This window comes from Nyctereutes procyonoides, unplaced genomic scaffold, assembly GCF_905146905.1.
Source record: "Nyctereutes procyonoides isolate TBG_1078 unplaced genomic scaffold, NYPRO_anot_genome, whole genome shotgun sequence".
NCBI lineage: Eukaryota > Metazoa > Chordata > Mammalia > Carnivora > Canidae > Nyctereutes > Nyctereutes procyonoides.
The window spans coordinates 33,002,171-33,145,659 of record NW_026575134.1 but is presented as its reverse complement, the minus strand read 5'-3'; the positions used below and the strand labels follow the sequence as shown (position 1 = coordinate 33,145,659).

General features: G+C 45.3%; 3 protein-coding genes across 5 annotated transcripts; 2 read left to right on the top strand and 1 right to left on the bottom strand.

Moving 5' to 3' along the window:
* Positions 1–4,772: 4,772 nt before the first annotated feature.
* LOC129494223 (ADP-ribosylation factor 1-like) lies at positions 4,773–6,421 on the top strand. Its single transcript, XM_055301012.1, has one exon. The coding sequence runs from the start codon at positions 4,860–4,862 to the stop codon at positions 5,403–5,405; it is 546 nt and encodes a 181-aa protein (XP_055156987.1). The 5' UTR covers positions 4,773–4,859; the 3' UTR covers positions 5,406–6,421.
* A 24,521-nt stretch (positions 6,422–30,942) lies between these two features.
* On the top strand, positions 30,943–72,283 carry CAT (catalase). Its single transcript, XM_055300968.1, has 13 exons — positions 30,943–31,101; positions 50,636–50,807; positions 51,189–51,299; positions 52,438–52,568; positions 53,033–53,137; positions 53,727–53,852; positions 56,610–56,801; positions 57,473–57,625; positions 60,927–61,065; positions 63,887–64,017; positions 69,614–69,721; positions 71,170–71,253; positions 71,579–72,283. Exons 1-13 carry the CDS (start codon positions 31,036–31,038, stop codon positions 71,642–71,644), a joined length of 1,584 nt encoding a protein of 527 aa, XP_055156943.1. The 5' UTR covers positions 30,943–31,035; the 3' UTR covers positions 71,645–72,283.
* A 7,264-nt stretch (positions 72,284–79,547) lies between these two features.
* Positions 79,548–122,260, bottom strand: ELF5 (E74 like ETS transcription factor 5). 3 transcript variants are annotated; one of them, XM_055300868.1, is made up of 7 exons: positions 121,846–122,260; positions 103,877–104,001; positions 93,442–93,675; positions 89,938–89,988; positions 82,127–82,195; positions 80,336–80,431; positions 79,548–79,782 (listed from the first exon to the last, which is right to left on the bottom strand). In XM_055300868.1, exons 1-7 carry the CDS (start codon positions 121,899–121,901, stop codon positions 79,736–79,738), a joined length of 678 nt encoding a protein of 225 aa, XP_055156843.1. In that variant the 5' UTR covers positions 121,902–122,260; the 3' UTR covers positions 79,548–79,735. The 3 variants fall into 3 exon arrangements, with proteins under 3 accessions (XP_055156843.1, XP_055156841.1, XP_055156842.1); XM_055300866.1 differs by having other exon boundaries at positions 80,236–80,431; positions 121,846–122,254; XM_055300867.1 differs by lacking the exon at positions 121,846–122,260 and adding an exon at positions 111,032–111,108 and having other exon boundaries at positions 80,236–80,431.
* Positions 122,261–143,489: the final 21,229 nt, after the last annotated feature.

Below are 143,489 nucleotides of genomic sequence, written 5' to 3'. Positions count from 1 at the left end.
AATATTATGAATAACTGACTTTGGGAAATCCACTATGGCTTATTATTGTTTCTTGCCTGAGTCAGAAGTTAGCTTATACTCCTTGTGGGAAGGAGGAAATGACTTTCCCCCTTCAGGAAATATTTTTTTTCCACCATTAATTATCCTGGAGTAGAAAAGGAGCCTTCTGGATCATTAGAAGGAAGAATTTTTCTCCCCTTTTAGGGAAGCTGAGACATCAAGAAGGAAAGAGATAATTCTCATGTAGGTTGAATGGTCTTTTTGATAGAGGGAGGACTTTTGGGGTAGTAGGTAGGACCAGTAGGTCTATTTTAGATCTGTGACTCCATCTTGGAGCCATATTTGAAATTACTGTCACCAGTGTATGAACCAGGGTATAATAGTAAAAGCAACATTGTTTTTGTTTCTCTAATCTAAGGGTAGTCAGTCCCTACTGCTGGATGAAAACTTGAACAGTCAATAGAGATAATAAAATGTTATGGTCGCTTTAAGTTGCAAATTCAGTCTCAAAATAGTATTTAAGTTTTCTCTCTTCTCTCAGCTAGGGCCTACTGCAGATAAGAACATACCATCTGGGAAAGAGAGATATGAGTTTATTCTCTCTTTCTCCTTCCTCTATCCCCCAACTGTTCTATTAACCATATTTGTATTGAAGCAGGAGGAGTGAGGACAGATCATGGGGATCAGAAAGGTCTTCCTTGGCCAGTACTATTATAAGATTGCTTTGGGCATTCTGGACTTGGCAGATATTTTAATGCAGATCTTTCTCCCATGGATATTTTTATAGGTTCTTCAGGGGCTTGCCTTCTAGATCCCTTTAATTTTTGCTCCATTGACATAGCTATTCCAGATTCCCATCCCGTCCCTAGCATTTATGCAGTCTGCTCTATGGTTGAAGGTGAGTACATTACTCCCCAGACATAGCTTCTGCTCTGTTACCACAGAATGTTTTCTCAAATGTGAGTCAGGTATCTGTGCTTCGTGTCCCTGAACTTGAGGGAACATACATCATGTTCTCTGCTGGGGCCCCCTGGAGTCTCTCTCATAGGCTTTACTTGTTTATGGTAATCCTCCCCAGCCTTCCTCCTCTCTCATTACTTAGTATGCACTTAAAAAAAAAGATTTATTTATTTATCTTAGAGAAATAGAGAGAAAGTGCAGGGGGTAGGGGCAGAGGGAGAGGGATGGAGAAAATCCCAAGCAGACTCCCTGCTAAGTGTGTAGCCTGATGCGGGGCTCGATCTCATGACCCCAAGATCATAATCTGAGCTGAAATCAAAAGAGTTGGATGCTCAACTGACTAAGCCACCCAGGCACCCCACTTAATATGTACTTTAAAAAAGAAGATTTTATTTATTTATTCATGAGAGACACAGAGAGAGGCAGAGACATAGGCAGAGGGAGAAGCAGGCTCCCTGTGGGGAGCCTGATGCAGGACTTTATCACAGGACCCGAGGATCACGACCTGAGCCAAAGGCAGCCACTCAACCAATGAGCCACTCAGGTACCCCTAATATGCACTTTATTTTTTTTTCCTAATATGCACTTTTAAAAAAATCTAAAAACTAACATTTTTCTTCCATTGACCCTTTACCATTCTCTCTATTCCATCCTATTTCTAAAGCCTAAAAAAATATGTATTAAAGCCTTTAATCTAGCCTCTATGTCTCTTAGTTTTCCATTCATGTTTTAATACCGTTATTGTTCTGTGTTATACTGTCAGTTGAATTCTTGTACTAGCTTCCAATATTCATGAATTCTTTCTTTGACTTTGTCTGCTTAGGGTCTAGGCCATCATTACCTTGCATGATAGCATGTTAAGAAATCTGTGCATATTTGTGTCCTCAATGATCATAGAATGGTGCAAGGACACAGTTCTGATGTGCATGAATTGGGATAATGCTACATTGTGCAAAGTGAAGACTACCTGTATATCCAGTTCACCATGTTTTTATTTCCAGGACTATATTTTTTATCTGCAGAATTTCTAGTTGGTTCTTTTCCATACACACTGGTTCTTAGTTTAAGCTCTTTTTCCTTATATTTTCTTTTTTATTTTTTAAATGATTTTAATTTATTTATTCATGAGAGACACATAGAGAGAGGCAGAGACACAAGCTGAGGGAGAAGCAGCCTCCATGCAGAGAGCCCGATGTGGGACTCAATCCTGGGACTCCAGGATCATGCCCTGTGCTGAAAGGCAGGCACTTAACCCCTGAGCTACCCAGGCATCCCAACATTCTCTGTCTTTTTTAAAGCACATTATTGCTTAATTTATTTTCTTGAATTTCTGAAATGTATTTTAAAAAAGATTTTATTTATTTATGTGAGAGAGAGAGAGAGAGAGAGCACAAGCAGGCAGAGGGGCAAAGGGAGAGAGGGAAACAGACTCCCCATGGAGCAGAAAGCCTGATATGGGATATGATTCCACTCTGCAATCATGACCTGAACATCAGGCAGATGCTTAACTGATTGGACCACCCAGGCACCCCTGAAATGTGCTTATTTCAAAGTAATTTTGAGAGCAGTATACCAATTGCATTTTGTGAGCAGTGAAACAAATTCTCCATTATTGAACTCATTGGCTGGTTATTTCTGTTCATTTTCATTATATGCCTGAAAATTTTATTTGACTATTTATCTTGAGTGGAAGTTTCTTCTCTCCTTTCCTCTGTCCTAAGTCTATCTTGCACAGGCATTTTTGAAATGCCTTCCACCCATTTCAGGACCTGTAATCAAGAACTAGGTGTGCAACTGTATGTTGAGACTCCTGTCCTATAGTGATATTGGAGACAACAGATTCAAACTTAAGAAACCATCAACTTATTATAGACTGTTTTCTACACAAAAGCAGCAGTAAAACAATAAAATAGCAGTAATATGTACCTACCAAAAATTATTTTGAATGTAAATGAACTAAACACTCCAATCAAAAGACATGGCGTGGGATGCCTGGGTGGCTCAGTAGTTGAGCATCTGCCTTTGGCTCAGGGCATGATGCTGGGGTTGGGATCGAGTCCCACATTGGGCTCCTTTCTAGGAGCCTGCTTCTCCCTCTCTCTGTGTCTCTGCCTATATCTCTCTGTGTCTATAATTGATAAATAAATAAAATCTTTAAAAAACAAAAAGACATGGGGTAATGGCATGGATAAAAAAGCAAAGCCCATCTATTTGCTGCCTGTAAGAGATATGTTTCAGACCTGAAGACACATGAAGATTGAAAGTGAAGGAATGGGAAAATATTTATCATGAATATAGAGGTGAAAAGAAATCCAGGGTAGCAATACTTATGTTGGACAAAATAGACTTTATAACAAACACTGTAAAAAGAGACAAAGAAGGATACAACATAATCACAAAAAGAACAATCCAATAAGAAGATATAACTGTAAAAATTTATGCGCCTGACTTTGGAGCACCCAATACATAAAACACCTACTAACAAACATAAATGAAGTAAATGATGGTAAAACAATAACAGTAGGGAACATAAACACCCCCCCTTACATCAATGGATAGATCCTCCAAACAGAAAATCAGTAAGGAAATAGTAGCCTCAAAAATAGCCTCAAAATAGACTTTGAATGACTTGTTGGACTAGGTGCATCTAACAGACATATTCAGAACATTCCAACCTGAAACAGCAGAATATGCATTCTTTTCAAGTGCATATGGAATATTCTCTAGAATAGATCATTAGGCCACAAAACAAGTCTCAACAAATTAAAAAAGACCAGAGTCATACCATGCATCTTTTCTGACCACAGCACTATGAAACTAGAAATCAACCACAAAAATAGAATCTGAAAAGAACGCAAATACACGGAGCTTAAATAATATGCTACTAAACAAGGAATGGGCCAACCAAGAAATCAAAGAAGAAATTTAAAAAAATACATGGAGACAAGTGAAAATGAAAGCACAACTTTCCAAAATCTTTGGGATGCTGCAAAAGCTGATTTAAGAGGGAAATTTACAGCATACATGCCTACCTCAAGAAACAAGGAAAATCTCAAATAAAGAACATAACTTTACACCTAAAGGAGCTAAAAAAAAAAAAACAAACAAAACCCCAAACCAGTAGAAGGAATGAAATAATAAAGATTAGAGCAGAAATACAAAATAGTTACTAAAAAAAATAACAGATCAATGAAACCAGGAGCTGGGTCTTTGAAAAGACCAATAAAATTCATAAACTTTTATCCAGACTCATAAAAGAAAAAGAGAGGGGGCACCTGGGTGGCTTAGTTGATTAAGAGTCTGACTCTTGATTTCAGTTCAGGTCATGATCTCAGGGTCGTGAGATTGAGCTGAGAAGGGCTCCACACTCAGTGCAATCTGCTTGGGATTCTCTCTCTCCCTCTTCCCCACCCCTGCTCATGCTCTCTCTCTAAAATAAAATAAATAAATAAAGACTTTAAATAAAAGGTAAAAGAGAGGATTCAAAACAAAATAAAAAATGGAGGAGAAATAACAACGGACACCTCAGAAAGACACCTCAGAAATATACAAAGAGAATATTATGAAAAATTATATGTCAAAAAATTGGACAATCTAGAAGACAAATGGATAAATTCCTAGAAACATATAACCTCCCAAAGCTGAATCAGGAAAAAAAAAAAGAAAAATTGAACAGACCAATTACTGGCAATGAAATTGAATCAGTAATAAAAAAATTCCCAACAAACAAAAGTCCAAGACCAGATGGCTTCACAGGTGAGTTCTACCAAATATTTATTTATTTTTTTTAAAGATTTATTTTCTTGGTGGGAGCGAAACCAACGCCTGGCTCGGAGCAGTAGCCTCGCCGCGGCCGCCGAGGGTTTCTCTGGCCAGTGTTGCTCCCACCAGTCTACAGCATGGGAAATATCTTCGCAAACCTCTTCAAGGGCCTTTTTGGCAAAAAAGAAATGCGCATTCTCATGGTGGGCCTGGATGCTGCAGGGAAGACCACCATCCTGTACAAACTAAAGCTGGGTGAGATCGTGACCACCATTCCCACCATAGGCTTCAATGTGGAGACCGTGGAGTACAAGAACATCAGCTTCACCGTGTGGGATGTGGGTGGCCAGGACAAGATCCGGCCTCTGTGGCGCCACTACTTCCAGAATACACAGGGTCTCATCTTTGTGGTTGACAGCAATGACCGGGAGCGTGTGAATGAGGCCCGTGAGGAGCTCATGAGGATGCTGGCAGAGGATGAGCTCAGGGATGCCGTCCTGCTGGTGTTTGCCCACAAGCAGGACCTCCCGAACGCCATGAATGCAGCTGAGATCACGGACAAGCTGGGGCTGCACTCCCTGCGCCACAGGAACTGGTACATTCAGGCCACCTGTGCCACCAGCGGGGATGGGCTCTATGAGGGACTGGACAGGCTGTCCAATCAGCTCCGGAACCAGAAGTGAGCCGCGCCCCCCTCCCCTCACTCCCTCCTTCCACCCTGCTTTACTCTCATGTGGTGTGAGTGCCAGAAGCTGTCTCCATGGTCGGTCACAGTGTGCTTCACCATGCTGTAAATGTGCAGACGCAGCCTGCAGCCGGGTTTTTATTTAATGTAAATAGTTTTGTGTTCCCAACGAGGCAGTTTCTGGTACTCCTATGCAATATTACTCAGCTTTTTTTATTGTACAAAGAGAATCAACCCACCGTTCAATACTGAGAAGGGATTTAGGCACATGGGGCCTCCGGGAGTCGCTGTGTGGGACCAGCCTGGCACACCTCCTCTGGGCATTAGGTCTATGTTGAGATCCATTTTGGTGGTTGGTTTTTAAACCAAACTCAGTGCATTTTTAACATCATTACAAATACAAGAAAAGGAGAACACTTGAACCCACAGAAGGGAGATATGTGCCTAGTGTAGGTTCTGCAGTGGCGGCCAGAGTCCAGTCAACCAGTGGGCCATTTCCCGTCGGGAACGTGAGACAGGGCAGAACCAGCCACGGTCCATTCTGCATGGTCACAATAGGGTCCCTGTGATCGCTCTTGTCTCGGGTCATCCTGTATCCCCTAGCATTTGTGCTTGTACTTGTGCTTACACGGCCGCCCAGGAGATGGGCTGGGGGCTGCATCACCGCTCACGGACCCCCTCGGAGGGACCCCGGCCTCCCTGGGGGCAGTGTGGGCACTCTGGCTTCCTCTGGGCTGCCTGGGGTCTCACCAGCAGGAGTGCGGGCGGGCAGGCCAGTCATCCCAGCACCTCAGCCCCGAGCCCCAGGAGTCCCGGTCTACATGTGCTTTCACTCCCTCAGCCTGCAAGGGTCAGATTTGCCATCAAAACAACGACCTCTACTGTTTTCTTTTGTATTTTGATAAACACTGAAGAAGCTGGAGCTGTTCAACTTTATCTTGGGGAAGTTCTCAGAACTGGTTTATTTGGTGTCGTGGAACCTCTTACTGCTTTCAATACACGATTAGTAATCAACTGTTTTGTATACTTGTTTTCAGTTTTCATTTCGACAAACAAGCACTGTAATTATAGCTACTAGAATAAAATCTCTTAACTATTAAAAAAAAAAGATTTATTTCCTTGAGAGAGAATGAGAGAGCACGTGCACATGAGAGTGCGGGGAGCGGGGGCAGGGGGCCCGCAAAGTGAGAGGGAGAAGCAGACTCCCTGCTGAGCAGGGAGCCTGATGCAGGCCTCAATCCCAGGACCTTGAGATCATGACCTGAGTTGAAGGCAGATGCTTAGCTGACTGAGCCACCCAGATGCCCTGAATTCTACCATTTATTTTTTTTTATTTTTATTTTTTTTAATTTTTTTTATTTATTTATGATAGTCACAGAGAGAGAGAGAGAGAGAGAGAGAGAGAGAGGCAGAGACACAGGCAGAGGGAGAAGCAGGCTCCATGCACCGGGAGCCCGATGTGGGATTCAATCCCGGGTCTCCAGGATCGCGCCCTGGGCCAAAGGCAGGCGCCAAACCGCTGCGCCACCCAGGGATCCCCTCTACCAAACATTTAAAGAGTTAATACCTATTCTTCTCAAACTATCCCAAAAAACAAGACAAAGGAAAGCCCACAAATTCATTCTAGGAAGCCGCCACTACCCTAATACCAAAACCAGGTAAAGACACTACAGAAAAGAGAGAACTACAGGCCAACATGTCTGATGAACATAGATGCAAAAATTCTTGACAAAGTATTAGCAAACCAAATCCAACAATACATTAAAAAAAAAAAACCCATTCAGGGATGCCTGGGTGGCTCAACAGTTGATCATCTGCCTTCGGCTCAGCCGTTATCTCTGAGTCCCAGGATGGAGTCCCACATCAGGCTCCCTGCAGGGAGCCTGCTTCTCCCTCTGCCTATGATTCTGCCTCTCTCTGTTTCTCATGAAAAAATAAATAAAAACTTAAAAAAAAACCCACCCATTTACCATGATCAAGTAGGATTTATTCCTGGGATGTAAGTGTGGCTCAGTATTTGAAAATCAATGTGAGGCATCACATCAACAAGAGAAAGGATAAAAATCATATGATCATTTCAATAGATGCAAAAAAAGCATTTGACAAAGTATAACATCCATTCATGATAAAAATCCACAACAAGGGAGGTTTAGAAGGAACATAACTCAACATAATAAAGACCAGATACGAAAAGCCCAGGGCTAATGTCATCCTTAATGATGAAAAACGGAAAGCGTTTCCCCAAAGATCTGGAACAAGACAAGGATGTCCTTTCTCACCACTTTCATTCAGCATAGTACTGGAATGCCTAGCCTCAGCAACAAGATAAGAAAAAGAAAAGCATCGAAATTGGCAAGGAAGAAGCAACACTTTCACTATTTGCAGATGGCATGATACCATATATAGAAAGCCCTAATGACCCCACCAAAAACCTACTAGAACTGATAAATGAATTCAGTAAAGTCACAGGGTACAAAAATCAATATACGGAAATATATTGCATTTCTATACACTAATAACAAAGTAGTAGAAAAAGAAATTAAGAAAACAACCTCACTTCCAATTGCACCAAAAATAATAAAATGCCTGGGAATAAACTTATAAAAGACTTGTACTCTTAAAACAATAAAATACTGATGAAAGAAATTATAGGTGACACAAACAAATGGAAAGGTATTCTTTGCTCATGAATTGGGAGAACAAATACTATTTAATTGTCCATACTACCCAAAACAATTGATAAATTTAATGCAATCCTTATCAAAATACCAATAGCATTTTTCTCAGAATTAGAACATTAAATCCTGAAATTTGTATGGAACCACAAAAGACCCCAAATAGCAAAGAAATCTTGAAAAAGAAAAAGAAACTGGAGGTATCACAGATTTCAAGACATACTACAAAGCTGTAGCAATCAAAACAGTATGGTACTGGCGCAAAAATAGACAACACAGATCAAGAGAACAGAATAGATAGCTTAGAAATAAGCCCGTGATCATTTCGTCAACTAATCTTCAACAAAGGAGGCAAGAATATGCAATGGGAAAAAGACAGTCTCTTCAACAAATGGTATTGGGGAAACTGGACAGCCTACATGCAAAAGAATAAAACTGAGCCACTTTCTTACACCATACACAAAAATTAAGTCAGAATGGATTAAAGACCTAAATGTGAGACCTGAAACCATAAAAATCTTAGAAGAGACCATAGGCAGTCATGTCTCTGACATTAGCCATAACAACATTTTTCTAGTTATGTCTTCTGAGGCAAGAGAAACAGAAGCAAAAATAAATTATTGGGACTACATGAGAATGAAAAGGTTCTGCACAGCAAAGGAAATCATCGACAAGACAAAAAGATGGCCTACTGAATGGCAGAAAATATTTGCAAATGATATATCCAGTAAGTGGTTACTATCCAAAATATATAAAGAACTTATACAACTCAACACCAAAAAGCCAAATAACCAATTAAACAATGGGCAGGAACCATGAACCGACATTTCTCCAAAGAGGACATACAGATGGCCAACAGACACACAAAAAGATGCTCAAAATCACTAATCATCAGAGAAATGCAAATCAAAACCACAATGAGATATCACCTCACATCTGTCAGAAGAGCTAAAATAAAAAACACAAGAAACAGTAAGTGTTGGTGAAGAGATGGAGAAAAAAACTCTTGTGCACTGCTGATGGCAATGCAAACTGGTAACAGACATTGTGAAAAACAGTATGGAGGTTCCTCAAAAAATTAAAAATAGAATTACCACATAATCCAGTAATTCCACTACTGGGTATTCACCCAAAGAATATAAAAACACGAATTTGAAAAGGTATATACACTTCTATATTTATTGCAGCATTATTTACAATAGCTGAAGTATAGAAGGAACCCAAATGTCCACTGATAGATGAATGGATACAGAAGATGTGGAGTATTACATAGATATTGGCATATTATTCAGCCATAAAAAGAACACAATCTTTCCATTTGCAACAACATGAATAGATCTAGAGGGTAAACATTAAGTGAGATAAGTCAGTCAGAGAAAGACAAATACCATACAATTTCACTCATATGTGGAAACAAAACAAACGAACAACAACAAAAAAAGAGGCAAAAAAACAGACTCTCAAATATAGAGAACAAACTGGTGGTTGCCAGAGGGGAGGTGGGTGGGGGGTTGGGTGAAATAGATAAAGGGGATTAAAAGTACACTTATGATGAGCACTAAGTAATGTATAGAATTGCTCAATAACTATATTGTACATCTGGTGGTGCAGCGGTTTAGAGCCTGCCTTTGGCCCAGGGCGCGATACTGGAGACCCGGGATCGAATCCCACATCGGGCTCCCGGTGCATGGAGCCTGCTTCTCCCTCTGCCTGTGTCTCTGCCTCTCTCTCTCTCTCTGTGGGACTATCATAAATAAATAAATAAAAATTAAAAAAAACTATATTGTACATCTGAAACTAATATAGCACTGTACCTTAATTATACTGGAATTAATAATAATAATACATTTTTAAAATATTAAAAAATAAAAGGGCTTCAGGGAGAAAGCTCTTGGCAGTGGGGGGGCTATATTAATTACAAGATCATTTTATAGCTCATGGGTTTGAGAGCCTCTGGATTGTCTTAATGGCTAAATAATCACAGGCTCTTACTGTTTGTGAGGCATGAATTTCTCTGAAAATACACATTTCTTAAAAAAATAAGTTCTAATCTATTTCCATTTGCTTAACTCAAAGGTCAAGTAACCAAAGATTAATCATTCTTCAACATTATGGGCCAATCTGAGAATTTCTTTTTCCTAAAAATAGGTGGTGCTTTGCCCATCCCTCAGTCCTCAGCTGAACTTGGGTTCCACCTTCATGTTCTATCACATGTTGTGAGGAGTAAAGGAGTTTTAGAGACTAAGTTGTATCTTACTCAGTTTCTGCTTTCACATGGGCCAATTTCAACTGATGTTTTTCTATTGCTTATTGAAATTTTACTTAAGATTGGAAGACAAAAATACTGCAAATTAATTCAAGAAACAAATGCAGACAACAGACCATGAGTCCAACCCAGCAGAAACAATGATTTTCTCTTCTTATTCTAGCGAGGGGATGCACTTGTGCAAGGAGGTCGCCTAACCACTTGTCTGGAGAGAATGGTCTGGAGTAAGACTATGACCAAGTTTCTCAAAGACTGAAAGAAATGTGAGCTTCGGAGTAAGGGTGACCTGTCTCAGAACCCTTGGCCTCACTCACTAGGTGGGTAAGTCACCTCATCATTGCTGAGCCCCTGTCATAACCTCTACCCCTCCCAGGATGGTTGTGGGGATTAAATGACATGTGGTTTGCAAAGGAACCTTGCAACATGCATTGCCAACGGTCGGCACCAGCCTGTCTGCTTCTCCTGGCACAAGTTGCCTAATGAAGGAGCTACTAGTTAGAAAAGAAAATCTACTAAAATATTTAGAAATTCTTCCTACCCAGCACTGAGACAAGGAGTCAAAACTAAGAACTAAGTCCCCATTAGGGGACTCTAAGAATATGTTCAGTCTACTTTATGACCTCAGAGTACCCACTTTCTTATCCACCATTCCTCAGTAGGCTCTTTCTCAGACCATTATTTTCTCAGACCAAGCTTGTTCTATATTTATGACACTAATATTTGCTTCTTATTGCTTGGCCAGATCCCCTGAGCATAAAACAAATGGCCTGTCTCCAGTGGCTAGTGGCAGTGTGTAGATGAAAGTTGGAGGTGGATGCAAGTGGGGAGGAGAGACAGTGGATGCCTGACTTTGAAGGCTGGTGTGACGGATATTTGGCCAGTGCAGGAGTGTTGCGCATAGGAGAGAGGGGTTTTGTCATCCAGCTTCTAAGAATTCATCCTACAGGAAGACTTATCAAGGTATACAAAACTGTACAGTCAAGTACAGATTTATGACACTATTGTTTGTAAAAATGAACATTGGAGACTACCTAATGTCTGTTACTGGGGGAGTGGTTACACACCTCATGGTGTGCACATCCTATAGAACATCACGTAGGGATCTGAAGGAACAAGGTGTAGTTATGTATGTTAACAGGAAAGCACAGTCTTATGGTATTTTTCAGTAACATAAGCAATTTTCAGATCAGACTGTACCGAATGATGAAAGAAAGGGAGAGGGAGAGAGAGAAGACGAGCTTGGCATTAAGAGTGGGTCATGATGGGGAAGGACTCTCGCTTTTTGTGCATTTTTATTTTGTTGCATCCTGTTTTATAAGAAGCATGGGTTGTTCTTCTAAAACACCCAAGTAAACAAACAAACAAACAAACAAACAAACAAACAAAAACCCTCTTGGCTAAAGTATAAATGTATCACTCTTAAAGTTCAAAGAAGTTAAAAGAGTTGTCCCCTCCTCCACCTGGCCACACGCTCTTTATACTCACACATCATAATCATGAGACACAGGTTAGGGGGCGCTGGATTGGCAAGTGGGCATGAGCCATTCAGTTAAGATTCGATGGTTTCTTTTCAACAGAAGAGGAGTCGCTGGAATGGGGTCATTACTGGAGAGGTCACTTTCTCCTTCATCTCTTTTGGGATCACTTAGAATAGACCAATTGATGTATAAATCATTTTCTCTAAACTGGGGACACAGTCTTTTCAAAACAGAGCTCATGGTTCTCTTGTTAGGAAAATGCTAGGCCTGCCCTTCACTTGTAGCCTCCTGTGTCACAGCCAGCACATAAAATAGTGTCCTTACCTGCAGCGCTGTGGGACAGTGGTCCTGACCGCAGATGATGTCTGGTAGGCATGTGAGCAGGGACCCACCTGAAACCTCACTCAAATCCCCAATGTGCACAATCTGGATGGAGACAGGACACCTGAAGTCTGGCTTCTCAGATTCTTTAGAATAAAGCACAGCATAATTTTCAGATTTCTCTTCACACGACCAGGCTAACAATCTGAAGGTCTGGAAAATGACATGCTCATCTCTCTCCTTCTAAGATGTTTTTTCTTTTAAATAAATAAAAAGGGGGAAATATAGGATATATGTGAAGAATATGTGCATCTGTTAGAGCTGTCGTACTGTAGTTAACAGCAACACTGACAATTCCACAGTGACATATTTTCTATGTATCCTTGTAGCTTTACATCCAAAGGCATTAAACTTCAGCAAGTTTCATACATAGTTGACTTGCATAGTATAGCATGATTTGCAAACATCACTTAATGATGTGTCGGGTGAAGTGCCCAGGCCTCATCAATTCTACCTCACGGTTGCTCTAGAATCTGTCCCATGGCCACTATTCTTCAATTTATCCAGACTCTTCTTATGACTGCTTTTCTGATCTCCACTTTCTCCATTTTATGACCTCTTTTTATCTTGCTGACCAATTGATATTGCTAAAACACAGTGTTGAGCATGCCACTGTGTGTTAAAACATTTTCAGCAGGACTCAGTAAGCCTTAGCAGTCTACACCCCTTAGCTTGGCTTTCCAGGTCCCAAAGAACTTGAGAGAAACCTAGTTTTCCAGACAACCTCCAGTAACTTCCAGAGATCCTAAGTTCCAGGCAAACTGAATTGTCCCTGGATTCCCCATGCGGTACCCTACTTCTACCTGGGATTACCTGCTAACGTGGTTATAACTTGAAATTTCCTCAGACCTCACCAGCCTGAGGATGAATAGGAGGCACATTAGCGTCAGTACCCCAATTTCACTAGCTTCTCAGACACAGGGAGTCCAAGCCCCTACCAAGTTTTCTTTCAAATATTTTGAGAATTCCAGTAGAGTGTCCCCATATATTGAACTTATATCTGAGTTGACAGCCAGGCACGCTGCTAGTCCACCCTGCTAGGTGTCAGGGAAGCTCTCTGTGTTTCTGGTGGTGCCAGTGGCTTCACCATGTCCAGCGGTGCATCTTAAGCCCTCCTGAGGCCAAGGTTGACCTTGGCAGAGTGAGGAAGAAGGACTCTCTCCCCTTTAGGTTCCAGTCTGTTGATGGTATGTAAAAGCAGTGTTGTCTGGACTCTAGTGTGTTAAGAATATAGAGAAAGAATAATCTTTTATTTTGCAGTACTGTTGGAATTAAATTTGCACTCCAAGTCTGCATCACAGCTCCCAGGGTGCATTTAGAATCACTTCTCTTTGGTAATTCAGGTTTTGTTCTGGATCCCAAAGTTGATGCCTGGATTTTTTTCTTGTAGGATGGGTTGTTCTGTAGTAGGTTGCGTTGTTCCTTGCTACCAGTTTAGTAGACTTGTCCATGAAACTCTAATGAAACTCTATTTCCTTTTTTTTTTTTGGCTGATGTTTGATAGTGCACTTTAAGTTCTTAATAGGAGACATTCTGGCCTTCAGGCAGGGAGACTTTTCTTTGGCCTTCCCCATTACTTCATCAGACATATCCACACACCCTACCTCCTACAGATGGACTCTGCTGAGGCAGATTTCATGTTTACAAAAGAACAAACAATGTGATAGCATTTACGTGAAGGTCAAAAATATGTAGACTTTGTTCCCCAAATATTTATATAACATTTGTGTTTGGCTGACCTATAAAGGCAGGCAAGAGGGAGAGAGGAAAGTGTCAGGGAGGGACACATAAAAGACATTACCTATATTAGTAATGTTTGATTTTTTAGGCTGAGTGGTGTGTCCATGGTGTTTGCTTTTATTATTACTTATAATAGACAGACGCATACTCATTACATATATATGAATTACATCACATCCAAAATTTTAAATATGAAATGTGTCATAATTAGAAGTTTTTTCCGATTTAGGAAAACACATTTTTCTTAATTTTATTTATTTATTCATGAGAGACACACAGAGAGAGAGGGGCAGAGGGAGAAGCAGGCAGGAAGCCTGACATGGGACTCGATCCCAGGTCTCCAGGATCACTCCCCGGGCTGAAGGCGGCGCTAAACTGCTGAGCCACCGGGGCTGCTCAAAGACATGTAAGTATTGATTTGTACTTTGCACTGCTTTCTTATACCTTTGCTTTGCTTTTTAGTGCTCTTCCTCTTTATTGTTTACTGTAATCTTCAAGTTCTGGAGAGTCCTTTTCATATTTGCCTTCTTTTTCTTATCTTAGGGGCTGTCCTGTGTTCCTTTTTGGTTTTTACCTCTGCTCCCTTCATGACTGCTAGCTTCTTTAGCTCTTGTAAATTTGTCTTTCACCTCCCAGGCTTATACTGCCAGTAGTCAGCAACTGAGCTCCTTTTGCTCTTTGTTTTTGTTTTCAGGAATGGTTTTCTGTGTACATTGCAGATGCATTGTCTATTAGACCAGACCTCTGGGTTTTCTATTTCCTTTTTTTTTTGGCTGATGTTTGATAAAGATGCACTTTTAGATATTTTATTTTATATCTATTTATTTTTTTAAATTTTTATTTATTTATGATAGTCACAGAGAGAGAGAGAGAGGCAGAGACATAGGCAGAGGGAGAAGCAGGCTCCATGCACCGGGAGCCCGACGTGGGATTCGATCCCGGGTCTCCTGGATCACGCCCCGGGCCAAAGGCAGGCGCTAAACCGCTGCGCCACCCAGGGATCCCTCTTATTTTATTTTATGGACACTCTGTAAACTTTTTTGGGAATTGCAGTTAGGGCAGATTTTTAAGAGGTGCCAACACTGTGATGAAATGGAGATAGACCCTAAGAAAAATGCTTTCTTAACAGTTTCTCCTTGGGAAGTTTCTGCTGCCCCTACTCCCAGTAAAGAACACCTACTGTAAACATCTGCAGGATACCATACAGCCATTAAAAATGATCATGTGAGTTATTATTTATTAATATGGAAAGATGTGCATGATATATTAATAAATGAAAAGGTATATAGTATGCATATACACACAATATTTATACATAATGTATATATTATATGATTTCATTTTTATTTAAAGCCTTCTATATCTAAGCACATATATATGCATAGATAAAACTAGAAGGACAGGGATCCCTGGGTGGCTCAGCGGTTTGGCGCCTGCCTTCGGCCCAGGGCATGGTCCTGGGGTCCCAGGATTGAGTTCTGCATCGGGCTCCCTGCATGGAGCCTGCTTCTCCCTCTGTCTGTCTGTCTCTCTCTCTCTCTCTCTGTGTCTCTCATGAATAAATAAGATCTTAAAAAAAAACTAGAAGGACATACACAATATTAGTTTTATCTAATTGATAAAAAATATTAACAGTGGTTATCTTGGAATGGTAGGATTTGGGATATTTTTGGTTAAGTTTATATGATTTTTCTCTGTTTTCTAAAGCACTTGAAATGAGCATATGTGGCTTTTATAAAAGCTAGCAAATTGGGGTGCCTGGTTGGCATAGTCAGTTAAGTACCTGCCTTTGGTTCAGGTCATGATCCCAGGATTCTGAGATTGAGCCCCAGGTCAGGCTCTTTGCTCAGTGGGGAGCCTGCTTCTCCCTCTCCCTCTCCCTCTGCCTGCGGCTACCCCTGCTTGTGCTCTCCCTCTGTCAGATAAATAAACAAGAATTTTTTTTTTAAAAAAACCAGCAAATTAATTTCCATTTTGATTAAAAAAAAGTTTTTGATGAGATTAAGAAATTTCTCCTCAAAAAATTTCAGGGTTTTTTTTTGGGAGAAAAAAAATCTGCAAGTATACTTATCTGGAAGTATCCCTTACCTTTTAGCATTTAGCATAACATATTAGCAGATTTTAAAGTAAAAAAAAAAGGGGAGAAATCCACACAGTATCTCACTGCACACATATTAAAAATCACAGTAAATTATAAATACGGGCCATATCGCTGTGGTGGTGAGGGTAGGTCCTCCCCCAAGATAAAAGCATTGGGGAGAGTGGGATAGACACAGAGTGTCACAGGGTGGACTGCAGAGAGGAAATGCAGCTTCCTAGGGTTGCATAGTTCCATCTTAGGAAATGGAGGTGTGTGAGTTTCTCCAGGGTATCCAGTGGAGTGCCCTCAAGGCAGAGGAAAAACCTATCTCGGTAGTTTTTTTTAGGACATGAGTATGCTTTTGATTCCACTGTCCCCACCTTGAATTCTAAGACACAGGTCAGTGGCAGTGACAGTTGTAATCACTATGGTGGCAGGATGCCAGTCTCTTCTGGTTTGCCTGGCACTTTACCATTTTAGCACTGAAAAGTCCTATATCCCTGGAAGCCCCTCAATCTCAGACAAAATTGGATGTTGGTCTTCCTTATACGATGGGCACATCAGCAGGGGCCAGGAGAGGTACTTGGCCAGGAGAGGTACTTGCTGAGCAGTAAAAGATTGTTGAAGGCCATGCCTATCAAACAAGAGGAGGTGGCAGTTACCCTGGTGACTGCGATAGGGTCTACTAGAAGCAATGCCAAGATATGGCCGTGCTGTTGGCAGCAAGGATCTGAGTTGTAAGAGAAGAGCTGTGTTGACAGCTCCAGCAGGAAGGGAGGGGTTTCCAGTTTTCCACTGTTGTGATAATGAGGAAACCAAAGGCCTTGGGATGGAGGTGGAGGACCAGCAGGGGTGGCAAGGATCCAAGAACTGCACTGACAAAGACCACACTTACCATTCTCTTCAGTTGCCCTGCCCCCACATTAGAACTAGGAAACATGAGCAGGTTCTTTTGCAGACTTCATCCCGTTTTGGGGACGAGAGTCACCTTTAGCTCATTTACACATCAGTACTTAATCATTCTTGTTCACATTCCTCAGCCAAAAAAACCAAAAACCAAAAAAACCGTGCTTAAATAAAGTCAAGTATTAACTCACCAGGCAAGGGAACGTAGATCACAGAGGAAATTTACTGAGTGGTTTTGCCAAGGGGAAAAAGTCCAGAGTTGTTAACTGCTCCAAATCAAGGACTGAAAACTAACACTTGGATAGGAAAGGACAAGTCCACAAACCTGTGTGCTGGTTAAACAGGACCTGCAGTCCATTGGTCAAGAAATACTTCGAAGTTCGATTCCCTGAGGTCAGGCATGCCTGGGGTGCTCAGGGTTTACAGTCCTAACCAGTTGCAGCTGCTAAGAACCAGTTATGATGAAACACAATGTTTTCCTCTGCTGTCTCCTAGGCAAGTGCTGCTCTAAGTAGGAAGTTTTCTAAGTGGAAAGGTCTCTTGTAGCCAGACTTTGCTTCCTCCACCTCTCTATTTTGTTCCCTGCATCAGCCACTATTCCCCAGACTTCGCTGGAGCAAATTCCATCTTTTTGTTCTGGAGAAATAGAACTTTCCTTAACGTTTTCAAGTTGAGTTTTTTTTTTTTTTCAAGTTGAGTTTTGATCACTGTTTATTTACCCAAATTTTCTTTCTTCCCCTCTCCCTCCTTTCCTTCCTTTCTCTTTGTCCCTCCCTTCCTTCCTTTATTTTTTCTCTGATGAGGGCAGACGATTTAATCTCCATCAACTCACCCTTATCTCTTTAGTTCCTCCAAAGCCTTCCTTTGCAGCCATGTTCCCACAGCTACATTTGTCCTCAGTCCAACTGTGTGGCTTGGGCTCTCAGGGAGGCACTAGCTTTGACCCCCAGGTCATCTTTCTTTTAGATCCACAAGAGCATTAAATAATAGCACATCTGCATTTAATTATGATTCAGCCTTGCTGGCCCCACAACCACAAATTTCTAATGCTTTGGAGGGAAGGAGTGTTTGCTATAGTTATTGGCTGTAGTGACATTGTATTCGATCTACCTTTCATTTCCTAGATGTAGTCATGAATACATATGGTGGCTAATACACATGTAGTGTCTAAAATGGTTTGGAGTGGAGTGTTTGGATGATCTGACATGGTTTATTTTATTTTTATTTTTTTAAAGATTTATTTATTTATTCGTAATAGACATAGAGAGAGAGAGAGAGAATGAGAAAGGCAGAGACACAGGAGGAGGGAGAAGCGGGTTCCATGCCGGGAGCCTGACGTGGGACTCGATCCCGGGACTCCAGAATCACACCCTGGGCCAAAGGCAGACACTAAACCGCTGAGCCACCCAGGGATCCCCTCTGACATGGTTTAGACGGGGTTCCTCACATGGCTGCACATGCAATACTTTGTTTTTTTAGTTACTTTCTTTACAAATATGCTTCCCATCTTGATCCCCTCCCCCTTTTCTCTTAAACACTGGTATAGAACAACTGTAACTTTGACTTTGGTTTCACAATTTATGTGGCTGATTTCATAGACTGTTGTGTTTCAGGTTATATCTCTGACAGTTATAAATACTTATTTTTTTTTTTTCACTTTAGAGCATAGGGCTTTTGTATTGGTAGTTTGGAAGGGACAAAAAGTAATAACAGAATTCATTATAAGGAGGGCATATACTTTTCTTAGTACAAACCACATACCTCCTCTGTCCCCAGCCTAGTGCAATGCTTCTGTCCATAGTCGATGTTGAATTCCCCATCCACACAGCCTGTGGTTAGCCACTGCTAGACATTTCTTTCAAATGTGATGCTCCCTGTGGGATTCACTGTGGCATGAAGAGGAGCCTTGGTGACTGACATTTTTGGCACCTTTTGCTTACTGTGGGCTTCAGGTGCCTTAACCCCTTTCCAATATCATGATACTTTCCTTTGCTCAAGATTTACTTTATGATTGATTTTTACTATGGACACCTGGACATCAGAAGTTAGACTGTTTAAGGAATGCATGTTGTCATAAGTAGGGTGAGTCTCCCACACTTAAGACATCAGGGTTTGTATCGTCAGGGTTCCTGTTAATGGGATAGGATGCAGAAAAATCTCTAAACCTGACAGTGTAATCGATCACATAGCAATACAGGCCATATTCTAAACACTACCAAAGGGGCCCATAAGATCAGGACTTGTTTTGAAGATAATAGGTGATATTTACTAAACTAATCAACTAATTATAGAGTAATGAAGGGTAACAAACAAATGCTCATTGGCAAGTAATTCCTTATCTCAAGATAATAATACAAGATTAGCTTATCATACTTTTGGTCAGATGACCTCAGGTTTAAGTATTAATACATTATATCATTATATATATATATATATATATATATATATATATATATATATATATATGAATTAAGAAAATCATATGGTCATTTCTCTATGTAGCCTGTCTGTGTTTATATTTTCTTCCTTTTTTAATTTTTTATTTATTTTTTATTTATTTTCTTCCTTTTTAACTTATGTCTTTGTGTATTAAATTGTTGCTACAAAAACAATAAAAAAAAAATCACTAGGTCCAAGGAAAAACGTGACATAGGTAAAGTTTGAATTCAACGGCTTCCACTTCCTTCTCATTTTCCTTTCTTTTTTTTCTCTTGCTACTTCTTCACCCCCACATAAGGCCTAAACTGGACCCCATTTTGGGTCTCAATCAGCTACTACACAATTTATAATTAAGGTATTACCTGAGGAAATATTTATATATGACCCCTGTATTTATGTTTTTTTGGTAAATGTTTACTTTGCTATGTTAAAATTGCAGAAAGTTACAAAGATAATACAAATAATCCCAGTTTACCCTTTACCCAGATTCAGTAATTGTTTACATTTCCCCTATTTGTTTTATCATTTGCTTGCTCCCTTCATTTGTAGGTATATATGTATTTTTTTCTGAACCATTTGATAGTGAGTTGCAGACAACATGCCTCCTTACCATTAAATACTTCAATATGTATTTTCTAAGAACAAAATATCCTCTTATATAACCACAGTGGAATGATCAAGACCAGGAAATTTAACACTGATACAATGTTATTATTCATATTAAATTTATAGTTTATATTAAATTTCATAAGTTATCCCAATACGATTCTTTAAACCTTTCCCCTCATTCTAGATCCAATCCAGGAACACACATTTTACTTAGTTGTCATGTTTCTTTAGTCTCCTTTTTTTTTTTTTTAAGATTTTATATATTTATTAGAGAGAGAAGAGAAAGCATGACCTGGGTGGGGAGGGGGGAAGGGCAGAGGTACATGGAGGAGAAGCAGACTCCCCACTGAGCAGGGAGCCCTCTATGGGGCTGGATCCCAGGACCCTACGATCATGACCTGAGTCGAAGGCAGATGCTTAACCAACTGAACCACCCAGGCACCCCTCTTTAGTCTTTTTAGAATTGGGACAGTTCTTTCATCTTTTTCATTTTCCTGATACTTAAAAAAAAGTGCTGGCCACTGATTTTGTAGAACGTCCTTCAGTTTGAGTTCGTCTGATGTTTCCTCATGATGAGATTCAGGTTATGCATGTTTGATAGAAATGCCACAGAAGTGATGTGTTCTTTTTGGTACAGCATATTAGAAGGCTCATGATGGTTGGAATACATTACTTTTTTATTTTTTATTTTATTTTTTTTAAAGATTTTATTTATTCATGAGAGACAGAGAGAGAGAGAGAGAGACAGAGAGAGAGAGGCAGAGACACAGGCAGAGGGAGAAGCAGGCTCCATGTAGGGAGCCTCACGTGGGACTCGATCCCGGGTCTCCAGGATGACACCCTGGGCTGAAGGCAGCGCTAAACTGCTGAGCCACCCGGGCTGCCCTCATTACTGTTTTAAAAGAGCACTCAAATATGAGAAAGCTTTCATGTCCTAAAGGAAAATATATTTAAAAATGAAATGAGAGGGCATAATGTATTTCAATAATACATCTTATCAAATCCCTTATGGGATTTTGTTTGTCACATGGTATGTCCTACTATTATTAGTTCACCCATTAATTTATTTATTTGTTCATTCATTTAGTCCATGTTGGTCAAACACCTATTGAGTGGTAGAATACCACTCCAGGTGCTGAGGATAAGCAGAAAGAACAAAAACAAAACCACATCTTCCTCCTGAAGCCTCTATATTCTAGGGTGGAGAAATACATATTGAACAATTTAGGTTGTTATATAGTATGTTAGGAGGTAAGAAGTGCTGTGGGGAAGATATAAAGCAGGAAGGTATGACTGGGAACACTGCAGGAGGCTGTAACACTAAGAGAGGTGATGAGGAAGGCCTTCCTGAGAAGGGAACCTTCTGGCCCAGTGGCTGAGCGATGTGACTTCTTTACATGCAGTGAAAGAACTGTATCTCTGAAAATTTTATTAGTGAATTATCTATAATTTATCCATCAAGTAGTTGAAATGTCAGAGGCTGGGGAGGAGGCAAGTAACAGTGACTATTGTTCACTGGAATTTAGAATATTGGGTGAATTGGAACTGGGAAAGATGTAATCCTGGTACAAGGTTTCAGAGAATTAACCTAGTTGCTGCTAAGTGGAATAATAAAAGATAAGGCAAGGGACAAAGATGGAGGACTAAGGGGGATAGATGGGGCAAAATTTGAGTAAGATCTGGCACAAAGTAAGCTAGACAATAACGTACAATGCATATATTGTATGCTGTGTTTTAAGATATTGTATTCTAAGAAAGTAAATAGACTAAGAAAGTCTATTTCCAATTCTAAGAAAGTAAATTTGTTTTCAGATTGCATGAAGCAATGTTTTTGACACTTGAGACCATAGGAAGAATTTTGCTTAATGTCACAATGTCTCAGAAATGAATCTGCTTACGTCCACATAGCCTAGAGTGAGAGTTTCATGTAAGCGATAATACAGGTCAATGGATCCTCTTGCCTGGTGGAAAGGGAGTCTTTTAATGAATATGTTTTCTCAGTGAATGTCCATTTTACTATCTTCAAAGTTTGAGGTTCCAGCTGCTGTTTGCTGTTGGGATGGGGAGATGCCTAAGGGTCTTCCTTCTCCCCTTTCATTCTCACTGCTCCTACAAGCCCCATCTTCTCTGGTGCTCTTTTCACCTCCTTTGGCTACCCCTCAATCCCATATGGTTCCCCAGGCCTGTAATGCTCTTGATCACAACTACTTCCCATACTTTCTTTCAAAGACACTCTGGAATGTCATTCTCTTGTGGTCTTTCTCAATTATGTGGGGTTCACAATTGGTTTACATCAGTATGCTTCTCAGAAAGCAAGGTCTGCAAGTGGGCAGGAGGTGGTATGATGATTCAGTTGTGTTCTAAGAATGGGGGACACTTATCCAGAGCTTCCTGTATTCCTGCTTGCTTTGTGGCAGACAGGACAATGTTGAAGTTGAGATGTGACCTCCGGGGCCTGGTTTCAATCCTGGCCTCACCACTAACAAGCTATGTGACTTTGGGAGGTTAGTTTATCTTTCTGTGTCTCAGGATCTTCATATGTAGAATGAAGATAATAAGAGTTCATACTTCATGGGGTTGTGGTAAGGTTAGATAGGTTAATATTGGGAAATGCTTTTTAGAGTAGGGCCTGAGCCATAGTGGGAATGGTATAAATGCTGATTAAATAAATATTAAAATAGGTTTGAGGTGACTGTTGTGTGGAACAGGAAGGTCTGGTTTAGGGCAGTGGCTGGTCCTTGTTCACCATAATGAGGACTCGGAGCTATACTTGCAGTAGCCAAAGGCAGTTTCTTCACTCCAGCACATTCTATACGGGTAGTTGTAATATAATACCCTATGCCAAGTTTGCTGTGTTTTCTCAACAGCTGTAGCAGTTCATGAAAGAACTGTGTGTGGCTCAAGAGCAATACCGGGAAATGCTAGTCACTAAGGCCTACTGTGTGCTCCACCTCTCTTGATTCTCCCAACAACCCAACAACATCAGTGTGGCAGATGCTGCCAGTTGACCATCAATATCCATTTTCCCTTTCTTCTTTTATTATAGAATGCCTGGGTATTGCCGAGTACATGGTTGCACAGCTAGTGACTATATTCCCCAGCCTCCTATACAGCTGGGGGCATGGTCATGTGACCAAGTTCTGGCCAAAGGAATGTGAGCAGAAATCAAGTGTGTCATTTCCAGGTTGTGCCTTCAAAAGGAACAAATGTATGCTCCCTTTGCTCCTTTGTCCCCTTGTCATTGGTTGCATGCAGTTATGGCCAAGGGAGGGGGAACAGCCATCTTGGACTCAGAGACGAAAGCCTCATATTGAGGCTGGCTGAACTGAACAGCCAAGCCACCTAGCTCTGAGATGTTTTGTTTAAGTAACTTGCCAGAGGTCACAAAGTTCATAAGAAGCCATAGTGGGATTCAAACCCAAGTGCTCTGGTGCTGGAGCTGAGACTTTTTTTTTAATTTTTATTTATTTACGATAGTCACAGAGAGAGAGAGAGGCGAGGCACAGGCAGAGGGAGAAGCAGGCTCCATGCCGGGAGCCCGACGTGGGATTCGATCCCGGGTCTCCAGGATCGCGCCCCGGGCCAAAGGCAGGCGCCAAACCACTGCGCCATCCAGGGATCCCTGGAGCAGAGACTTTTAACTGGGTATCATGTTGTTTTTCCCCTTGAAGCCCTGCTGGTCTATGATCTGGGTTTATGGGAAAGAAAGGGGGAAAGAGATACCTGTGCCAGTCCTCCTGGTCTACATCCTCAGCTACAACAACCAATATTTCTACTCAGCGTGTATGATTTATAGCGATTTGTTTCTTCACAGGTACATAATTGTGTGGTCTCAATCCATATTGAATGTATTAATTTATTTATGGGTTTTGTCATTTTTTCGAATTGTCAGAGTTTAAGGATCTAAGTCTGGTTTCTGCATACAGGTTTAAGCCCAGAGTCAATTACAAATGCAACACTTAACAGCATACTCAAAGGAGACCATCAAAATACCTCAAAGACAGCAGCCTTGGAAAACAACTCAAGCCAGGCAGAGCAATCCCAGTAGATAACAAGACAAATTTTCAGAGGCCTTACGAGATCCCAGATGAGGAGGCAAAGTAGATGAACAGCAGGAGCCAAAGCCAGTCTGAATCAGATACAGGGGCAAACTTGATAAAGGCTGAACTCCAGCCGCAAATGTTTGCTTGCTCTTCTTGTCCTACTCAAGGTATCACAATACCATCACTGATGAAGTCAGACTTTCATGAAAGAATGGAAGAAATCTCTTCAGATTTCTGTGGCCACAGTGGGGCTAACATAATGCCTGTTCTTGGCACTATTCCTAACACTTGTTCATCCTTCAAGATTCATTTGGCCATTGTTTCCTGAAGGAAGTCTCCCATGGCCTTTCAAGTTCAGGTTAGGTGACTTTCTTTGGTACCACTGTGGCAGCTGTACTTCCTTTCTCAGAACGTTCTTCACACCGTGTCATTTCCTGATGGGTTTTTTTGTTGCTGTTGTTTTGTTTTTTGGCCTATACCCATCTCCATTGGTGCTCTGTTCCGAAAGACAAGTATACAGACCACAGAGGACAGTATAGACATCTACTGGATGGATGGAATGAATCCCATGAGGGGGGCGGCGTAATAGTTGAAAATAACATGAGAAGTGTTGTTCTTCCTGAACAATCTAATAAGGTATGGAATTTGTAGGCATCTAGAATCCAACTCTTTACCTGTCTTTAAAATTTTATTTCCAGTCCTCACTCTCAAGCATTGATGAGTGTCAACTGGCTCAAGTTTTGCAGAAAATGATTGACAATATGTCACAAGGGACTTCAAATGTTCATATGATTTGATCTAAAAATTATTTCTAGAAATAGGTCCTAAGGAAGTAAATACAAATACTGAGGAAGGATGTTCACTATACTGTTTTTTATACTGGAAAAAAAATTAAACGTTTCCAGGAAGGAAATGTGTAAATAAGGGATTAGTTCTTTCATTGCACATCGTGCAACCATGAGAAAAAAAAATTACACTTTCAAAGAATTTTTAATAACTCAGGGAGAGTTTCATCTCATAAGATTAAGTAAAAAAAGCAGGACATAGGACAGGGTTGTCATGCCATGGTGCCAGAGAGGCTGGCAGCAAGGTGGCAGACAGGGAGTTTTGGGATGCATGGCAAAGGAGTTTCTGATCAGATTCAGGAATAAGAAATTTAAACAAAATATGTGGTGACCTAACAATTTTGTTCTTGATGGGCATGCTTTGCATTTCAAGAAAGCGGAAGATTCAGCAAAATTACAAGAGGTTGCTATGGAAGGAAAAGAAGGTTCAAACCTCATAGGAATCCCTATTCACAGATGGATGACCTGATAATTTGCTGAAGAGGAAAGGCTCAGGAAGCAATTTTGAAAAGTTAACTAGCTTTTATCGGAAGAAGAAGTTGTTCAGCCATTGCCAGAAGAACAAGGTAGCACTGACCAGGCTTCATCTGAAGGACACTGCAGAGTTGACCAGCCTCAGCCAGCGCAGTGTAGCAAAAGTGTAAACTTCATTACTATTCCAAAGAAAAATAAATCATTGGGTGAAAAAGCACAAGGAAAATGTGAACAAGTAAAAGCTAAGTGTACTGCTAAGAAACAAGAATCTGAGTGGAGAAAATGAGAGAGACAAAGCTCTACAAAACGAAAAAAATGGAAGCCCTCAAAAGTTGGGCAAAAAGCCTAAAAAAGGACCAACCAAACTTGAATTCACCAATGGAGCATCTTTTAAAAAAATATATATATTAAAAAACTGTCAGATGTTTTGTCCTTAATCTAGGGTTAAACGATCTGCTGTCTACTGAGTTCTTTTGTATGTGTGATGTACCTCCCAACAATTAACTAGATTTCTCAACATAAACTGCAATGCTAAGCTATACTAAATATCACATGTCTAAATATATTTGTCCTCATAAGGGAACATTTTCCATACATGATCTACAGAATATTTTTTTTTCTTATTTATTTGCCTCTGAGGAAAGTTGGCCTGAAGAATGGAAAGAGCCTTTTGTTTGGGTGACAGGTTTAAGCAGGTAATACTTTTGTATCACGTGAAATTCAGGTGAAATGGAATTTTTTCAAAGTTTTAAAAAAAAGCAGCTTGTGGGCAAAGGCACTGCCATTTTTGTGGTCCTGCAAATTTCCACTGTGGCCTAGCAGGGGGGTTGGTGGGGGTCTTCACACCAAAGATGTCTTGACTCTGTTCCTTGCCCTTTAGCCACTCCACCCTCTCCCCAAACAACTCAGGTTTCTGTGTCCAGGCCAGTGAGGGGAGGGCCCTCCCCTAGCATTAGGAAGGAGAGGTCCTCTTTGCCACGGTCTTTTGCGGAGAGGGGGTGGCAGTTACACTTCAAGTCTCATCTCCCTCAGGGGCAAGGTGGTGGAGGAGCACCCAGGGTCTTCTCTGCATGTGGGGAAGGGCTCTGAGTGCTTGCAGTGCCTCCCTGTCTCTGATGCTGTGTCAGACTGTTGTAAACTGTTGTTCTGTATGAGCAAAACTGTCTCTACTAAACAGATTTAACAGTTGAAAAAAAGAAGTAGCACACAAAATTATATATTCTGTATGACCCATTACTAGTCTGTATTACTCTCTCTCACACACACACATTACATATATAAGAGAAAATATTAGTAAGAAAGTTATCTATTTATTACCACCCATGGATAATTGTTTATTTTACATATTTTTAGTATTTCCAAGCCCCCATTAGTAGGCATTCGTTACTTTTAAAATCAGAAAAAAGAAGTTAGGGTAATAACAAATTCCAAATCCTCACTTCTGTGTTTCCTTTTTCACAAACACTCAGATCAATACATGGAATATGTGGCCTGGAGGAGAAAAAGCATATGAATTTTTTTTTCCCCCTTAGGACAGTTCCAACTATGGCCATTACCAGACGCCAAAGGACATGTGGGCCACCTCCTTCCAAGTAATTGTTTTTATTAAAGCAGGCGTAAGGTGTGGCAAAACAAATAGGCAGAGTAGAGGGTACATGACACTACCACATATAAAACCACTGGCACTTTTTGCAAATTCTGCTTCCCTCTCCTGTCTTGCAGGCCTAGCCCACAGCGGGCTGGAAACATACAGCTGTGGTAGTGTTCACCGTCCTTCCCTCTCAGGGCATTCTGGATTGCAACATACCTCTTTTTCTTTTATACCCTGTTCCTTTTTTCTACCCCTCTCTCAATCCCCAAGTGACTCCAAAAGGCCACTGTGAAAAGAATGAAAAAAAAAATACGTGGAACATTCTCAGCCCCTCAGAAGGTGGGTGGAATCAGAACAGAAATAACTGGGGATCCTTGGGTGGCTCAGTGGCTTAGTGCCTGCCTTCGGCCCAGGACATGATCCTGGAGACCCGGGATCAAGCCCTGCATGGAGCCTGCTTCTCCCTCTGCCTGTGTCTCTGCCTCTCATTCTCTCTCTCTGTGTCTCTCATGAATAGATAAATAAATTTTTTTTTTAAAAGAAAGAAATAATTATCTCAGTTTCTCATTACTGCTCATGCTGCTCTGTATACATGTCATCCAACAAAACACAGAATTCATCCTCTCCATTCTTTTCTTTCAAATAGTGATGAAAGAAAATTTGGTCAATAAAGGTTCCTTGTCGAGTGCCCAGACTTTTCTCTTCAGCATTAATTGTATGGCCTACTTTGTACGGTCGGTTGTGGGTTTGGTGACATCAGGATTCATGACACTATGTTTTGTGCCAGTACATTTTACTTCATTGGGTTCTGAATAATCAGAGAATAGCATTTTCTAAATAACAATTTTATTCAATACCAATGAAAATACTCATGTGTTTATAGCAATAAAATATAAAAATCTGGAACCAAATTTGTTTACTGAAGCAATCACCTGGAGTTACCTTTAGGAATCAGATAGATAGATAGATAGATAGATAGATAGATAGATAGATAGATTTATTTATGTATTTACTCATTCATTCATTCATTCATTCATTCATGAGAGTCAGAGAGAGGCAGAGACACAATCAGAGGGAGAAGCAGGCTCCATGCAGGAAGCCCGATGGGGGACTCGATCCCCGGACTCCAGGATCATGCCCTGGGCTGAACGAAGGCAGGTGCTAAACCGCTGAGCTACCCAGGGATCCCCGTATCAGATAAATTTAATGTGTTTTTTAACTAGGGCTGATTTTTAGAAGTGTTTTCACTTAAACTATAATAAAATTATAGTTATGAAGTCAATGAATATAATATTACATACATAGTCAATATAAATTCATTGTCATTATTTGTAAGCACATACCTTATTTTAATGTACAAGATATGACGTGATCTGAAAGTGTCTTGTTTCTCCATTTCTCTTTCACTGGAAATTCCTTAGGAATCCAAACCAATACTGAAGGAAACATAGAAAAAAAGAAATAAACAGGACAATGTTCATGTAAAGAACAAAGGTTAACACATGACACCAGGTCTCTCTTTATTTACTTTGTTGAAATTTACCTTAGTCAATGAAAAAAATGATTAGTTTGATTTTTTCAACATTTATTTATTCAACAGGCCATGAGCTCGGGAGATGGTCAGGGCTAGAATCCTGGCTCTATGCCTTAATAATGGTGTAATCTTAGACAAGTTACTTATTTAACCTCTCTATGCCTCAGTTTCCTAATCTGTAAAATGAGGATAGTATTAGTACCTGTACTAATATTAACTCATAGGGTTATTGGGAGGGTTAACTAAGAAACTACATGCAGTAAACTTCTTCTTCTTCTTTTTTTTTTTTTGCACACAAAAATCTTAGAATACTCCTTGGCACAGAGTAAGTACTCAATAATTCTAGGTGCACCAGATCCAACACAGAGCAAATCAAATATGGCCCTTGCCCTCATGGAGTTTACACTCTAGTGGCAGTATGGATGGAGTGGGTAGCAAAAAACATCACACAAATCACACAGCTAATAGCATCTTCACAGCTGTGTTAAGTGAAATGAAGCAAAAATACAGGGCATTGAAGATGAATTTTGGGGCTGCTTTCTCAATGAAGTGCAAAAGAGAAACTTTTATGACTTTGAGTCCTGATAGCACACTTTTGTAAAATTAAGAACACCTGAAATTTTTTCTTTCTTTTTTTTTAAAATTTTATTTATTTATTTATTTATGATAGTCACAGAGAGAGAGAGAGAGAGAGAGAGAGAGAGAGAGAGAGGCAGAGACACAGGCAGAGGGAGAAGCAGGCTCCATGCACCGGGAGCCTGACGTGGGATTCGATCCCGGGTCTCCAGGATCGTGCCCTGGGCCAAAGGCAGGCGCCAAACCGCTGCGCCACCCAGGGATCCCTGAAATTTTTTCATTGTCATATGTCTGCCCATTATTTGTAGCTTTATTGGAAAAAGTAAAATTTAAAAGTTGAGCGCTCTTATTTTGAAGATCATGTATTAAGTAAGGTGTTTAAAGGGAAATCCTAGCACCTCAAGGAGGAAAATCATTCGGTCCATTTGATTACGACAAACCAGTCCATGACTTACTAAACATTTAATTTTCCAACATGACTCTTGAAAAACAGAGTTCCAAAAGTTTTATAATTTTTAAAAATTCTTATTCTGAGAGAGGTAGGATGGCACAGTGGCACAGGGCCCAGGGTTTGAAATCAGAAAGCCAAGGATCTAGGCTCTGCCATTTTGCTAGTTTTTAAGCTTAAGGCAAGTTCCTCCACCTCTCTTCACCCTCGGATTCTTCATATTTAAAGTGGGGGATTCAAACAAAGGATTGCAGAAGGGGAAGTAGGTTGGGGATGGGGTAACCGAGTGACGGGCATCAAGGAGGACACATGATGAGATGAACACTGAGTGTTATACTATCGGCAAATTTAATTTAAATAAAATAAAAAAATAAAGTGGGGGGACAACCAACCTTCCACCACGCATTGTAAAGATTAAATGCTATTGTCTGGCAAACATCTAGCAGCATCTAGCACAAGGTAGACACTCTGAAAAGCAGAGCTGCTAACCAAAAGGGAACCTAAAAGACTGAACGTCCTTCATTATGGGTTTGAGACTCTTAAGATCATTAAGAACCTGTCAATGTTTCACTGTCTTGTTTTTATTTTTTATTATTTATTTGTTTTTTTAAAGGTTTATTTATTTATTTATTTATTTATTTATTTATTTATTTATTTATTTATTTATTTATTCGTGAGAGACCCACATAGAGAGAGGCAGAGACACAGGCAGAGGGAGAAGCAGGCTCCATGGAGGGAGCCCGACGTGGGACTTGAACCCAGGTCTCCAGGATCCTGCCCTGGGCTGAAGGCGGAGCTAAACCGCTGGGCCACCCGGGCGGCCCATCCTCATCTTTTTTTTTAAGGCAGTTTTCCTGTGTACGTAGTCTACGATCCGATTAAACTAACATGACATTTGAGAATAAGCTAACGCGTTAAAAACTTAGCTGTTTGTATTTATTGCAACTTGCCATCAATCCCTCAGCTGCAAAGGACACTAACATTAGGGTATGTCAAAAATCCATTTTGCACCGAGGAATTCAAGCCAGGATTTCTGACTTCTTGAGAGCGGAGATCGCGCTTAGGGTGCAAAGCCCCACCCAGCAGCACCTTAGCTTTCCTTCTGCAAAACCGGCAGCCCCTCCCCCGCCCCCCCAACCCCGACCTTCGCGTCTGGGCGGGTTCCAGAAGGATGCTGATCACCGGAGGCGGGAGGGAGTCGGGGCCCGGAAGGCGGGGCCCAGACCTGAGCTCAGAAATCGCGGGGTTTGGGGGTCAGAGGGGCGGGGCTCCCCCTCCCCCTCCCCCGACACACCTCCTTCCCCGCAGCCCTCCCGCCTCTCCGGGTCCGGGTTCGGCCTCCCCCCGGGCCGATGCGCCTCGGCCCTCTCCTCCAATCCCATCCTGCCTGGCGCCCGGGCGGCCAATCAGGAGGCGGCCTTCCGCGGGGGGCGGGACGAGGGCGGGGCTGACCGGCGCTGGCCGAGGTCGCCTACTTGAGCCGCGCGGCGGAAGACGGGCTGGTCGGCGGCGGTGGAGACGCGGGGCCGGCGGGGCGGGCACCATGGCGGACAGCCGGGACCCAGCCAGCGACCAGATGAAGCTCTGGAAGGAGCAGCGCGCCGCGCAGGTAGAGCCCGAAGCTTGGCGCAGGGCGCTGGGCGTCGGCGAGTAACGGCCCGGGCATCGCCTGCGCCGCGGCGCCCCGGGGGGTGGGGGTGCGGGTGGGGGCGGGGGTGGGGGAGGGGGGAGGTGCCGTACCGCGGATCCGGGGCCGGGTGGGCGCTGCCTCTGTGCCCGGTGTGTGTGTGTGGGGTCTGTCCTGCAGATCCCGGGCCGGGTGGGCCCTGCCTCTGTGCCCCCCGGGGGGGGGGCTGTCCTGCAGATCGCAGCCGGGTGGGCCCTGCCTCTGTGCCCCCGGGGGGGGGCTGTCCTGCAGATCGCAGCCGGGGGTGGGAGCTGCCTCTGTGCCCCGGGAGAGGGGGGGCTGTCCTGCAGATCGCCGGCCGGGTGGGCCCTGCCTCTGTGCCCCCCGGGGGGGGCTGTCCTGCAGATCGCCGGACGGGTGGGCCCTGCCTCTGTGCCCCCGGGGGGGGGGGCTGTCCTGCAGATCGCCGGCCGGGTGGGCCCTGCCTCTGTGCCCCCCTGGGGGGGGCTGTCCTGCAGATCGCCGGCCGGGTGGGCCCTGCCTCTGTGCCCCCCGGGGGGGGGCTGTCCTGCAGATCGCAGCCGGGGGTGGGAGCTGCCTCTGTGCCCCGGGGGAGGGGGGGCTGTCCTGCAGATCGCCGGCCGGGTGGGCCCTGCCTCTGTGCCCCCGGGGGGGGGCTGTCCTGCAGATCGCCGGCCGGGTGGGCCCTGCCTCTGTGTCCCGGCCGGAGCGCCCTCCTGCAGGTTTACTTTCGGCCGCCGCGGGCGTGGGTGGTTGGCTCCGAATTCTGCAGTGTTGCCAGCTGGGACAGAGGTCGCAGCTCGAGGGAGCAAGGAAGGCTCCTGCGGAAAGAGGCAGAGAGCTGCAGCTGCAAAAAAGGAAGTTGTGTGTGTGGGGGGGGGGGTGCGGGGAAGTGGCAACGGGGCTCTAGCCTGGGCCTTGCTCAAGCATTAACTACAAGCTTCCATTTTTGCGGGGTGCCAATGCTGTATCATCTCGGGGTCCCCCAGCACCAGTCGCGAGGCCGGATCGCCGAAATAAAGAAGTTTCACATCGGTGATGCCATTTGCATTTAACCCCCCCCCCCCCCCCCACATTGGAGAGCTAGGAGCCGCGGTAGGGGACGGTAGGGGACGGTAGGGAATGGGCTCCTGCGTTTACTCACACGTTGGCGCTGAGCGCCTGCAGTGCTGGTGGTGCTGGTCGCTGTGCTGAGTACTAGGTGTACACCTGCCAGGAACTGCGGCGTTGAGAAGCGCAAAGGCTAGGCAGGGAGACAACATGAATAAACAGGTGATCACCGTGCAGCAGGGTGAGGGCTCTAATGTAGGTTATCTGTAAGGTGTAAAGGGAGTGACGGGACTTGGCTGGAAAGCTGCCCAAAGCACATGACAGCTGAACAAGAACTTTATTTTTTTTTTTTTTTTTTTTTTTTAAAGATTTTATTTATTTATTTATTCATGAGAGACACAGAGAGAGAGAGAGAGAAAGAGAGAGAGAGAACTGGACACAGGCAGAGGGAGAAGCAGGCTCCATGCAGGGAGCCTGATGTGGGACTTGATCCCAGGTCTCCAGGATCACGCCCTGGGCTGAAGGCTGCACTAAACCTCTGAGCCACGCGGGCTGCCCTGAACAAGAACTTTAAAGGTGAGAAAGGAGCTCAGCTCGGTGGTGGTGGTGGTGGTGGTGGTGGTGGGTGAGGCGTTCTTGCCCTGTAATCCTGGGATGCAGAGCCTTAAAGAGCATCCTTGAGCAGGTTGGATTAGTTGAGAGTGCTTCTGATCTGAGTCTTCTTTTGTCATCTTGGCCCAGAGAGTCTAGAGGGACTTGGCCTGTTCCCATGGCAGCTGGTTAGTGGCAGAGAGAGGTCGAGAGCCACGCTTTTCCTTGTCTTAATGCTCTTTCTCAAAACTGGGTTAGTATTCATGAACTGGAGTATTAATGCTAAGTGTCCGTGGGTTACTTAATAGTCCCCTGCTCTTGAGAAGGCTGTCATGCCACCCTACGGCCCTGGCGCATCCCTCTTCTCGTTGTGTCCTTTATTATAGGCCAGGAGGGTTAGTTCAGTTTTTCATGAATTCCTAAAGTGAACCAGAGCGACAGGAGTCTTTTTAATCAAGGACAGGCAACTCGTGAGTGGCAGAGTCAAGATGAGAACTTACCGGTTGGGGGCCAGGATTCTACCCATATCCAGTGGTTGCCAAATCCTGATTCACATTGAAGTTCTCATGATACCCTGTGAACTGAGAACAATACGCACACTGTAGTGAGTTTTGCATAAACTACAATTAATTCATTTTTAAACGACCACCCCCACCCCCGCACTTTGTTCTGAGACTAGCTTGCCTCTTCATTTTGAGAATCAGTAACTGTTGTTAAATCATTACAGTGCTAGTGGTGATTTACCCTCCATGGTTGCCCATGTGTGAAACATCTGGCTCACCAAAACACATCTATAGTTGGGGGACTCGTAGTGGCAATACTGGCGTCTCCTCTGCCTCTGGCAGGTCTTTGCACTGTGTACATGGTCCTGATTGGCAGTCACTTTAATGTCTTGTTGTTCTTCATTTTTACCTGCTCTCAGTAAACCTGCTCATTTCTTTGAGGTGACCACTCCCTCCCATGCCCAGTCCTCCAAAAGGAATTTTGCATATGTCTCATAGGCCTTAATAATTTTCCAGTGAAATTTCAAACATTCAGAAAAGTTGAAAGAATTATGCATTCAATACTTATATATTCACTACATTTTGCTATGTGTTTTTTATTACATGTTATTCTATGTACATCCCTTCGTATATCCATTAACCTCCCCTTTCTCACAGCTACTTTTCAGTTCAGTGTTTGATTATGTGTTTAAGATAATAGGGCAGTGAAATACACAAATATGACGTGTACCATTCCATGATATTTTGACACCTGTGAATCCTATTCCCTCATCAAGATATATAGACAATTAGTGTCACCCTGGAAAGTTCCCTCATGCTGTTTCCACCACTGTTTTGCTATCTTTTTAACCATTGACCTACGTACTTTTTTGTGTTAACACTTCTTTCATACAGCAAAAATGTTTTAAGACTTAAAAAAAAGTTTTAAAGGGATGCCTGGGTGGCTCAGTGGTTAAAGCGCCTGCCTTCGGCTCGGGGCATGATCCTGGGGTCCCGGGATCGAGTCCCATGTCGGACTCCCTGCGTGGAGGCTGCTTCTCCCTCTGCCTGGGTCTCTGCCTCTCTTTCTCTCTCTGTGTGTATGTGTCTCATCAATAAATAAATAAAAATCTTTAAAAAAAAGTTTTAAGATTCCTTCATGATGTTTGTATCAGCAGTTTATTATTTTTATTAATAACTTCTGCGTAACAGTCCATTGAATGAATACAGCACCATGTGTGTATCTCGTTGCCGGACATGTGGGCTATTTGCACTGTTTGGCTGTTCTGAATAAAGCTGCAATGCCAAGTCTTACACAAGTATTTTCGTGCACAAATGCTTTCATTTCTCTTGGGAAATACCTAGCAGTAGAATTGCTGGGTCATAGTATAAGTGAATATTTTATGAGAAACTGCTAAACCTTTTTCCAAAGTTTTTTTTTGTTGTTGTTTGTTTTTACCATTTTCCACTTCCATCAACATTATATGAGAGTTCTGTTGCTCCACATTCTGTCAACCTTGCTGTTGTCATTTAATTTTAGCCATTCTTGTGGGTATGAAGTGATGGTCTCACTGATAATTTGCATTGATCTGATGACCAGTGAGAACTGAGCATCTTTTCACATGCTTATTGACATTGGTATATGTTCTTTGACATATCTGTTCAAATCTTTTGTGCTTTAAAATATTAGATTGTCTTTTTATTATTGATTCGTATGGCCCATATTTTAAATCATATGTGGGCTAAGTGCTGTAATAATTCCAAAATATATAATAGTATAAACATATTAGAAATTTATTTCTCTCTTAACATGATGGGTCAAAGTTTGGGTGAGTACTCTACTACCCATAGTTATTGAGGGCTCCAGGCAGACAGAGGCTCCCCCTTTGACAACACTTACCTCTAAAGGTTGTCCTGGGTATCACCATCCAGCCATAGGAGGTTAAGAACATGGAGGAGGGCGTGTGGGATGTTTAGGGACCAGGCTGGAAGTGGTGTGGGTGCACCTCTGCTCTTCTTCCATTGACTACATTGGCTCCAATGGCCTGTTACTGGGCCACACTTAACAGTAAGGGCAGTTGGGAAATGCAGTCTTCTCCTTTCCAGGTAGCTGACCCTACTATGCTGTCCAAACCATATGATCCATAGGAAAATCTGCTTAGCCATTTCTTGTAATGTGGGGATGGGCAAACAGATACAGTCTTCTTTAAAAAGATTGTGTCATTTTGGGCAGCCCGGGTGGCTCAGCGGTTTGGCACTGCCTTCAGTCCAGGGCGTGATCCCGGAGACCCGGGATCGAGTCCCACGTCGGGAGCCTGCTTCTCCCTCTGCCTGTGTCTCTCTGCCTCTCTCTCTCTCTCTCTCTCTCTCTCTGTGTGTGTGTGTCTTGATGAATAAATAAATAAAATCTTAAAAAAAAAGATGTCATTTTTACTTTCTGGTACTAAAATATTCCTTCTGTTAGAAAATTATGATAATGATGATGATGATGTGTGTGCAGGTGTGTGTATTTTGTTTTTTTAAATCTCCCCGTACTTGGCAAATGCCTCTATGTAAGTGGGCAACTCTGTATCAACATCCTCCCTCTTATTCTCCGTTTTCTTCTTCCCTTTTTCCTTCCTTCCTTCCTTCCTTCCTTCCTTCCTTCCTTCCTTCCTTCCTTCCTTCCTTCCTTCCTTCCTTCCTTCCTTCCTTCTTTCCTGTCTCTCTGTCTTCTTAGAGCCCAATGCAGGGCCCATGCTCACAACCCTGAAATCAAGACCCAAGCTGAGATCGAGAGTCGAATGCTCAACTGACTGAGCCACCGGGTGTGCCTTTATTTTTAATTTTAGTTTTCTAAGTAGGCACCATGCCCAGAGTGGAGCCCAACACTGGGCTTGAACTCAAGACCTGAGTGGAAAATTAAGAGTTGGACACTTAAACTACTGAGCCATCCAGGTGCCCCCTGATTTTTACATTTATTGCTAGACTGTGAGAACTTTCTGGAACTACTATAGGAGGGCACCCTGTTGTCTCCTTCCTCAAGCACCAGATGCAGAATGCCAAGCTAGGTGTATCCTTTGGAGCCAAAGTAAAATCAGTTTTTTGAGAATCTCTCCTTGTAGTCAGAGTTTGTTGCTGGCAAGTGAATTGGGAGCTTTGTAAATCTTAATCGATCATCGAATCAAATATGTTCATAGGTATGACTTGGATCTTCTGAAAAGATTTATTTCTCTTTCTCTTGAAATACACTGAAGGGAAGAAATTGGTTCTCCAGCTATTTCCAGTCTTTCCAGTCACGTTGGATGGAACTTAAATAGGAACATTCTTGCTCATCAATTAGAATGCTCTTCCTTTTGGATACTTGGGCTTAGTAGCCTCTGATCCCTTAAAAATTGGAGAATTTGAACACTTTCAGCTTCTCCTTTTTTTTAACAGTTCCTTTATTACCTGGGAGAGAGGTTGGGTCTTGGTCCATCCATTCCCGTCACTGAGTCATAAGACAGAGCACATGAGGATTTATGTATCTTTTAGGGTGATTTGATAATACCTGCGTTGTTATCATACTGCCACCATTTGGGATGGAGAAGGGGTGACTGAGAGCTCCTTATGAACATATGCTTTTTTTTTTCCCCACTTGGGGACTACCTGGGTCATAGTGTGGCAATGAGAGAGACAGGAGAAGTGGAATCAAAATTTCTAAACTTTCATTTCTTTTAGCCAATATTTAGACCATTCCATATTTTTCTCCAGATAAAAAAGATCGGCTGATTGCAAAATGTAAAAGCAGATCTTTATTTTTGTTTACTTTCTTCTTGTTTTTGTTCTTTCTTCCTGAGTACTGTTACTGCTGTAGTTTCGAATAAAAAGAGCCAAGGAATCTTTCACATTTGTGGATCTAATGTCCTTCATATTTTGAGTCTTTCTTTCTCATTTCCTCTTATTCCCTACTGTTTAAAGATTTTATTTATTTATTCATGAGAGACACACAGAGAGCGAGAGAGAGAGAGAGAGAGAGAGAGAGAGAGAGAGAGAGAGGCAGAGACACAGGCAGAGGGAGAAGCAGGCTCCCTGCAGGGAGCCCGATGTGGGACTGGCTCCCAGGTCTCCAGGATCAGGCCTTGAGCTAAAGGCAGTGCTAAACCACTGAGCCACCCGGGCTGCCCCTATTCCCTACTGTTTTGAAAGATTGAAGGACTAGGCTAATTCTTAGTCCTCCCAGACTTATTTAAGATCATTTCAAGGCAGAGAAAACCTCTTGCAATAGTTATTATTTTGTGTATTTTAAAGGTTTTATTCGTGATAGGATTATTCTAAATATTTACTAACGATTGAACACCATTCCACCGTTCGCAATGTTTTGATCATTTCTTGCCAGAAGCATTGATAGCTCACCAAGAAGGGAGAAGAAAATATTAGCAATTGTGCCACTTTTCCTATTACACATACTAACATGAAACAGCCTGGCTTGGAAAGCAAACATTTCCCATTTGGGTGAAGGAGGAGGTGTGCTCCGTTTGTGTGTGCTCAGAGATACCACCATGTGGCCTTTAAGTCTGACATTTGTCTTTTTTGTAAAAGGCAACTTTTATTATTTTTTTTCTGGTATTAAAACCACCCACTAGTTCTCTTTCTTGGGATTTTTAATTTTCTTGTGTCATTTGCAGGATTGTCATTGCATTTCCCGTCCCCCACTGTGTGCAACACATGGACAAGCAATTCTTTGCGTGCCTGATAGATCTTACTGTTCCTTGCTCAATGGGCTGTGGTTAGTCTAAGACCATAAAGGTTGCACGTATGGTAGCAGTTAGCACACTGCTGAAGTGGTCTCTCTAGAAGCTTTCAATATACCTTGTTTCGTACCAACAGGATCCATTTGTGTTGTTTATTAAGAACAGAGTTTGGGGCAGCCTGGATGGCTCAGTGGTTTAGCGTTGCCTTCAGCCCAGGGTGTGGTCCTGGAGACCAGGGATCGAGTCCCACGTCAGGCTCCCTGCATGGAGCCTGCTTCTCCCTCTGCCTGTGTTTGTGCCTCTCTCTCTCTCTGTGTGTGTCTCTCATGAATAAATAAATTAAATCTTTTTTAAAAAAAAGAACAGAGTTTGAATATTATAGTAATGCTGCAGGGTGGCAGATGGTGACTGAACTTACCATGGTGAGCACTGAGTAATGTATAGAATTGTAGACTCAATATGTTGTATGTGCACATTCATCATACTTTAAAAAAAAGGCTTGATTTTTTTTCTTACCCTTTTTGAAAAGATTTCACGTTTTCCATGATATGTTATGAAATATGTGTGATATTTTTTTGAGTGGCCATACCTTAGGTGGAGGGTACTGGATAATGTTCACAATGAGTAAAGTGAAATGAAAATCAGTCTTCCTTCTTGAGCTGAGAATGACCTACTGGTATTGACTTCTACAAGGCACTTGGTGGCTTGACCAGGATGGTCCACTTACAAGACAGAGTGCGTCCCGATGATGAAGTCTCCACGTATAGCCCAGGAAGCATAGTTTTTGGTCATTAAGGCAATCAGAAACATTTCCCAATGTTATCACTTCATGTATTTGATCTTGTGAATCAAAATGGTGTGATGTGGCCTTAAGGTGGGGCACCTTCTGATGCTGAGGATGTCTTGAGGTTTAAAAAAAAAGCAAAGCCCATCAGATGGCATCTGGAATTTAGGATTAAATGGCCTATGTGGTAGTTAGGGTTTTCCCCATCTTCTCGTGATGATAAGCCCTCTCTGGGCAGGAGCCGGTATTATCCATCTGGTCAGTTGTCTAGTGTGTATTTTGTGTGTGGTGCTGAATTACGCCCTTTGTCTTGACGGAACGAGTTGCCATAGGAAAAGGATTCAGTATGGAGCGAGGTCTGAATGAGCAGAGTTCTTGAGGCAGCTCTTCCTTCCTCTCACTTCACCTCCTCTTATTTCTTTTATTAGACAGTTCTCCTTGATTCTTGATATGAGAAAACCCAGAACCTTTCTTTATTGTGGAAAGTTTCAAGCCAGAACTGAGGTAGAGAGGGTTGTGCAATGAACCTTCCAAATGCCTGTATTGCCAGAAGATGAGGACTTTAAGAATAGCATTGTCACATCTAGAACAGGAGCAGCGATCTCTACCTTCCTCAGCTGGCCAGTGTGTTCACTTTCCCTGATTGTCTCTGTGCAGAAATGAGTTCACCTACAGACCTGAGACGACTGTCTTTGCAGAGGCCTCCCTGCAAGGGTAGCCAGCCCTTGGCTGGTGTCTGGAAGTTGCATTTCAGGAGGGCTCCTCCCACCTGAGCTGATAAGAGCAGCTGACAGTGCAAGAGCCCTGCAAACAATGTGGTGTTTACTGAACGCTTGCTTTCCTGCTGGGAGCCAGAGGGCACCTCCACCATCAGCTCCTTGTGTACACCCTGCGCGCTGAGTCTCTAATGAGCTTCCCTGCTAGACCACATTTCACACGTGTTACCACAATTCTCTGGGGGATTAAGCGTGTCCTGCGTGATCCCCCCTGGGAGAGGACTCTGGAGGCTTGTGCTAGTTTTCTGGACTTCATTCCACATGCCTTTCTCGTTGCTGGGGTTCTGCTTTGTATTAAAATGCTATAATATGAGTATGACTCATGACCTCCTGACTGTGACTAGGTGCTGAGTCTCCTAACTCCTCCTAGGGAATCACCTGGAGGTGGGTGGTCTTGGGGACCCTTGACACATCTGTCTGTCTCCTTTGTAATGCTTTGTTCAAGCCCAAATCTGAATAAGGTTCACACATTGCGTCGGTTGGTGTGTCTTTTAAGCTCCTCTTTATCTTCTGGTGATTATCAACACAGTTTATAGTGGTTTAGTGAAGCAATGAAGGGTCAGGGTTTATACTCAGATAGGATTCAAATTGTGGCTTGACTCCTGCGCAGGTTACTTCACCTTTCTCCTGCTTGGTTTCTCCTTATTAAAAATGGGATAACAGTTCTTATCTTGAAGGACTGTTGAGGACTCATTTATGTAATATACATTTATAAATTAATGTAGGTCGATCACCTAGCGTATAGAATGTGTACAGGACATGCTAGCTCTGTTGTTCTAAGGAATGCGTTAGTGTTGTGGTTAAGGAGTTTGGGTTTTTGAGCTAGTTTGCTTGGGTTCAAATTCTGATTCTGACTTTTTTTGAGTGAGTGACCTGGTGCAAGTTGCATAACTTCCCTGTGGCTCTTCTGTGTAACAGGGATTATACTATTACTTCAGACAGTTGGATTAAATGTGATAACCCAAGTAGAGTTTAGAACAGTGCCTACTTACCGAGCTGTTATTATTGTTGTTTTGAGATAAGTAAGACCTCTCACACACACTCCATTCCCAAGCTGAATCAAGAGTGAGTGGGATGAGGGAGTGCCAAGTGTTACCTTTAATACTGGTAGAGGCTTGATTGGAGGAAGCAGCTTAGGTGTTTTGGCCAAGAGAGCTTGATGAGATTGCACCCCTGTGTTGAATTTACTCCCTTGCATCTAGACAGTGGAGATTACCAGGCCTGCCCCTGGGAGAGCGGGATGTGCGCTGAAGGACGCGTACTGCCTGTGGCCACTGGCTTGCAAGGGGAAGAAGGGTGGGTGCCCTGTGCAGGCTTGGGTTCTTTTCCCAAATTGCCCGGTCTCCCCCTTGGAATGAGCCAGGAGGCCTGGAGCACTCTGGTTTCTCCTCTCTCCCCCAAAGAAATTTGAGGGCCATGACAGTGCTTGGTTTTCTGTACATGAATGTGCACATTGTAGGTACTTGATGAATCTTCGTTGAATAAATGTAAAGGGTTAAGCAATAACTTGATGGAAAATGTCAGGTATATTCTGTATTGATCTCTGAGAATGAGAAGCTGTCATTATGACTCTTTTGGGATTGAAAGTTAGGGACGGGCTGTATTACCAATCTTTGTCAATTAAAAAATAGAAGAATGATGTTTGGTAAGTTCTTGGAGCTCCTGTAAGCAGAGGACACTAGTAGAAGTGGAAACTGTTGATAGAATATTTTATCAGAGAAAGCCAACCTTATTCCTCCCAGGAAAATTTCTTCGTTCATGTCTTAACTCCAGCCAAAAAATAGAAAGAGCAAAGCCAAAATGGAATTTTACTTTGAGTCCGTCCTTTGAATCATGATGTCAGTTTTTAGCCAAGCCAAAATATTCCTTTGCTAATTTTTGCAGCAGTTTTCATAAACATTTGTCTAAAGGTGTTTGATCAGAATTTGAAGTTATAATTTCAGATATTTCCCATGCATTTTTGGGAAGGGAGATGCAGGAAGACGGATAGACTTGTTGCTTCCTCCTCCTACTTAGAAATAATCTTTCTTGGCCATTTTGTGTTGGTCCATAGTTTAATTTATTCACATGTTGAATCCACAAGCATTTTTTAAAAGAGATATTATGTATTTGAGAGAGAGAGAGAGTACAAGGAGAGGAGCAGAGGGAGAGGGACAAGCAGACTCCGTGCTAAGCATGGAACCTGAAGTGGGGCTTGATCCCATAACCCCAAGATCATGACCTGCCTGAGCCAAAATCAAGAGTCGGATGCTTAACCGACACAGCCATGCAGGCATCCCACAGAAGCATTTTTGTGTGTACTTGTTGATAACGGCATCATGTCAGATGTCAGGGTTATAGATCTATAATGAGTATACCACCTAGAGAGGAAAACAGTGAAGCATATAGGAAATTATAAATATTTTGTTCTGTGGAGTGCAAGAAGATGCCCAGCTCGAGGGATGGCATGGGGCAGGGGCAGGAAGAGCCGTTCAGGTGGGGCATGTATGAATGTCGTGGGTAGTTGTCAGCCAGAAAGATGTAAACGAATGCCGCTTTTCCTGAGAGGGAGAGAGAGTGTGCGCTCTTCGAATTTTCCAGCAATAAAAAGCTTTTCTGTCATTAAAAAATTCTAGTTCTAAAATGATCTGAGTTTAAAAATAACAGCAAGTTGGAGGAAATCTCTTGGCCCATCATATTTGTTATTTATAACAAGCAAACCTGTGCCCCAATATTGAAATCTGTGTAAAATCAGCAAAATTCTCTGATCATACAGCCATCACCCATTGAATGGGAATAATCACATGTGTCTCCCTGGATTATTGGAGGCTTAAGTGAGGTGACTTATGTCAAGGTAGCCAGGAGAAAGCCTCGTATATGGCAGGTGCTTCAGAAATGGTAGTCATGAAGGGAAATTGGAAATCCTGTACAGCTTTGTCAACTGCACTGATCTTCTGTCCTTCTTGGTTAGCTCTGGACCTATTACTAGAGAAAGCTCAGAGCTGGCATCCTGGGATGTTGTTTCTTTGGTCTGGTGCTTGCGAGGACTAAGGGCACCAACGGCAGGGCCTGGCTCTGGTTTGGCTCACCTCCGTCCGCCAGGTCCTCTGGCCTCCCTCCTCCAGGACTGCAGCCTGTCCCATTTGTGCGGAACATAGAGGCTCCCCTTGCGGGGCAGGCTGTGGTCCATGGGGGTGGGAGGAGGGGAGGGGGTGATGCCAGTGGAATGAATGAATGAGTGTTGAACTGAGTGTGACCTCCGGATGGCATCACGGGGGGTCCAGGTTGGGATGACTGAGCTTCTCTGATGTGACCAGGTGCCCTGTGGCTGCTTTTTGTGTCCTCGGCCCGCAGACAAGCCCAGACTTCCTTCCGCCTCCTGCCGTGTCTCCCTAGCACCTGTACAAAGCCTGCCACCCTGTGCTCCCCTCAGCCTTCTCAGGTGGCTGCGGGGGGCCTGCCATTGGTGGGCTTCGTGTTCCCCCTTCCTCTCTCCTGTCGTCCCCTGCTGACCCTCTGCCCCCCTCAGCTGGCTTCAGCTGACTGCGCTCACCTAATCAGGCCCCCTCTTCCAAGCCTGGCTGTTTTTGTGGTGGTTTGTAGCCCTGGCTGGCTTTCGCTGCTCTGTACCTGCTGCTAGTTCGAAAGTCTTCTAAAGGGGATCCCTGGGAGGGCTCAGTGGTTGAGCGCCTGCCTTGGGCCCAGGGCCTGATCCTGGAGTCCCGGGATTGAGTCCCACATCGGGCTCCCTGCATGGAGCCTGCTTCTGCCTCTGCCTCTACCTGTCTCTCTCTGTCTCTCATGAATAAATAAAACCTTTAAAAAAACAAACAACAACAACCCCCCCCACCCCCAGAAAAACAAAAGTCTTCTAAATGCTGGAGCCTGCTGGAAGTTTGCCCTTAAACCAGCACAAAACCAAACTGTACTTACAGTGGGGTGTGTCGCAGAGCCCAGCACACGGCGGTGCCCGTGGAACTGGACGCGGGGCGCCCACTGCCTTCTTTCTGAGGCACCACCTCTCCCCCCTTCCTTTTCTCCCTGCCGTGCTGGGGACGCTGCATTCCTCACCTCTGCTTCCTTCCCTCCTCTGCATTCGTTGGCCTGCTCCATGGAACGTGGGCCTCCAGCGTCACTGACCTGCAGCCAAACACAATGGTCACAATCCCTTATTATATTTACACACTAAATGTAGCTGCTTTGGGGTGCCGGGTGTCTCAGTCGGTTAAGCATCTGCCTTCGGCTCATGTCCTGATCCCGGGGTTCTGGGATCGAGCCCTGCATCAGGCTCCCTGCTCAATGGGGAGTCTACTTCTCCCTCTCTCTCTACCCCTACTCCCTGCTTTTGCTCTCTCTCCCTCTCTCTCTCTCTCAAATAAATAAATAAAATCTTAAAAAAAATAAAAATAGCTGCTTTTGAGTTGGATTTTAAGACCACACTTTCCCAGCTTTGAGCGAACATCTATTTTCATTGAATCTAAGATGCTCTGCACCGTGAAATGTGCCAGTGTCTATACACTACTCAGGAAGACAAAAAACCTCGCCTGTCCCAACCTGGACTCATTGCTAAGATGCCACAGATAGTAAGACATACCCAATTTTAAAGATCTTAAAACTATTAAAAAATTGTGTATGTTTATCATTAATGCACTAACGGTAGTTAACATTAAAGAGCCTGTGCTCAGCAGCAGCCCATTCTCTGAGTTATCATTATTTCTCTGGAGAAAGAAACTGGAGAAGAGGAGTCTTCTTTAGGGACTTTCCTCATAAAAATGATTTGCATCTATCATGTTTCTTTGTTTTTATAAGTAGTTATTTTAAGCTGATGATGTGGTACATTAACTCCAAATGAAAATTTCAGTTTTTAAATTTTACCCGATCAAGTGAAAACTAAGCATAATTTAAGGATTTTTTAGAAAGTAATTAGAAAGGTGATTAGAAGTGGATACTTGTGGTGATACAGTCCCTTCATTAAAAATGTTTTTTATGACATGAAGGTGTATCACATTGCCTTCATTAAGTCAATACAAAATGTAGATAATTTGAAAAACTTCTGATATTTGATTAGATGTAGGCAAGGAATTTCTGACTTAAAAATTAATTTAGGAAAGAAAAAAGAAATCTAAAGAAAATTTAAATGACCGGTAATTATATCCCCTAAATTCTACGATCATTTCACTGTTATTGAAGTTTTTCTATGGGTAAAATTCTTAATGGTGGCATAATATTTCATTAATTAACCCTTCCTTTATTTTTGTGTATTTAAGCTACCCATCAGCTTTTGCTGCAGTAAATAATATAACATTTAACACCGCCATAGACTGTGAGCTCCATGAGAGGAGGAATGTTGATGTTTGCTGCTGTAATGTAATCCCCAGCACCTAACACAGGGTAGGGACTCCCTAAACACTTTTGGAATGCTGTTGGGTGAATTTACTCTAAATCTTAATGTGCACATTTTTCCTGACTCTAAATCCACCTGGAGAATAGAAAAGGGAAGCTAGAGTGGTGATTTAATTTCTTATTTTGTAGTATTTTTGAAGATGTAGTTGGAATATAGCATCCCCAAGGTAAGCACATGCATTAAATAACTGCTTTTCATTCCTTTTTGTCTTGGGTTCTGTGAGAGGGGACCCTTAACCTCAGTGTGTCCATTTTTACTTCCCTATGACATAAAGATGAGAAAAGAGGGCATTATGAGGTAAGACCGCTGCTCACACCAAGATATTATCTTCTAGATTTCCCTAAAGCCTTGCACTTTTTTTTCCCCCAGAAATTATGTTTAAAAATTTGCCTTCCACGGTCCATTCCCCCACTCTTCTTTTTATTTAATACAGCTTCATTGCATTAACTTTTTTCTTCTCAGCAAATATATGACATCCTTCTCCTCACCTTCTAATAAATACTCTCTTCTGTTTGGCTCAGGTGGGTTTCTCTCTTCAAATGTTGCCCTAAACAGCCCTTGAAGTTGGGGATCTTTTTATTCTAGTCTTTGTCCTCCTGTTGGACTCCCGTGTTGCTCACCCTGTTGAAGCTCTTCCTGCCATACTTGTTTTGAAGGCAGATCACATGTACATTAGTGTGTATGAGGAAGGCTATTAAAAATTAGGACTGTTGATCTATTAGAGCAAGGAGGAGAGGCTAGATGCTACATTTGTAAGGTAGAAAGCCAGGTTCACCTATTGGATGACATTCTTGTGTTGGGTGGGAGGGAGGCCCCATGACGGCATAATTCCAGCATTCTCGCTCCCAACTTTCCTTGAGTCCGGCCCATGAGGTGAGACCACTTCATTATTTAGTTCTCCACCCAGCCATTTTCGTCTACCTTGCTGCGCATGTGCCTTCTCTGGGTATGGTTATTCTTGACCATATCACTCTGACCTGGTCGTGCGGAGAGGGCATGTGATATGCTTTTATTGCTTTCCTGAGTGATGTAAATGATCACTCTGACCTGTTTACCTTTCCTTCTCCCAAGCTTCTTGGTATCCTCTGTCCTACTTCTCTCCTTTACGCGCTGTCTTATTTATTTATTTATTTATTTATTTATTTATTTATTTATTTATTTATTTAATTTCCTATAGTGCTCTGTTCATATGTTCAAAAAGGGCATGGTAAGATGAGGACAGATTGTTTGCTTAGACTTTTATTGTAGATCATTCCAAAGCTTTAAGTCAGTTGCACTTAATCCTGGCTTCACTTAGGAATCACCTGGGGAGCTCAAAAAAATCCCAATGCCCAGGCCTCACCCAGACTAATTGTATTGGAAATCTCCAGGGGGATGACCCAGCTAAGTCTATGAATTAAAAAGCTCCTCCGGTGATTCCAGTGACAGCCAACATGGAAACTCAAGGTTTTAGGTTTAAACTAAAAGGGAAGTTGTACAATTTCCTCTTTCCTTATTCTGATTCATTTTCTACTTTAAGTGAAAAAAAAAAAACATATATCCAGTGTCCCATGTATTAGCATATGTGTGTCTTCAAAAGAGAGTGGCATGGTTGGGTGGACTCTGCTGACTGGACCCTTAACTTTCTTACACTTTGGAAGAGTTTGCTGTTGGATGAGTAAGGAATAGGGCGAGAAAGTCTGGATGGATGCCTACACATGTGTCATGGTTGACAGAAAAAGAAACCTAAAATGAATTACTTCTGCTATCAGATCACTTTGACACAGCCAGGAAAATAGCATGTGTGTGCCTCGTGTGAAGTCCTCCATTTGCATGAATAGTGCTTTTAAGCCACGTATTAATTCTTTTTTTTATAAATTTATTTTTTATTGGTGTTCAGTTTGCCAACATACAGAATAACACCCAGTGCTCTTCCCGTCAAGTGCCCCCCTCAGTGCCCGTCACCCAGTCACCCCCACCCCCCGCCCTCCTCCCCTTCCACCACCCCCAGTTCGTTTCCCAGAGTTAGGAGTCTTTATGTTCTGTCTCCCTCTCTGATATTTCCCACACATCTCCTCTCCCTTCCCTTATATTCCCTTTCACTATTATTCATATTCCCCAAATGAATGAGAACATACACTGTTTGTCCTTCTCCGATTGACTTACTTCACTCAGTATAACACCCTCCAGTTCCATCCACGTCGAAGCAAATGGTGGGTATTTGTCGTTTCTAATGGCTGAGGAATATCCCATTGTATACATAGACTACAGCTTCTTTATCCAACATCTTTCGATGGACACTGAGGCTCCTTCCACAGTGTGGCTACTGTGGACATTGCTGCTATGAACATTGGGGTGCAGGTGTCCCGGCGTTTCATTGCATCTATATCTTTGGGGTAAATCCCCAGCAGTGCAATTGTTGGATCGTAGGGCAGATCTAGTTTTAACTCTTTGAGGAACCTCCACACAGTTTTCCAGAGTGGCTGCACCAGTTCCCATTCCCACCAACAGTGCAGGAGGGTTCCCCTTTCTCCACATCCTCTCCAACATTTGTGGTTTCCTGCCTTGTTAATTTTCCCCATTCTCACTGGTGTGAGGTGGGATCTCATTGTGGTTTTGATTTGTATTTCCCTGATGGCCAGTGACGTGGAGCATTTTCTCATGTGCTTGTTGGCCATGTCTATGTCTTCCTCTGTGAGATTTCTCTTCATGTCTTTTGCCCATTTCATGATTGAATTGTTTGTTTCTTTGGTGTTGAGTTTAATAAGTTCTTTATAGATCTGGGATACTAGCCCTTTATCTGATACGTCATTTGCAAATATCTTCTCCCAATGTGTAGGTTGTCTTTTAGTTTTGTTGACTGTTTCTTTTGCTGTGCAAAAGCTTCTTATCTTTTTTTTAATTAATTTTTATTGGTGTTCAATTTACCAACATACAGAATAACACCCAGTGCTCTTCCCGTCAAGTGTCCCCCTCAGTGCCCATCACCCATTCACCCCCAACCCCCCGCCCTCCTCCCTTTCCACCACCCCTAGTTCATTTCCCAGAGTTAGGAGTCTTTATGTTCTGTCTCCCTTTCTGATATTTCCCACTCATTTTTTCTCCTTTCCCCTTGATTCCCTTTCACTATTTTTATATTCCCCAAATGAATGAGACCATAAAATGTTTGTCCTTCTCTGATTGACTTACTTCACTCAGCTTAATACCCTCTAGTTCCATCCACGTCGAAGCAAATGGTGGGTATTTGTCGTTTCTAATGGCTGAGGAATATTCCATTGTATACATAGACCACAGCTTCTTTATCCAACATCTTTCGATGGACACCGAGGCTCCTTCCACAGTTTGGCTATTGTGGACATGGCTGCTAGAAACATCGGCCGGCGTTTCATTGCATCTGAATCTTTGGGGTAAATCCCCAACAGTGCAATTGCTGGGTCGTAGGGCAGGTCTATTTTTAACTCTTTGAGGAACCTCCACACAGTTTTCCAGAGTGGCTGCACCAGTTCACATTCCCACCAACAGTGCAAGAGGGTTCCCTTTTCTCCGCATCCTCTCCAACATTTGTGGTTTCCTGCCTTGTTAATTTTCCCCATTCTCACTGGTGTGAGGTGGTATCTCATTGTGGTTTTGATTTGTATTTCCCTGATGGCAAGTGATGCAGAGCATTTTCTCATGTGCTTGTTGGCCATGTCTGTCTTCCTCTGTGAGATTTCTCTTCATGTCTTTTGCCCATTTCATGATTGGATTGTTTGTTTCTTTGGTGTTGAGTTTAATAAGTTCTTTATAGATTTTGGAAACTAGCCCTTTATCTGATATGTTATTTGCAAATATCTTCTCCCATTCTGTAGGTTGTCTTTGAGTTTTGTTGACTGTCCTTTGCTGTGCAAAAGCTTCTTATCTTGATGAAGTCCCAATAGTTCATTTTTGCTTTTGTTTCTTTTGCCTTCGTGGATGTATCTTGCAAGAAGTTACTGTGGCCAAGTTCAAAAAGGGTGTTGCCTGTGTTCTCCTCTAGGATTTTGATGGATTCTTGTCTCACATTTAGATCTTTCATCCATTTTGAGTTTATCTTTGTGTCTGGTGTAAGAGAATGGTCTAGTTTCATTCTTCTGCATGTGGATGTCCAATTTTCCCAGCACCATTTATTGAAGAGACTGTCCTTTTTCCAGTGGATAGTCTTTCCTCCTTTGTCGAATATTAGTTGACCATAAAGTTGAGGGTCCACTTCTGGATTCTCTATTCTGTTCCATTGATCTATATGTCTGTTTTTGTGCCAGTACCACACTGTCTTGATGACCAAGCCACGTATTAATTCTGGGAGATAGTGGTTTCTGGTTTATTTTGCAGATGAAGAATTGAGATTCAGAAATAGTAATTAATATTGATTGGCAGAGCTCTAAGTCAGACCCAGGCTCTGGGATGCCAGCACTCACGGTTTCTCTAAGGTTCCATGTTGGCCTCTTCCCATTTCAATGTGAACAGAACTCTAGTGGGGGGGGGGGTGGGTTCTTACTGTGTGTAGGAGTCTTATTCATTCTGAAGATTCCAAGATCTCCTTTTTCAGTGCCTTTTCCCAAAGAGCTCATGGTATTTTTATAGTTTTTAAAGTGATCCCCTCCTATCAATATCCCCTTCTAGGGAAGAAGAGATAAGTATTGACTTTATTTTAATATTCAGAACAGGTGTACCTGGAGTGGAAGAGTTAACACTCCGTTCCAAGTTTGTGAAACTTTCGTGCATAATCCTTTTCTGGGCACGTGAAGTTGGACTTTCATCACTAGACCTTTTTGAGTTGTTCTCCCAGAGTGGAGCTGTTTTAGCTTTGCTTCACCCACACATCTCCCTTAGGTTTCCCAGTAGCCAGGGGAAGACATTGGAGAGGCAGTTGTCCCTGGTCACGAGTAGAGGGCATGACCAAGATAATGAGCCAAGATCGTGTGAAAGGCTGCTTAGGATCATTAATTTAAAAATGTTGCTGCTCCCATCCTAGAGAAGGGACAGCCGATGGGCTGATATTAGAGAATTGGGTGGATTAAAAAACTAATTCTTTGTTACAGTAAAATAACCTATCCCATTTCAGGGACATTTGACATCTTTAGAAAGTTAATACTATAATCCATTTTACCAGTAACTATTTTCAGTGACAATAAAAGCTATTGACTTTTTCGTTTTTTTGTTTTGTTTTCCAATTGGAAAGAGATGTTGCAAAGAGCTGGCATATGCTGCTTGAGAGAAATGAACACGCCATATGGGATGACTCCCTTGAACATCTGTAGCAGTCAGAAAGCATCTGCAAGTTCCAAATAAAGCCTTAAGCAGCATGGCTTCTCCAGAGACCACCTTCTCACCATCAGTTTGGACATTCAGTGTGTCAAGCACATAGGATCCTCTTTGGGTGGGGGGTTCCCTCTCTGGGGGTTTCCTGTGTGGAGCCCAGTGGCTGCATCGAGAGCAGGGGCTGAGCAAGTTGGCAGCTTATTTAGCCATCTTTCTGCTCTTCAGAGCAGATTTCTTAGCAGTTGGTGTTGAGATTTTTCAAGGATTTCTGAGACTGGACTCTGAATTTCAGGTGGTGGCATATCTTGGCAGGTTTTCAGCACTTCGGACACAGGAAATTTAAAAAGAGTGAGCAGAGGGTATAAAAATTGGAAAACAGTGTGCCCTCTGACAATGTAAATAACGGTTTGATTATACTGACTCTTCCACACTCTTTGTCCTTTTGTGTTTTATTCACTAAGAAACCTGATGTCCTGACCACCGGGGGCGGTAATCCAATAGGAGACAAACTTAATGTGATGACAGCAGGGCCTCGGGGGCCCCTTCTAGTTCAGGATGTGGTTTTCACTGATGAAATGGCTCACTTTGACCGGGAGAGAATCCCTGAGAGAGTCGTGCACGCTAAAGGAGCAGGTGAGAGCCTTGTTTACTTGCTGTAAAAGGATTATTTCATAACACCTGGGTTAAAAATTACTTCTCACAGAGTTGAAGCTCCTTTAGCAGAAGTGGCAAGTCTCCATTCTTGGGGGAAAGGGAAAAAAAAAAGTCCACTGAGGGAATTCATAATTAAATGATGGTTATTTCTCCAGATTGAATGGTGTAGCACTGAGGGCTTTGCATTTTGACTCCATCATTTTGTGTTTGGACATCTAGCTCCCCTTTCTCCTGTCCTCTTGGAAGCTCCCAGAAAGCCAGTGCTACCCTATCAGTTTCTCTTGTCACCTAGATGCCCATTGAGGGCCCAGTGGTCTGCGATGGTCTCACGTGTGAGGACTTCTGTGTCTTTCTCATTAGGGGCTTTTGGCTACTTTGAGGTCACACATGACATTACCAAATACTCCAAAGCAAAGGTGTTTGAGCATATTGGAAAGAGGACCCCCATCGCAGTTCGATTCTCCACTGTTGGTAAGTCCGTCTGTTTACGTGACTGGCATTGCATAACTCAACCCTGTACCTTACTTGGGGCATTTATTTTTATTGATTGATTGATTTTTAATCTTATTTTATTTAAATTCAATGAACTAACATGTAGTGTATCATTAGTTTCAGATCAGTGATTCATCAATTGCATACAACACCCAGTGCTCATTATATCACGTGCCCTCCTTAATGTCCATCACCCAGTTACCCCATCCCCCAACCTATTTGGGGTATTTACACATACATTTCAAGGAAAGCCTATTAGAAGATAGAATAAATCATTTCTCCAAATGATAGCCAGGTTTTACAGTAGAAAAAATATTTTGAGACAGGCAGGAAGTTACTTTTAATTGTTTGTTGCGGTCTTAGGAAATCACACTTAGGCAGAGGCCACCACTGCAATTCTGTGAATTTGGAAAGAGCTTTCCTACAAGTGCTTGCCTCAGATGGAAATGTGGAGTGGGGGCATTTATTCAGCAACCACAACAGCTGACCTTTCTTGGGAATTAACTCTGTGCCATCCATGGTTAGACACTTTACAGACATTAGCTATAACCTCATCTGTAGATTTACTTTGCAAGGTGGCGTTATTTCTATTTCAGAGGTGAAGTGATTTTTTTCAGTAGTGTTAGTACGAACTAGATCTATTATGCTTCATCTCAACATAGCACGATGCAGGATTAATTCTGTTTCTCCTGTAGTCTATGTTTCTAGATTCTTAAGAATCTATATTTTCATTCGTTTTCTTAATATTAGCCTCATAATTTTGACAACTCACTTTCCTTATTTACTACCTTAATCTTTATAATTATTTTCTTCCTTTATCTTAATTAAAAATTTAATTACCCGTTTGGACAAAACTATCTTATGTGAAATGGATAATCTTTTCAGCTTTTACAGTTATGTACTCTCTTATTACTTGCAATTAATTCTGTTGTTTAATTTGTGGACTGAATTAGCTGGTAGGTGGTAGAGATAATAACCCAGGTACTTAAATACCTAGTTTCCTTCGAGGAAGTAGAGTGGAAAGGATAGATCCCAATGTTTCTTTGTGGTGTTAGGTTTGTTGGATGCCAAGAACTCTTGGCTTATGCTTCATTTTCTTCCCATTTGAATTTTCTAGCTGGAGAATCAGGCTCGGCTGACACAGTTCGTGACCCTCGTGGGTTTGCAGTGAAATTTTACACAGAGGATGGTAATTGGGATCTTGTTGGAAATAACACCCCCATTTTCTTCATCAGAGATGCCATATTGGTAGGTGATAAAGTATCTTGCACTCTACAAATGTTTGATTTAAATTGATTTCAAACACCCTACATTGACTGGCATTTGAGGAGAAGCCCTGAGAAAAGCAGACAAAAGAATTTGGGTTGGCTGGATTGCCTTTTTAAGCACATTTTTCTGTATTTAATATCCTTCTTACAAGATCAAATAACAGTTACTGTTGGTCTTCAGTTTGGCATTTCAAGATTCACTGACTTCGTGGGAATTGGCCCAGTTTTCCTTGTAGAGTCTGGAAGATCAGTACAAAGAGACACTTTGTCCTGGAAGTGTATAGAGGGTAAATTTCATTTTAGGGTTTGGCACTGTAAAATTCTAGGATTATCTTGTTCAGAGTTTTAATCCCTAAGCCTACCAATAGGCAATGTATAATGTAAGATGATAATTCCTGTAAACTTAATTTTGGGATTTTTTCCCCCCTCTTTTTCTGTTTATAGTTTCCGTCCTTTATCCATAGTCAAAAGAGAAACCCTCAAACACACCTGAAGGATCCGGACATGGTCTGGGACTTCTGGAGCCTGCGCCCTGAGTCTCTGCACCAGGTGGGAACTCTTCTTTTCCATTCTATTATAATGCTTTACCGGCAATAGAACTGTTAATTTTGCTTCATCATGTGTTTCTCCAGTTTTGGCTATCTCATTGGACTTGGTTTCTACTTTCTTTTTGGGAGGCTTGCCCAGATTTCTTGACCCTGAAGAGTGTTATGACTGATTTTGTTAATCTTCCCCCACTCATAGATCTTAAAGGATGCTAGAAACATTGTCAACTGATATTTAACAATATTAAGGATTAAAGTCTCTAGTACAAAGTAGAGCTCTTTGTATTAGGGAAAGATGGGAAAAGTGTTGCCAAACATATTTACTGTTAAAATTGATTTGGAATAACAAGTTAGGCTACCTTTCAGATTTGTTTTTGCTATTCCTTATTGAATTTTGAGCCATGAGGCTAATGATTTACATATCATTCTGCTTTAAATTTTGATTATTTTGTATAAATGATATAATGATAACTTTTTAAATGTATGGGCCATGTTTAAGAGATGTTATTGGTATTAACGAATTATGGAATGATATTTAAAATTAGGATATTTGATTGAAATGGAAAGTTTAAGGCATTATTTTTGTTCCTTAGGTTTCCTTCTTGTTCAGTGATCGAGGGATTCAGATGGAACAGGACATGAATGGATATGGATCACATACTTTTAAGCTGGTTAATGCAGCGGGAGAGCGGTTTTATTGCAAATTCATTATAAGGTACGTAATGCCTTTGGGGAGAGGGTACAAGGCTCCTATTACCCACATCTCTTTACTTTATGAGGATTGGGCAAAGATCAAGGCTCTCCTTCCTACTCAATCTCAAAGGCTGAGAGTTGGCTGAGAGTTGACTGATCCAGTTGACTAGGACATGACTCTTCTTTTGGCTCCGCCAAGTGAACAGATGCACATGCCAGTTAGGGGAGCTCTGTGGGCTCTTTTGGTCTCTCTTCATATGACAGAGGGTAGGAGTACACAGTGCTGGCAGTGGTCAAGCTTTCTTCTTCTGAGCCCTGGAGCAATGCATAAATATTTGGGAAAATGCTCATTTAATGCTGGTTCTCTGGTTTAATGCTTTTAGTGCTGGCAGGTGAATATCCATTCTTCCTGGAGAGGGAAGACCTAAGGTTTGGTTTTGGGCTCAAATGTAAGGAGATAATATATAGGCCTCCAGGCTATGTGAAAGGAGATTTCTACTAGGTTTAGTCTAGCTTCTAGACTTCTTTGTTGGGGTTTAGAGTCAAGCCTTAGCAAACAGTAAAGTATTCTGTGGCTTTGCCTTTTGTAGCCCTGACTCATCTTGCTGAGCATAGGTATCTTTGGTGGCCCAGGGAGGGGACTGTGGCAGAAATGGGGCATTCCTGTCTGTAATTCCAATCTCACCGTGACTTTCAGTGTCTGACACTACCTTTACAGAAACATTTCTCATAACTTTTTAACTCCTCCATCCATTTGTTTAAGTAGTGTTTATCAAAGGTATGTTATGAACAGGCAAAAAAAGTAAATCAATTACAAATGTAAGAAAATAAAAATTGTTTTTTTTTCATTTATTTTCATATAATCATATCAAACAAGTTAACTTTGGGGGAAGCCTTAAGAACATTTTAATTAACTGAAGTGTTTTAAAGGGCTCTCTCTTATTATGATCTTAGCATTTGTTATAGTAAGCAGTATTCTCAGAGAACTCTAGAAGGTTATTTAAAAAAAAAAAAAAGCACTTCTGGTTGCCTAAGAACATGTTTCCAAATGCTACTGCTAAAATAAGCACATACCAGAAGTGGACTCAGGACAAATATAGTCTCCTTCTTAATGGTATCTACCCAAGACCTGTTTTCCTGTCTTGTCTTAATCTTTATCTGAACAACTTACATGAGTATCTCAAACAGGAAAGCTATCTCCCCTCTTTATACTTGTAACTTGGGTGTATAATCTTTGGCCAGGAACAGTTTTAAGCAAGAGTTGCCTCATTGGCTTGTAACTGCCAAAGGGAGCAGTGTTGTGTCACCGAGAACAGGCTAAATGACTGTGTCTGAGGGACCCGCGTGGTGGTGGCTTTAATAATGTGACTTGGTCACTTTATTAAAAGTTCTCTGTGCTCCAGCTTTGTCACTGTAAAATTGGGATAATAATAGCAGCTGTGCCTGATCCTGGAAGGATTGGATTGCTTATGGGTCTGTTTGGCAGAGAGTCGTGGGGGAGCCTGAGACCTATTTGGATATATCAGTCCGGAATTATTCTGACCTGTGATTAGTCTTTCCTAAGCCCAAGGGATTCAGTTAAAATCAGAAAAGTTTTGCAATATTATTGCACAGTTTAATGCATTAGCTCTCCGGTGATCTGCAGATGGTGATCTCCATTTTTAAATCTGGAAGGTGACTGTATTTCTGGTCTGATAGTGAGAAGGGTTCAAATCTTGCCCCTGGCTAGAAAGACTTGAGATTTCTGTGGTAGAGTTTCATAGTTGACTTTGCTGAGGCAGTCTTTTCCATGCTTGGCTTGTGAGGGTCTTTCAGAATTAAGATACAGGTGAGAATCAGTTGAAAGGCAATAGGGTGTGATAGTAGGAGCGCTAGTGGCAGTGACTAACTTAGTTAATGGCTTGCTTGGGAAGTCAAAATAAGAATTTTGCCTGCTCATAGTCAGAGAAGTAGTTCAGAGCAGCTCTACTGAAGTTCTTTTCAGCTGTATGAACTGTGATTCTATGACTTCTCAAAAAAAAATAAAAGGAAGAGAATGGGAGTGGAGGTATGGTAGCTAGCACAATCTCATTAATTGATTTGAGCTCTTACAAAACAACTGAAAAATTATGCAGAAAAATAATTATGTGCCTATTTTAAAAATACCTTTTGATTTTTTTTCCTGATTTGGAAAGTACCATGATTCTAAAACTTCAAATAATAACCACTCTGAAGAACCATTTTTAGTTATTCAAGAAATTAGATGTAGAGTTACTGTATGACCTGGCAACTTTATTTCAAGACTTTCAAGACTAAAAAAATCCACTAAAAATAAATAAATAAATAAATAAATAAATAAATAAATAAATAAATCCACCAAATTGGACACTTTAAAATGGTTAAAATGGTACATTTGATGTTATATATGTTTTATTCCTAATTTTGTTTTGCTTTTCTGAAGACAGTAGTACAGCATTCTTTACATGGGTGAGAAATTGAAAATAAAGTATATGTTAACAATTAAAAATTTTCAAGTAATATAGGCTACAGAAAGGGAAAGATAGGACAAATTATAAATATGAAATGTATATACAGATGCCCTGGACATTTGAAAGAATCAAGATAACCAAGTAGAATTTCTTGTTGATGAATTCCTCTCTGTATCAGATTTAAACAGTGGAATTGTTACAAGGAAAATCGAGTCTTTGAGTTGTGTTGCTCATCATCCTTCAGTGCATAACTGATTAAAGGTCTGTAACTTTGCCAGTGCATTTCAGTTTGAGCTGCTTTCTCTCATTCTGTAGACTGACCAGGGCATCAAAAACCTTTCTGTTGAAGACGCAGCAAGACTTTCTCATGAAGATCCTGACTACGGCCTCCGGGATCTTTTCAATGCCATTGCCACAGGCAACTACCCCTCCTGGACGTTTTATATCCAAGTCATGACTTTTAGTCAGGCAGAAACTTTTCCATTCAATCCATTTGATCTTACCAAGGTGAGTCCCTTAGCAACCAAATTTTCTTTTTTAAGTCTCTTTGTACCTAATTTGACAAATTCCAGTCAAGTATTCATAACGATAGAGAATTCCTGTACAAAATGCAGTGGGGCCGCTTTGGATTTTCCTGGCCTGTGCATCTCACTTCTAGTTCACGTTTGCTAAGTTCATTGAGTTCCTTGAAGTGGCTTGATATATCATTAGCAGGGAACAGATCTTGCAAAGCTAATGTCCATTTGCCCAGGGAAGATGTCAGTATTTACTGTTTACTGTTGTGAAAGATTCAACCGGTGTACTACCTGAAGTTCTTTTTCACTTTACTGGATTAACAAATTATTTTCACTTATTATCATTGTATTGTATTAGAAAGTTGGTATTTCATTATATTATATGGCTTCACTGTATTGGAAAGGTAGTATTTTTTTAAAAGATTTTATTTATTTATTTGAGCAAGCACAAGCAAGGTGGGAAGGGCAGAGGGAGGAGGAGGCTCCACACTGAATGGGGAGCCCGGGGCTCGATTCCAGGATCCAAGGATCATAACCTGAGATGGAGGCAGATGCTGAACTGGCTGAGCCATGCAGGTGCCCCCAAATCTGTCATTTTTAACGAGTGCTTTAATTTCCTTTAGTTGGTTGTCTGATAATTGTGAATATGACATTTATTTTTAGATTTGGCCTCACCAAGACTACCCTCTTATCCCAGTTGGTAAACTGGTCTTAAACCGGAATCCAGTTAATTACTTCGCTGAGGTTGAACAGATGGCATTTGACCCAAGCAACATGCCACCTGGCATTGAGCCCAGCCCTGACAAAATGCTTCAGGTAAACCTGGTGGATTGAGATGTTCTGAGGCAGGAGTGCAGGAGTGGACATAGGCGAATGCGTGCGTGCCTGTGCACACACACACATACACGTGCTGTAATTTGGCATGACGTTTATAAAAAGAATTAACTAGAACACCACTTAAATTTAATTAATCTTGCAGGTCTACCTAAGCATCCTGACATTACAAAATTACAGTATAAAGAGGATTTCATAGTATGTTAAGACTTTGACATTTAGGCTCTTAATTTAAAAGAAGTGACATCAGAAATGCCTCTGGTATTTGTAGAGTAAAGCACTCTTTGTTCAGTATGTCATTGATGGGAGGGAATATTGTTAATTGGCCAGTATAACTTGATTCATTTCCCCTCCCATGGTGATGCTTGAATTTTTCCATCTGTAAAAAGAGACTGGAGATGCTTTTTATGAGCTGAACATATGTCACCAGTGATTGAAAGCAGCAGGTCAGTCTAACCATTTGTTTCAGTCATGTTCCTACACAGTCACTATTTTTTCATCACTCCACTAGGCTCTTTCAGGAGTAGAAAGAGTGAAAAATATTTTTTTTGGACCAGAAATCAGTAGGAAAAGAATTGGCTTAATAATTATTGAGTAAATCAATCTCTTGTGTTTTTGGACTCTGACCACGAAACAAAGGTTAAAGATTATTATGCTAGATCGGACCACGGCTCCTTATGTAAGCATTGGACTCCCTACGGAGACAAGCTACAATTCTGTTTCTTTTCTTTTTTTTAATAGTAGCATTTTTGCTTTGACATTGGGAACATTTAAGACTTTTATAGAAAATAAGTTTTTCATTGGCTTTTAGTTCAATTTAACTTATTTATTTATTTAAGAGAGAGAGATCACCCAAATGCAAGCAAGTAGGGGCAGAGGGTAAGGGAGAGAAAGAATCTTAAGCAGGCTCTACACCCAGCATGGGGCCGATGTGGGGCTCAGTCTCACAACCTTGAGATCATGACCTGAACTGGAATCAAGCGTTGGATGCTTAACTGACTGAGCCACCCAGGGGCCGCTTAACTAATATAAATTGAACACCCCTGTGTGTATAATAGATTACTCTGGCTGCTGTAACAGATAGAAGAACACAAGATAACTAGAATATAAGGCAGATTGCCATTTGAATCAGGAGAAATCTTATTAGGAGGATAATGACAAGCTTTCAAGAATGAGGTAGTGGTTGAGATGGCTTTTGAAGAATGGCTAGGATTTCAGTTTTCAATAGAGATAAAATGGGGCAGGAGAGAGACCTGAATATAGGTATGATGGTGGACCATGTTGAGTATATTTAAACTGTAAACAGTCACTTCTTCTTAAAGTAGAAGGAATAAGGTGGGGGTACACTGAGCATCTGTCAGGGGGGGACTTCAGTGCTTGAGTAGAGGTCTGTACAATTGTCCCTTTTAGGAAAAGAAGGTTTCTTCAGTTTTGAGAAATGTAGAACCATTCTATCAAGTAGAACCCATCCAGTTGGTGGCACACAGAACAAGAGAGAACTGGAGGTTAGGGACTAAAGAAGGAAAGCCAATCAGATCATAGAGCATAAGTATAAGTGCTTGTGTTGAAAGGAGTAAAGGAAGCCAAGCCCTGGGACTCTGGGCACCCAACCTTCCCTTGGGGTGGGAAGGGAGCTGAACCATGTGAAGGAGGTTACGGGGATTTGCCAAGGCATGAACTTGTTCCCTCGTATTGCGGGAACAGGTTAAAGAACAAATATCATCCAAATTCTTTTCCTAATCCAGGTTAACTGTGGGTCCACGGTGAGACACAGAGACAGCTAACAACACTGCATCATACAGTTAGAAGAGCAGTGAAGCATTGGATAGAGGCCTAGGCCCAGGGAAAAGGACCACAAGTCAAATCCGTGTTCTCTGCAACAACAAATAGCAAATGTTAAAGAAATTCCATTGAAACTTTTGGGAAAAAAGTCCTGAGGAAAGATGATAACTGAAATCATGCAATTCTATTAGTGAATTGAATTGTATGAATGAATCTTATAATTTCTGTCAGTGTTAATTTTGGCTATGGCAAACATATTTTAAACTTAATGTGATACCTTCTTTTTTTGTTTTGTTTTGTTTTGTGAAGTGTGTTTAAAAAGTAAAAGGGCTTTATTTAGTAGGTACAGTCAAGATACTGCCCAATCTTTCTACAACTTCTCAAGCTCAGTTTGCTGTGAGTTCTACTGCCACAGGGGCGTGTGAAGAGCCATCCAGCAGGGAAGGATGGCTGTGCTTAGTTAGCCATTTGGAAACCAGTGAGGAAACGTTTAGAGTTTTTTGTTTTAAAGATTTTATTTATTTATTCATGAGAGACACAGAGACATAGGGAGAGGACGAAGCAGGCTGCCTACGGGGAAGCCCGATGTGGGACTCGATCCTGAGACTCCAGGATCGTGCCCTGAGCCCAAGGCAGATGCTTAACCACTGAGCCACCCAGGCATCCCTAAAGCATTTTTTTTTTTTTAACTTATGATAGTCACAGAGAGAGAGAGAGAGAGGCAGAGACACAGGCGGAGGGAGAAGCAGGCTCCATGCACCGGGAGCCCGACGTGGGATTTGATCCCGGGTCTCCAGGATCGCGCCCTGGGCCAAAGACAGGCGCCAAACCGCTGCGCCACCCAGGGATCCTTCCCTAAAGCATTTTGAGCAGATAGTGATGTGATCTGCGTGGGGCCTGGGGCTGATTCTTTTGGCAGGAGTGTGTAGGACGATGACGGCTGAGGACAAGCTAGAAGTGGAGAGCCAGATAGGGGGGACTTTGAAATTGCTCTGATGGGCGCTAATGAGCATCTGGGGGTGGCAGTAGTCGTGTAATGAACAGTGGTCTCAGTTACCTTTCGACCAGATCACGTTGATGAACTTTAGAGTGTCATCCAAAGCGGTAAGCCGGATCACAGTGAACAGGACGTAGATTCCAGTTAGTTGGGTTCTAGCAAATGTATTTTACAATGTGATACATCCTTGAGAGTAGGAAGCAATATAAGACAGAGCAGTAACTTGTTATTTGAGGGGGGAAAGGGAGTTCTTATCTAGAACAGGTGTGAAGATTTGTGGTTGTTTGGCTTTATGACGCAGAAGATTAAGGACTGTTGGGTTAGGGATAACTCATTTCATGAGAGAAGAAACTTTGCTCTTTTGGCCGGGGTGGGGTGGGGGGAATGGGTAGGGTTTGGTGGTAAACACAGTGCTTTGTGCTTGAAATTTTAGAATAAAGTTTATAGACTTGTGTTTTGTGTGTAACGGCACACAGTCAGTGCCTTTTTCATTTATAACTGTAGGGTCGTCTTTTTGCCTATCCTGACACTCACCGCCACCGCCTGGGACCCAACTATCTTCAGATACCTGTGAACTGTCCTTTCCGGGCTCGAGTGGCCAACTACCAAAGGGACGGCCCCATGTGCATGCTTGACAATCAGGGTAGGTCTCAGACATTCCACTCCCCCAGGGAGGCTAGAGGGTACTGCTGGGCAAGAGGACAGAGGATATCATGCCAGGCCAGTGGTTGTCAGCCTCCTGCTCTTGAAGAGTTCCCAGGGGACCTTCTGCTCTCTGAAGCAAAGAAGGTTTAAACTGCCTGAAGACCCTTTATGCCTTTATCTCTTTGATGTTTTATTGAGAGTTCCCATCTCAGATTTGACTTGCTGCCCATCTGATAAGGAAGGATGGGGGAGAAGGATCTTTTACACTGGCTGTCGTAGAGTAGCATTCAACTTAGGGGTTAGGTTTTAAAGACTCTCCACAAAGTGGGCAGCTCCTTAAATCACTCTTAAATCATGAGGACTTAGACTCTTGGAAGTGCAAAAGCCAAGAGTTCATGTTTCTTGTTTTTCATTGCCCTTTGTTGGGGTCATGGAGGAACATTGGCTGAAGTTTTAGATGGACTGGGGCAGGTTAGAATAAGGGAGACAGTAAATCAAGGGATTCCCCTTCACTTTTTTATTTTTTACTAAATGAATGTAGTTGAATCCATGTAAATCAACTGATGAGATGAGGCTCTACTGCATTTTGTTATTTGGAGCTCATTTACCAAATTTATGATTTTTTTCTTTGAACTATTATTTTTGGTGCCATGTACAAATAGCCTCTATTTGTGATTGCTTGTTCAAATTAGAGAATGTTTAAATTTTTCCTTGTAAGGCTTCTTAGTTTAATACAGATCTTAATTTCTTTTTCTATTTAGGACACACTTGTCTTAGTAATAGGCTGCACATTGATCCCTTCAGAAATTTTACTGATGATTTATATTTATAGCCATTGATGTCTATATTCAAAAAAAAGTTTATTTTTCTCTGATACAAATAACACATGTGCCCTAAAGAAAATTTGGAAAATAGAAGAGAAGGAAGAGGAGGGAGAAGAAAAACCTACTCACAGCCCCAACACTCACAGGCCACAACTGTTGCATTTTGCTGTATTTTTTGCCAGTTTTTTCTGGGACTATTTTATACAGACTTAAGGTTATTTTGTTTATATAATTTTGTGCCTTGCATTTGTTACCATTATGACTAAGCCTTCTTTTTGTATTTAATGAGTTTACTTGCTCACCAGCTGATTATATTAGGTGTTGCAATGCTTCTGCTCTCTGAGGTTTATAGAGCTAATGGGGTGTGCCATTGCCCAAAGTAATTGATATTTCCTGTGTCTGTCTTCTGCATTTTTATTCTAAAGTTATTTTTTCCTTTCATATTTGTCAGTCCTTTTGTTATTGAGACTGGCTTTATCAGAGAGAGGCTCATGTATGTTCTGGAACTTCTTTAATAAGCACCTGCTTCATGTTTATCATTCTTGTTTACCATTATAGTGGCACATGTGTGAAAAAACTACTTAAGGATACATTTTGACACACCCTTTGCCTACTTTTAAAAGCCAAGCATTTGGGTTGTGCTCTTTAAGTTTCATGAAAGCTTAATTGTTCCCAGTAGTCAATGACTTGAAGACAACTCCCACTTTGAGTAAAGGTCAGAACTCATTTGGAGATAGCATTTTAGAAGTCCTCAAATAGGCACATTTCAAAGAGCTAATTCTTAGTGCAGAAGACCACTGTGGTGGCTGATTGTTGGAGCACTTTGCCTTAGATATAGATGAGGCTGACGTAGAATGAATCCCAAGGGCTAATAATTGGGCCCCATAATAGTATGGTGTCCTCCTCCTTCCTATATGCCCTTGGTACCTTGACTGGTGTGATGTACAGGTACCTCTAGATTATCCAGTCCGCATAATTTACTCTGGCAGTGAGCTGGTTAAAATTCCAACCTCAGACTGGTTTGTTCAAAACACTTAATATGTTTCTAGGCCACTCCTGCTTAGGCAGCATGTGCTCAGGTAATTCAGCCTTCAGCCAACATCAGCTGAAGTGGTTAGGAAAATAAATATGCCAAAATGAAAAATAAAAGCCTTTTAATTTATTCCAGAAGTCAGAAAATATGTTTTGAATGCAGTTGTCATTTTTTCTATGAGTGCTGATATCCTAGAAAAATAATTCTAGAAAAAAGGATTGTTTTTTATTTTATTTTTTTTTATTTATCTGTAGAGGGAAGTAAAAGTGAAGCTAGAATTGTGTAAAGTCATAGTCAATAAAAAGAAGATTCTCCGAGAATCTTAAAAACCTTGAAGGAATAGTGAAGTAGAGTTTTGTAATACGAATATAGTCTGCGCTGGAATGGAAGACACAAAACAGATCCCAGATCCCAGTTCTACTAGTAACTATCATGTGATCTTGCAGCAGGCAGTTAACATGTCAGGGCTCAGTTATGTGTCTGTAGATTAAAGGAGCAGGGCTAGAACTTTCAGTTGCTCCCAAGAATTCTGTGATTCAGGGTTGGAATTGAGCCCAAGCCCAAATGAAACTCTTAAATTTGCATGTATCTTTGGGTCTCCTTTTCTCTGGAGGCCAGATCAAACATACATACATATATAAGCATATATATAGAGAGAAGAGTTTAAAGATCAGATCACTTGAAGTATTCAAGAAAACTTGAGATCTCTTTATTAAAACTCAGAGTGAGACAGGCTGCCCATGAGAACATTTGGAAGGTGGCATTATTCTTTAAGAAGCTGAGGTCCTGCCTATAGCTAGCTAAATAGGAGACATTAATATGTACAAGGCATGCATATGTATTATATGTGTGTGTATATCCATGATCTATAGTTACCACTTGAATTATATCTTATTACATTGACTGTAGATTTACTTCATTTTTCATCTCCCTGAGTGAATCTGTGTGGTTTTCTTTTGAAGGTGGTGCTCCAAATTACTACCCCAATAGCTTTAGTGCTCCTGAACAACAGCGTTGTGTCCTAGAGCATAGCAGCCAATGTTCGCCAGATGTGCAGCGCTTCAACAGTGCCAATGAAGATAATGTCACTCAGGTAATGGCTTCTTGGGCTTCTGTGGGAGTCATTTGATCAGTTTCCTTGTCAATGTCTATATGTCCCCCTCTTTCTTTTTTTCAAGATTTTATTTATTTAGAGAAAGAGCACACATGAATGAGGCAAGGAGCAGAGAGAGATGGAGAGAAAGGATCCCAGGCAGGCTGATGCTGAGCATAGAGCCCAATGCAGGGCCGGATCTCACAACCCTGAGATCATGACCTGAGCCAAAATCAAGAGGCAGACGCTTAACCAACTGAGCCACCCAGGCACCCCCAACTCCCCCACCCCCTTAAAGTGTCTAATATATCTTAAATTGAATTCATGAAAGACATCTCTAATCATAAGTCAGACCCTTTATTAGATGGAGTTGAAGAGTTGTGTTACTGTGCTTTTTCAGTACAAGGTATGGAGACTCATTTCAGTTCCCCCAATTTTTATTGAAGGGATTATGGGTGCGGGCCATTGGGGAAGCAGTGGCACATAGAAATGTAAGAAGCAGGCAAATAAAGGTTAAGTATAATTACATTTAAGAAGCTAGGCAGACAGATTTAAGGGACTAGAACAGGATTCCCAGTAGCCCTTGGAGCCTCAGTAGTGAGAGTGTGGGTGTTTCTACCGTAGGACACACTGTTCACATGACTCCACTGCTCTCCACCTGTTGGCTTCTATTTTTCAGTACTGATTGCTTATCCTTGACATGTCTCCCTGAGTTTCTCCTCATTACCTCTTAGCCTCTGTTTTAACATTGCTGTGGCTTTGCTATGATGGTGTCCTAACTCTGTGGCTTCTTTCTCCACCTATTACTTTTTTTTGGACACTTTTGACACACATTCTATACCAGATTCTAGAGAGAGAGGGAGTCAAATTGATTTGACTGATCTTTTCACTCTAGGCCACGTCATTGACCTTTGGCCAGCTTATAGTTAATTGCCCTGGGTCAAGTGCCCACCCTCTTTCCAATCACGTGTGGCTGCTCGAGTGCTGTTCTCTCAGTGGACGCACTGAAAGAGACCTTTTGACTTTGAAGAGAAGCCTTCTCATTAATTAAGTATAGCTTATACCTCACACAAAGAGAAGAATGAAATTAAAAAGTCTAGTTGTCCTGGAGTTCTGTTCAGGGGGTTGGTGTTAAACTTTTTAAATTAGAATAAGAACTATATTCTAGTTTCTCAATTTATAAATGTGGGTTCCAAGTAAAAGATATTTAAATACATGAATTAATTCACTACGAATATATTATTTGAAAGGCACACATATGTATATGTAAGTACGTGTATATAAAAATTATAGTAGAGTGTAAACCATATTTAGATGAAATTAAACATCTTCTAAAATCCTTTTGTAGTAACCACATTATTCTTGGTGATGTGGGTGATACCAAGCATATTACAATGTGATCCCTGTCTCTCAAAGAATTTTGCCTGCATGAGGCCTATTCTGGTATTAAACTACCTCTGCAAAAATTAATTTAGATAATGCATGGCTTACAGAGTGAGAGAATATATTTGAAGTTCATCTAAAACTCATGTCCAGAATATGTGAAGATCTCCTACAGAGCAGTGAGAAGGACGAAGGAGTAGAAGCTTGGCAAAAACCTGAACGGGTCCTTCACAAAAGAGATCTAAATGACTGTAAAACATACAGAAAGGGGATCTCTCTCCGTAGTCACCAGGGATGTGCACAGTAAAACCCCAAAGAGGTAGCACTGTATATGCACCAGAGTAGCTAGAGTGAAAACGACTGGCCATACCAAGTGTTGAGAGAAAAAGAAACAACTCTCCTGTGAGTGTAAGTTAGTTCAGCTGTTTTGGAGAACTGTGTATCAGTATCCATTAAAGCTAAACACGTGCGTGTCTTCTGGCCCTAGTAAAGGACACTGCTGTGTAGAAACCTAATAGAAATGTGTACATATGAGCACCAGAAGCTGCTCGTGTTACCCAGATGTTCAACTAGAGCTTGGATAAGCACATTTGGCAAAACACATTTAAATATTAGAAGTCAAAAGAATTGCCTTTGGGGAGGCAGTTGGAGAAAAAGGGGATAATGACTAGGAGGAGGGACTCTGGTGGGGAGATGTCAGAGGTGTGAATGACGTTCTTTCGTGACCTGGGTGGTGATTGCGTCGTGTGTTCCCTGAAAAATCATTGAACTTCATGCCTGTGGCTGGTACCCTTTACTGTTGGGCTGTTACACTTAAATCAAAAATCATTCTATTTGTATATACTAGTAAAAATATCGCGTTTCCTTTAAAAGGAATTTGGTCCTGCTATCAAAGGTCTATGGTTAGAGTGTTGGAGCTGATAAAGCCATTCAGACTCTGTATCTGGCTAATAAAATTGAATGGCCAGCCCGTGTGTGGGTCCATGCCCCCCGTGTAGTGAGCAGCTGAGCTGTATGTACAGATGGTGGTTGCTAGCCAGGTGCAAGGATATGCAGATAAGAGCACCCTGGAGACTTCTTTAGTTTGACCGCCAAGCCCCACCTGCCTTTTGTCTGAGCAGCGTGACTGCTGAAGCGAGGCTCAGATGGGTAAGGGTTCCATGCTGGTTTTTTTTTTTTTTAAGATTTATTTATTTATGATAGACATAGAGAGAGAGAGGCAGAGGCACTGGAGGAGGGAGAAGCAGGCTCCATGCAGGAGCCTGATGTGGGACTCGATCCTAGGTCTCCAGGATCAGGCCCTGGGCTGCAGGCGGCGCTAAACCGCTGCGCCACCGGGGCTGCCCCCATGCTGTTTATATTGCAATCATCTTGTCCACACACTGAGATAGGAGTGCTGTTTATCTTTGTGTTTGTGTGCTTTTTTTTTTAACCTCTTGGAGCTAGATTAACCAGATCTGCAGGAGAGCAAATATTTTATATGGGTTTTATTGAGAGGTGTGTTGATAAATATTAACAGTTATGTGCAGAAAGGAAAAGTCCTGGTTTATAGTGTTTGTCAATTTTCTTTTTTTTTTTTTTTAAGATTTTATTTATTTATCTGAGAGAGAGAGAGAAAGTGCACATATAAATGGGAGAAGGAGCAGAGGGAGAGGGAAAAGCACACCATTCCTTGCCTAGTGCAGAGCCTGATGCAGGGCTCAATCCCAGGACCCTTGAGATCATGACCTGAGCCAAAGGCAGCTGCTTAACCAATGAGCTGTCCAGGTGCCCTATAGTGTTTGTCAGTTTTCTTGATGAAAATGTTCCCTAGAGCTGATATCAAGCTAGCAACATGGTGTGACTGAATCTGTGGCACTGGGACGTGATGTTCAGTATTACACTATTATGTAATCATTTCTACCGTGGGATAGAGTAGACACAAATAACCTCAAGAACATAGGTAATATGTAATAATTGGGAAATCATACATTTGAAAGGTTATTATTTTTGTTTGCAATATAATTTAATTGTAAATTTATATAATTGAGTTTTTAATAACAGCCATGTTTAACAATGCACAAAATTCTTAAAAAGATGACAGTGCTCTCATGAGTAAGTAGGCTCCAGCACACTGCTGAAATTGCAGGACCGATTTCTTTTTAGTTTGATGGTAGATAGATCGATGGGATGTAGGAGGCCTTACTTGTCATACACAGACATGCTAGATTAAAATATTTTTTTAATAGTTGAGCTAACAAAATTAAATCTCTTGGTCCTAGAGATGAAAAAGGAATCACAAAAGTTTGTGAACATTGAAGGTATATATATCATGGTGGGAAACCAGACCCTATTTATATCTTACTTTGATTTTATGACTCCAAGGGGGCTAGGAGTTTAGGCTGCAGGCTCCATGTGTTGCAGAGAGCTAGAACTGGGCTCTTGACATAATGACATAATGATGAGAGCCAGGAACCAGTACTCTGTGGGAAAAACTATGCACCAGACTGAGGCTGCATGCAGCTTGCCAGCACGTGGGCTCTAGATTTCCTGAGAAATTGGGAGTCCTTTTCCTCTGCTCTTCTCCTCTCAAGTGAGATCTCTGCATTCTTCTACACTTTGAATCACATCAAAGTCCTGAACTGAGAAACAATGAGTCAGTGAACCCTTCTAGGCCTTTGCAGAGATGGTGAAAAAGACACCTTCACAATTTGGACACAGGTGGTGGTTCTGCAGAAGATAACTCCTGTTGGGGATGAGTCCCGGGGAAAAATTACAATACATGGAGGGAAATCCAGTGCCCCGAGAAATTGCACATGCACTTGATGGAAGAGTCGTGTATGTGATAGAATAATCTCAAAGGGCTTTAAAATAAGCACATATACCATATTTGAGGAGATAGAGAAAGCAATATGATCTACAAGATAAAAATAGGATATGGGAAAACAAAAAACAAGCTGATTTAAGAAAGAACCAGATATGTTTTTAGAAACAAAAAGTACAATCTCTCAAATAAAATTTCTGCAGACACAGTGACTCAGTGGATGGTGAAGCAGTGTGTTAGATATAGCTGAAGAGAGAATTAGTGAATTGGGGGGATAGATCTGAGAAAATCCCCATAATGTGCAGTACTGAAATTGGATTGTGTTCATGTCAAAGCCTGATTTTTTAAAACTTTGGTATCAAATATAAACTTTGCTCAAATTTAAATATTTTTATGCCTTGATATTTAATAACACAGAGGAGCCATGAACATTTTGCCATTTTATGAGTTTGATACTTTGGAGAATTGGTTATTGTTGGACTTTATAAACAGTAATAGAACAACATAGAACAGTGTCTGGTACATTATAGGTACTTCATAAATAAGTATTGATTGAATGAAGGAAGGAGTGAAATGTTAGAATAAAATCATAGCTGTTACTTAGAAATGGTTGATTTCAGAAGTGAGCAAAGCCCTTAGGACTCATACTTTACAACTTAGCTCCTATTTTTCATTTTTTTAAATAAAGATTTTATTTATTTATTAATGAGAGATACACAGAGAGAGAGGCAGAGGGAGAAGCAGGCTCCATACAGGGAGCCCGACGTGGGACTCGATCCCGGGTCTCCAGATCATGCCCCAGGCTGAAGGCGGCGTTAAACCGCTGAGCCACCCAGGCTGCCCCTATTTTTCATTTTAATTTGTTGATAGTCATTTTGGAGGTAATCACATAAAGTATCACTGTTAACATGTGTGTTCTCCAGGAAAGCTTGGCTTCTGAAAAACTAAGAGTATAAATTAATGAATTAGGGGTTTTTCCTCCATGGTTCTAGGTGAATTGAACAAAGATTGTGTTATGCTAAGTTTCCATCTGATGACAGCTTGCCCACTCTGGACTGGTCAGTAGCAAGGTGGGTGGGATTCTTAACTGTAGTCTATACTGTGTCTTTTGTTTATAAGAGACATGCAAGTCCTGACTAGATGGGACATTACTAAGATGCAGTTACGAGCTATTATCCACTGAATTCTTCCTGTCTTGCTTAAAAAAAAAAAAAAAAGGCAAGGAGAGGAACACCACACAAATGAGAGTTTTCACTACAACTTTAAATTATCCTTAAATTCGAAAACTTTTTCAGTCTCACACAATTGAGAAGTCTCACTTTCTCATTTCAAAAGTGGGCAGGTTGGGTGAATTTTGTTCATGACGGACTGGTTATTTGACTCTCTGCACCGTGCATTTTCCTTGAGCAGGTGCGGACCTTCTATTTGAAGGTACTTGGTGAAGAGGAGAGGAAACGCCTGTGCGAGAACATTGCTGGCCATCTGAAGGACGCACAACTTTTCATCCAGAAGAAAGCGGTGAGTGATACTTCGTAAGCTGACGGTGACATCTGCTGGCCGGAGAAGAGAGCACAGCTGGTTTAAAAAGAAGTGTGTTCTTTTTAACAAAAGTCCCTTGTGTTCTACGTGAATCTAATCAGACTTAAAAAAAAATCGTACTAATCCCCAACCCACCTCCAATTCTTCTCTCTGCATGTTGTATCTCCAGTGAATGTGGCCTATACCTATGAAACCTTTAGCTCCTTGGCCAGTGTATAATAAGTGAATTGAATTCAGGGCGAATTTTGTCCTATGCTCTTCATTGACTGCAGCCAAGTTCTGTACCAGAGTCATGTCCAATATAAGAGTGTGTCTCCTGCCACAATTTTGCTTCGACTTTAGAAGATAAGAAATACAGATTTGCATTTTTGTCTTGGGAAGCCTGTCTAACCACTTGTGTCATGAGACCTAACCCTCCTTCAGAAGCAACTAGAAACTTGCACGCTCTCTGGGGAGAACTGAGCTAATTCCAAACTCAGGCTGAACTGAGCTGAGGTGCCAGGGTATTTCTAATGGCAGCTCACTGTGCTACGTGGAGGCTTCTCACTTGGCAGTTTTGGGCCTGCCACAGGAGTTAGCTTCTTGGAAATTGAGGCAACCCCACAGTTTCCTTGTCTCTTGGTTGCTGCTTCTCTGTTCAAAGGGGCAGCTGGGCCGGCAGCTCTCTGGGATGTGTTCAAAGGCCTGGAGACAAGTACCAGCAGGCCGGGTGCTTTCTCTGTAGGCAAAGTCCTATGTCTTTCACAAATGCGTGTATGAAAAATAACCTTTTAAATTGCCGTCTGCAGCACATAGCTGGACAGTTGCTCTGTGACGTAGGTGAGGGCAGGTCTTATCTGACCGGTAAGAATGAGTGAGACTGTGTAAGTCGCAGAACTGGGCTTGAACCCTTGGCATCCTTGTCTTGCTGGTGCTGGAGCTGTAAGGCTTTGTGTGGGTTGACGATGTCCCCCTCCTGCTGTCTGCCTCTGACCAGCCCGCGGTCAGGAATTCCTGCTTGAAGCATGTGGGGTTGCCCAGCAGGTGCCAGTGTCTTTGTATATATACCTCACTTTAAATTCAGGCAGTGCCTGGGCCCATCTCTTCATACAAATCACCATGACTTGTTGGGCCTCTCTGAGGTCAGCTCGTTAACATGCTGTCAGTGCCGCTCCCCTCCTGTGTGTTTTTCTTGCAGTATTCTATGAGGTAGGTTTAATTATTTTGCTCATTTTATGGGGAGTGGACACTGAAGCTCAGAGGGATGGCTTATCCAAGGTAGCTCAGCCAGTATGTGCCAGAGTTTTCCCCCGGACCCTCCAAATCTTACTTAGTGGTGTTAAGCACCGTGTTGCTCTACCTTCAGGGTAAACACTGGGAAACACACACTGGGGACTGGCCTCGTAGGAGTCTAAGGTCATATTTGCATTCTTTTCATCTGGTTTCAGGTCAAGAACTTCAGTGATGTCCACCCTGACTACGGGGCCCGCATTCAGGCTCTTTTGGACAAATACAATGCTGAGAAACCTAAGGTGAGCCCAGAGCAGCCTGGCCGTGGAAGAGGGTGTCCTGAATCAGAATGGATCAGATGGTTTGGTTTCCTGTTATGAGGATTCTTCTCAGGGACAACTATTAGATTTTTTTTTAAGCTGTTCGGATACTCATTTGATAGGCAAAGAACTCACCCGCAAAGCACATACTCTTCACTTCAGCTCTGGCCCACGTAAGGTCGTGGAAGTAAATGCAATTCCCACTGGTTATTATTTTCATTCGAGCACAAATTAAAGCTAAGATAAATACCAAGTTGCTGCTGCTGAGCGAGTTAATTAACCTGCTGGTCTTGTTCTTTTAAAACAGAACGCGATTCACACCTTTATGCAGCATGGGTCTCACCTGGCTGCCAGGGAAAAAGCCAATCTGTGAGAGTCGTGCCCCAGGTTGCTCTCCACCTGTGAAGCAAAGCGTGGTGTTCGCACACGTACCCACCCTTCGCTGGATAGAAGATTCTCCTGTGCTAGTGCGCAGATGCAAGCTTACGCCTTTAAAATAAGCCAGGTTTCTATCGCAAGTAATGTAGCAGTGGCTTTTAATGCTATTTCCCTAGGGGAAGTAAGGGTAGGGCTTAACAATGATAGAAAAGAAAATATATTTGCTTTTGGCGGTGGGTTGGATTATTCACTTAAAATGACTAGAATGAAAGTTTCTGGCAGAAATATGATTTTATTTGATAAGATAAAGTCTTGGTGAAATTAGTATGTTTATATATATCATCTCATGGCCTTATTATATAAAAGTATGGCTGTAATTATGTAAGAAGAAAAGATGATCTACCCATAAATTTAAATTTTTCTCAGTTCCATATGGAAAAAAACACATTTAATGCATTGATGTCTTTTGAAAATAACTTCAGTGACATCATAGCTTAATGCTTATTCCTGCCTGGAATTGATCGATTTTTTTAAAACCTGGAATTACATTCATGCTAATATAGCATTGATTTTACAACAGACTGATTTCTAATTGCTACATTTTTACAATAAAATAATCTGTACATAAGAAGAATGGTATTTGCTTTCTTTCGGCCCCATATAAAAATTGGACTTTTAATGTGAATGTCAGGTGTTATCAGATGCTTCCCCTTAAAATTGAAAATCACAAAGATACTATATTGTTTGTTTAAACCAGTAACCTTTAGACACAGCCTTCTGAGACACCGGACACCAGAAGTTTTAATTCTGTTGGGAAAATAGTAAATTCCTTAACTTTGAAAATTACTGAGATCTCTTTTCCACTAGCTCACTTCTTTATCTAATTATGAATTTTTAAAATAAGAAGCTCCAGTTCTTTTTTTCTTTAACTCATCCTTGCTTATCATGCTTAAAATCAAGTGGAGTGTTTTAAAGGTGAACTCTTGAGTATAAATGAAAACCTGTTTTCTTTGAAAATCTTTATCCCCTTCACCTCAGATCTTCAAAACCAGTTTTTACTTACTCTCAGGAATTCCTTGAGATCTTGGGCTTCAGGAAACCATTGGACCCCTAGTAGACACAAACTTGCAATCTTTTAGTTCAGACTATTTCCCCCACCCTGCCAAATTCTCCTGCCCAAATCCTTCCTGTATCTGAGTGTGCTTGGAGACTGTTACATCTGTCAACATAGAAAGTAAAATTTTCCATCCGTGCCTAGTGGTGAATACTCTTCAATATAGTGACTTCACTACCGTTCTGGCTTTTTTACAGTATTAAATATATATGATAAACTTATAAAAATTAATGTTACTCAATGGGGACGGAGCTTATTTAAAAATTGGTTATAAACACAAAGATGGAGTTTTAAGATAATTCTCTGTTATGGTCTATTTTGTCATCTAGAAGTAAGTCACTAGCTAGAAATCACATGTATCTAACACGTTTCCTGTATATAAAGATCTGACACCTGGAAGTGTCTCCAGTTTTGCTCTGAGACCTCTTACTGTAATTTTCAAAGATAAATATTGATGAGGTTAACTTACCCAGTTAGGTTTTACGTCCTGAGTGGTAGTATCGAATCATATTCCTTTTTTTTAAAGATTATATTTATGTATTTGAGAGATGGTGAAAGAAAGAGAAAGAGAGTGTGAGCAGGGGGAGGGGCAGAGGCAGAGGGAGAAGCAGGCTCCCCGCTGAGCAAGGGGGCCCAGTGTGGGGCCTGACCCCAGGATCACGACCTGAGCCAAAGGCAGGCGTTTAACCGACTGAGCCACCAAGGTGCCCCGAATTATATTCCTTTTAAATGGCATTAAGATACATCCTAAGAGTTTCTGAGCCAAATTTATAAGGAGAACAAAATTAGTAAGAGGTGATGTGTCACGTGGCTTTGGGACAACATGGACCAGGATTTAAATCCATGCTCTCCGTTTTCTACCTATGGATATTTGAGCACGTTGCTTCCCCTCTCTGAGTATTAGTTCCCTCATCTCTGGGAACAATTAGGATCATATGGTGATTATTCAAAAATTCAACTTTGACCACCCCTTCTTTCCAGTGCAGCACCCCTAGGACCCTCTCTTGGTCAGCTTCTGCTTTGTAAAAAAACCACCTCAAAACTCAGTGACTTAAAACAACCATCATGTATCACTCATGTGTCCAGGTCAGCTAGGGCTCGGCTGACCTAGGCCGGGTTCAGCTGCGGTAGTTGTTGATGTGGCTCGGTGTCACATGTCTGTCATCCTTCTGGGGAGCATGGTGATGGCTAGTCCCTAGTGATGGCAGAAGCGTGAGGATGCAAGAAAAGGAAACCTACCGTTTTTCCTTTCTCAGGAAGCTGATATTGCAAGAGGAAAATCCCAACTGCGCAAGTGTTTTTCAAGCCTTTGTGTCATGCCCACTGATAGTTCACTGGCCAAAGCAAATCATATGGCTAAGCCCAAAATCCAAGGGTGAGGAATTGTACTCCACCCATGGAGATGACTCTGTGTGACACATCTCTGAACATTAATTTACTATAAACTCCCCCCCCCCATTAAGTTCTTCAACATGACTAGAACTTTCAATCAGTTCTCAGTGGTCATCACCTTGTTCGTGTCCTTATTTCCCTCCTTACTTTGTTTAGATCTTATCTGGTTCTAAATGATAACTACTCCAGAACCTAGCCTTGGTCAAGGACGCCTCTCAGTGACTCAGTTCCTGCCCTGGAAATGACCGTGACCGGAGCAAGCCACAGCCCTGTTGACTGGGCTTTTTAAAATTTGACCACAAACCTCAAGTGGGCTCTCGGCATGGCTTGGAAATCCATCTTTCCCTTCTCAGTAAACTCTCCCACTGGCTCCCCCTCTCCCTTCAGCTCCTTATTTCACCAAGGACACAATACCTTCCTTATCTTTTCTCCACTGAGGTCTTCCAACTTGCTGGGATTGACATCCACATGCTCTCCTGTTGACAGAGGTTGAGCTCTGCTCCTGAAGGCCAGACCTTGCGTGCACACTGACCCCAACCCTTCCCTCCTGCTCTTGGCTACCCCTGCCCTTTTCTGCATCATCCCTGTTAGCACACAGGCCTGCTGTTTCAAGTCTCCTCAAATCCTCTTTTGCCCTCGTAAGGCTCTCCTGCTATTCCCCCCTTCGTTAAAAAATATCTTAAAAAAGAATTGCCTTTTCTTGCTGTCCCCACTATCATCTGTCCTCTCTTGAACCTACTCCAATCAGGCTGCAGGGTCACCAGTGGCTTCCATGTTGCTAAAATCTGATGGCCCCATCCAGCAATGCCTCTTCTGGGTAAATACCCCAAAGAATTGAAAGCAGTGACTAGAAGTGGTATGTGTGCACCCCATGTTCATGGCATTACTCACCATGTCTAAAAGGTGGGAAAAACCCAAGTGTCCATCGATGGATGAATAAATAAACACAATTTGGTATATCCAGACAATGGAAATTTATTCAGGCTTAACAAGGAAGGAAATTCTAACACATGCTAGAACATGGATGACCCTTGAAGACATGGTGTGAGCCAGATGCAGATGGACAAATATGGTATCATTCCACTTATATGAGGTCCCTTTGGTGGTTCCCAGGGCTGGGGGACGGGAAACGGGGAGTTCTCGTGTTTAATGGTTACAGAGTTTCAGTTTGGCAACAGGAATAAGTTCTGGAGATGGATGGTGGTGATGGTTGCGAAACAGTGTGAATATATTTAATGCCGCTGAATTGTACACTTAAAAATTGTTAAAATAGGGACGCCTGGGTGGCTTAGTCGGTTAAGCAACTAACTCTTGGTATCAACTCAGGTCATGATCTTAAGCTCTTGAGAGTGAGCCCTGTGTCGGGTCGAGCTTTGTGCTTAGCGCAGAGTCGGCTTGGGACTTTCTCTCCCTCTCCCTCTGCCCTTACCCCCTGCTCTTTCTCTCAAATAAATAAATAAATCTTTTTTAAAAAGGTTAAAATACGGGCAGCCCCGGTGGCACAGTGGTTTAGTGCCTCCTGCAGCCCGGGGTGTGATCCTGGAGACCTGGGATCGAGTCCCACGTCAGGCTCCCTGCATGGAGCCTGCTTCTCCCTCTGCCTGTGTCTCTGCCTCTCTCTTTCTGTGTCTCTATGAATAAATAAAATAAAAAAATATTTAAAAGAAGTTAAAATACTAAATTTTGTTATATATATTTTAGCACAATGAAAAAATCCAGTGGTCCATTCTTATTCTTTACTTACATGGACTCTTAGTGTTTGACACAGTGGATCATTGGAATCTCTTTTATTGTTTTTAAATAATAGTTTTTTTGAGATATGATTTACTACATACCATAGAATTCGAACAATTAAGGTATACAATTCGGTGGTCTCGAGTATATATACACAAGGTTGTGTAATTAGCACAATTGACTTTAGGACATTTTTGGCACTTCCCTGCCCCCACCCCCCCGAAGCTCTGTACCATCAGCAGTCACTCACTGTTCCCCCAACTGACTCCTGCCCCAACCCGTGCCCATCACCAGTCCACCTGCTGTGTTAGACATGCCTACTCTGCACATTTCACTTAAATGGAGTCCTTTAATAGATGGTCTTTTTGACTGGCTTCTCGCACTTAGCATGTCTTCAAGGTTCTTACATGTTGCAGCATGCGTGAGTCCTTCACTTTTATTGCCAAATAATATCCCATTGTATGGATATGCTATGTTTTATTTGCCCATTCATCTGTTAGTAGACACATGGGTGTCTCCAGTTGTCGGCTGCTATGAATAATGCTGCTGAGAACGTTCACGTACATGCTTTTGGGTGGACACATGTTTTCATTTCTTATATTCTTACCTTAAAAGGCATTTTCACTTAACCTCTGGCGCACCTGTCTGAAGATCAGCTCCTGGGATTTCATTTATTTATTTATTTATAAATATCTATGTGAGAGACAGAGCACAAGTAGGAGGGGGAGAGGGAGAGAGAAACTTCAGCAGACTCTGCACTGAGCACTGAGCTAATGTGTGGCTCGATCCCATGACCCCGATATCATGACCAGAGCCAAAACCAAGAGTGGGACTCTCAAGCGCCACCAGGTGCCCCTCCACTCCTGGTATCTTAAATCACTTGCTCTTCTGAAAGGAAGACTTGGTCTGGGCTTTTAAGCTCTGGAAAAGATCTCCTTGTTCTTTTCAACTTCAGTGTCAGAATTTTGGCTTAAAAATACATTACTTTTGTATTTTCCTGCTAAAGGAATATCACTTTAACTTACCTACTCGAGAAATGAGTTTTAAGATCTCAGCATGTGCTTTTCTGAGAGAAGAGTAGGCAGACTGCTTGGGCATTTCTTTGCCTCTTAGTTCATGGTACCATAAAGCAAATGGCCAAATTCCATTTTAAATGTCCCGATAAGACAAACTGAAGGCTTTAAAATCCTTATCAGAGCTTTTAAAGATGTGAAAGGTTATACAGGTGAACTTCAAAATACTTTTGAATTTTGGACAATGTTGAACGATCCCATATGAATATACTGAAAGTTTTCTATGGAAAGCTCTCTTGCAATCTTTTTTTTTTTTTTAAAGGATCGTATTCCCTCACTTGACTGTTTGATAAGTGAATTTTACATTGTTTTGTAGTGGGTTTTTTTACTTGCTTTGGTATCTTTTGCTTAAGGTGTGGTATTTTAAGCGGCTCTTTGTATTTTCCATTCTTTAATGGATTGTATCATGAAGCTATATGTTTAAGTAAAGTTCACGTTTTGAAGAATATAGTGGGTTGAATGATGTCCTGCGATAGGATATGCCTGTGTCCCAACCTCCAGAACCTCTGGAGGTGACCTTATTTGGAAAAGATGTTTGCAGGTGTCATTAAGCTAAGGGTCTCAAGATACGATCATCTTGGATTATCCAGATGGTTCCTAAATCCAGTGATGAGGATTCTTCTTAGAGGCGAAAGGGGAGAAGGAGGGGCAGGCCACATGCAGATTGAGGCAAAGATTTGAATTGGAATTGGAAGCCATAAGCAAAGGAGGCCTGGAGCCACCCGAATCTGAAGAAGGAAAGGAGAGATTCTTTCCTAGAGCCTAGGGAGGGGTCATGGCTCTGCCAACACCTTGATTTCGGGCTTCCAGCTTCCAGAACTGGGAGAGAATGAATTCCTCTTGTTTTAAGCCACTAAATTTGGTAATTTTTCATGGACAGCTCTGGGAACCCAGGTGTCCCAATCCCCTGATTTTTAGATAAGGTAACTAATTCATAGTAAGAAACAAAACAAAACCTCAAAACAGCTGCCTCAGAAAAAGTGTGTGTGTGTGTGTGTCTGTGTGTGATTTGTGATATAACAAAAGCATGTCTGTAGGCCCCACTGGCCCATAGATTTCATTTTGCAAAGGGGACCCTCTGTCTTAGGATGTAGGTGGTGGGTAGGATCGTTGCATCTATTTCTTGCATCATTTGGAGCTCTTTAAAAATCTCATCTCAGGGCACCTGGGTGGCTTAGTTAAGCATCTGCCTTTGGCTCAGGTCATGATCCCAGGGTCCCACGTTGGGCTCCCTGTTCAGTGGGGAGCCTGCCTCTTTCTCTCTTTCCTCTGCTCCAACCCCCTACTCGTTCTCTCTCTCTCTCTCAAATAAGTAAAATCTTTAAAAAAAAAAAAATCTCCATCTCCAAAATGCTAAGAAATGGAAGTCTCAGCAAAGGTCTTACAGGCCGCTAATGCTTTCCCGAGTCTGCCTTGCCCAACTTAACAATACAGAGACATTTTAACGTGTTAAATATTTTATTCACATTGTTTATAAACTATATCCACCTGGAAAACACAGGAATCCAAAAATAGATTATTTTACAGTAATTCACATTTTTTAGAACAAGTTGCATTTGAAGTGAAGCTCTAAGCACGGAGGTCCTCGTCCTGTATGGTGTTCCAGTGCCTGGTCGCATGAAGCAGGAAGCTCTGCTGGAGCAGTAGTCCTCGGGGCCAGCCACCTGGTCGTGGGTCACCGATGGCTTCCCTACCCCACCCGAGAGCCACGAGAAGACGTCAGTGCAGACCTTAACCTGTCATCATTTACTGCTATCAATTCACTGTCCGTCCTTTTGCCAAGGAGATGTGTCTTAGAGCTTTTGGGTACATGCCAGGAAGACAAAGCCAAGGAGCCTTATAATGGAATCGGCCGTTACGGAGGTGTCAGGACAGGGCCAGCTCCAAGGTTTAACGTCATGGCCACAGAATCAACAAGCTACAACCTTGTGGTGCTGACACCTTGGATCAGAAACAGCAGTGATTTGGAAATGGGGCGCAAGTCCCCGCTGACTAACTCTGCTGCCCCCCACCACCGGGAGAAGAGGGGGAGTTAACTCAGCAGGAATTAATTATGTGCCTAACTTTCAGTGTGTTGCTCTAGGATGGTCGTGGGAGTTTTGCTGAGTGGCCCACACGACGCTCTGGTTCAGAAACGTACCATTCACCTCTGCTAAATCCAATCCTGTCCCAGCTCGATGCAGCCGCTCTCTTATTTAATTGAGGCACTTTTTCTATGGCATTTGACTCGCACGATTTTAAAGCTACAGTATGTTTGTCTTACCCACCTGTCACCCCCTCCTACTCTACTAGCTACCAAATAGTCACTTTTCCTTTGCGAGCTGCCGCAGTTAAATAAAGGCTCAAGCTTCTGAGCCTTTCCAATGGGAGCACTGGGTGAGTCTCTAAGGGCAGAGGTGGATCCTTTTGCTCAGAGTAGCACCAATAGCTCGGGCTATTGTGTTTCTGCAACTCTTGATTAGGGAAAGGATGTTTGATCGGGCTCATTCCTTCCTTCCCTTGGGTAAAAAAAAAAAAAAAAAAGGAATTTCTTAAAGGGTTGCTGTCACCGTGGGAACAGACAACAACAACTCTGAATCCACATGGAAGCTGAGAGGTGGAGAAACTTTATCAGCACACTTGCAGGTTAACAACAACAGCAAAAAAAGACTTTCAAATGTCTATTGCAATCCGATGGCGTAGAAGACAAGACGTCTGTAAGAGGAGCTCGATGCTGGAGCAGATCATAGCTTGTCTTCCTGCCACCCGTGTGCATTTTTTCCAAATTTGTACACTAGCCTTCGGTCGACCCGCTCCAAAATTCCTGTTTTGTAGTAGTACCTGGGAAAGACAGCAGAAGGAGAAATGTGGGGAGGCCTGCACCCCAGGAAGATAACAGAACATAAACATGTTCCTCGTCCGCCCAGGTGACCCGGCTGGTCTTTGGTCGGTCACCCTGGTATTTTCACACCCTGTGATCACCTTACACTGAAACCTTTCCCAGACGTCTTGAGGACTAAACCTTGCCACACTCAGATCAGAACCGGGTTCTGCGTGTGTATGTGTGGGGCGGCCTGCGTTTAGAGCCCCCCTCCCCGGGGGCCACTGCCAAGGATGGGGAGGACGGCAGGCCGATTACTGACCCTAATCCCACTTGTAACTAAGCACCGAGGTGCTGTCCCATGACCTTGCTACCACCAAGGAAAACGCTGCAAAACCCATCCAGTTCTCTGTGGCTGGCCGTTTTACAGAACTCTGCCCGAAGGCTCGGGGCATTTTGTGCTGTGAACTCACCTCAGGGCTCTGCTCAACTTTTCATACGTCATTCTGTCATTTTTCTTCCTTTGTCCCCACATCTTTGCCAGGGCTTCTGATTTTACCACCCGAAAAATACCTTGTTCCCTATCTTCCCATTCCAGGATGCCACAGTTTTCTTCGGGAGATAGAAGCAGGTCTCGCACAAATTCCCATAGATGAGAACTTTGGAGGCCTTTGGAAAAGGCAAAAAAAAAAAAAAAAAGAAGTTACTTAAAAAAAAAATTCTAAGAGCTATACAACTTCTCATTAACTCGGGACACCTGGGGGCCTTAGCAGTTGAGTGCCTGCCTGCCTTTACCCCAGGTCGTGATCCTTGGGTCCTGGGATCGAGTCCCGCATCGGGTTCCCTGCATGGAGCCTGCTTCTCCCTCTGCCTGTGTCTCTGCCTCTCTCTCTCTGTCTCTCATGAATAAATAAATAGAATCTTTAACCCCCCCCCCAAAAAAAACCTAATTAACTCATGAGAATTGCTGCTTTATTTTTTTATTTTATTTTTATTTTTTTTAAAGATTTTATTTATTTATTCATGATAGTCACAGAGAGAGAGAGAGAGAGAGGCAGAGACACAGGCAGAGGGAGAAGCAGGCTCCATGCAGGGAGCCCAACATGGGATTCGATCCCAGGTCTCCAGGATCGTGCCCTGGGCCAAAGGCAGGAGCTAAACCGCTGAGCCACCCAGGGATCCCTGCTGCTTTTTTAATGGGGTTATTTTCCCTATTATGACTGAGTGTTCTCCTTGGACCCTCACTGAGCTGTGAAATGTCTGCCTTCCATTAAAGCAATCATAAAATGCACACATAGAGACACCGAATTTACACTGACTTAGGAACACCATGGCTCACAGACTGTCCTTGCTTGGTGGAACAATGGACTAATTCTTAGGAATGAATAAAATGACGGGATGCTTGGGTGGCTCAGCGGTTGAGCGTCTGCCTTCGGCTCAGGGTGTGATCCCCGGGTCCTGGGATTGAGTCCTGCATCAGGCTCCCTTCTGGGAACCTGCTTCTCCCTCTGCCTGTGTCTCTGCCTCTCTCTCTGTGTCTCTCATGAATAAATAAGTAAAATCTTTTTTTTAAAAAAAGAATTAACAAAATGACAGTCAAATGACCTTTCCGACAGGTTGCACTAAAATCCCATATCCATACCTGTCTGGGTGGACCAAGCCTACAGTTATGCTTTTCAGTAAAGCTGGTGGTAATTGTCTTGTTCCACTAAGAGTTGTGGTAAAGGCTGGTTCTAGGGTCCAACTCCCTGGGCTTGGGTGCGGAATTCACCTCTTCCTAGCTCTGTAATCGTAATCTCTCCAGGAATCTGTAAAATGCGATCAGAAGAGTACCTACCTCACAGCAGAAGTTGGAGGATTATAATGTAATCCGTATCCAGTGACTGGCACCAAGCCTGGCAGACTTGATTCGGCCCTGGGTACGTCTGTTTTAGGGCCAGGAAAGGCTAAGAGAACTGCCAACACATGGTGATTTCCCTCCTCTGGTCCCTGAGCACTTTTTTTTTTTTTTTTGTATATTTTTTTATTGGAGTTCGATTTGCCAGAATATAGTATAACACCCAGTGCTCATCCGGTCAAGCTGGTCCCTGAGTACTCAGGAGAGAAGGACCCTCAGTAGACCAGGAGAAATAAACCCTTCACTCAGAGATTCACCACAGTTAGAAAACTTCCTTGCTTCCTCGCTTGCATTCTTAGGACACCACGTCCACGTGAAAAGAAGTGGAATTTTGATTACAAATCTGCTGTCTTCTTTGGGAAACAACCAGTGCCACTCAAGCCCTCAGTGTCCAAGCTTATCAGAGTACCTCGTCTCCTGAATGGCCTTAGGGAATGGGCAATGAGAAATGGCATCTCTACACTTACTCGTTCGACTCTGACTGTGACAGTCTTGGCTTTTGATGCCACTTGTTTTCAAGCAATTAGAATCAGCATCTGCAATAGAATGATGGATAGCGGTGGGAATGGGTCGGACCTCAAATCACCCCAGGGTGGTGAGCACCTGTGACCTGGACACCCCTGCGGTCAAAGACCCCACCCCGTGAGGTGCTCTGGGGGGTAAATTAGCGGGGGGAAGGTGTTTGCCTTCAGAGGGCATTTGTATCCAAGCACCAGGGACCTGCTGGGTGCCAGGTGCTGGGCTCCATGCAGGGAATAAGAGAGAACAAGACCTCCCCGCTCCCTGTGCATGCGGAGTTTCAGGACTCCTGGGCGAGGTGCAATACGTGTCACACAAACAAGTTAGCCCTCGTGGGTGTTATGAAGGAAGCAAGATAGAGAATGAAGGGTGGGGCGGAGTGCCCACTTGAGATGGAGAGGCCGGCGGTGGGTGGGGAGGCCTGTGTGCAAGAGGCATCTACGCGGATTCGAGGAGGTGAGAGTCTCCCCGAGGGAAGCAGCACGCGTGACGCCCAGCAGAGAGAGAGAGAGCCAGTGAGGCAGGCTCGCGGTGTGCCCAGGGAGGGGAAGCCGGCTGTTGGCACAGCCCACGGGGCCGTCCTGGCAGGCCCATCGTACGGACTTGGGGTTTTATTCAAAGAGTAAAGTGAAAACAAAAACAAAAACAAACAAACAAACAAACAAAAAAAAACAAAGAGTAAAGTGAAGACTTTGCAGTTTGACAAGATCCACATTTTAAGAACACTCCTCTGACAAGTGTGTGGAGAACGGCCTAGAAGGGGCACAAGGAAAAGCCAAGAGACCAGAGCTTAGCGAGTAACAGAAAGCAAGGCGCTAACTCAGTACGAGCCCCGTTAGGACTCGTGCTATAAGTAACAGTCTGAGACCCGTGCATTGTTTCAAAGGAGTATATGATTTTTAAAAAGAAAGAAAGAAAAAAGGCGATGCCAGATCTCACGCACCCCTGCTGCTCCCCTGGCTGCCTGTGCTCCAGCCATACCATACCGGCCTCCCCGCTCTTTCTGAAACTCCCCTGCACCTTCCACCCCAGGGCCTTTGCACTTGCCCTCCCTTTGCCATGAGTGCTCTTTCCTTGGCCATCCACGGGTTCGGGCCCTCCTCTCAGTCTTTGCTCAAAGCCACCTTCTCAGTAGGATCACACTCGCTCACTCCTGCCCAGGATTCTAGATCCACTTCTCTTATTTATTTATTTTTTTGCCACAATATTAATCACCATTGAACATAGCGTATTGTGTATTTATTTACTTAGTTCCCTCTCTGTTCCCATCAGAAGTCAGGGATTTATGTTTCCAGATGTATCCCCCCAACACCTAGCCCAGGGTCTGGCATACAGCAGGTGCTCAGGAAGTAGTATTGAGCAGCCACTGTACCAGATGCTGTTGGACACTAACCATGCTTACTGTACAGTCCAGGAGGTACACTACGCCTTAACCCCCAGAGGGAAGAACAAGTGCGCTGTCAAGGCAGGGAATGGCGTCCCGTGTACCGCACTGCTGCCCAGGGCAATCCGTCTCGGTGCCCCTGGCCCCTGGCACGCCCTGGTCTACCAGCCTGCAGCGGTTCCCTGTTGTCTCCAGGATGAAGGTCACCAAGTTTGTCAGGCCTTGCACAGACTGACCTCCACTCAGCAGTCTAGCCTTTTCTTTTTTTTGTTTTTGTTTTTTTAGTTTTTTTAAAAATAAATTTATTTTTTATTGGTGTTCAATTTGCCAACATACAGAATAACACCCAGTGCTCATCCCATCAAGTGCCCCCCTCGGTGCCCGTCACCCAGTTACCCCCACCCCCCGCCCATCTCCCTTTCTACCACCCCTAGTTTGTTTCCCCGAGTTAGGAGTCTCTCATGTTCTGTCTCCCTCCCTGATATTTCCCACTCATTTTTTTCTCCTTTCCCTTTATTCCCTTTCACTATTTCTTATATTCCCCGTATTAGACCATATGATGTTTGTCCTTCTCCGACTGACTTATTTCACTTAGCATAATACCCTCCAGTTCCATCCACATCAAAGCAAATGGTGGGTATTCGTCATTTCTAATGGCTGAGGAATATTCCATTGTATACATAAACCACATCTTTTTTATCCATCATCTTTCGATGGACACCGAGGCTCCTTCCACAGTTTGGCTATTGTGGACATTAGTCTAGCCTTTTCTGTTGCTGTTCCCCAACGTCTTCCCTTTTCTTGGGTCAGAGAGTCCCAGTGCTGCTTAGCTTTGTCCTGCCGCGGGGCCTTTGCATAGCTCCCTGCTCCCCACTTCCACGCAGCTGACCCACACTCTCCAGCCCTCTTCGGAAAGTCTTCTCTGAACTTAACCCTCTGGGTTAGATACCCTCCCTGTTGCACAGCACCCGTGTGCTCCCGAGCACCTTGGCACCAGTCCATCCACACGGTAAGGACTGATCTGGTCTCTTTTCTGCTCTGCTATGGAGCACTTACTAACTGCCAAGTGCTGCTAATGTGCTTCACAGGCCCTGAATCACTGTCCGATTCAATCCCTGCAACCACCCTGTGTGGTCCTAGTGCTATTTCCATTTTGTAGAGAGAGAAGTCGAAGCCCAGACCGTTTAAGAAGAGCTTCACCCAGAGTGGTGGAGGCGAGGCTTGAACCCGGAGCGGGCCCGTTCCGAAGCTACCGTTCAGAACGACTGCTTCATCTTGTCTTTCATAGTGGGTGTTCCAAAAACACCACGTGAATAATTATTGGCTGAGTGTGTCGAGTGTTGGGTATTGCCAGGCCCTCAGTCTCATGCACTGTTGTGGTGAACGTCTATTCCCTTCTCCGTTTTACACAGAAGTATGTGGAGGCACCGCGAGGTCGGGATGCTCACTGCAGGCCACTCGCTCATTCATTCATTCATGAGCCCTGAGCCACGTGTGCCCACTGTCCGACTCCCCAGAGGCACTGGGCCATGTCTCTCCTCCTGGGGACTCACATCCAAGTGGATAAGAACATCTAACAAGGGCCACCCGGGGGGCTCGGTGGTTGAGCATCTGCCTTTGGCCCAGGGTGTGATCCTGGGGACCCGGGATCGAGTCCCGCATCGGGCTCTCTGCATGGAGCCTGCTTCTCCCTCTGCCTGTGTCTCTGCTTCTCTCTCTCTCACTCTATGTCTATCATGAATAAATAAATAAAATCTTTAAAAAAAAAGAGAGAGAGAACATCTAATGAACAAGCAAATGTGGGTGATCTCGGTGCATGATAAACGCTGAGAATATTGAAGCAGCTGGGGCGGGGAAACAGTGGCGAAGCGGGGTGGGGAGCAGGAGTGCCCTGTTCAGTTAGAGCCAGCAGAGGGGACTCCCTGACACGGGGCCACCGGTGGGCAAGCAGTGAGCCCCGGGGGGTCTGGGGGGCTCGGTTTGGGTCCCGGGCCTGGCCAGCATGGAACCCAGCTCCGGGCAGGCCGACCTCAGGGCCTCGGCTCTAGCAGCGACAGCGCCTGTCGTCTGGAAAGAACGATGAGATGAACACCACCTTCAGCCTGCGGGGTCCCCCCACCCCCGGCCCCAGCCGAGCTAGCCTGGCACCGCGCTGCTGCCAAAAGGTGGGCCCTGCCCCGGGCGGTAGGTGCGGACCCCAGAGGGCCACGCGGGCCGCAGAGGGGACCTGGCGTTGCTTGAAGCCGATCTTCCAAGAAGGGAGAAAGCAAGTGAGGGGGAGACACACCAGGTGGATCATGAACCCGTGAGCAGCCGGCAAGCTTGCAAGAAGGCGGAGGAAGGAGGCGACCCTTGGAGCCCCCGCGACACCCCAGGCGCTGTGGATCAGGGGTCTCGGCTCGGGGTCCTGCCCAAGGCATCCCTGTGATCCCTGTGGCCTCTGCCCCCAGGTCTCCGCCGTGACTTTGGTGCTGCCCGTGGTCCTGGGTGGGGGTGGCCCTTGCTCGGCAGGGGGTGGCCGCAGGGTGGCCGTGGTGCCTTGGGGGGCCCAGGGACAGCCCCCCTGGACTCAGAACTGTCTTCCCCTGGGATGTGGCCCCGCGGTCGGGCTGTGCCCAAGGCTCCCCGCTGCGTGTAGCTGTGGGGTTCCCTCGGGACCAGATGCTGCTGAGGTGTGCCAGTCGTCGGCCACGGCCAGAGGGTCCCAAGGCCACTCGTCGCCCCCAGGGCCGGGTGCTGCCACGGGCCTCGCTCCCCGCGGGAGGAAGGTGCAGGACGGGAGGCGACCCAGGCCTGCAGGCTTCGTGGCCTGGCATTTCTGCAGGGGGGGGCGGCGGGGGGGCGGGAAGGGTTGGCCGCAGCGTGGCCAGCGAGTGTCGCGGGGCACCCGACAGCTTCAGAGCTGGCTGGGCCTGCGCCCCTTCAGCAGGTCCTCATCTCATCTCGTTCTCTGGCTCGTTCTCCAAGCCCGTCATCTCGTTCTCCAACTCACTGCGGAGCTGGACCCAGACCTGGCCGAGCCGTGGGCCTTGGGGCCCAGCTGAGGGGGCAGCAGAATGAAGAGGAGGGCCCGGGGTCCGTGCACCTGCGTGTGTGTGTGTGCGTGGGCTCGTGCACGCAGGTGTGCGGTGCATATGGCCCAATGCCTATGAGCACAGACGTCGTGCTGGGGATCCCACCCTTGTGCTTCCTTGCACGTTATTGCTCTTCTGGTTTCCTCAGATGCAAATGGGGGCAACAATACTACCGATTGGAGTTACGATGAGGCTTAAATGGGTTAAAGTACGGAAAACGCTCCGCCTGGCACCGCGCTGGGCAGTGTTGCACGGGCGGGCAGGACAGATGTTAATCTGCACTGCAGGCTGATGGCAGTGTTGCCTGTCACCCCAGGATGCCTCGCTGGCCGGGCTTTGGCCTCCAGCTGGCACATCTCACTCCCGCGTTGGGGTGTGTCTGAGATCGCGCCGTGTCACCCGGGCCATAGGCATCGTGATCAGATGCCCTGGATTTCTAGAACGGGCTCATTGATTGGATAGTCAGTCCGTTGTCCTCATGGCTATTAAACTACATGCTAGGGTTTCTGTTTCGGGAGAGCTGGGGGAGAGCCGGGGGGGCAGCGGCCGCACGGGCCCAGCGGGAAGGCCATGGGTTCCTGGCTGTGGCAGTGGAGGTGCAATTTGGCAGAGCTGTGGCACTGCTTTTTGGTGTACTCACCGGACCCCTTGACCTCGAGTTCAGTCTAGAAATTGTGCCTCCTCATTGGAGAAGGCAGGGCTGGGGCTGCCCTGGTAAAGCCTGGGGTGGCGGCCGTGGCGCAGGGTTAGTCTCTAGAGATGCCAGTTCAGAACCCCGGTCTTACCACCACCTCTGCCTCCAGAAACATCTCTCCATCCTTCCTACCACCTGGTCGGGGCCACCACCACCTGGACAGCAGCCCCCAGCTGGGCTCCCTCGGGACCCAGACAAGCACGGCCGTCCGGGGGATCTTCTTAAAATGCCGACGGGGCCTTACTGTCCTCCCAGACTGCTCAGGATGAAATCCACACCCAAACGCTGTTTGTGACCTGCTCCTGTCCTGCTCTTGATCTCCGCCCCCACCCCTCCCTCAGCTGACCTTGCCCATGACCTACCAAGTCACCGTCCAAAAGAACTTACTATGATGACGGAAATCTGAGCTGTCCTACGTGGTGGCCACTAGCTACCTGCTGCTATCGAGCGCTTGGAAGGTGGCTAGCGTGACTCAGCAGCTGAATTTTAACTTCATCTAGTTTTAATTGACCTTAACGGCCCCATGTGGCTCCTGGTTACTACACTGAGCCTCCCAGTGCTAGTTTTTTTGCTTCTTTCTCCCGGGCTCCCAAACTGTTCCCGCCTCAGGGCCTTTGCACTTGCCACTCATTCCCTGTACCCTTTTCTTCCCTCTTCCTGGCTAACTTCTGCTCATGCTTTACTTAGTTTAAATATCTCTTCCTCCAGGAAGTCTCCCCTCAACCCTAATTGAAAGGCAACCTGTTGTCCTTCCCACACACACAGCACCTTGTCCTTTACCTTCGTGGTATCATCATCCTTAGCCATTACACATTTATTACGGGGATTATTTGCTTAATGTCTCTCTCCCTCCCTTGCTTTATGAGGGAAACACCAGAGTGGTGTTCATCACTGCGGCCATGGCACGGAGCAGGTGCCTGGGCCTGGCGCATGGTAGGTGTTCGAAAAATGTTTGTGGAATGAATGAATGAGTGAGTGAATGAATCAATGAAAACGGAAGAAAAAGGACTGGATGAGAGGAGGAAAGAGTTAAGACACACCTGAGTTATCTGTCACCTTCCTAACCTTGTCCCCTTTAACCTCTAAGCTTTAGTTCCTATGGGGTACGAGGTCTTACAGGGTTTTGGGGAAGATTACCTGAAAGAAGGTTAGTAAGGATTCTAGCATGGGGCCTGGCTCGTGGTAGGTGCTCAGGAAACGCTAGAGGCCATTATTATTATTATTGTTACTATTATTATTATTATAGCAAGGAGTCTCATGGGGCCTGGTTCTATACTCAGGTAACCACTTCGTCTACAGACCTTCCGGGTCACGCTATCTCTTCCTAGCCGTGAGGGAGGCAGGCGGGCAGAAGGACCCATTCATAGGTGGAGACACCCACTGAGAACAGTTTGGGCAGGTCAGACTCACTGCTGCTTAGGAGGACGGCAAACGCCTGCCTGGGCTCAAGCCTTTAGACAGTAATGCAACCCCCGCCCTCCCGCCGGGCCTCAGTGGGTTTGTTTCTTCGGGGGGCTTTGCCTGAACTGGGCTGGGTGGACACAGCAGGGTTCGTACCCCGCAGACTGCTGTGGATGGAGGGGAGGGGATGAAGGCAGAGCCGGGAAGCTCGGTGGGAGCACTGTTCACGGGCAGGAAAGGCCCTGCCCCGCAGCTGCAGTGTGCGGGGACCCTCATGGGAGGCAGAGCCGCTCCTGGGGCGCCGCTGGGGTCTAGGGGGCACACGGGCCTCTGCGAGCCTGCCCTGTGTGCTTTATGGACGCAGCGATTCCTGTGCTGAAATCCTGGGTGAAAAAACCTTCATTAACCAAATAACCTGAACCCTCAGTTGATTGCTGGGACTTTCAGGACCAAAAAAATAAGTCCTAAGAAACCATCCATCTAAAAATAAAAATTAAAAAAAAAAAGAAACCAGCCATCTGTGTCTGCCCCTCAGAGGCCTCAGGAGTCCCACATGCCCTGTCCTCCCTCTGCAGATGAAGGGGTGAAGCCCATGGAGGGCGGGGGCCTGCCCAGGACCTGTGTCTCCTGCTGGTCCCCAGGCCAGGCCATCGTGTGGTACTCAGTAATGAAAAGCAACAATCATCATCATCTTTAAAAAAAAAAAAAGAAAAAGAAAGAAAGCTCTAAAGTTCCATTTCCTAAACCTTCTCTGCCAAAGTAAGACGGCGTTAACTCTCAAAATCAGCAGGGTCGCCAGAGCTCCTCCATCACCTTATAATTAAAAGGTTGGTGAGCTCGGATCTTCGGAGACACTTCTCAGCGGCAGGGCCCGGGGGTTAGTAATCACCACTACTGTTGCTCACGCGTGGCAGCGTTTGGCGCATCCACGTCGCCAGCTTCAGGTGCGCAGTTTCTCCAACACGCCGCAACCGGCGAGGGTGGCTCCATTTTACGGATGGGGAAACTGAGTCTGGGCGGAGGACGAGGAAGCCACAGACCCAAGCCCCACGCTCTCTGCCCACCCATTTCTCCCTGCTGCCTCCTCCTGGTCCGTGACCGCCCTGGGTCATCAACTTGTCAGTCGTGGTCAAAACAGAACCATCAAGCCCGTGCGCCCACCGGCAGCCCTGGCGCACCTTGGGCCGCTCACACCTGGTTACTTACAGTCTTTGATGGCAGCCTTGGTCTCCTCGGTGTCGGTGAAGAAGGAGTAACCTGGGAAGGAAAAATGAGTCCACAAACCGCACCACGCGATCCTGGTTTCCCTGGCCGGAGGAGGGGTTGCCGGGGAGAAGGGGGCAACCGTCCCCTCTGCGGGGAAGTTTAATTCAGAAAGAAGTTTGCATGGGGCACCTGGGTGGCTCAGTGGTTTGAGTGTCTGTCTTCAGCTCAGGTCGTGATCCCGGGGTCCTGGGATCGAGTCCCGCATCAGGCTCCCTGCGTGGAGCCTGCTTCTCCCTCTGCCTGTGTCTCTGCCTCTCTCTCTCTGTGTCTCTCATGAATAAATAAATAAAATATTTATTAAAAAAAAGAAGAACCTTGGAGGCAACCTGACTTACTGGGCCACCTGAAGCCACGTTTGAGAGATGACCATCTCCTGGTTTTTAAAGGCCTCCCGGAGAGGGCCCCGGGGCCAGGCATCCCAGCAGCCTCAAGGACTTTCCAAGTGGGCCTGGGCCCTGAGCTGGGCCGCGTCACTGACCCCAGTGTGACCTTGCCAGTCGCTCAGTCTCTGGGCTCCTGTTCCTCACTGGCGACAGGTGACAAAAGTACCACCGAGCGAGTTCCCCATGGGCTCTCAGGGTCTGCGATCTGCGATGGGGCCTCTCATCCTTTGGGGACCGGAATGCCTATGACCCGCTGATCAAAGGGGGAGATGCACGTAGGAGGCCAAGAGGAATGCAGGGCCTGCTGAGAGGCCATAATAAGGGTTTGGGAGACTGTGTCGGGGCCTCGGTTTGCTCCTTTGAAGAATGGGGTAGGCTGGGGGTGAACTGAGAGTCTCTGATCAAGTTCCCAGGTAGCAGCACAGGCCAAGGGATACCTGTTTGCAGGCTCGGTGTCCGGTGTGGGGACTAATTTCCAGTGACTGAGGAGCCTGGAAAAGGGCACATCTGTGACAGCTCACGCCCACTGATCGGTCCTGGTCTGCTTGGCGCGCTCTGCCCAGAAGGCCACCCGAGAACGGAAAGGAGGACTGGCCCGCGAGGGACCCACACCCCCCCGACTGTGGAAGCCAACCACGGCCCCTGCCCTCCGCCTGGCCTCCCCTTCCCCTTCCAGCGACCAGTGTCCCTGCATTCCTGGGCTCCTTGGATCCCTCTGAAATACCTTCTGGGCCAGATGGCTCACTGGGCCCTACCCTGCCCCATACCTGTCCCCGCTGCCCAGACTTACTGTCCTGTGTCCTGTCCTGCCAGAGTCCTGATCAATCCTAGGCAGTCCTAGAAGGCCTGCACTAGGCAGTGGCTGGAGCTCCAGATAGTTCCCTGTACAAATGCAGCCGCTTTGGAGAACGAAACCTAGTGCTAAGAATAATGAGTCTGCGGTAACAGGTGCAAACAGTGTGTCCTGGGCACGTTGGGACACGGTAAACTCTGGTCACAGTACGTGTGTTTCGATACACAACATGCAGTGAACATCCCCGCTTGAGGACCACTTCAGGGGGGATTGCAGCGTGGGCGGTTTTACTGCTCAACACGGTAACGAGCCAGAAACCGGACCCCTGGAGTTGGCTTTGTGACCCCAGGGGTCCCTCAGGATAGCAAGCATGTTTGGGGGCAGCCCCGGTGGCCCAGCGGTTTAGCGCCACCTTCGGCCCAGGGCCTGATCCTGGAGTCCCGGGATCGAGTCCCATGTCGGGCTCCCTGCGTGGGGCCTGCTTCTCCCTCTGCCTGTGTCTCTGCCTCTCTCTCTCTCTCTCAAATAAATAAATAAATTCTAAAAAAAAAAAAAAAAACCCAAGCGTGTTTGGCATGTTTTGCACAGACCCTGAGGGAATGGAATAGGGCCAGGAACAGGGCTTGGGGAGGTGCCGGGTGCCAGGGAGGGGAGGCACCCACGCGAGGGACCCCAGCACAACTTGGCGGATGCGATGTTTGGAGAAGGCTCGCCACGCCAGGCTGCATCCTCTTCCAGGACGGACGACCTCCCTCTCCGAGCCCCCGGGGTCCTGAGGCGAAGCGGCTGCCTCAGAGGGTCTGGGAGCCGGAGCTCCTCCCTGAGCCGCCCTGCTGCCCTCGGACTGTCCCCTGTTCAGGGAGGGCCGCTGCTCCCAGCACGGCGCTGTCCCTGGTTGTCACGAGGCCAAGACTGTCGAACAACAGACGGCAGGCCTGTTTGTCCCTCCCTTGTCCCTGGTGGGACGTGGCCCCCAGGGCAGAAGCTGAGAAAGGCCCCAGGACCAGCCTCCATGGCTTTCCCGCCCTCAGGACTATGAGGGGGAAGAACAACGAATCTTAGGGCTGGAATGTCCTCTGCCCCAAGCAGAAATCCCTGCCACGGCATCCCCATCCGTCAGGGACCTAGTCGACTGCTTGATTATCTCCAGGGATGGGGAGCTTCCTACCTTTAGTACCTTCTGAACCAGTCTTCCCACCCCCACCCCCCAAAAAACAGTGCTAACTTTTGGAAAAGTCTTTCTTCAAATTGAACTGAGACGTGTTTCCTTTATTTTTAAAAAACGTCTCCCCCCTGGGTTATATTCATAATGACAAAAACAGCTGCCATTTACGGCATTTGGATCTTTGTGTGCTGCTCCAGGTCATGTTTCCTGGAATCCTGTCACCCACCAAGGTGCGCGCTGTTATCCCAATGTACGGACGAGGCGGTGGAGGTTGGGAGAGGGCAAGCCCTTTGCCAGAGGACCTGAGGCTCCGGAGTGTTGGAGTCCAGGTAGGAGCACAGGGCTGGCTGAACTCAAAGCCCTTGCTTTGTGTGGACTCTCCACCAATCAGCCCTGTGTGCCGTGTGACCTTTATCTGGTCTCAGAATTGAATTATATGGTCTCAAAAACCAAAAAACAAAACAAAACAAAAAAAAATCCCAAAAAAACCCAAAAAACAAAAACCAAAAAAAAAACCCCCAGAAAACCAAAAAACCCTTCCTGCTCTGAGAACACCTGTTCCTCAGCACTGGGGCTCCGGCAGGTTGAGACCTTACATAATGCCACTGGCACCACCTTCCGGCCGCTTGCTCCTGGGCCGTCAGGAAAGCGCTAATGCTCCTTAATCAGACTCTTCTGGAAACGGGAAGACAAATGGTCTAGTTAATTTTCTTCTCCTTCTGCTTAATGAAAAGTCAAGCAGAAACCCCTTTTTTCCATGTCTCCTGCTGGCAGGTCTTAATTACCATCACACATTCCTTTGCTGCATCTGCCTGGTTCCTGAAGATCTTTTTAGGTTTTCTCTCCTGGTGTTAAAAAAGTACTCAGCTGGCTTCCTTGCAACTCGCTCCCTTTGGCCTCCAAGCTCTAATTCTAGCAAAGGAGAACTTCCAGGGATTGTAGAGATTTGGGAGAAGGGGATCTCGGTTAATAGAGAGTCCCAGTGCCTGAGGTGGGTTGGTTGGTTTGTTGCTGCGTGAGTCACATGGCGGGGAAGGACCTGGCGGGCTCATCGGTCCCAACCCTGGGGCCCCCCCGCGGAGGCCCGGCCCCCGGACACTGACCTTGCGAGCGGATGTTCTGGAGGATGAAGTAGAGGTACTCCCCGCAGATGCCGGCCGCCTCGACGAACTCCTCCTGCGTCATGCTGCACAGCTGCAGGCCGCTGACGTTGAAGTGGCAGAAAGAGATGCAGTTGGCATCCAGCTTGTACTGGTCGCAGCAGAACTGGAGCCATTCCCAGACGTGGCGTTTGGTCCAGTACTCGGGGTGGACGGACGTCCAGTAGGAGTCACAGGCTGCGTCCAAAGAGAGAGAAGTGAGGGCCCCCGGAAGGCCTCCAGAGGCGCCCCAGAGGGAGGCCCCGGTTCTATCAGCATCCACATCCCTCGCCTGTGAGTCATAAGGGCCTCTGGCTTTGGGGTGTGTTCTCTGGGGGCCCAGGTTACCTATTCCACCATAAAACCCACAGGAGACTGGATTTTCTAGGTGGGCCTCGGGGCAGGCGAGAGGAGGAATGGCGAGGAACCCCGCCATGGCTCGGGGATGCCCGGGGCCTAGGTTTGGTGCTTGGAAAGCGGGAGATTAGAGGAGAAAGGGAAGGATGCAGCCCTGCAGGGGTTTGGTTTCAGACAACAAGGTATCAAGAACACAGCCTTTGGAGCCTGCCAAGCCTGGGCTCAAACCCGAGTTTGCCTGCTTTTGACCTGGGCGGGGTCCACAGACAGTTAAGCCTCAGTTTCCTCATCTGTAAAATAGGTATTTTTATAGGGCTGTCATGCAGTTTGGAGTTAATGGGTATAGGCTGTGGAGTGCCCCGAGTACTATCAACCAATTCAATAGTTACTAAATGCCTGTTATAGGGCCCCTGGCAGGGCTTAAGGGTTGAGCATCTGCCTTTGGCCCAGGTCGTGATCCTGGGGTCCTGGGATCGAGTTCTGCATCGGGCTCCCCGCATGGAGCCTGCTTCTTCCTCTGCCTGTGTCTCTGCCTCTCTCTGTGTGTCTCTTATGAATAAATAAATAAAATCTTTAAAAAAAATGCCTATTGTGTGCCAGGCACAGTCTGAGGCTGACTTGACTCCCTCTGCTCTCACGGACAGTTGCCAACACCAGCTACTGGTCGGTGCGCTGCCTCTCGTCATCCTGTGCCGAGGGCCTCAAACTGGTGAGACGTTGCCCAGAGGCCAGCAGAGCTTGGATCGCCACAGCGGCCTCCTCTGAGGAAGAGAGCAGTGGGACGGCGGGGGGGGGGGGGGGGGGTTGGTTGGTTGTGCTGTTGCTGTTGTGGTTGTGTGGATGCTTTGAGGGATTTCCATCCTGAGGCCCGAGCCCCTTCACGCCTTCAGAGGAGCCCCACACAAACCCAGACAGAGGTGTGGGCACCACCTTGTCTGGGAGGCTGGGAAGTGGCCAAGCCCAGCTTGGAACAGAGACTGGGTGCTCCACAGCTCTGTCCCCAGGGCCAGGAGAAACAGAAAGGGTGGCAGATGAAGGGTTCGGTGAGGTACTCGGTCAGGCTCTTTGACACAAGCCTCATGGCTGCCATGGTGTTCACTCATTCACTCATTCATTCATTCATTCAATAAATGAGCCTCAGTTTCCTCATTGGCAAAATGGAGATAACGATAGCACCTCTGTCACAGAGTCGTTCTGTGGGTTGAGCGAGCTACTACCTACAAAAGTACTTAGAACCTGGAAGATTCTGACGCTATTATTAAGGTTCTCACTGAACACCTGTTAGGTGTGAAGCAACAAAGTGTGTGCTAAGGATCCCTGGTAAGAGGTTTGGTCCTTGTCCCCTAGAAGGTAACGGATTATGAACCTAAGGGGCACAGGGGACTTGCCCCAAGTCCCACGGCCAGCGTGTGGCAGAGCTGGCATCTAAGCCCTAGTCAGAGCTTGAGAGCCATCGCTCTTCTCGTTCCGTCCTACTGATCCTCAGAGCATCAGCACAGAGAAGAGCAGAAACACGGAGAGAGGCAGAGGCAGGCGGAGAGCGAGACGGAGTGAAAAGGCCTGAGGAGGACGGCAGAGAGTGGAGCGTGGCTCGGGCCGCGTGGACGACAGAAGGGGCCACATGTGAGTTAGACTCCGCAGCACACGTCACCGAGGCTGTTCTGATTCCCCGTGAGAGTCGCACCTGGTGCCACTGTCCCCAGTGAATCTGTGGGACTTCGGGTCTTAGGCAGGAGACACGTCCTCCGCCCTGTCAGGGGTATGGCTCCCTTGGGAGCTCCTCAGGCAGGCACTTCCCGTGTGTCAGCTTCTCGGGTTCCTCAAATCCTCCCAGATAGGCATGACTTCACAGAGGCGGACACGGAGGCTCCCCCTAAAACCCAGAGCCCTTCCAGGAATCTTGCCCCACCATGGAGAGGATTGAGGGGTGATCAATGTAAACAATGGATTTGTTTGAATTTATTTTAAATTTGTAGTCAGAATTTTATATGCATGTGGATAGAGGGTCGATACTCGGCCAGGATGGTTGAGGTCAATGTCGTCGCCTCTACCTGGTGCGTGAGAACAAGGGGCCTGCCTCTCTTTTCACTTGCTGGTCGCTGGCCCACTAGCCCGTGGGGGACCCCGTTGTGGCCAATAGGGTCTCCTGGGAAAATAGGACGGCCAGTCTCCCGTCTGGTCTGGGCTCTCCTCTATTGATTTCTGGCTTGAGTAAACCTAGGGGGCCTTTGACATTCCTGGTGTTCTGATGAGCGATGTTTATGAGCCTTGAAATTCTTCCGCCCTTGGTCCTGAGCTGAGCCCCCAACAGAGATGGCTATCGGTGCGCGGCAGTTGGACGACATAGTTTATTTCTTTTCATGGAAAGGTTTCGCCAAGTCTCCATTCCCTCCTCTCTCCACTTCCACCCCCTTGTTATTTTCTTTGGCACGTGAAGAGGGCCGTGTTGTTTCTGGAAGCCAAAGGGCCTAGAGGATTCGGAGAAACGCCCGGGTGGGGGTGGGCACTGACATGAGGAGGTGTTGCTGGCAGGCTCCCTTCCCCTCAGCTCTTTCCTTTGAAGCTCACCCACAGAGCAGGCTTTGTGTGCGGCTCCCTCTGGAGGGAAGCCAGAGCCAGAGCCAAGCATGGCGGGCTCTCCTCACCAGGAAAGGCCTTCCCACAGCCCTGGGAGCTGAGAGGAGTATGGCTATTCTCGTGACATGGAGCCAAAGAGGGCCAGCATCATGGGGTGCTTTCTGGTTGCGGGTGTGTTTCTATGGTCCTATCCTCACTAGAAGGGCGCAGAGGTGAGGCTGACAGAGGTGAGGGAGGCCGGCTTCATCTGGCCCCTCCTCTTCCCTCCCCTGTTGCTCCCTCAGGATTGCTCCTGGCCCAGAACGAAGTCTCCATCTACCTTCTCCTAACTCATTCCCACTCATCCTTAAGACCACAGCTCACTCCTCCATCTCAGGGAGACTTCCCTGCACAGCCCCCTCAGGTGTCCTTCTCAGAACGACTCACGCCTCACCCTCCTCCCCAAACCTTGAACTCCACATGGCTGGCCAGCTCGGCTTTGCTCACCCTGAGTGGTGGGCCTGGCCTAGCCCTCTGTGGGTGCTCAGTGAGTATAACCGACTGGCCAAATGACCAAGGCTTATTATCCTCTCTTTATAGGTGAAGAAAAGGAGGTTCTGGGAGATTACATGACTCTACTAAGGCCACATGGCTGGTCAGTAAGGGAGTTAGATCCACATCAACTCTTCCATCTTTAAATGTGAGAATTTTGTGTCACATCATGCCTTACTGTTCTTGGTTGAGGAGGACCATGTTGGACACACCTCTCCAATATTGACTGAAAAAGATTTGGGTGGAGGCATATACACACAGACTCACAGATATATATATTTTCTAACCTAAATTTATAGATATTAAATTAATTAATATTCATATTAATATAATTTGTTTTATATTAATAAAATATAATAATATTATTAATTAATTAATGATTAACATATTAAATTAATATAATTATATATAATATATATTAGATATTAGGTCAGAATTTAGGTTAGAAAAATTTTAAAAATCAGAAAAAGGATGAGAAACCAATGATGACATTTGTAACCTCTATGAATGACATGATGGAGGCCTTGCTACTTGGAAGACGTGAACTCAGGGCAAATAAAAGAAAGGGTAATGCACCCACAGAACATGTTATCTTTAGCATGTTGATTGTATTGCTTGGAAATACTAAATGTTTTTCCCAGTGCATCTAGCATTTGTGAAATAATCAAAACTCTTGGGAGAAGCTGAGCATTAAGGCCCTTCTGCCTATGTATCTGGGTTGGGGGACAAACCCCATGCCCTGCCGGGTAGGCTGCATCTAAATGTTAACAGGCCACTATTAAGCAACAGTCTCAGCCAGCTCCTTTGAAGTTGAAAGTAGGTCGGGACATTTGTTGAAGGGCCAGCTACAGTGGGAAGAAGAATTGATCAGCTATTCTGGGGGGATTTCCCACAAGTGATGCTATAATGGGACGTGTTTCAAGTCAGAGGGAGGACTTAAGCTTGTAGAGCTGGGCTGGCACACTCAGATGCCCCTAAGGTCAGCAGGGAGTGTCCATGGAAGGTGCTCAGAACACAGGCAGGCATGTAGCAAGTGCTCATTAAATACCATCCATTTATATGTATTAATATTGGGGTTACCATACAACTACTTTCCATTTTCTCAAATACTTCTGATATGTTGTGCGTGTATGTGTGTGTGCATGCGTGGTATTCCTTTCCAGAGATTTGGGTTATTTTCTTTTTGAAAACTGAGGAAGTTATATTATAAACCAAGCTACCTTGTCCTTGATGTGCCCGCATCAGTTAGGTGGTCCATGCTGTTCAAAATGTGGGGACCCTGGCGAGTCTGTGTGATTTTATAAAATGCTTGATGTTCAGGACACACACAAGACCCATGCTTCTGACACTGGGGTGGAGGGACAGGGGCTAAATCCCCCCCACCAGAGTGAACAGAAGGTACCAAGGGTAACTGAACCCACGTGATTAATGCCTGTGCATCTCCGGTGGAAATGCCAGCGGGTGGGTCCATTAATCCATGACTTCCATTCTTCATCACAGACATCTGCTGTCTTCTCAATCTCATGCAAAGAGCTCTTAAAAAAAATTCTAGGTGAGTCCCTTTGCTATTCATTTCAAATGCATTGCTGCCCCTAAGCCCTTCTTACATGGAAATTCTGGAGTCAAGACTGTTCAAAGCAAAGATTTGAGGGGGGGATATTTTGACTTTTCTAATCGAGACAAAATAGACATGCAGCAGAATGCAAAATCTGGAGACTGTGAAAGTGTGAGATTAGTGCTTTGAGTTATGTCCCCAGACCCTTTGCAGGAGCACTTGACTTAAATTCCTGTGCTGATCGGGGAGCCTCGATGAGAAACTGTGTGAAGCTAAATGAACATGCCAGCTACCAGAATTCAATCAGATTCCTGTTCCCACCCTCCATTCTACGATTCCGTTGACTGACATGAATTGGAGAGGACCTGGAGGAAGGGACTGGAAGGGACTTGAGGATCGTGGAGTTAACTGAGTGTGGGCTATGGAATGGACCTTCCTGATTTGCAGTCCTGCCTGGCTCTTCAACATCTTAGCTGTGCAATCCTAACAGGGTTTCCTAACCTCTCTGGACCTCAGTTTCCTCCTTGTAAGACAAGAATAATAGCAGTGCCTACCTCGTAGGAAGTTTGCTGTTAGAAGGAAAAGCAATGGTACCTGTAAAGGGCTTAGCCCAGCTATCTGGGCGACAGTAAGCCTTCAATAGAAGTCACCTGTAATTCGTTACTATTTCGGGACGGCGTTTGTTCTCAGGGAAATGAGGCCTTCCCCCACCGGAGCCCTGGTCTAGCTGAGGGACAAGCAGAACAAAGCCAGCCCAGGGCTCGGCGTGGGGAGGCAGACAGTCTGGGTCAGAGGAGGCCCGAGTTAGACAGCCTGGACCGTAATTAGTGTGATTTATTAGCATAGGGAGTTGGGAAAGTTTTTTGCCTGGGGCCGCACTGAAGAGAGCCTGTGAGTGGCCTCGGTAGCACGGGGCACCATCAATTGTGGCTTTGTCACCGAAAGGAAGGACTTTATGGGGAGGGGGGGAACTCCTGAAGTGAAAAATTGTTTCCAGGCTTCCACCCAGAGATGGTCGAGCTCCATCCAACAGCCCTTCTTGGCATTCCTTCCAAGCCTGTGGAATGATTTAGCCCATGAGATGGTGGTGGAATGGGAGGGAAGCCCGGACCAGTGTAAGGAACTGGATGGAGAAAAGACTGGAAGGGCTGGTGGGTACAGCAAAGAGCGATGGCCTGAGGCGTGTGGGGTTGGGAAGGCGCTGGGAGCACCAGGCCCTGCGTGGTCCTGAGGCCACAGCTGCCCAGAAGGCTCAGGTATGTGTGGGGTGGGTTGGCGGTAGTGAGCAGTGAGGTCTCTCCCTGGGGGTGAGCCCGCTGCCACAGGCTCACCTCACACTTTTCAAGGACTTTCTTTCTTTTATCTGGTTTTGATTTAGAAATTCTTTGACTCTCTCGCGTGTGCTCCCAGATTTCTATACCCAGCACACGAATCTTGCTCAGAAAAGCCCACGTGGGACTCAAATGCCTCTCCCCTAATCTTCTGGATGTTGATACCCCAAAGGTTTTGTACCTTTTCAAATAAACTGCTTTCTTTGAATAAGATTTCCCATGGTGCAGCAGTAGCTGAAGTCTTGGCGGAGCACCTGGGATTGAGTGGATGCTGCACGCTGTGCTCATGTCATCCCCCATGCAGTGCCACTAGGTCCTGTGGGTAAGTGGCAGAGCCAGGAGTAAAATACCTATGGGGGTATTTTAGCTGCTGCAGCCGTGCACTAGTGACCACTGCACTGTACTGTCTTCAAGATGCAAGAGACTTGCGTGAGGATGAGGATGGAGAGGTCCCCAGGTCCCAGGTCCCCAGGTTCCTTTATGGGACCTCTCAGGAGCCCCTAGAACTTCCCCTGAGCTAGCCGCCTAGCCGCAGACATTTTACAAACCAGAATCCAAAGCAAAGGGGGCACCACAGGTTGGCATGGTCACCTTGGCCAACAGGGGAGGGATGTGTGGGCGTGTGGAGGTTCAGGGTGGAGTGCCAGAAACGAGGTGTGAGGCTGGGATACTCCATGACTTGTCAGAACTTGAGTCGAGGAATATAATCTTCACAAAGTATCGTACGCTTGTAAACTATAGGCGGCCTGCCCTGCACACTTGGGTAAAAGTTTCCAGGATTTGCAATTCTTTGTTTTAGGAGAGCAGAAGGGAACCCCAGGGTGAGTTAATGAAATTCTGGAATATTTTGTGGCCTGTGGCCGTCTACTCCCCGGCCTGCGGTGCGGCCACACAGAAGTCCTGCTCAAAGGGCAGGTCAGATCCGTTGTGGGTAGCGCGTGGCAGGCACAGACTCAGCGGCTGTCCGCTAAAGGAGTTTGAAAAGGTTGTGAAAACAGTGAGTTCTCCTGACTACGTGGATATTTCTCCCTGCCATGTTGGACACGTCGTTTGTCTAGTGGGCACAGCATTTCTTTCTCCCCTCCTTTCCCCTTGGTCTCAAAGTAGCTGAGCTGTCCAGCTCTGAAATGGAAAGGAGGAGACGGGGACCTTTGTGGCTTTTGTTCGATATGATAAATGAAAAGAGGAGAGAGTGTGAGCTGTTTTTCCACTAACTGGGAGTCACGAGGTGTTCCTGGCAACGGTGAGCGCCTACTAAGTGCCTGGCATTTGGCGGAACACTTTGTGTGTGGAATATCAGTCCTCCCAACCCTAGGAGACAAATACTGTTCCCGTTGGGAAAGTGTATGTCAGAGGGACTAGGAAAAGCCTGTCAAGGTCACGGTGCCAGTGGTTCAGTGGCAACGCCAGCCCTGGAACCCACACTGGGACAGGAGGCTCCCGCGGGGACAGCTGTGGCTTCAAGATGGGATCTGCTGTGTGGGGCGGAGGAGATGTCTCACTGGCCACAGAGCCTGGGTGGTGTGCAGAGGCAGACCTGGCTGTCCCCCGTGGCAACCCTCTCAGAGGGGACTGTGCAGACACAGATGGAAGGATCACCTCTCAAAGAGAAAATACACGGGCACTCCCCTCACCGGTGGGGCTCCGAGGAGAGCCGGGGCCCACAGGGCCCACCCAGTGCCCAGGCAGCTCTCAACCACCTTTTCACGCCCAACTTCTCTGACCTCCTTTGGAGGTCAGAGCTCCTCAGCTCCTTGGAACCCAGAGAGCCAAGTGGCAAGTCAAAAGCCAGGCTCCTCCTCCCTTAGGGAGTGCTCCTTCCGCAGGATACTTTTCTTTCATCGGCCTCACACCTCGGTGGGACTTTGTATTCTCTCAGTGGGTGGTGGGAAAAGAAGGCTTTATCTGTGATGCAGGAATCAGAGAAGCTTCTGGAAAGTGTCCTAGCAATGACGGGGCCCAGCCTCTCCTTACCCTGGTGGAAATGTAGAGGCCGAGGGCAGGAGAAAGCTGTGTCAGATATCAGCCCCTACAGGTGATGGCTTCTGTTAACCCTTCATTGTTTTTTTTTTTTTATTGTGGTAAAATAGACATCAATTTTGCCATTTAATCCTTTTTAAGTATACAGTTGAGTGGCATTAAGTCCATTCACATTATTGTGCAACCATCACCTCTGTCCGTCTCCAGGACTTTTGCACCTCCCCAGGCTGAAATTAGTCCTTGTCCTGTGCCTGACTGTGTCCCCAACGCTTCCCTCATATTGACAAACCACCCCTGTAACCATTCTATCAGGTAGGCATTACTGCTATCTCCATTTTACAGATGAGAAAATTAAGGCACGAGAAGTTACGATGGCACGGTTACTAAATATCAAAGCCAGACTTTGCATTTAGGATGGCCGGCTCCAAAGTCTGAGCTCTCCATGACTACAGGAGCTGCTCCAATGCCTGAAACACTCCCCTGGGGCAGGCAGGCCATCCCTTTCCTGCCATCACGCCAACTGCCCCCTGGCAGTGTAGGCAGGAAGAGGCGACTTCCAGGATGGCAGATCTGGGTCACGCATGCATGGAGAAAAGGACCTTTGCTCTGGGCCCTGCCATCATGGGACATATGGGCAAAGAGTGGGGACACAAGAGCCTTCACTTTCCTCCTTCAAACTGAGCCTTAACCAAATATAGAGGGGCAGAGATAGAGGACATCCTTCATCATCTTTCTGGGAATCAAAGTGTTTCTTAGGCCTAAAGGAGAAATGGAGTATGTTTCTGGCTGACTCAGGACCCTGCAGATAGGGTGAGAGAAGTCATGGTGGGTGCGTGTAGGCATGTGTTGGTGGCGGGAGCAGGTGCAGGACTGGGTATAGAGGAGCTGAGCAGCCCTGGCCTCCCGCCTAGAGGCAGGGGCTTCCTTCTGGTGGGGGAAACTTTGCAACATCCTCAGAGGCTTGGCCTCTCCTGGACCCACCTGCCTCCTGCCCGTGAGTGTGGACCATGCCAATCTGGGATGCATGGGGTTAAGGGCCCGTGAGGACTGACAGCTTGATTAGGACTTGCATCACCAGTCTCGGGCGGGGCGTGCACCTGCTGCGCTAGCAGTCTGCCAGGCTTGCCGTCATGTGCAGTCGCCGGAGCACCTGGGGACACAGGCCCTCAGAGAGATTCTGGGGCAATCTCTCCTTTGGCATGGGATTTGTACAAGGCCCCACGCTTCCTTTTTTAGGTGGAGAAGGCCGGCCGAGAGAGGAGGAAGGGAGGGTGGCCTGGTGGACAGTGCAGGGACTCGTGTTTCCTGAGCACTTGCTTTGGGCCAAGCTATAATTTTTCACAGTTTGGCTCCCTTAATCCTCACAGTGATTCTCATCATCCCTGCTTTAGGGATAAGGAGATAGAAACTCAGAGAAAAACAGTCATATTAACCAACACCAATAACCCTGTGACCACAGGGTAACCTCATTTATAAGATGACTATGTAGGATAGTTAGGAGTACCGATGCTCACGTCAAGTTGCATGAAACTTAACTAACCATGAGACCCTGGAAAAGTCACTTAACCTCTCTGCGCCTCAGTTTCTTCATCCATAAAGTGGAAATAATAATTGTCCATTTCTCATAGGGCTTCTGTAAGGATGGGATGGGTGCTTGACACAGGGCCCGAACCACAGCTGCATTCAGCAAATGTTAGCTAAAATCACAATGGCCAAGCAATCATGGCGTACTAGGTTCTGGGCTAAGGTTTCTTTCCACTACCTTGCTTAAATATAATAACTCCCAGAGATTGGTATTATCATCTGTTAGCAAAATGAGGCTTGAAGATGTTAGTGGAGTCCCCCAAGGCCACAGGGCTGGGAGGAGGTCGGGGTGAGGATTCTGGGGCTTTAGCCTCTGCAGAAGCTGCCTTTCTGCTGCCCAGGCCTCCTCCCATCCTCTGCCCTGAACACCGGCGAGAGTTGGCATTTTCAGGCCCCCAGAGTGGCCTTGCTGCCTCCTGGAGGCCCGAGCCACCTCCTGCTCCAGCTCTTCCCAGCTCAGATGGGTTTGTCTGGACTTACGCACCTGTCTGATGCTCAAATGCAGGGTAATACTCTTCATTGCTGAACAGATCAGTCCACGACATCAGGGGGTCACAGAAGGACGTGTTGGGCAGGAAGGTACTGTGTGTCACTGAGTCCAACATCACCCTACAATGGCAGGAGAGGACTGTGAGGAGGTAGATAAGGGCCACACCTCAGGAGCCCCCAGGGGGGCACGCTTGGCTTTTAATAGCAATCATGAAGCTTCCTAGGAGCCAGGCACCCCTCTAAGTGCTTGACACAATGACGTTATTCAATCCTTGCCACATCCCATAAGGTATGTACATCTGTCCCTGTTTTATATACAAGAAAACCTAGACCGTGCGGTTGAGACAGTTGCCCACGCAATACGGCCAGTAAGTGGCAAAGCTCAGGGTTTGACATGGAGGCTCTTACAATGCAATACTGCCTCCTTCTTTACTTTTCCTACTGGCTCACATCTGACCCCTGAACTTATAACATTTAACCACATGCTTCTGAGGGCTGGGCAAGACACCCCAAACTCTTACCCACAATTCTGAAGTCCAAAAGCTCTGAAATCTGTGTGTATTTGCAAACTTATTCCCCAGCAAAAATAAAATGAAACAGAAACCAGTCCTAAATCAATGTGAAATACTTTTATATAATTACATGTGTATTATATCCATATATCTATATACAGGCATGTAAACCATATGCTAAACATATACACACACATATATGTATATGAACAACATTTTATACAAATATACATTACAATATGCTGTAGTTTTATTTATTCTACTTGATGAATATTCATATGATACATACAATACATATGATTCCTATGATTCCGAAAAGGAATACCTTGAGAAGAGTATTGTGTATCCTGCAGTATAAATACTGTATAACCATCCTAATACCAGAAAAATTCTGAATTCTGAGTCTATCTAGCCCCAGGGTTTTGGTTCAGGGACTGAGGACCTATGATAATTGGAACATATACTTACTACACTCTGGGCTCTGTGCTGAGCACTTTACAACTTTGGTCTCCTCGGAGCAAACTCTGAGACAGGTTCTGGTAGTGGTTATGTTTTAGTGATGAGGATGGATGCTCTAAAATTTTGGGTAATATACATACCCCAAAGCACCCAGTTGGCAGACAGTGGAGTTTGGGTAACAACTCAGGTTTATCCACTTAGGAAGTCATGATCCTAATTGCAGGGCTCTACGCCCTGCATACACTGGTGAGAAGGAAGATTTGAGAGAAGGTGTCTGGTTGAAGCTGGGAAGAGGGCAAAACGGAATGGGCTTGGGGCCCTCACTCACGTGCATTCTTGCTCATGCTGGTCCCATCTTTCAAGTTTGCTGCTTCTCATATTCCCATAATTCAGGGGAAAAATGAATTCATGTTTGGTAGATTAGAAAAATCTGTTTACCCAACTTCTCTTTTCTGATTATCACAATAATGTTGATGAGGTAGGGAGCTTCTACCCCCATTTTGCAAAAGGGACCCAGCAGCTCACGATCACACAGCTGGTAGGTTAAATGTCAGAACAGAGACTGGATTCTGGATCTTGGGATATTAAGCATATAGAATTTTTAGATGGCTGGGAGCTTATTAATCATCTAGTTCATTGTTTTGCCAACTTTAGCCTTTTGTCTACCATCCCAATAATTTACTTAATATGCTAAAAAAAAGGCAACAATTCCCTCTCTGTTTTAACATAAATACATCTATTTAAAAGAAAAACTTTGTATCACACTAAAGTGATGCCTGTGTGGCTCAGTGTTTGAGCATCTGCCTTCAGCTCAGGGCTTGATCCTGGAGTTCTAGGATCGAGTCCCACATTAGGCTCCCTGAAGGAGCCTGCTTCTCCCTCTGCCTATGTCTCTGCCTTCTCTCTGTGTCTCTCATGTATAAATAAATAAAATCTTCATAAACAAACAAACAAACAAACAAACATGGTTGGTCTATACACCACCTAAATTAGAGGTTAACAAACTATAATTTACAAGCCCAATCCAACCTATCATCCATTTTTGAAAAGTCCACAACTAAAAAATGATCTTACATTTGTAAATAGTTACATAGTGAATGGTCATAGAAGTACCCATGTAATATAATTGATTTTGACTTTTGGCCTGTATATCCTAAAATGCTATTTGGCCCTTGAAGTAAAAGTTTGCCTACCCCTGGGAGGCTCCCTTGGGAGCATCCCCCTGACCAGATCTATTTCCTGTATCATGAGTGGTGTGAGTGCCACATGTTGGAAACTCCAGAGTCAGTCCAATTTTTCCCTTCACCCCATCACTGTATAGTTGAGACAATTAAGGCCCAGGGAATTTGTGTAACTCCTTCAAGGTCATACAGCCAATGGGTATCAACATTATATTGTAGAGAGTTCGTAAGGTTCCTGAATTTTGGCCCATCTGCTTCTTTTTCTAGTAACACTCACAGTCACATCTACCTACAGACACATCCCTAACACACTTACACATCAGATGGAATCTCAATACTGAGAAGGGCAGGGATTCCAGAATCAAAGACCGGTTCTTTGGGGGTGCTTGCAAATGTACCATCCTTTTCTTAATCAAACGTGCATGAGAACTGTGCTCCTGACATAGAGAAACAATCAAATTCAAATTCTCACACTCTGGCACCCTTTCTGGGCCATCACTGGAGAGTCACCAGACCCCACTGGGAAGCCTCCTTTCTGACGCCCAGAGAGGGTTAACCTGCCTGCTGGATTATCGTGTTCATGGATCTCCCCTTGGGGGCCATATCAAACAGAAGTCAAGGCTGCCTGAGTTTGGACTCTGATTTTCCCACGGATTGACTGGTTTTATATCCTGAGCTGGAGGTAGGATGAAGAGGGATGGGGATGGGAGGTTATAAGGGAGGGAAGGGGCCCTGAAACCTAAAACTGCCCTCTGCATTCTGGATATGACCTCAGGAAAGCTCCCCTAAGTGAGGGCTAAAGGCAAAGTCGCAGAAAACTGGGGAAGAAGATGGTTTGCCTCTGAAATGGCCTTCATAGGGGGCGGGGGGCTTGGAGAAAGGAGGGGTGTACTCCATATGGAAGAAAATAGAACTGGCCCCAGGTCTTCCCCATCAACTAGAAATCCTCCAGATAAAAAATACAACAGAAGGAGTGAATACTTCCTCACTTACGCCTGATGTAAACAGCTTTCAAAAGTCATTTGGTAAATTGAAGTGGGTCACAAAAAAATTAAGAATATTTCTGACCAATAGGTATTTATCTCTTTTAAGGATTTCTTTTCCTCTCTCTCTCTTTTTTTTCTTTTCCTCTTTACACCAACCTACTCTCTTGTCCTGCAATCTCCCTACTGCTGTACATAGCACCGGATCTGATTCCCCTTGGTAATCCCTTCTATGACAAATTATATCCATTATGGTTTCTTAAAGGGCTCTCTCAGGTGCACCAAGGGCTATTTTTCCCCTGTAATTATTTTTTGCTTCTTGTGGGGGGGGATGTCTTTTTTAAAAGCAGCAGATTTATGTTTTATTTTTTTATTTTCTGCTATTATGGTTGGAGAGGGTATTATTAACTCTGGGCTTCCCACAAAAAGACCTTGGCCACTTAGCCAGAATGCACAAGGCATGAGAGTTCAGAAATAATGGCTGCTTTGTATTCAGTTGCCTAGCTTCGTAGGCCCTTGAAAGTCCTTGCAATAATTGAACATTTTAGCTCTTAAAATTTCTTTACAGTAGGTGGAACAGGGTGAGGGTGGGAGGAAAGAAGAGCTGTTTGGGGCCTCATTTCTTAGCTAGTACATTGAGGTCCGACAACGTATAGACCCAGGCTGGAGGTCTGACCACACGTTTCCAGTGGGGCTGACGTTGATCCTAGAGGGGGAAAAATTGGTCTTGGGGGTCAAAAACAATCTTAGACTTTATTACGTCCCATGACCTTCTAAAGGGCCACAGTACCTAGATGATACACTGTAAAGACATCTATGTGGGGTAATGACTATAGCAGAAGTATCTAAAAAGCCTCCTCAGTTGGGAACGACAATGAAAAAATGGTTGAGACCTCGAGTCAGCAGCAGGACAAGAGGGGAGATCCAGGGAGGGTCCTAGGCCTGCTGTTCTAGGCACATATTTCTGTTTTTGGAAGGCCTGGCTGGTTTGTCATAAAAGAAAGAGCATGGGGCTGGGAGTCATGATTCTGCGTCTTGTGACTCCGTTCTGCATTTACCTAATGAACACATCGATCAGGGGGACTCTGAGATGTGCTCTGGCTCCAGGATTTTTCGCAGGCACCCACCCGTAATGGACCAACACATCGAAACATGCACACGCACGCACATAGCATACCTGTCGGTTACACTGGGTAGTGTGGTCAAGCAAACTCATTAAATTGGACTAAAATCCAATCACTACAAATGGCTATTAAAGTTTTAGCTCTGCCAAGGTGTCCCGATTTCCTCTTCTCTCTTCCCTCCTAGGTCCACTACTTTCAGCAGTGAGCCCTGGACAAAATTCTTTGCTTGGGCCAGCCAGGTCCCTTAAGCACTTTGGATCTTCACTCGCTGCCCATCAACACACCCCCAGCTGTTAGAATCCGTTTCCCCAACTACCATTGAAGCTGCCTAGGAAGTAGGAAAGCCTCAAGCACAATCCACACAAGGAAAAGGAATCAAGTGGGTTCCCTTCACGCGCAAGACAGGCTGGCTGCAGGGGCCTTTCAGAAGGAAACAGTGACAACAGGGAAGCTTGGGTCCCCGATGCCGCCACGGGCTTCCTAACCCTTCTGAGAGCCGGCTCACTCACCAGGTGTGCACAGGGAGGGTCCGCACAGTCAGAGGGACAGGCCCACGGGCTTCTTGCCCGCACACGAGTCAGAGGCAGCAATCACAGGTGTGGTGCCCATGGCCTGATCAACCAGGCACCTCTGCTCAGCCTTCCAGAGAGAGAGAGAGGGGAAGGAGCAAATCACCCAGGCTTGGCCAGTTTGCCAGAGGAGGGGAATTCCTTCCTGACCCTGGCAGAGATCATCAACTTCAGCTCTGGGCATGTGACCAAAAATCCACCCAATGAAGCATCTACACATTGGCTGTTTATGCACCAAAACATCACCAGGCATAACGAGGCCATGAGGGTGGAAACCGTGGAATGGGGCAGGGGTGGGGGTGGGGCGTGCCAGGAAGGGTCTTCCCTGATCCCACGATCTGGGCAGCCCATTGGGAAGAAGAAGTCTTTCCTTCTCTGAAGCCTCAGTGATACCCAAGTGCCCACCAGACCCAGAGCCCTGGGGCCAAGGCAGGGCCAATGTCCCACACTTTGGGCCTCCCTAAGGAGGGGCATATGGGGGGGAATCTCAGTGGATTAGGGTGATGCTTGCAGTTAAAGAATTGGGGTGCTTGAATATTTGTTCTTCTGAGAGAAAGCAGAGCAGCTGCCAGAACGGACTTGCTCAAGTCTTACCGAGGGACTCCTCATTTTCCTCCAGCTTGTTTAGGGAGCTTGCCAGTTCGTTTGTTTTTAGCTGTTTCTCTGGAGGTGTGGCACAGACCCACAGAAGGCAAGCCACACGGTTTACCCCCCAGTAACCCATGCAGAGTTCATCAGCTTTGGATGAAATCCTTGAGGGGCTAAATCCTATCTCTGCCTCCCACAAGGGCAAGGGACGTGGGACACGTAGGTGCCTTAGCTACTCAGCCTGTCAAAATTCTTTATTTTTGTTTCATATAAGGTGCAGTATATAAAAAATCCATGCTGGGCACCTGGTTGAGCGTCTGTCTGCCTTTGGCCCAGGGCGTGATCCTGGGGTCCTGGAATCAAGTCCCGAATTGGGCTCCCTGCATGGAACCTGCTTCTCCCTCTGCCTACGTCCTCTGTGTCTCTCATTAATAAATAAATAAATAAATAAATAAATAAATAAATAAATAAATAAATAAATATCTTTTAAACAGCCCCCCCAAAAAAAACCCATGTTCTTCTCTGAGCTCATCTTTACAATGTCTCCTCTCTAACACAGGATTTTCGCATGCCATCCTCAGGATGTCCTGAGGATTTAATAAAATCAGATCATCTATGCAAGAGTCTGGGAGTAATCCATGGAGGCCTGTGCCAGAGGAGGGGGGGCCGTGGGAAGAATCCACAGTCATCAACATATCAAAACGGTTGCTACCCTGGTGACTTCTGAGGAAAAAAAAAAAAAAAAAAAAAGGACAACCAAAGGGTGAAAGTGCCTGCCGAGAACACCTTGAGTCATGAAAAACATTCTCAGAGTGAGGACAAAGATTCAAGCCTCCACTCAGAGGAGCAAACAAGCCCTCTCCCTGGGTCTTTAGCCTAAAACGCGAAGCTGCCCCCCCCCGAATCACTTTGCCTCCTAGGCCCCAGCCTCCTCACCTGTAAAATGAAGAGGTTGTACTTAATGACCTCTGACATCCTTTCCAGTTTGTAAAATTTTTATAGTCCCTCCAAACGTGGGTCCCCAGCTTGGGGGGGGGGGTGTGTAAAAGGGAGTATGTGCTACCGGCGGCTGCCGGCAGGGGGCAGGTGCACATGAGCCCCCCCAACACTGCAGAGTCTGAAAAGGTCTGAGAACACAGTGGAAAAAACCCCTACCGGTGGCTTTTCTGGAAGCCGTCTCTTGAGGTGGTGCGAGAGGGCAAAACGGGTTTCTTTTCAGCTGTTATGTACAGACAGATTCCTGAAAAATGCCCCAAAGTCTAATAAGGCAGCTCTCTTCTCTAGTTCAAGGGGGGCAACCCTGAGCAGGCCACCGGCAAAAGGAAGGCGTTAGCCAAGGGGGAGGGGGCTGGAGGGCTTCCCTTGAAACTGACTGGTTTTGGGGTGCAAAATAGGGCTTCCCTTCCTGAACATAGTTTTCGGAACAGGTAGAGAGAGAATTGGGTGCCTGGCCCTATTCTCTGCTAGTCGCCCTTGGTGTAGTCAAGTGATCCGGAGTGCGCGGGGGGTGCCCAGGAGGACGGGGTGGCTGCGCGGCCCCAGGAGGCAGAAATGGCACTTAAATCCCCATCAAGCAGCTCCCAGGAGGCGTGGTGGCTGGTGGCACTGGCAGGGGACGGGGGGGGGGGCCCGGCAATCTGGAGCTGGAGACCGGAGTTGCAGACCCAGGCCCCAGCCCGAGGCTCCCCGACGACCCTTACAATTCATCCAAAAGAGCAAAGAAAAGGTGCTTACGTGAGGACAGCGGTGACTAGGTCCAAAGAGGAGGCTTTCAGGGCAAGAGAAGGCAGGCGCTCCCACACCAGTGTACAGTGGAAGTAAAGGCACCTGTAGCCTTGTGATATAAGTAACACCTACAGACAGGTCCGTTTGGTTTTTCAGGTTTATGCACAGCCCCTTTGATGACGGTGACATACAGTGTGACACGGCTCCTCGGAGGGGGGGAATGGTTCTCACATGCAGAAAGTTTACCTTTATCCTGTTTTTGTGCCCGGCTCCCCACCCACTCCCCCACCCCCTTCCAGGGGACTCAGTAAACAAGCTGAGAATTCTTGCCTCTGGGAGCTCTGCGGGGAGTGCCCGTGCGCGTGTCTGCAGGGACTTCTCATCTGTGCACGCTGGAGGGGAAACCCGAAATGCATCCGGGGGCCTGGCTGGGCCGCCTCCCTCCTGGGCTGGCCGAGTCCTGCACTTGCGGACATCGCGTCATTTCTCTCTTTCTCCCCGGAGCAGGGGCAGGATGGGGCAGTGGCGAGGACCACGGGCTCTGCAGCCTTAGATGGTTTGGGGTTCAAATCCTGGGTCTGTCATTTGCCGGCTGTGTCGCCTTGATGACTTAACCAGCTAGCTCATAACTTAACGAGCTCTCCTGCAAACGGGAGGACCTGTCTGCAGGGCTGCTGGGGGTCACATGAGGTAATTCGAGGGAAGCACTGAGTAAGCCCCTTGTGAGCTGTTTTCCTTGATAGAGCACAGCAGTTAGAACCCCCTCCTCCACCCCTTCCCCCGGCCTAGGCCTTGCAACTCGCTGAGGGTGACAGCCCGCTTGCAGCAACGTGTGGCCTTTCTTCTACTTTGTGTCCCCAAGCCATCAGACATGTTATCTTGTTTAACTGCTAACATCTTCGGATGCAAGGGGCCCCGTGGAGGCTCCCCCCTCCCCTCCCTTGTGGACAGAGAAACGAAGAGATTTAGGGGCCCGGTCGGGTGTCCCCAGCTATGAGGCTGGGGGCCAGCTCACCGGTGTCTCGCTGACGACCTCCTGGCTTTGGAGGACCTCCCCGTACACCCCAGAGGACACTCGGCCTAGCTTAGGCTGTGAAATGCAGAGTCCCCGGTTGTCCACGGGACAGTGTTTATGAGGCTGTGCCTTTTCGCACAGTGCTTCCAGCTGTCCCGGGCAGCCGAGACCTGTGTCCAAACGGCAGCCTCCAAGCTTTAAAGTGGGAGCCGGGACTTGTTTGTTAGGTTTTCTTGGGAACCCTGGGCACGGGGACAAACACACAAATACAAACACACGTAGTCTGGAGAAACAAAAGGCAGTTCATTGGAGGACTCAGGGTGTCCTGGAAAAAATTGCTGAAGGAAGATAAGGCCACGCTGACCTGCTGTGTAACCTCAGGCAAGTCCAGTAGCTTCTCTGGGCTTCCTTTCCTCCCGTGGTGCAAGGAGGAGTTTGGGTTAGAACCCCCATCTTCAAATTCACCGGGACAATTCTGGGGAGACTCCAGGGGTTCCCGGCAGGCCTCAGGGGGACTGCCAGGGACGGGAGGTTGGAGCCCAGGGGCTCAGGCTCTAGACCTCTCCTCCCTGATTCACTAAGAACACCTCAGCTTTTATATAAATCTCCAGGGTAGGATTTCATTTGAACAAAAGAATCTGACTTAAAAAGAGCTCGCAAAGAACTGGATTAGATGGTCTTTGCGATTCCCTTAAGCTCTAAAATTCTGTGGTTTGCCTCTTGTGTTCCTTGGTGTCTAGGGAACCACGAGGGTCCTACGCACCACATCCCCGGCCCTGGGACACTTCTCACCTTGTCACTGGTTTCGAAAATACTTCTCACGTTTGGATCTGCACATTCACACTCTTTTCAGTAGAGAGGGTTGCAAGAAAAGTTTAGAATTCTGCTGTTGTTTCTGAAAAACAGTCCTCTGGAGAAGTAACTTCCCCCCCCAACCCCCCCCCCCCACCCCGTGCTGTCTCGGCTCTGCTACTTCAGGGTGAAAACTTTTCTGGCAGTCGATGCCTGTGACAACAAACTGTTTGTCTCATGGTCCTGAAGGTATAATATAGCATCTCCGAGGGCCCATGTGGGAAATTACAGGCTTCTGGACCAGTGGATGAAAGGGGCGATTAAGATAAAACCAAAATAAAAGAGGAATTTGACTCTAATGAAGTCTAACTATCACATGGAACCTAAATTGGATTGGAGTGGAGATCTTCGACAACCTCAGGCCCTAAGTGTATTAAAAACCATACTACGAATGTCGAGCACAGGCAAGAGATGGGGGTGCGGGATGTGGAGGAGGAGGGTGGAAGAAGGTCTGGAGCATTTTAGAAGGCTCGGCCTGTCCTCCTGGTGTCTCAGCTGTGCAGTAATAACACATGACACTTAAGTAGGCTCCTCAGAGCAACACTGTGACAAAGAGCAGATTCTGGAAGGAGACTTCATCTGTTGACTCCCTGCTTTGCCACCTGCCGGCTGGGCGAGCCTGGGAAGCTTATCTGACCTCCTTACCTCCCAGCTCCCTCATCTGTAAACTGGGGAAGGAGAGCGAGTACCTCTCTTACAGGGTCGTTGGGTGGATTAAATGGACTATAACCTGGGGCAGGTGTGCACTCTGTCATCTAGGTGCTGTTAGATTTGTCAAAGTAGTTCAACGGAGAGGCTGTTAGACTCTGGTTGCTCTAGCAAACCGGAACCTCAGCCAGAGTGGACTGTGAATGCACGGGGATCCGAAAAAAACGGAATGTGAGAGCCACCACCAATCGCAAAATAGCCAAGTAGCCCTTTCCCAAATCAGGCGAGGGCTAAAGCTGGGGCCTATCAGATCACTTCCTTACTTTGCTTCTGCGCGTGCTCCAGGAAAGGCCTCCCCCCAGCTCCTGTCCGTGGAGTGCCCCTCACCCCTTTCCGTTTGGTGATGCCCAACTGGAGTTGACGTTTGCTCAAATAAACACTTGAAAATTTTGCATATGCCCTCAGCTTATCTTCTCATGCATTCGTGCCATTAAATCCTCCCAGCCCTTTGGTTGAGGGAGGTACTTGTTATCTCCATTTTACAGGTGAGGGAACTGAGGCACAAAGAGGTTAAGTAACTTGCCCACTGTCACACAGTTAGTAAGTGGGAGAGCATGTATTTTAATCCAGGCTGCCGGCCTCCAGACTCTTAACTACCATCCTCTTAACTACCGCCATAACCAGTTTCTGGGTGCTCCTGGGGTGGTCATGTGGGGCCAGAGAAGAAAGAATTATAGACACATGGGGCATCTACCAGGTACCAAGCATTTCTCTAGAATGCCCACCTGCCTTACCTTGATTATTCTTCCCAATACCCTGGGAATCAGCTATCATGACCCTCTTGCTGGTGTCACCCAGCTGAGTAGTGGCCAAACCTGGGTTGAATTCAGGCCCACCTAGTGTCAAAACCACATTGTAGACACAGGAGCTCAGCTCCTCCTGAGTGTCTCTCCTTTTGCTCTGGCCTCAGCATTGCCTTCTGAGGGCATCCTTCCCTCTCTGTTGGTTCAATTTCCCTGGGTCTTTAATGTCATCGAAGGCATAATCTGTCTCTCACTGTAGAGGGGAAATCCTGGTACCTCACAGACTGCCTGGTACCCAGGTTGGTTCTTGGGGCAAAGAAAACGGTTGACACATGTGTGTACCATGGAAGTGAATTCAAAGACATGTCACTTGACATAAAACCGGAGGCTTCTACCCAATTCTTTTTGCTAGATAAAATAGGTTCCATGTTTTTCCTAGAAGCTGGCCTCTTTCACCTGGGCCAACATTTCTTTAGTCATATCTTCTCTCCTTCTATGTGCCACCCTCACCACTACCCCGTATGGCAGCATAGGCTGAAAACACAAAGGAGGAGAGAAACTGCATTTAGGTAAATTCGGAGATGATGCCGTTAGCAAGAGAGATGTACAGGGTAATGGTGGAATGCATGAGTTTGGGATCAGGATCCCTGTCTCTATTATCCTGATACTATTTTTAGGGAAGAGTCTCTTGGAGAGATTCTACTTTTTAATGCTCTGTTGGCTCAAACATTGAAGAATGAAAAAGGTCAGTGAGCGTGTTCCAACAAACTCTTGGAACCTGGAGAACACGAGGTGAGGCATGAACTTTTCACAGCCTCAGGTTCCTCATCTGGAAGTCCTTACTGTGATTTTTGGCGCAAGGTAAGTTCTTGCCACATGGCTGGCTATTGCGGTCTCTAGAGAGAAAGGGGGATGTTGGTTGAGATTGCTGACTTTGAGAGCATTACTATATCAAATAGGATACTGTTGTCCTTCTGCAAGGAATAATGGTAATCGCTACCATTTATCAGGCCTTTAGCAGGTGCCAGGAACTGTCTAGGAATGCTACATGGATTAAATCACTGAATCCTTATATCATTCCTCCAACACAGACACTATTATTGCTTTCCAAAGTTTTCTAGTGAGGAGACAGGCATAGAGAGTTGAAGTAACTTGCCCAATATCACACAGCCAGTGGAGCACTAAGCAGGATTTGAGCCTGAGACAGATGCTCCAGAGTATACAAGCTTCACCATATTGTTAGGATTTGGTACCTCTGGAAGAGACAGAGTCTAAGTGGAAGAGACACCAGTTCTCTTAGGCATCCCATGCTGCTGGTAGGATCCTTGAAAGTAAGGACAAGAGGTGCAAACCTATTGTCTCCTAAAACACCCAGCATGGACTTAAGCACAAGGCGGTGCTCAAGGAGTTCTTGTTGGTTGATTGTGTATTTGCTTTACTTCCTCTTGAGGTATCCTTCCCCAGTCCAGTCCCCTATATCCAGCTCTTCCTTCTGCTCTTCATGCTGTCCTGACCAGGAGCCCCAATTCAGTAGATGGCAACATGGAGGTAGCTCCCCTGATAATCCCTCCTTGGCCATGAACCTCATGAAGGCAGTGGATCTTTGTGTGATTTCCAGCACCAAAGGCATTATGGAAGCTTAAACAGTGACAAAGTCAATGGTTGGCAGATGCATAATGACAATTATGATAAAAATATGGATTTTGTTGTTATAAGGTTGAATTATGATAATTCTTATGAAACAGCTGCCACCACTGCATGACTGTATTTCTAGTCTCCCTTTTTTCCTTTAAGGAAAAGCAGGATTTGAGCCTAAGGCAGAGGCTTTAGGCTCAAACTAATCAAAGTCACCATGTTCTGGGTCAGCCTGAATGAATCTGAAGGAATAATGGCTTTTTAAGACACGGATCTGAGAGGCCCGGAGAGGGAAGCCCTCTCAAAGGAGGGTTCATGAAGACAGAACTTTCTTCTGTTGTCTTCCTACCAAACATCAGTCCCCTGATAGGCACGAGGGCTTGATTTCTGAAAGAGTTGTTGAGGGTGACAACTTGAGGAATGGGTGACATTGACTGCTATGGCCTGTTGTTGCTGTTGGCTGGAGGACCGCATGGTACTAACAATGCTGCCATTGAAGTCTTGGGTATTGAATAGACCAGTCCCTCCCTCAATGGCTACTTAGCTTGGTTAATCCAGGAGCCCCACTAATGATGATTAGACTTCCAGCAGAAAATCAGAGCATTCCATCATTAAAGACTAAACTTCCTACAGCTGACACCAGATTTTCTGGGTAAACTTAGGTATTTGAACCAGTTTCCTTGCCTCCATTCAGTGAGAATGATCACATTTGTAGTTTGATAATGTGTGTGACCACACTGACTTCCACGTCTCCAGATTGGACTCCTTTATGCCAGTTGGAGACTTCCACGTCTCCAGATTGGACTCCTTTATGCCAGTTGTCATCCAAAGGCATGTCTTTGGTCAAGGGATGGGGGTCTGGAAGGGGCGTGAGGACTGAGAATGGAGGGTGAGGAGGGCTGCTGGTGGAAATTTGTGGTCAGACCCATGCAGCTCTGTCCTCATCAATCAGCCAAATCTTATTTCTAAGATACTGTTGATTATAGTATATGTCATTGATTTAGGTAATCATCTTGGAAAGAAAGCATTATGTTAAATGTATAGGTAGATTATAAAGCTTATCCTGATCTTAGAAATGTTAAAATGTGAAAATGGTAAATATAGTTATTAATTATATATATTTATGATCTATATATTTACATATTTAATAGATATATTTTATTTAATAAGTGTATATTTAATTACTATATTTAATATATATTTTTTAATGGGCTGGTGTACTCAGGAATATCTTTTAAAAAGTAAGACCTAGCTGTGTCTCTAGCAGAGAATTCATGAGGAAACACTTAGAGATAGTGTGTAATTCCAAGTCAAACTTTGAATAAGGGGCTGTGGGACCTCAGAGAGGTGGTGGTCATAAGGGCCGCAACCATCAGAAAAAGCTTCCTGTGGGTTGTGGCATTTGAGCTGGGCCATGAAAATTGGAATGACTAGCTAAGAATGGTTGCTTATTATGTGCCAAGCACAACAACTGTAAGAGTAGGGACTGTTATTATCCTCATTTTACAGAAGGGGAAACTGAGGCTCAAAGAGCTTCAGTAATTTGCCCAAGGTCACATAGCTCACAAGTAGCAGAGCCAGAATTCAATCCTTGGATTGCCTGGACACTACACTCTGTGATGTCTGGGGTGACCAGGAGGAGAGAGAGGCTCTTTCCAATAAGAGGAAACCCACAAGTGTGTAAGAGGAGAGAATGAGTTGGGGATCCCCCTAAGACTGCTCCAGGAAGGTTGGCCTTGGAGTTTTGAATCCTGGTTATCAATGAGGGGAGTCTCTGGCCATTTGATGCGGACTTTGAGTTTGAGGAGGCCCCAGATCTTGTCTGCTCTTCAGGGGCAAATTTGTTCAGGTCACCAGTGAGATCTCGTCAAAAACTCTGATTTTTCTCTTACTCGTTGTCCACGAGCATCATGCTGTTATTTCTAGCATCATGCTGTTATTTCTTAGGGAGCTTGTTCCTGGATTTTCTTTTTCCACCAAAAGTGAACTAATATTGTTTCCAAGTAGCTGTAGCCTTGCAATCCTTTACTGCTTTCTGCAGTTTAACTTGCCATCAAGAAGTACAAAGGTCCGAATCATGCTGAAATTTCAAGTTTGGTTTTGTTCAGGAATTCATTTAGAGAAATAGTCTTGGTTGTAAACACAGAATATATAAGAATTCAGGCATTATGCTTTTTACAAAATTTCAGTCTATTGCTATTATGAGTTTTCCTGATTTATCCCTTTATCAGAGTTTGTCATCATATCCTAACTGAAACCCAGTGGTTCCCGGTACTTATAAATCTGAGGGGAGAACCCTCAAATTTGGGAAGCTGCCCCGCCTCACCAAGAGGCTCATATCAACACTGACTCCCCCATGCCTTGAACTGGCAAAACTGGGGAGGTTCCAGTTGGAAACCTGCCACTCCCCAGGGTGCATATCCAAGGTCTCTAAGTACTGGAGTGGAAATGAAGTCAGGTGTCTTCTTTGATTGTTGCCCACATCTCTTTTCATGAAATCATGTTTCAATTTCTTCTCCCCGTGTGCTAAGGCTGGTAGGCAGGGGTCAGTTTCATTTTGAGTCAACAGCTGTCCCCTTGGTTCCAAAGAACCAGTGAGATATGGGATGTGGCTAAACATTTTCAGTGATTCAACAACCAAACATGGCGCTGCCAGGAGCAAAAGCCAAACGAGAAAGTAGCGAAAGAGAAGCCAGTACTAGAAAAAGTGGGTAGATGTGGGTTCAGATCTCAGTGCTGTCACTTGGTAGCCAGTTACCTATCTTTCTGAGCCACAATTTCCTCATCTAAAAGCCTGGGTAAATAAATTGTTACTTCCTAGGGTTCTGCTGAGGAATAAATGAGATAGTGTAATGTAAAAATGTAAGGCCTGGCATATATTAAATACTTTTGGCTGTACGATTACTGCAAAGTATCATTGCTATTACTATTAAACTTATCCAAGCCTTAGTTTCCTAATCAGCAAGATGAGAATAATATTAACTACTTACTAGTAGTTATTATTACTAATTGAAATAATACAAGTGGATGCATCTGGCACATAGATATTCATCCATCCATCCATTCATTTCCAGTCTCTTATCTGGTATCCATCAGAAGTTTATCCACCTTGGGAGTTAGGAAAAGGCCACTATATTTGGCAATAGTTCCTAATTATCTTGAATGCATCTTGCTACACAAGCCCTGTGAGTGGGGCTTTGGCAGGCTCACCTTCCCATAGCACCCAAGGGAGAATGGTTGTCACCTGTTCCTTTGGGACTGAAACAGCCATTTGGACTTCTTAGCTTTCTGGTTGTAGCTGCAGGCTGGAGCAAAGTTCAGGTGCAGCTCTGCACTGAGACAGAGGGCAGATTTTGTACAAGACCTTCTGAGGGAGGAAATTCCAATCTGGGGCAAGCTTTCCAGCCACAGCAAGCGGTGAGCTGCGCAACTGGCCAGCAGACACGGCCGCGCAGAGAGAGTGGGCCAGTCTGGGTCCCGGATGCTGCGGACTGGAGGGCGCAGATGGCCAGGCTGGCTCTGTGCCTGTTCCCCAGCCTCCGGGCAGTCGCTCACCCTCACAGAGGGGGAACCTGGCCTGGGAGTGTTACCCGACACCCATCTGACTACTGACTGCTTAACCGAGTTTAAACCAGAACGGAGATTTATGCAGCACAGCTCTGGTGTCCGGGCCCAAGGAGGTCATTTCCCCCGCCCCGAGGTGGGGGCAGTTGACTTCAGGTCAGGCCAAACAATATTCAGGAGGAATCCTACTCTTTCGGGCTCTCTTGCAATGACAAAGTGGTTTAGGGTGATGGACATTAGAGCCAAGCCAGGATAGGTCTGGAGATAAGATTGGAAAATTACTGACAATTAGCTAAAGAGGTCCCCCGCAGGTGGAATGTGCATTTGGGAACTCTATAGACTCCAGCCAAGTGCAAGTAGGGAAAAGTATTTTTTTTTTGGGAACAGAGTTCTGACAAACGCAAGGCATAGTAGAGAAACAGGCATAACTTCAAGTCCAGTTGTGTAAACCTGAGCAAACACACACTAGCCCATCAGTGCTACCACACATACTCCCATTCCTCGTGTACAGAACCCACATAACACCTAGGTACCACTCCTAGCCACACTCCCTCACACTCCTAGCCGTCTTCCCCCCAGACATCCTGTCCTCCCTATAGACCAACCACACACAGCACGGATCCCGCCCGCCCCCCACCCCGCCGTGCACACATTATACACACAGCCATCAGATAAACACAGTCTCCTTAGGAAGCTGATTAATAAAACTATGTTATCTTTAATTACACTTGACTGATAATAATGTCCTCAGAGCCTGCACGGTTAGATTGGCTCAGATTGTAACATCCAGATTAGAGTTGAACTCCCTTTGAACTCCGGCCACACTGCTGGTCTCTCCAGCTCAGAGATTACAAATGGCTTCAGCTGGATTCGCCCCATGGACCTGGGAGTGTAAGTAGAATTCCAGCTCTCCTTGGTTCTCTTTCCTTTCCGACACTGGACAGATGATATCTCTAAAAAAACACATGGCCAAGCCTAGGAGGAAGGCCCAGATCAAATGGCCTCCTCCAGTTCGCCCCTGTGTACCCTGGTGGGTCTACTTTCAAACCAGTGTCAACCTCAGACCCCAAGAAGGGAGTTACCACGAAGGTTGTCTTGAAGACTGACACTTGAAAGCCAACACTTTAATTCCTGGATCGTGGGCTCTTGGGGACAGGCTCTAGTGAGCCATAATTAACTCTTTAAAGTCTTCACTGTGCCCTGCAAATAGTAAAGTATCTGATTCTTTATGATGTAACGCTGAATGGAAGCAGCGAGGAGGCCTTTTAGGCTAATTACATGTTGGAATGAGGTTAACGACATGCCAAAGATTCTTTGCACGGCTCTCCTGGCATTGACAAGTCACTTGGTAACACGCTAGGGCTGAAGACAGCGATGACTTTTAAAGAGGGCGGGGGCTGGAAATTGAGCTTAGACAGGCTGCTGATGTCATTCCCCAATATAGTTTTGACCCTGCGACAAACACCAACACCTCCCCCACCCCTAATTTCCAGGGGTTGAGAGATCTGGATTTTAAACTGGCATTCAATGCTCTGGGCCTGGAGATGTGCGGTGCCCCCCTGCAAGGGTCTCAGCTCTCTCCTATGCATTTCACGGCCTCCGAATTTAGCCAGGGATGAAAGCCAAAGCCCACCACCTAATGGGATGCTTTGGAGCTGGGTAGGAGGCATGTCAACATGTCAACACAAATAAGCAAGGTGTACATCAAAAGGAACAGCTGGATCCCAGAAAAATGCCCAATACACAGGAACGAGTTCTGGTACCAGCCAACTGCAAGAGCTTACCAGGGTCAGGATCCCATTCCTCGGGGGAGCTCATGGGCACCTCAAAGTCTTGCAGGGACCACCTGACAACTGCTCCTTTCCCATCCTTCTCCTTTGGGCCCGCCATTACCTTAGTCACCTGCAAGCAGGACTGTCCCAAAGGACTCCGGCCTGGACTTGAGGGTGCCACATCCTGCGCTGCCCACTCCCCAGCACCCTGTCTGGGTGACATTGGCTAAAAATGGGCCCTCTCGGTGGACCAAAGGCGGGGGGACACATAGCTATAAAAGACCACGCTTCGTGAGGAGACCTGTCCTACCCCGTAGGAGCAGGGATGGGGGCTGGCTCGTAGGGTAGGATGTATGGAGGGGAGCCTCAAAGTTTCCTTGGCACTTGAAAGAAGATACCTAATCTTCCTCCCTGGAAAAGGAGCTGTGCTCCCGCTTCTTCCCTGATGGAAGGATGGGGGCGAGGCTAGCTCTGCCCACTGGGCCTCTCCCACCAGGCCCTGGCCTCTCCCGCACGCGCGGACACAGCACCCACCTCAGCTCACTCGTCCCGCCAGGCTGGGCTGGGCTCGGCTCCTCCGACGTCGTCATCGCCCCGTCCAGAGCGGGCCCCGGTGGGGCGGGCCCGGCCTCAGCGAGGAGGACACCGCATGGCTCCCTCCGGGCCGGGGCCGCCTCCTCTGGGTGTCCCAGCCCCACGCAGCCTCCCGGGTGCAGCAGGGTCCCGGACGGGCGGGTAGGGCACCTGGGTTAGCAAGGCCCAGGGGTTGGCAGGAGGGGAGGCCGGGCTCTCGCTTCCACACGGGGCGGGGGGCACCTGCTGCGGGGGGCTGCCCACGGCCCTGGCTCCAGCAGAGGCGACGTGTGGTGACTGGAGGAGCCGGGAAGAAATGTGTCAGACGGGGACTGTCAGCACCTCAGCACCCTGCCAAACAGTAATTACAGAGCCTCGTGCCACCCAGGAGAGGGAGGGCAATATTTTATCCCCATTTTATGGAAGGGTAAGTGGAGGCCCAGGGAGGTCAGGCAACCACTTGAGCCAGTCAGTCAGAGGCTAAACGTGGCCTCGAGGGGGGCTGACTCAGAGGTTACTAGGGGAGCTTGGGTGAAGCCAGGCCCGGGGGAACAGTCACAGGCGGGTTCGCCTCCTGGCACCTATGGGCCCCAACAGCTTTTTAGTCCTCTCTCCTCCTAGGGGCCTCCTTACCCCTGCCAGCTCTGCGTCCTCTATAGCTCCTCTCTGACCCTGCTTTACACACTGGCCCATTTGGCATTTGTCTAGAACCCAGTTCTCCCCCAGGGAAATGCTAGTCTCCCAAAACACTGTGTGAGGAAAAATGTCCCAGTCAACTAAGTTAGGATGGGCATGCTAGCCTACTAAAGCTCTGAGAGGGGGCCGCCTGGGTGGCTTGGCGGTTGAGCATCTGCCTTCGGCTCAGGGAGTGACCCCGGGGTCCTGGGATCAAGTCCCGGGTCGGGATCCCCGCATAGAGCCCGCTTCTCCCTCTGCCTGTGTCTCTGCCTCTCTCTGTGTGTCTCTCATGAATAAATAAATAAAATCTTTAAAAAAAAACAAAAAGCTCTGAGAAATCTTCCAGAAAAGAAACCTGTTTAATTTTTCTTAACCCAGCATTTCCCAAACTTATTTGAGCAACTTTTTCTAGTAACATCCATTAACATACCACCCAGCTAGTGCTCCCAGGCGCTCGTTGGGAAATCCTAATGGAGGCGGTCAACTCCCCAAGAGAAGGGACTATGCCTCTTTTGCTGGGGTGTTCCCTGCACCACCCACTCATGGCAGGCTCAGGAAATTGGGCAGAATTGAGTGGTACTGTCATTTCCCTAGTTTGTCAGACGCAAAAGCCTGAAGTCATCATTCCTCAGAGCCCTTGCATGAAGCCAGTCACCATGTCATGTTGTGTTGACCCCTCCTGGCCCCCGCCATGATATTTCTCTTCCATGTATCCCTCTTACAGTCAGCATCCCATGATTTACCACCTCTGCAGAGAGGCCTTTCCTGACCACCCTTTCTAAGGTATGCCATTTCCTCTCGGTGGCCATGTTGCTCAACCCCAAGGGGTGCCATTTCCAGTAGACCACAACACCAATGGTGCCTGTTGGAATTGTGCAATATGACATCCCACTTATTCTCAGTTGCCTTACTCATGGTAGTTTTCTTCCTAGTACTTTATACTATTCAACATGTATTTACTTATTGAGCATCCTCAGGAAATCAACTAATTGTTATGCAGGTTGCTCACTGCATGAGGGGCTTGGACCAGGCCTTGTCTTGTGTCTCTTTGCATCACTCCTGAGTCCACACTGAGACAGCAAGCTCCTGCATATGCTAACGGAGAAGAGGGAGAAATCCAGCCTGAGCTCTGCTTTCTGAGCTGAGCGTCCTGGAAGGGGCTGCATCTTCCCCTAAAAATGCTTTTATTCACTCCCTCAAGAGGGATATCTGTTTGTCCAGCTGTGTGCCTGTGGGCTATGGCCATTCAGCTGGAGATCCTTTGTCCAATTTAAACAAAGGTGCCATGCAGGGCAGCCTCATGGTCTATTCCATGGTCTAAACTCCATGACCTATGATTGACCATTTACTTTTTTATTAATCATCCAAACCAGGGCAATTTTGAGGATAAATATGGCACCATTTAATAAATATGTGGGGACAACAGATAAAAATCAGGGCTATCCTGGGAAAATTAGAGTATCATGGTCACTCTGTTCATGTGAAACAGACTGGTTTTGTGTATTCCTTTATCCTCACTGTCTAGAGCAATATCCAGCGCAGCATATTTATGGAATAATGATTGAGAGAATGACTCCTGCTATAATCCCCAAACTGGGCTCCCTGCTTCAATTCTCTCCCCTCTTCTAATCCATCCCACCAGATTAATTCTCCTAAAATACCACTGTACATTCAGAAGCCTCCCACTCTAGCATCTTCAAAGTTTCTGCAGCTCCATTTCCCAAAGTGTTTTTGAAGAAACACTAAGTCTAGGCACCTGGCTGGCCCAGTCAATACACCACTTGATCTCAGGGTCATGAGTTCAAGCCCCATGTTGGGCACAGAGCCTACTCAACAACAACAGCAACAACAACAACAGCAACAAAAACAAAACAAACAAAACAAAAACAAAAATCAAAAAACCAACCTGCTAAATCCAATGAGATGCGTTAAGAAAAAAGAAACAAAAGACAAGAGTGCTGTGAGTTACTACTTGGAAATATTTGGATATCCACCATGACACGGTAGAGGCAAAAGCAAGAATTATAAAAAGGAAAGTCGCTGAACTTTGTTTTGCTCAGGGAACCAGAAATGCATTTGTACCTGGAATTTCTGTTTTTGACCTACTGCATCCATTAGAGTTGGATGGGAAACTTTGGAGTACTCTTCAATAGGCCAAAGTCCTTTGTTTGATATTCAAAGACAATCACATCTGAACCCATGTATTTTTCACACTGAGCTCCCACAAGTTCTCCTACAGGAAACCTTGGTCCCTGCGTTCGTGTAGTAGGTGTTTCCTGAATACCTGCAATGTGCCAGGCCCTGTTCCAGTTGCTGGAAACACAGAGGTGAACAAAGCAAACAAGGCACCTGTCTTAGAGCTACAGTCTAGGTGACGCTGAAGGAAAACGAATCCCGGCGTTAGCTGGACTGATCAGGGAAGGTCTTTTCCGAGGAGGGGCCAGTTGAGCCGAATGCCACCTGAACGACTTGAGTGTTGGCTAAATTGGTTTGCTCCCGGTTCCCTGAAGACATCCCATGCATCCTGCATGTCTCTGAGCATTGGATCACACTCTCCTTTAAATTTGGAATTTTCTCCCCATTAACCTCCTGTTTTCTAAATCTTATTTTTCCTTCAGTGTTCCCTATAGTATAATTTCCTCCTAGAGTCTTCTTGAAGACATCTAAACTCCTCCAACACATTGACCCCTCACACGTTTGGCCCTTAGCACAGGCTACCTGTTGTTGGCCTTGTATCTCTTTTTTTGTATTTTTGTACTTTCCTGGATCTTGGACCTAGACTGTAAACCCTTGTATACATTAGGAGATCAATAAATGTTTGTTGATGATGAAGCTATGTTCTCCAACACAGGCTAGATGAGAAACAGGAAGTGACTCTAATGTCCCATGCCAAATGGGACTAATGTCTATGACTGCCCGCGGAAATGTGTTGGGAAGGGTCCTGATGCTGTGTGTTAAGAGCACCAGGATCTATTAGTGGTGTTTTCCGTGTGTGTGTGGCATGCAGATCATAGGCACACCTGTTTGCTATTCCTGAACTAGACCTTGCAGAGGTTCAATGTTATCAGCTCAAATGGGATTCAGTGAGTATAGGACTGAAGGAATTCTCAGGTAGGAGACTCGGTAATACAGCTCACTCTCAGGAGCCCAGCCTCTGAGTGTGTGGTTCTTGTCAGTGTTCTCTGTGCCAGAAGAAAGACGGGCAAAATGATAGGAGAATCTTATTTATTAATTTTTTTTTAGAGAAGGAGCGAGAGAGAGAGAGAGAGAGAGAGAGAGAGAGAATCTTAAGCAGGCTCCGCGTCTAGCAGAGTCTGACACAGGGCTCAATCTCATGACCCTGAGATCATGACTTGAGCTGAAATCAAGAGTAGGATGTTTAACCGGCTGAGCCACCTGAGTGCCCCTGGAGAGAGCCTTTCTTAAAGTGCCAGCCTCGCCTCATGCTGCCTTGGAGTGAATACAGAAAAGAAACTGCTGCAGGAGGGGACGGAGTGGGGAGAGGACTCTTCATTCATTCAGCCTCTTAGGTGGAGCCCAAGCCAAGAAAACTTGACCCCCCTTCCTGTTTTATAATTTTGGGCTTATGGGAAGGTTTTAACTTCCTAGCTTTAGATAGACAACTATTTGGGTGAGGGCAAAAAAGAAGAGAATACCTTAAGTGGCATCCGAAAACAGTAGTAACAAAAATTAATGAAGAAAAAATAAAAAGGAAAGAAATCATCTGTAATTTCTCATCCTGGACAAAGTACCACTCTGGGCACTTTAGTCATCTCCTCAACAAATATTTACTTTGTGTCTATCATGAGCCAGGCATCCAGCACTGGGCTAAATAATACACAAACTAGTGAGTATCTAAAAGGAAAACATTAGATTTCTTTTTGTTGATTGTGAAGTGTAATGGGCCAGAAAGGTAGCACCTGAAAAGGCATGTCCATGTTCCAGGTCCCAGAAGCTGTGACTATTATATGGCTTTTTCAAAAGAGATTTTATTTATTTATTTATTTATTTATTTATTTATTTACTTACTTACTTATTTAAGAGAGAGAAAGAGAGAGAGTGCACACGCGTGAGCATGAGTGGGAGGAGGGGTAGAGGGAGAGAGAGAATCTCAAGCAGACCCTGTGCTAAGCATAGAGCATGATGCTGGGCTTAGATCTTCTAACCCTAAGATCATGACCTGAGCCGAAATCAAGACCCTGACACTCAACCAACTGAGCCACCCAGATGCCTGACATGAGTCCTTATAAGAGAAAGGCAGAGGCCATTTAGAGACAGGTGCATAGAAGAGGAGAGAGGTGATGTGAAGATGGGAGCAGAGACTGGGGTGATGTGGAATCAAGTCCAAGATTCCACATGGAACCTCCCTCAGACTCCTTGGAGGGATCATGGCCCCCACTGGCTCCTGATTTCAGACTTCCAGCGTCTGGAACTGTGAGAAAATAAATTTCTATTGTTGTATGCCACCAAATTCGTGGCAATTTGTTAGGGTGGCCCTAGGAATCCAATATACAAAGGAATATGTAATATACAGGCAAACCCAAAAAGAAGAAGTGCACAGTAATTCTATGGTTAAGGGACACACCACTATGGGATTATTTTAAACACCTTTCCATGTCTTATTGTTCATTAGCATGATTTTAATGACTTCCATCCTATTAGTCTTATGCAAATGCTATAATTTAACTGATAATCCTCCTGTTTGATGTTTTGGTTGTTTCTACTGTCAACACCATTACAAGTCTTTTTGATGGTACCAACTGGGGCCAGGGCAGGGTAGGCACCTCTCCACTGCCTTGAGTATTGTGAGCTTCCCAAAGCTGAACCAGAAACAAACAAGAGGAAGGAGCCTGGGCAGGGTGGGGTTGGGGTGGGGAGGGTGCACAGGATGGGCCAAGATTACTAGCAGGAGGGAGTGGCTTCAAACCCACAACAACACTTTTTTTTCTTTTTTAATGAGTAGGATTAAGAAAAGATTTACGACCCAAGTGAGAAGAGCAGCAGGGTGTTTTCAACTTTGGGTTCAGAGAAACAAATGTAGATTGTAGATTTATGAGCAAATGTAGATTTATGGCTAGCTTAGAATCAATGTCGGCTAGAGGCTGCCTGTTGCTTCAGCCCTGCCCCACCCCATGGGATGCAAAGCTTCACGAAGCCATTTCCTGCATGAAACACATCCCTCCTTGAAGGGGCAATAGGTGACCATGTGGCCTTCAGAAGAATTTGGAGTTGTCACTAAATGTTATTGGGAAGAATATGCATTACATTTGTAATTGTGGGGAAAATAAAATGTTGTGTGTCTTTGGTATGTAGGCACTGTCTCATGCATTATCATATCTCCATATTTCCATTTGGGAGGTAAGTGACTTAAATTGGTGGTGGAAACAACAAACAAGCTTAGAAGGAAGTGGCCTGAGAGGGAAGTTCTGACCCATGCTACCACTGTGAGACCTAAGACGAACCCTGAGGATACTATGCTGAATGAAATAAGCCAGTCACAAAAGGACATATACTATATGATCCCATTTATCTGAGGGCCTTAGAGTAGTGAAATTCTTAGAGACAGAAAGAAGAATGGTGGTGGCTAGAGGTGGTGGGAGGAGGGAAGGAGAAGTTCTCCATTAATGAGGATTTCAGTTTGGGAAGATAAGGTCTGGTACATGGATGGTGGTGGTGGTCCTGGGAACGTGTTTAATGTCGCTGAACTATAACACCTAAAAATGGTCAAAATGGGAAATTTTGTTAGATATGTTACCAGAAAAGAGCTCTCGTAGGAGTCCTAGACCGGTAATTAGAGAAAGAACAGAGGGTGATAGGGAGACAAAGGGCCCTGTAGACTAGACTAATAGAGCACAACTACCCAAATTTACACCTCAGGGATATGTGAAGCGTTTTATATACCCATCTCATGAATTGTCTAGGAGGTAGGTGATGATTTTCTCTATTTCACAGATGTGGGAACTGTGGGCCAGTGAGGTCTAGTAGCTTCCCAAGGGGGCTCTAGGACAGAGTTGGAATTTAAACCCCGGTCTGGTGTGTCCAGAACCCACTCTTACTACATTTATGGAGTCTTGACTACCGCAGACATGCTCTGCATATTTGTTTCACTTAATTCACATAATAACTGGGTCAATTTGTTATTCTTGTCTCATTTTATAGACAAAGAAATGGAAGGTTTGGATGTTAAGAGGGTTGCTGGGCTGTGCGGCGACTAAGTAGCAGAGTCTGGATTTGAACCCAGCTCTTCTGGGATTTAGGACCCACATGAGGTTTTTCTATGGCTTATGGCTTAGACCAAGCTCCAGGGTAGAGTTTCTTATACATTCTTCCTTTCAGTCTGGCTGTCTGCCGCAGGAGTGGGGAGATTATCTGCTGTTGTTCTCTTAGATTAATGATGGTCCCTGGTTTATAGGGTCTTTTCTCCAACTAGAAGTTGTGCAAGTCCTAACCTGCCTGTCTTCCTTACCTTCCTGAGAACTCCTGATAGCAACACCCTTTACTCTGAGACATTGTATAACAAAGATTTATTGAGTCATCTGTCTTGTCTACCAGGTTACAGGCTCTAAGGGGTTGTGGGCTCTGATTTCTGTTTCCTCAGCGCTTGCACTGTGCTCTATGCATAGGAAAGGCTCATTAAATGTTTGTTGAAAGAATGAATGAATGGAGCCAGGGGGCCAATGAAAGATTTTTATTAACTCTTCATTCAGTGTAAGCCCGGTCTGGTCCACAAATAAAATATTCTGTGAAGAGCAGTGGTCCACTTTTGCCCCTGACCTTGGTGTTCACCTCTGTTTATTTGAGAGACATTGACCAAACCCTGGCTAGGTGGGCTGGGAAAGCAGAAATCAATATGGTAAACCCCTGCTATTAAGAAGCTTACAGTCTAGAAGGGTGGTGCCAAATTACATCCAAATCCTTAGACCAGTGGTCACAAGGTAAACAGTGTTGAGTGTCCTAAAGAGAGACGGGATTTCTGGAGAAGAAGGACAAGAAGGGAGACTCAGTGAAATTGTTAAGATCCCAGCCCATTGCATTCAGGCAGCTTATGAACTGTGTGACTCTGGCAAATTATATAAATCCCCTAAGATCCAGTTTCTCTTTGTGGGCGGGGGGGAGAGGAGGGGATTTAATCAGTGGAACTATGTCCCTCCACAAAATGTTGAAGTCCTAACCCCCAGGTACCTGTACATGTGAACTTATTTGGAAATAAGTTCTTTGTTGATGATCAGGATGACTGATTATCATCAGTCCATTATTGGGCTGGATCCTGGTCCAATATGACCAGTGTCCTTATAAAAAAGGTGAAGTGTAGACTGAGAGACAGACATATACAGAGGGCAGATGATATGAAGACACAAGGAGAATGCCACCTACAAGCCAAGGAATGCCTGGGGCTACCAGAAATTAGAACGAATCCTCCCTCTCAGCCCTCAGAAGGAACTAATCTGTTCAACATCTTGATTTAGAACTTCTAGCCTCTGGAATTGTAAGATAATAAATTTCTGTTGTTTAAGCCACCCCGTTGGTAGTATTTTGTTATGGCAACCCTAGCAAACTAATACAGGGCAGTGCTTATCTCATGGAGATGTGAGGATTAGATGGGATAATATAAACCAAGTGCTTAGCACAGTTCTCGGTACATAGTAAGTGCTTGATGGCTGTGGGTAGGATGAATACCTTTGATCTGGGGAAATCAGGCAAGGCCTCACAGGGGCAGGGGCACATGGGTTAGGGCCTGAAGTCTGCGTAGGCTGTGGACACTGAGAAGGTGTAGGAGGAAGGGTTCATGGAACTGTCATTTGCAATGAAATCTTGGTCCCAGAGAGGACTTAGGCTGAGCTCTGAGGTGCTTACCTTCTGGCCCAGGGGCAAGTAGCCATTGGGTAATATGGAGGATTCCTGTTATTTTTACATTCCTTTTCTTTTGATAACAGCTGCTCCAGTTTTCCCTTGGAAAAGTCGCCCCTCCCTTGCTCCAATCATGGCTCTGTCCTTCCTCAGGCAGGCCAGATAGAGGTCTCCAGCCTGCCGGGCTTCACAATGAGTCCAGGAGATGGCAAATGTCTCAAACAGGGGCAACCGGGGTTCTCATTAGGGATAGGAATAGACACTGAGAAAGGGAGGATTTCTGTTCCTCTGGCATGGGGAACAGTAAAGGCAGCGAATCTGGTGCCCCTTGGGGCTGTTTCCTGACTGTGTGGAAGGAGCCATCTTTGGGATGAGGAAAGCGGGCTAATGTGCAAATCGAAGTGAATCTAAGAGTTGGAAAATGGTGGGGATAAATGGACAGAGAGATGGATGGGCAGATGGATGGAGTGAGTGGAAGAGAAAGAGGGAGACCCGAAGACAGTGAGATAGTGTTTGAGGCCCAGAATCCAGCATTCCTGAATCCAGGTGCCCATGGACTTTAAGTTATAGAAACATACGTTTGTTTGTTTTTTATTACTTACTCTAGTTTGTGTTGGGGTTGATCGCATACATCTGGGAGAGTCCTGATCTAGTCATTGTCTTTAGGAGCTGGCCTTTCCCCGGGGCAAGAAGCTCCTGGGTGTGACCTTTCAAGAGGGTGCTGAAGGTGGTCATGGTGGAGATGGTGGTTCTGTGACAGCCCGATGGATCACAGAGCACAGGACGAGCCTCCCCTGCAATTTCACGTCAGGATTGGCTTCTATCTATGACTTACCCTCACATGTCCTCATCATGCTTTGACAGATACTTGTGTCTTTCTTTTTTGACCCAAATCCTCCGTGGAGAATAAAGATAGTCCTGTCACGAATTTCAGAGGTTTTAGGAAGGCACAGTCCTTATTGCTCACATAGAATGGAGAATTCCGGGAGTCTCAGTTGAGAGACCTTTGGAACCCTCGGAATGGCTGTGGAGGGGCATCTCTTTTCTCTTGAGGAGTCAAGGAGCTAGGTCTGCTTGGTATTTCCACTGAAGCTTAATTTCTAGGGCTCTTTATGTGGCTACCTCATTGATGATTTAGTTGTTTTTCTCATCCAAAGGGATCAGATCACAAGAGTCCAGAGTTTAGTCTGTTGACCTTCACTCAACCACATGCAAGTGCTCCTATGCAGATAGAACTCCAGTTGGTGGTCCCAAAGACCGATCATCTCTCAATGTCTTCTGCTAATAATTCTCTCTCTCTCTCTCTCTCTCTCTCTCTCTCTCTATATATATATATATATATATATATATATATTATATATATATATATATATCTCCCTTGGGTCTAAAGGGAATTTGTTAGTGGACAAGGTTACTGAAAGAACCAAACACTTTCAAAATTTTATTTCTCAGTTAAAGAGTGAATGTAGGAACACAAAATCTATACTAAATTGTAGAGTCACACTTACATGGATCAATTCTTTGCGAGGATGCTTGAGGGAATGATGGGTACGTCATGGTTGCCCTTCAATCACTGCAGGCGCTATGCTCCAAGACTCCTTGGGAGAACTGAGGCTGTAAAACTGATGTGGGCCAGGTGACACAGGAGCCCATAACGGACATTTGTGAGCTTACGGCCATGACTACGATAGCGTCTTTACAAATTGGTTTTGACTGTGTGTGCATAAAAATCCTAGTTACTGATTGAAGGCTATTGGTCAGTTCTGCCCTTTTATTGTGTACTCAGACTAGATATGTTGTCTATGGCTAGCACAGTGCCCGGCACAGTGTAGGCACCCATTAGGTAGTTGGCGAGTACATGGATGGGATATTGGTAGCAAACTCTATTTCTCCTCACTGTCAATGTTCCAGCTTTGTGAGATCGCCCCTATTAGTTCCTAGAATGCTCTACATTTTTTCTCTCCTCCGGTCCTTTGCACATGCTAGTCCTCCTGCCTGGAACACTGTGCATTCATCCAACAAATATTTATCAGATGATATTTATGTGCCAGTCATGTGTACAGCCGTCGGGGCTCCCACAGTGAGCAAGACGATGGAGCTTCCATCTGAGGTGGGAGAGAGATGATAAAGAAAAATAAGTATATCTGATATTTGTTATATCAGATGAAGACAAGAGCTGTAGAGAAAAATAAAGCTGAGAAAGAGGAAGTTGCGAGTGTGTGTGCACGCACACGTGTGTGTGTGTGTGGTGCTGTTGTTGCACATTTTAATGAGAAAGTGACAGCTGACCAGCTAACTCCCACTCCTCCTTCAGGTCCTCCCTGAACCCCTAGACTAAGTGAGCGCTCCCCATTTTAGATTCCCAGAGCATCTTTCCTTCCTTCGTCATTACACTCTTCATAGCTGCAATGATTTTATGGAAATGTTTTCCCTGCTGGATTTAGCTTCACAAAACCAGGGGCCATGTCATCTTCTTTACCACTGTGTTCATGCCACCAGGGACTGCCTTGCCCGTGACAGACATTCTATGAATATTTACTAGATGAACAGAGGAGTGAAAATGGGACATAATTTAGAAAACATCCTATGTTTTCCTACTCACTATGTATTCCATATGAATGATGTATTGACCCTTCGGCTGTTACACGTATTAGGAATCTGGGAAAACAAAGTATTAATAAACAAGTACTGAACCTAAAATTAGTGTAGTGCAGGGATTCTCAAACTTGATTGTGCATTCCAGTCACCTGCAGACCATACTTTCTAGAGATGGCTGGATAAGGTATCTCAGCCCACGTGCTCTTCTTATGGTAACTACTTATGGTAACGTGACATTTCTCCCACTGAAACGTGGAGTCTACTTCTCTCCCTTCCAGTTCTCCCTTCCAGAACCATGACTGATGGGAAGTGACACTATGTGACTTTTTGAAATGTTTACTTTTTGAAATCAGCTACCAGGCTGGGAGAAGACTTAATCTTAGGATCCTTCTTTGAGTCATTGAAAATAATTTCTCTCTCTTGTAGATTTGTAAGCCTGGAGCTGCTACTGAGGGCTCATCATATGGTAGGAAAAGACTCAAGAGTGAGACCATATCTAAGGAAACTGACACAGAGAAACCAAATCCTAATGACTGTTTGAGCTCCATGATCCAGCCATGCCTGAAGTCCCCTGGGAGTTTTCAGTTAGAAAAACCAATACCAAACCTCCCCCTTGCTTTTTTTTTTTTTAAACTACTTCTAATTGGGTTTTTGTCCTGCATCAGAAGATTCATGACGAGTATGGATTCTTACCAATATTCTTAACAGCACAGAGCCTATCAACCTAGTTTTTGAAAACTATTTAGTGCTATAAAAAAACAAGGATATTGCTAATCCTACTTCCCTAAGAATATCCTCGAGGAGCCTTACCCATCAATTACTATTAATGAGCACATCCCAAATGCCAGCCCTTTGATGATCTAGGCACCCTTGGTTAGGTATTTCCACCTTCTTTCCTCCATGACCCCTGAAACTTCCCAGGCCACCCTGACTCAAGGATTATCTACACCTGATTTCAGCACTCCCTGCTGAGGGCAGGATTGGTTCAACCCAGGCGAACCCCTTGGAGCTTCTGAGTGACTCATCTTGAACAGAGCCCCAGGTTTACCTGGGGACTTTCAGGGGAGTTGTGTGAGAAACTCGAGAATACACATGAATGAATAAATTGGGACTCAGTGCCAATTTGGAGCGATTAAAGGATCCTGTGAAAGCTGAACCTCTGGAGAGATGTATATGCTTCTGTTGTATAATCCTCTAAATGCGAAGGGGTAGAGGTGTAGCCTCTTTTGATCAAGCACCTGTGCACACCCACTCTTGCCCCTTGGGTTCTTGGCACCAGCAAAACTCCTGTCATCATGGCGGCCAGCCCCAGGCTCTTTCCTATCACCCTGGGAGTGCCTTCTAAAGAATTCCTCCGGAGATGTGGTTCTGGGCTGTGCTGATTGCTCTTCATATGTTTAGACCTGGCCCCTGGGTCTTAACAGCAGGAATGAGTTGCCAGAAGGATCACATTTTTCCTTCAAGGCAGTTCACTCTTCTTTTCTTTTAGCAGGAAGTGGTGATGTGTTCTTCCCCCCATGCCTCTCCTCTCTTTGTAAATCTCCTTCTCCTTCAGGACTGTCAAATGCCATCTTATCTGCAAATCCATCCGTGACCCTCCTTTTTCACTCAGGCCTGCCTCATTTTTACAGCCTTAAAGCTTCCAGGGCTCATTACACAGGCTTAGTTAATGACGTTTTTGGCCCAGAGTCGGGCACAGTGCTTCCTAAGAATTTGGTGGTGATGGTCCAGGATTCAAAACAGCTTCTTCGACTCCCATTTTTCTGAGACAGCCTCTCACCATTGCCCAAGGGTCTATGTCGTAACCCTATGGGCTCCAGCTATTGGAGTCACCCTCCTCCCTTCTGGAGAGCAGGGTGGCTAAATTCTGGAGACCAGAGATCTGTTCCAGTCCTTTCTTGCCTGTGTGAGCTTGGGCATCTAGCTCCACTTATTACCTCACTTTCCTTATCAATGGACAACGGGGATAGTGATAAGTCCTGCTCCTCAACATTGCTGAGGTACAGCATTTAGTACAGTGCTTGGCACATAAGAGTTCAGTCATGCTATCCTTACTATTGTTAATCAATAAAAATCTATTGAATATCAAATAGAGGATAAGGCAGTTTCAGGTTCCCGCCTGCAGGCCTCACGTGGAATTGACTTCTTGGTGACTTGAGGCCATGTCCAGACCTTGTGGTGACCCACTGCATGTGGTTTCAGCGTTGTTTTCATTCACTCAAAAGCTCTTCGCTGGCTGTCTCCTATGTGTCTGCTGCATATAAGCGACAGCCCCCACAGTCCTGTTGCGGGTATCAGGATTAAGGCCAGGAAAATATTTCACAGTTTTGGCTGAATGACGGATTAGCATTCTAGACCATTTATTTCTCCACTAGAATTTGCTTTGCCAGCTCCCAGCCCCGTGGTCAGGGACAAGAGATCTTTGCTTTACTTGAAAGGAAAGCCGAGGCTGAAAATAATTCTCCTGTTTCTGCTGTTTCTGAAATAGGAACTGTAAAGGAAGCCTCAGAGAAAAGTGTGTGGGTTCAGACAATGCTTTCTGGCTGGTGAGGAATGAAACCACAAGGATTAGGGGGTACATTGCACTTTCTTTTTCCTTTTCAACAGGAACGAGTGAGGGACTTAACTCTCTATGTACTGAGCTCAGTATTCATAACCCTGTCTTTGGCTAGTGGTAGTATAGTGTTCAGTAAATCTTTGTATATAGTTACCCTGTGTTTGGAATATACAACCCTCTGCCTGACTCTAGGTTGGAGGAGCATCTGTTATATGTAAAACTTTGCCCCTTGAGTAGGATGCTGTAAACAGAACTTTCCCCCTTAAATTCTTCCTGCCTCTTAGATCCTGCCCAAATATTCAATGGCAAGCATCATCTGCAACACTGGTAGACTGGGGTTGCTGGCTTGCTCATTTGGTGGAGGATACAACTCTTGGATGTCAGGGTCATGGGTTTGAGCCCCACGTTGGGTCTAAAGAACAACAGCCACAACCCCAGCTCCGGCAGGCTGTGGTTCAACATGTAGACCATTCTGTCTGACAGTAGTGCAATGTTGATTGCTTAGAGTTCTCTAGCAAATCTGAGTGTTATTAACATTTTGGGTAGGATGATGTGATGATTATTTTTTTTTTCCTAGAATGTCCATGGCATTCCCACTAAAAACCAGTTACCCTCTCCGGTTATTAACAATTAAAAATGCCTCCCCCTCCTTCCGGTTTCCAGAAGCCCCATAGGAGGATGGCAACACTATTGACAACCACTAGATAACGTGGCATGTTTCTCGCAGAGCATCTTGTTTAATGATGTGTGGAGTTGAGTTCAGAACTTTTCTCACTAGACTAGAAGCTCCATGAACCCAACACAGACTCATAACAGGTTTTAGTCTCTGCTTTTTTTTTTTTTTTTTTTCCTGGTGCTGAGAATAGGGCTTGACCCTTCGTGGATTCTTGGTAGATACTGTACTGGGATGATGGGGAGACTATATAGCACAGTATTGATTTTTGCATCAGTTTGTCAAACTGAGCTGTGGACTTTTTGGTAAGCAAGAGTGATATTCACAAAATACTCAACAAATATTATGACATGAGCTTTGACTCATAAGAATTCTGGAGAGTCTGGAGGCCCCATTGCTGGAGAGTCTGGAGACCCCGTTGCTGGCACAGGAACCTTTAACTGATGACTCATGGGCTGGTCCAGAGGGTCCCAGGAATAGGATATGGAGGGTCAGGGGACAGAGGGGAGAGTGTCAAACAAATTTTATCAGCCAGCAAGGCAATATGAGAAGATGCTTCTGACTATCGTCAGAGTTCCTTTTGTGTAGGATGCAGTACACAGAATGTTTTCAGGACACCCCAGGAGCTACACATTCATTGACCAAATATCATGAAATATCTGTACAAAAGGTTCTCCTCTGGCTTCCAGGCTTTCTCCACCTTTTGCTCCACCTCTGCCCCTTGTTAGGTCAATGCCAGTCCAGATTGTTCAGGAAAAGAGCGAGAAAGAACATGGGGGTACACCCTGTACATCACAGATATATCCCACAGACGAATGCCTGCTCCCTGAGAGCCTGGCAAGGTTCCCTACCCTAGCAATCTTGCTTCTGCTGCTGAGGCCCTAAACTCTTTTATCCAGGGATCCCTGGGTGGCGCAGCGGTTTGGCGCCTGCCTTTGGCCCAGGGCGCGATCCTGGAGACCCGGGATCGAATCCCACGTCAGGCTCCTGGTGCATGGAGCCTGCTTCTCCCTCTGCCTGTGTCTCTGCCTCTCTCTCTCTCTGTATGACTATCGTAAAAAAAAAAAAAAAAAAAAAATTTAAACTCTTTTATCCAGGTGAGCCTCATAGTCTTCTAAGTCTCTAGAATTTGATTTAGCAGCTGACTATGTAGGGAGGGATAGTGACAAAGGTTTGGATTCCAGGAGACCTGGATTTTAGTCCTGTCTCTTCCTTTACCAGATGGATAATTGTAGGCAAAGACTGACAAGCACGTGCTTGAGTTGGGTGCTGTAGACAAATCACTTAGCCCTTCCATTCTACTGGAAAATGGATCCATGCCGGCTGCCCTCTAGGACTCTCCCGGCCAAGTCCTTGGGTTCTCTGGGTTGTGGAGGTGGAAAGCATGTCCCTGTTTGGGTTCCATGCCCACTGCTCTGGCCTCACCTGTGTGGCAGGGGCCTGGGGGCCTGTCCATGGGATCCAGGCTCTGTCCACTCTCCCTTGGCTTGGGCCAGAGGGCCTCCAGCCCTAGACCTTAGCTCGGAGCTCCCACTGGGAATGACGGCCATTACTGCTTCCTCTTCCATGTCCTTCCCTGCATCGCTCTCTTTTCCTCTCTTACTTGCTCCAGCTCTTGCCCTTGCTCTGTTCTCTCTCTCCTTCCCCATCTCCTTTCTTTCTTCAACACTCGGGGGACCTCATCCCCTCATTCAACTCTAAGGAAACCAAAAAGCTAAGGCCTCCCTCCCTGTAGTCAGACTGCTGCTTTCTTATTCTAGGTCCTTGGGAAGGTCCTGAACTTCTACCTGTCTCGGTTTCCTCATTTAAATGTGTGATATTCCTTCCCACCTCACAGGGTAATTGGGACAGTTCAATGGGATTGTACATGTAAAATACTGCAGCAGCATATGGCAAATGGGAATCGATCCACGCTAGTTAGTATTTCTCTTTTCCCTGCAGCAAGTTGACTTGGCTTATTGAATACATAAGGGTGTGAGATAATTAATCTGCCCTGGAAAGTTTGCATTTTCTTTCCTTCGAGCATTTTAAATATATGAGCAACCTACTCGCTGAGCTTTCTTTTCCCATCAGTTGCCTGCCATTTTTATTCCTTCCTACAAACACACATTCCTCAGCTTGACTGAACTATTTGGAGTTCGAAGACTCACTAGACTTTCTAAGTATTTAGACTAGATTTTTCCTTGTCTTTGTATCTGGCCAGCATGCTCTTTCCCCTATCTATATTCTTTGTCTTTGGTGGTGGTAGGACAGGTTGACCCATTAATAGATGCTTCAGGAATTGGCTTTCTCTCTGTGCCATTTCCCCCAGGAAGACTTCCCTGGTTGCCACTCCCCAAGGCAGAGTTAAGTGTTTTTTTTTTTTTTTTTTTTTTTGCTTTGGGTTGTGCTTTTTAGATACTATTGTCACAAGGCTTACACCATGACAGTACCATTATTTCTGTTTACTTGTCTCTCTTTTTATTTATTTTTATTTTTTAAAGATTTTATTTATTTATTTATTTATTTATTTATTTATTTATTTATTTATGAGAAAGAGAGAGAGAGAGAGAGGCAGAGACATAGGCAGAGGGAGAAGCAGTCTCCCTGCAGGGAGCCCGATGTGGGACTCGATCCTGGGACTCCAGGATCATGCCCTGAGCCGAAGGCAGACACTCAACCGCTGAGCCTCCCAGGTGTCCCACTTGTAAAACTGAAGATAGGAAATTTGCTTTGTCTTTTTGTCCTTGACACCCAGTCTTTTTTTTTTTTTTTAATATATCAGGTTTAGTAAATGTTAAATGAATGAATGAAGAGGATGGGAAAAGATGACCTAAGCACTCACTCTAAAAGTCACAGTCATTATACTACAGGACATTCATTTTACTAAGAGGAACACGTCTCTGTTTCTGTTTCTTTCTGTATATATGGGCCTACTTTGGGCACGATTATACCAACCTCCACCTTTAGAAAGTCCGTAGCTGTTGGAAAGAACAGAGTAGACGGGGTGGGGAGACAATGTTAGAGATAAGGATACTGAAAGCAGAAATGATACTGATGGTGATAGAAACAAAAAAGCACAAAACACCGCTGGGTGCCTGAGCAAAGGGGAACAGCTTTATGGGGCACAGGATATTCCTACACAGTCCCACAACCGACCTTCAGAAGGAATGGCCTGAGTTACCCAAAGGTTAAATCATACTTTGAATCCTCTGCTTGAGAAAACAAAGCTTTAAAGCCTACTGAATTTTTCATGGGCTAAGGTTCAGTCCCCTGGGAAACAGCATGGAGCTCCTCTGTCCTTAGGATGCCACTTGGACATTTTAAGATGGAAACTGTTGTGGGTCTGGACACGATCCTGTAATCTCATAAGTGCTTTGGGATATGGAGGGCTTCTTGCCAATAAACGACGGAATGGTAAACGAAAGGTATCTGAAGACATTGCTTTTTGAACTCATCTCTTTGGAGCCCTGGGGATTCCTCGGCCTTCTCTTGAATATTGTTGAATATTGATGCTGGGATTGGGGAGCAAGGGAGCCACATTCTCTCTGTTGCTATCTTCCTCCTCCCATTTTCTATGCAGCAGGCTGGGAGGAGGATTTTGTTTGAAGGGTCCTCAGTTAAAAAATGCAGCAACGGTGTTCTTAGAGTAGGTAACATGGGCATCCAGATATATGTTCTTAGAAGGCAGGGATGAGGGGCCCCTGGTGGCTCAGTGGATGAGCATCTGCCGTTGGCTCAGGTTGTGATCCTGGGGTCCTGGGATCAAGTTCTCCGCAGGGAGCCCGCTTCTCACTCTGCCTGTGTCTCTGCCTCTCTCCCTGTCTCTCATGAGTAAATAAACATCTTAAAGAAAAACAAAAAGCAGGTAGCGATGACAAGCATTGTCTGAATGAGTTCAAGTCCCAGTGTCTGGGCCTCACCCCTCTGTGCCTCAGTTTACTCATTTGTAAAATGGGGATAATTATTATTATTATTTTTTAATAAATTAATTTTTATTGGTGTTCAATTTACCAACATACAGAATAGCACCCAGTGCTCATCCCGTCAAGTGTCCCCCTCCGTGCCCGTCACCCATTCACCCCCACCCCCTGCCCTCCTCCCCCTCCACCACCCCTAGTTCATTTCAATGGGGATAATTATAGTCCCTGTCTCACTGAGCTGTTGTGAGAACGACATTCGTTAAAATGGGTAAGGTGCCTAAAAGAGTGCTGGGCGTATGAGAAATCCGCCCGAATGTTTGCTCTTCACCATTTAAGCAGCCCCTCGACCCAAGCCTGCCTTGTAAGGAGGGAGGCTAAGCTTTGAAAAGCCAGTGCTATCTGAGCCTTGAAGAATGTAGGGAGGGGCAGGGCATTTTGGACGAGGAGCCAGGCGAGGAGGGGAAAAAATCACATGTTCAGGCCCCGGGTCAGGACCTAGGGGAGGCGCAATCAGTGGCAAATATGCAATTATTGAGCAGTGGCTCGGGTCAGCCGGTGTGGTCTGGATGTTTAGGTGAGAGGGACGGGGACAGAGCCCAGCTGAGGGGACAATGGGAAGTGGCTGGTGCCCTGGTGTGGGCTCCCGGATCTAGTCCGCCTTGCTTAGGAGCCAGAGCTTTATTCCAAGTGACATCTTTGGCTTCAGAAAGGTGTTCTTCCCAGGCTTTGGAGTGCAGAGAAATTAGAAGGAGAAAAGGAGGACCGAGTCAGTGGCTCTGTTTCAGAGATAAAATGCACAGGGCGGGGTGGGAGGCACGAGAGAGGTCGAACATGATTCCAGAGTTTCCTGGTTTGGGCAACTGGGTGGATGCGATGCTGTTCATCAAGATAGGGGAGGCGGGAGGAGGAGCAGGTTTGGGTGGGGACGGTAATGAGTTCATTTCTGGGACAGGCTGAATTTGAGGTGCCTAAGGGAGATCAAGGTGGAGATCCCCAGTAGGCAGTCGGAAGGCTGGGTCTGGAGCGCACAATGGAAGGGCAGGGCCAGGGGTGCTGGCTCTGAGCAGCCAACTTCGAAGGGAGAGTTAGAACCTTGGGGGTGGGTGGGTTCACCCAGGGGACGAGTGCACAGTGACAGGAGGACAAGAATGGGGGCTGGGGACATGGAGGGCTGGGGCGGCCAGAGGACGGGGTCCCCTGAGACACCAGGTGGGGCAGCCCATGTGAACAAGGTCCTGGGCTTGGAGGGATGCAGCCTTTGGAGGGGCCCTTCCCATGCCTCTGCTGCCCCGATAATTTAACCGAAAAACATCACTGCTCTCAAAGGCCAAGAAGGGATCAGTGTGCTTGGGAGCTGGAAAGAATCTCAGAGATTTTACGGTCCAGTGGTTTTTTTGTGTGTGTCTATATGTGAGTGTTTTTTGTCAGGTATTTTGAGAAGACAACTGAAAAAGAAAAAAAAAAAAAAGCAACCTTGTTCCAAATCCCAATACATGATAGAGTGACCCACAGAGGTGCTGTCACTGAAGCTGCAGCTGGGTGGCTTCTCCCAAATGTCTCAGAGCGGCATACACCTGTCCATCCACAGGTGTTTACTGGGCGCCAGGTGTACAGCAGGCCCGTGGTCAGCTCTGGATACAGCTGTGGACAGATAGTTTCTGCCCCTGGCGCTCACTGGTTCTCAATCCTGGCTGTGCTTATAACCATGTGGGGAGTGTTATAAAATCCCCAATGGCCAGGCGGTGCCTCGACCAAAGAAAGTCACATCCTTGGCATTGGGACCGAGGACAGGTAGCCGTAAATCGCTCCAACTTCAATGTGCAGCTACATGTGAGAAGCAGCTGAGTGAAAAAAAAAAAAAAGAAGCAGCTGAGTGTAGACAATCTAGCACATGGAAGTAACTCTCCTGGACTCTTGAGTCAATCGACTGGCCTCGATTCATCCACACGGGAGTTAAGTTGGCCCAGGTGGCCGTGAAGGGCCTGGGCCTAGAGCCTCTGTACTCCAACTCCTCAGGCAAGGAGGAGTCTCGCACCCCTCTGTGGCCTCAGCCCAATCTGCGCCGTGGCCCTTCACCTGGTTGGTCACCCAGCTTTGAGGTGTAAGTAAAAATCTGGTGAATGATCTACATTGTTCTCTTTTCTCTGGGGCTGTCTTCTTGCTCTGCGAAAAACCAGTGGAATTCTTTGTCTAAATGGGGTATTCATTCGGAGGACGCACAATGAGCCTCTTTCACTGGCAATTCAATCTCACGTAACAGAGACCGCGGGGCCTGCCAGCAACGTCCTTGTGCAACCGGCACGCACCCGGCTTCTGAAAATGAACCGTGGGTACCGACGCCTGGACAAACAGGGGGCCCCGTATTCTGTGTATAGTGGTGGTGGGGGGTCCCTGAGAGTCACGGACTCCTCTGACACGGAGGGCAGGGCTCCGAGCTCATGACCAAGTCCTTTTCTCTAGGGGACCGGCCAGAAGTGTGAGTCTGGTGATCACTGTTTAAGCCAGGAAGGGCAGCTGTGTGACTTTGGGCTAGTGGCGTGACCTCTCTGAGCCTTCGTTTCAGGCTGAGACACTGGGGATATATAGGATTCTCATAAGGATCAAACGACACGATATATCCAGAATGTGGGTCACCTACACCCGTCTGCCAAGTGTTAGATGAAGCCCCTTTTATATATAATACATCGTCGAGTCCAAAAACTTGATCAGCACACTAGCCATTGTAGATTGTCATCCCTGTTTATGAATGAGGATACCGAAGCCCAGAGAATGGGAGGATCATCCGGTGTGGCACCAGCATGGAAGGAGCTGGACTCTGAGCTCAGGCCTCCCCCGCTGCAAGAGCAATAGTGGGGTGGGGATTAGGGATTCCTAATCTCTGAGTGTTGCTTAGAACGCAGATGGGAGGAGAGAAGATGGTATATGGGGAGTGGGGAAGACTCGTCTTTGCTACGTTGGGGGTTGTGTTCAGAGCCAGAAGCTGCTGGTATTTAAGCCAGAAGCTGCAGAGTTTCATCTTGGGCAGAGAGGAAAAGGAACCAGTCTTTGCTGGGACCGACTAGGTCCTAGGCAGCATGCAAACCCCTTTTTGTGTGCACTTGTCCATGATTTAATCTACAGGAATAAACCTGCAAGGGAGGTGTGACAGATTTTTATCCCTAACTGGGGAGGGGGCATCCAGAAGCTCAGAGAAGTTAAGCAACTTTGAACCAAAGTCTGTCTGGCCTGAGATGCATCTGCCTTTGCGTTGGCGGCGTGGGTCCCGCTGACCCTGAGACATGAGATCACCTACGTGTTTTCAGCTTACTCTTTTGCTTCCCGTGGATCTCATCTCTATTTCCTAGGTCCT

Coding starts and splice junctions, on each gene's coding strand:
- CAT (XM_055300968.1), top strand. CDS start 31,036: ATGGCGGACAGCCGGGACCCAGCCAGCGACCAGATGAAGCTCTGGAAG. Junction 31,102..50,635: donor AGGAGCAGCGCGCCGCGCAG/GTAGAGCCCGAA, acceptor TTATTCACTAAG/AAACCTGATGTCCTGACCAC. Junction 56,802..57,472: donor ATCCATTTGATCTTACCAAG/GTGAGTCCCTTA, acceptor ATTTATTTTTAG/ATTTGGCCTCACCAAGACTA.
- LOC129494223 (XM_055301012.1), top strand. CDS start 4,860: ATGGGAAATATCTTCGCAAACCTCTTCAAGGGCCTTTTTGGCAAAAAA.
- ELF5 (XM_055300866.1), bottom strand. CDS start 121,901: ATGACGACGTCGGAGGAGCCGAGCCCAGCCCAGCCTGGCGGGACGAGT. Junction 93,676..103,876: donor TGCATTTGAGCATCAGACAG/GTGCGTAAGTCC, acceptor CTTTGGACGCAG/CCTGTGACTCCTACTGGACG. Junction 80,432..82,126: donor TCACAGTCAGAGTCGAACGA/GTAAGTGTAGAG, acceptor CCTTTTCCAAAG/GCCTCCAAAGTTCTCATCTA.